The sequence below is a fragment of the Aquarana catesbeiana genome, linkage group LG03 (genome assembly GCF_042186555.1).
Source record: "Aquarana catesbeiana isolate 2022-GZ linkage group LG03, ASM4218655v1, whole genome shotgun sequence".
Lineage (NCBI taxonomy): Eukaryota > Metazoa > Chordata > Amphibia > Anura > Ranidae > Aquarana > Aquarana catesbeiana.
Window position 1 is genome coordinate 562,652,511 of NC_133326.1, and position 129,702 is coordinate 562,782,212.

General features: G+C 42.9%; 2 protein-coding genes across 2 annotated transcripts; one reads left to right on the top strand and one right to left on the bottom strand.

Annotated features, from left to right (window-relative positions):
* The first annotated feature begins 533 nt into the window (after nucleotides 1-533).
* On the top strand, nucleotides 534-8,990 carry STMP1 (short transmembrane mitochondrial protein 1). Its single transcript, XM_073621802.1, has 3 exons — nucleotides 534-635; nucleotides 2,914-2,967; nucleotides 8,606-8,990. Exons 1-3 carry the CDS (start codon nucleotides 621-623, stop codon nucleotides 8,684-8,686), a joined length of 150 nt encoding a protein of 49 aa, XP_073477903.1. The 5' UTR covers nucleotides 534-620; the 3' UTR covers nucleotides 8,687-8,990.
* Nucleotides 8,611-119,881, bottom strand: SLC13A4 (solute carrier family 13 member 4). The gene is made up of 16 exons (XM_073621799.1): nucleotides 119,713-119,881; nucleotides 108,185-108,313; nucleotides 73,408-73,544; nucleotides 69,481-69,662; nucleotides 68,424-68,472; nucleotides 68,291-68,330; nucleotides 68,062-68,139; nucleotides 66,441-66,628; nucleotides 64,816-64,935; nucleotides 59,592-59,693; nucleotides 46,391-46,492; nucleotides 33,915-34,021; nucleotides 27,315-27,451; nucleotides 24,801-24,962; nucleotides 22,867-23,004; nucleotides 8,611-15,425 (listed from the first exon to the last, which is right to left on the bottom strand). The coding sequence occupies exons 1-16, from the start codon at nucleotides 119,809-119,811 to the stop codon at nucleotides 15,288-15,290; spliced, it is 1,908 nt and encodes a 635-aa protein (XP_073477900.1). The 5' UTR covers nucleotides 119,812-119,881; the 3' UTR covers nucleotides 8,611-15,287.
* Nucleotides 119,882-129,702: the final 9,821 nt, after the last annotated feature.

The window sequence follows — 129,702 nt, forward strand, 5'->3', positions numbered from 1 at the left end:
AAAGCGCTGCAAAGAAGCTACTTGCAGGACTTTTTTTGATGCCCTGCCAGCGCAGCGCCCCAGTGTGAAAGCACTCGGGCTTTCACATTGGGATTGCAGATGAGGCTTCTTTCAGGCGCTTTACAGTCACTTTTTTTAACGCTAAAGCGCCTGAAAAACACCCCAGTGTGAAAGGGGTCTCAGTGTGAAAGTGTGGAAGCACTCAGACTTTCACTTTGGGATTGCAGATGAGGCTTCTTTCAGATGCTTTACAGGCGCAAAAAATAAAATAAATAATAATTTTCACATCTTGGAACTGAAAATGCTAGGCATGTAATTTCTTATTAAATAATGCTGGAGAGGTTTACCAATCTAGTTTTCAGTTGCATCTCTACAACAGTATCCTGTTAAGAGTGTGAATGCCTTCTACATCTATGGTTTATCAGCTAATTGTGCGCTTTCAGGTAAAAATCATACTGCATTCTCACTATTGGTCACTAGATGTCGCCACCGCCCATAGTGCAACCTACAAACTTGAATTGTATTGCCCTATATAAAAATGGCGTCTGGGAAGCTTCCTGCGGAAGTAGGAAGTTGAGTGCCCTGGAGTAGTTGAAGCTTGTGTAGGTCGGGGGAGCATCATGTTTCAGTTCGTGGTGAGTTATTGGAGTTTAAGAAGAGTACCTAACCTTCTCTGGTTGGGCTGGAAAGTGCCAAGGTTGTAGGATGGCAGCTCAGTGTATGTTGTAGGCAGGGATCCCTTAGCAATGTATGTAAACAGGTCTATGAGTACACATCCTTGCTCTTAGGTTTCCTTGTTTGGACTGAGATCCCCTTCATTCCTTTATAAGTGTTCCCTTTTTTTTTTTTAACTCCCATGTAATGATCTGCACCTGCGTTGAAACCCAACTCCAGCCAATAACTTTTTTTTTTTTTTTCAGTGTTGGGAGGATTTGGGAAGAGTCACAATCTATATCAGACTCTAACATGCCTCTGCTTGCTCCTAGAGAACGAACGCTAAGCCTGTGTTGCACAACGCTTTTCACGGAACCTGAGTGTCTCATCGCTACTTGTTGTGTTTTTTTTTTTCTCTGAATGAGTGGGGGGAGAGTTAAAGGATAAGTTTTCCTTTAGGGAAAAAGAATGCACTTATTATTTTATCCCCCCCCCCAGGAGCCTGCTAAGCATTGCACCTGAGATCAGTGGATTGAGGGTACAATGTCAGGCTCCTGCAGACAAGTCCTACAGCTGTCTACCTCCTTTATGGACTGTCAGTTTGAAAGCTGAAGGGCTTGTGAATGAACTACGAAGACACCCATCAGTGCCCTCGCAGTCCATTGAGGGCACTGGCAGATGGGACTTGTAGTTTCTTGAGTCACAGATCCCTATGAATGAATGACACGCCCATTTTTAAATTTGACAGCGACTGTGGGGGTGAGGAAGGTTATGTGCTGGAATATGTTCCAAAAAGGTGAACTTATCCTTTTTAGCCTGGGTTCACACCTATGCGATGTGGGAACCAGCATGATTCCAGCACTGGTTCCCGCATCTCTCCCACAGGCAGTTCACACTGCCCTCTGCGACCGCTGAGGGTGTCAATACAATGGTAATGACACCCCCAGATCAGTTCGCAGTGCGGACTGTGGTTTCAGACAGGAATTAGATCGCATGGGTTTGAACACCCATGCGATTCGATTCCAGTGCGGAGGAAAAAAAGTCCCTGCACATTTTTTAGGCTAATCCAATGCGAGTTCAGCCATACAAACTAAATGGCTGAACTCGCATTGCACAGACATCATATGTGATCGGCACCGCAGTGCGGGTGCGACTCACGTGAGATGTCTGTGTTTGCTACAGTGTAAACCTGGGTTTAAAGTTGAAGTTTAATCTACTTATATTTTACTTTCCCTGGTCATCCCCACCCACTACCCCATCAACATGCTAATAACATTTTTAAATAAATAGGGAGGAAAGGGCTGGAAGATGTTGGGTGTCTTCTGGCCAGGAAATGAGGCAGGCTGTATTTTTCAGACACCCGTACACCTACACAGGATGAACTGGATGGACTATTGTCTTTATTCAGCCTTACCTACTAGCCTTACCTGTATCTGTCTTGTTGCAACTTCTAATGCACATTGCGAAAGGCTCCTATTAGGTGGACTCTGGCAGCGGATCTGTCCAATGATCAGGCGGGTGACAGGTCCATGTTTGCTCTGTTAATGCAGAGCGAACACGGAAATGGCCCGCTTTTCTCTGTAGGCGGTCCAATGTAAATAGACCGCCTGTCTATTTCCATCTGACTGTCATCCAATCTGATCTGCCAGAGGGATGGCGAATGGATCCCCATCCGTCTGTTTTTAGCAGATAGGATCGAATGTCGGTGGGTGTCAGCACACACGTGTCCTTTGACCTAGGCTGTTCCATCGAGGGCTGTTTGGGTCCTCTTAAAAAAAGACAGGCGGACCCAATCAGGTCGGCCTGTGTGTAAGGGGCCAAAAGCTCACAGTGTGCAGTGAAATCAGATTAAGCAATATCGATCCATCTATGGGCAGGCCGGTTGTACTGAAGTCAATCCATCAATCGACTTCAGTACAACCAGCCTATCAAATTTTTTGCATGTGATCACTGCAGGTGGCTATAGCCACTAGCAGTGATCCTTGTGTTCTGCTGGCAGGGAAGGCTGCCTGCCAGCAAAGCACAGTAGTGCAGTGGGAGGGATTCTCCCATCAACACAGCTGGGGTATCAAGCGATTCTCTTTCCTTACACCCGTTGTTGAAGGAATGAAAAATGTATAATCTTTGGCTTGCTTAAGTATCCTTATCCTGGCATTAAAACTTTGTTTTGGGTGAGGTATGGATTTCTTGTTATGTATACAGACAGCTGATGTACTTATCAATGATGGTCTCTCTTCTCTTTTTGTTTCCTCTTTTCAGTTGGGGTTTGCCTTAGGGAATGTGGTGGGAATGTACTTGGCTCAGACATATGAGGTGAGTACTTGTCTAATTTATCTGGGAATATTAGGTGGGGCTTAAATGGTCAGTCCACCCTAAAGTGATTTTTCAGTGTTTGGCAGATGCTAGAGGGTTAAACCCCCCCCTAACCGTTTCTGTTAGTGATATCAGTGTGCTTTTCCCAGGCCTGCATACCTGCTGTGTCCATTATGAGGGATTCCCACAAACCTTATGCTGAGTTCCTGGGTCTGTACACCTGCTATGCCATTATGGGGGGGGGTTCCACCATACCTACACTGAGTTCCCTTGGTCTATACACCTACTATGCCCATTATGAGGGGCTCTACCATCCCAGTACTGAGTTTGTGAGCTTGCTTTACCTGTAGTGCACATTAAGGGATTTCCACCATCTCTGTGCTATTAACCTGACACATTATGAGGCACTCCCATGATCTCTGCTGGATTTTATAAATTATGGAGAATGTAAGAAGAGCTGGGACACACAAAGTTGGGTGGGGACACCCAGAACTACGAGGTCAACAGGAACAAGGCCAGGAATTATGGGTAGGAGATCAAACAGTTGGAGTATAAGGCTACTCTCAGACTGGGGCGGGCGTCGGCGGTAAAGCGGTGCTATTCGGCCGCTAGTGGAGCGGTGTTAACCCCTGTTAGCGGCCAAAAAAGGGTTAAAACCGCTTGCAAAGGCGGAGGGGCGCTTTAGGAGCGGTGAATACACTGCTCCGATAGCGCCGCAAAGATGCGGCTTGCAGGACTTTTTTGACCGTCCTGCAAGCGCACCGCTTCAGTGTGAAAGCCCTCAGGCTTTCACATTGGAGTGAATTGAGCGGCTCTTTCAGGGCGCTTTGCAGGAGCTATTTTTAGCGCTATAGCGACTGCAAAGCACCTCAGTGTGAAAGTAGCCTAAGACATACAATATACCAGGGGTGACTTTGCACATCATGCCCCACCTTTTATCTGAAACTTCACTTATGAGTAAACTAACCCTTTAAAGGTTGATTATGTATTTGTTTTACCAGAGTGCTGATTTTATTAGTATTTTATGGAAAAGAATGCAGTATAGGCGTGGCCAGTCTGTATGGTTCCTTCATTGCTGTTTGTACCCTACAGCTCTATATACAGTACAACAATCAGCCATAGCATTATGACTACTGACCAGTAAAGTGAATAGCTTTGATTATCTTGTTACAATGACACCTGAAGGTGGGTGGAATATATTAGGCAGCAAGTGAACATTTCCCTGAAGTTGATGTGTCGAAAGAAGAAAAATGGGTACTTGTAATGGTTTGAGTGACTTTGACAAGGGCCAAATTGTAATGGCTGCCCAACTAGGTCTGAACAGCTCCAAAACTGCAGCTCTGGTTCTACAGTGTTCCAAGGAAAGAAAACTGGAAAACTGGCAACAGGCTCATGAAGTGGCCAAGCCTAAAAAACAAATACAGCCACCACATCTAATGATTGGTACGCTGCAATATAATACATTTTTGTTTTGGGTTTAATACCGCTTTAATGTTTGGTCACATGTATAAATGTACGTAATATTCTCTAAAGTTGAAAATACAGCTTATTTCCATTAGGAATACAATGGATATAAAAAGTCTACACACACTTGTGTAGGCTTCTGGTGAAGCCATTCCTTTGTTGATTTGGATACCATGCTTTATGCTTTGGGCCATTGTCATGCTGAAAGATGAAGTTCCTCTTCATGTTCAGCTTTCTAGCAGAAGCCTGAAGGTTTTGTGCCAGTATTGACTGGTATTTGGAACTGTTCATAATTCCCTCTGCCTTGACCCTCTTCCAGTTGAAGGAAAAAACAGCCCCAAAGCATGATGCTGCCACCACCATGCTTCACGGTGGGTATTGTGTTCTTTTGGTGATGTGGTGTTTTTGCGCCAAACCTATCTTTTGGAATTATATCCAAAAAGTTCAACCTTGGTTTCATCAGACCATAACACACTTTCCCACATGCTTTTGGGAGACTTCAGATGTGTTTTTTCAAAATGTAGCCAGGCCTGGATGTTTTTCTTCGTAAGAAAAGGCTTCAGTGCCTGTTCCCGGTTCTCTCCCGCAGGCAGTTCCCACTGCCCTCTGCGAGCTGCTGTGGGTGTCAATACAATGTTAATGACACCCCCAGATCGGTTCATAGATCGCAGTGTGAACTCGCACAGAAATCAGATCGCGTTGGTGGGAAAAAAAAAGTCCCTGCAATATTTTCCTGTGAATCCAATGCGAGTTCAGCCATGCAACTGTATTGCTAAACTCGCATTGCACAGATATCGCATGCGATCGGCACCGCGGTGTGGGTGCAAATCTCATGGGATGTCTATGTTCGCACAAGTGTGAATCTGGGCTTAAGGTGGGAAAGGTTCTGAAAGGATTTATCTTTTTTTACATCACAGAAACCTGATATTTTACCAGGGGTGTGTAGACTTTTTATATCCACTGTAGGTTTCTCTTTACATATAATTTTATAGTCTTAGGTTTTTTTTGTAATTTTTTTTTTTATTTAATTTTTTTTTTTTTAAGTATGTCTAAAGCCAAAAGTTTGATAAAGTGAAGCAGGGTTAAAAAGCACTGGATAGCAATATAAATTTAACCGTTTCCCACACTGTCTAAAAATAAGAGAAACATTTTGGCTGCGACATACACCGTCGCTAGGCTATTTATTTCAGCTAAAATCTTCCCATAAGATTAAATGTGGGTTTAACATATTTTAGGAATGTTCTTTTTCTGTAAAAGCCTCCCTTGTGTAGACATCCAAAAGATCTCAGACTGCTGCTGGGAGCCATCATCTTGGATGTGATGTCAGCAGACTCATAGCTGCCACTTAAGTGACACTTTATAGCTTCTTTACTTATTGGAGCTCTGTTAGGTAACCAGTACTTCCAGGTATGGGGGAACATGTATTTCAGTCCATCTATCACTTTTAACGGAACTATCACAGCAATTCTGGTAATGTATCTTTTTGTATTGAGTATTGTACAATACGGTGTAAGTGTTTTAGGCAGGTGTGAAGAAATGCTGTAAAGTAAGAATGCTTTCAAAAATATATATTTTGTTTGTTTATTTTAATCCTATTTACAAAATGAGCAAACGGAAGAAAACTAACTTGAATCAATATCTGGTGTGACTACCATTTTGGCTTTAAACCAGCACACTTTGTAAACTTGCACAAAGTCAAGTATTTTGTAGGATTGGAGTCAGGTATTAATAATTTCATATGTAGGTTCAAACAGTCATGACCTAAAACAAAAACAGCTGTGTAGGAGGGTTAAAACTGGGTGAGGAACAGCCAAACTTTGCTAAGGTGAGGTTGTGGAAGACTGTTTCATGTTACAGGTCATAAACCATAGCAAGACAGACCACAGTAACAAGACCCAAGGTAGTTGAACTGTATCAGCAGGGTCTCTTAAAAGATTTCAAAGCGGACTGAGGCTTCAAGATGGGCTGCTCAAGTTTCTTTGAGGAACGGACAGCGTTGATGACTGTAGATGTAGTGGTTGGCCAAGGAAACTTCATGCAGCAGATGAAAGGCCCATCATGCTTACTTCCCTTCAACATCGGAATGTCCAGCATTGCCTTCAGCACAGAACTGGTGGGACCCAGTACACCCATCTACTGTCTACAGAAGTGGTATTCATGGAATAATTGTGGCCAAAATGCCACACCTCTGACATGGAAACAAGGTTAAGCGACTTAACCATGCACAAAATCATAGCCACTGGGGTGCAGAAAATGGAGTTGGAGATTTGGTCAGGATCAATGGTGTCCCCAATGCTGAGAAATACAGGCAGATACTTATCCATCATGCTTTACCATCTGGGAGGTGTGTGATTGGCTCCAAATTTATTCTGCAGCAGGACAACCACCCCAAACATACAGCCAATGTCATTAAGAAATATCTGCAGAGTAAAGAACAAGGAGTCCTGGAAGTGATGGTTTGGCCCCCACAGAGCCCTGTTCTCAACATCTCGTCTGTCTGGGATTACATGAAGAGACAGAAGGATTTGGGGCAGCCTACATCCACAGAAGATATTGTTAGTTCTCCAAGATGTTTGGAACAACCTACCGAGTTCTTTCAAAAACTGCAAGTGTACCTAGAAGAATTTGTTTTGAGGGGAAAGGGTGGTCACATCAAATTTTGATTTGGATTTCTCTTCTGTTCATTTACTTTCCATTTTGTTCATTGATAAAAAATAAACTATTGACACTTCTAACATTTCTGAACACATTCTTAATTTACAGCATTTTTTTACACCTGCCCAAAACATTTGCATAGTAGTTTGTGTGTGTATATAAGTAAATAATCCCAGGAATCTTTAGTCTTAAACTGTCACTTTGTAGACCTTTTTAATTATGTTAGAGGGCTGAATAAATACCATACTTTCCAGATATAGGGGAGAAGGTCACATGCTCCCCTTCCTCCCGCAGTGAACAACGGAGCAGCCAGTCATTAATCCTGAGCACACTCATGGGGGTTTGGAGAGGAGGTCAATGGACGTGTGTAAATTCTGACATGCTGGCTTCTAACCCTGTTTCTGCAGGTGAACAAGGTGCTGCAGAAGCACAGGGAAGGTAAGTATCAGGGTTTGCCTATCAAGAGACCCTGTCACTGTGCCCTGGTGACTGGTTCCCCTTTTAAGGGATTTTCCATATACAGTATGTGTGTCCATACTGTGAATGTCTCTAACATTGTTTATTTTTTGGATCTGAATGCAGGTGTATGGGTTTTCTGTGTGCCCATGTATACAGCTGCATAAAGATCAGTAAAGTCATGCCGCATTCAAATCTGTAAAATCAAAACAGAAAAATCTCTGCATTTTTCGGGTCTACATATGGACCTTATTTAATGCTGTTTGCATGTAAATGTTTACATGCGTGGAGTGTAAATGTACTGTATCGAAGCCACTGGCATCCCAGCAAGGAACAATGTTAGGTGGCAATAGCTGCCTGCATCCTAGCAGCTAAGAATGCTAAGCAACAATTGCTGCCTGCATCCTAGTAACACAAGATGCTAGGCGTCCATTACCGTCTGCTTTCTAGCAACCAATAGGCTGCATTACCATTTAAGGACCAAACCTATTCCCAGCATTTGTTCTTTACAAGTTAACATCCATTTTTTTTTTTTATAATGTGAAAAATATTACGCCAATTAAATTGATACCTAACATGTCATGCTTTATAATTGCGCACACTCATGGAATGGCGACAAAATCTCCATAGGCATCGCTTTAAAATTTTTTACACTATGCATGTAAATATTATACAAATGTTACATGCACACGGCGTTTGAACAACTTAAATGCAGGATCTTGCTGCCAACATTGCAAAACTCCATATAACCATGTGCATGTAGCCTAATAACATGGCACAGGGTTTGTCTTCGAACTCCCCCTTTCTACCCATATTATTGCAAGCATGTACAAAGAGCTTTGTACACATTCAGTGTAAACCACCTGTAATTGTTTTTGTTCAGTGAGGGTGCTGACTGCATTTCCTGACACAGATCACCACATGGTGTAGTGCTTGCACAACAAGGTCCTGAAAATGTGGCACAGCGAATAAAAGTGGCATCAAATTCCTTTAAATAAGATTAAAACTCATTGCAATGACTTGGTTTCTCATTAATCCTTTTTTCTTTCCTCTTCTTCTTAAGGTGCCTGACCTATCAAAAAAATTTGAAAACTTCAAGAAAGATCTAGAAGCTAAAAAGAAACCCCCGAGCGACAAGTCTTAGTGCTGCATCTTGGCCAGGAATCCCTGTGTCTCTGGTCTACATCTCTATATATCTATAAGATCCTTGGGGCAGATGACATTGAGGACGTACGCACTCGGGAACTATATTAGTCAGTGTTGACATTCTTTCCAGCAGAAATGTCTTTTGTGGGTCATCCTACCCCCTTGCCCCAACAGAGTGCATATTACGATTGACTCTGCGATCGGAAAACCTAGATAAACTTTAGGCTGCATCTTTCGAAAGATAACTGATGCTTTTAGCTTTAGAGGGTTTAATAAAGTTTGATAACTTACCATAAAAACAAGGTGTCATTTGTTTACATTAGAAAATGATCACTGTGAATTGTGAGTTCTAAACAGTACAGCCCTTTGTGTAATAACATAAATAATGCTTATGCTGTCACCATAACTGACAGGTCATACAAAGATCAGAGTTTTGGAGCTCTGGATTCCCCAATTTGGCTTTTTTTTTTTTTTTATCACAGTGGAGAGGAACTTCTGATGTAGAGGTTTCCAAAAGGGAGCACTCAATTACACAGGAAACAGCCTCTTGGATCAATGCATCAAAGTCATTTAAGTCCAGATATAATAATGTAATGTTAAAAATTCAATGCATTTTCAGGTTTCACATCTGCTGCCAGTTTTTTTTTGTTTTTCTTTAAATTTTTGCACACATTTTAGGCTTGATGATCAGTAACATTCCCCCAAAATATATAAAAGATGGAGACCCTGGAAAATTAAAATTATGGTTGTTTATTTTTTTTATGTTACATGATATTAGCACAGTTGTTTATCAAACCCATATTTTCAGAAAAAAAAATTACAGTAAAGTTAACTTTAGTGCACAGAAATCTATTACTCAATCTGGGGATGCTTCCTGCATCATTATAATGGTGCACGAAACTGTAAAAAGTGGCACGTGCCACATTAACCGAGCAGGTAGACCTTTTTCAGGTATATCTGCGCCACATGCTCCAGTTTCTATTTCAGTGTTAAAGGAGTTGTAAAGGCAGAAGGTGTGTTATCTTAATGCATTTTCTGAGAGGGGGCAGGTCCGGGTCGTGGCTCTGAATAGACACAGGGAACTGTGGCTCGGGTGCCCCCATAGCTGGCTGCTTGCTGTGGGGTCACTGAATAGGAGCAAGGGGCCAGGATCACTGAAGAGGGACCAGAGAAGAGGATGATTTGGACTGCTCTGTGCAAATCCACTGCGACAGAGCAGGTAAGTATAATATGTTTGTTATTTTTATAGGGAAAAAAAAGAGTTTACAATCACTTTAAATATAAACTAGTGTAAGTCTTCACCTGTTTAAAAAAGCTGCTGCAAATTCCTGCCAGGTTTGACCTTGTTAATATGGAATGGGAGTTCTCAGCAGACAGCTAACATTCCTTTCTCTGCCCATGCAAGCAAAACACTTCATGAGCAGAGCCTGAAGGGGATGAACAGAGATTAGAGCATGCAGCTCCAGCTCTTTGTTCTCTGTGCTGTGACCGTCATGGACACGGCAGAACAGAGAACTGACTGCTCCCAACAAATAAAGGGGCTTGTGCCCTTTTGGTAAACACTTCAATTAGAGCTGCATGATTCTGGGTAAAACGAGAATCGCCCCTTTTTTTTTTTTTTTTTTTTTTTTATATTCATTAAAGTGTATTGTTCCCCAAAAAATTGCGTTTGAAAGACTGTTGTGCCAATACAGTGTGACATAAAATATTGCAACAACCGCCATTTTATTCTCTAGGGTCTCTGCTAAAAAAAATATATATATAAAATGTTTGGAAGTTCTACATTTTCTAGCAAAAAATACTGATATTAACTTGTAAGCAACAAGTGTCAGAAAAAGGTTTAGTCTTTTAGTCAGGCGTCTCAAACTAGCGGCCCTCCAGCTGTTGCGGGACTACAAGTCCCATCATGCCTCTGCCTATAGGAGTCATGTTTGTAACTGTCAGCCTTGCAATGCCTCGTGGGAATTGTAGTTCTGCAACAGCTGGAGGGCCACCAGTTTCAGATCCCTGCTTTAAGTGGTTAAACTGACCTCATTTACAGACTAAAGCTCTTTCTTTTGATCTAAAAGAGCCAAATGATAAACTGTGTGTGTGTGTATACATATATTTTCTTAACGATTAATTGTGCAGCTCTAACTTCAATACAGAGGACTGTTACCCCCTAGAAAAGTGTATTGAGTACACACCGCTCTAAATGCAAGATCCCGAGCTGTCAAGGCAAACCTGGGTGTCTGGATACTTTTGAAGAAAGGGAAAAATGTGCAGCACATCCAAAGATAAAAGTATTTACCTTTATGCGATATCCATTCAAAAGTTACTGACATCTTTGGATGTACCGCATGTTTTTCTTTCTTCACTTTCACATCCTTCCTGCCCAGGCCAGTTTTCAGCTTTCAGTGTTGTCGCGGTTTGAATGACAATTGTGCAGTCATGCAACACTGTACCCAAAGAACATTTATTTATTTTTTAATTTTTTTTTTTTTTTTTTTTGAGACAGATAGTGCTTTCTTTTGGTGGTAATTAATCACTGATGTGTGCTGATGAGGCTGCACTGAAGGTCACTGATGAGGAAGCATTAATATGCTGCACTGACAGGCATCAACTGAAGGGCAGCACTGATGGGGCTGCACTGATTATCAGGGCAGATGTCCTCACTGAGGAATGCTGCTTATCGGCTCTCCTCTTGCGTTGTCAGCGTGAGGAAAGGAATGCTGATAACCAGCATTTCCTATTTACACTGTGGTTGGATTCAGCAGATCACATGTTAAAGAGCCTATGTCATAGGCTCTTTACCATGATGAGTGATGCACTGTGTCTAAGGGACACTGCGCATCACTGATTGCCACGCTGCGTGCCCCATTCTGAAGTCTGTCATATGACGTCCAATCAGAACGGTATAGCCACCATCTGGCCGTCAATCCACTATAGGCCAGGTGGGATGGTGTTATTATGAGCAACATCTGCTCCTTTTCTAGGTTTAGAAGTCATGAAAGCATGGTGCTTCCACAACTTTGTTAATTCCCCCCAATTAGTTGGTAAAATATAATAGATGGGGTTTTGTTGAGTAAATACATACCAAACATGTCAAGTTTTAAAAGTGCACGTGCCAGTGAAATGGTGACAACCTACAGTGTCCTAAATTGTCTATAGGCAATACTTTAAATTGATGAGATGTAATGGCTTTTAAAGTTAATTGAACAATGGCCCTATGACAACCTCCCTATATGATAGCATTAGGGAAACATCAGGGTGTTGGTGGCAGCAAGAGGATTAAAAGGCCCCCTTTCATCAGGGCTTTAGGCACCGCTAAACCCTAACTGGATGAAGGTTTGGTAAAACACTGTATATTATAAACACCTATAATTTATTATTACAGGTACCTTTATAGCTCATCAATTTACGCAGCACTTTACATATATATTATACATTCACATCGTATTTTTTATTTTGCTATAATGTTTTCATTTTTTTCCTTCATCTCCAAGCTGCTGATCCCTTTCAGCCCCTTCTTGTCTGCATATCATTGCTTTCCACCAGCTTTTTGCTAGTGACAGTTGTAGACCATGTCTGCACCATGTGTGTCGGCACGACTTCTTTTAGAATCCACCAGGGGTACATGCAGCATTGCAGGAGCGCAATTGGGAGACAGGGATAGAGAGTTGTTACCCCATAATAGGAAGTGTCTGAACAGGGACCTCTGTGGTATGTTCACCAGGGATTGTTTTAATGAAAGCTGCAGATTTTACAAAGCTTGAACATGGCTTCAAATTTCATTAACATGTTAGAAATGATGTCAGATTTCAGTGATAGGATTTAGCTTTACTGTAAAGATGTAGAGCAACAAAAAACTGATCTGCTGTTGCTCGGACCACTGTTTTAGCTGTGAAGAAGGAAGCCCCTTTAGAAAATCTAAAACGTGTTGAATATTTAATGGGTAACAATAAACTATTTATAGATTTCAATATCTGTCTGGCTCTCCCTGCTCTGTTTTTTGATGGGTATATATGCAGACCTTTAAATTTTAGCTACCATGTGTGGCCTCTTGTTAAGCACCTCATTAACTTAACTAAAACCAAGCTTAGTTTCCATGATGCTCTCGACCTTCTCCAGCAATGTCCTCATAACTAGGGGACTTTGAGATAATGATCATTTAAAACAATAGTATTTACAAAACAAGTAAGCTTCGTTTTCCATGGCTCTAGAACAGCCAGGTTTTCATTGATGGGGAGCAAGGCACTGATCTGTGACTCAACACAACACAGCTCCACTGTAGTGTGAAATTCTTCCTGACTTTACCTTCAGCCATGGCCAAAAGTTTTGAGAATGACACAAATATTAATTTTCACAAATTCTGCTGCTTCAGTGTTTTTAGATCTTTTTGTCAGATGTTACTATGGTATACTGACGTATAACTACAACCATTTCATAAGTGTCAAAGGCTTTTATGGACAATTACAAGAAGTTTATGCAAAGAGTCAATATTTGCAGTGTTGACCCTTCTTTTTCAAGACCTTTGCAATTCGTCCTGGCATGATGTCAATCAACTTCTGGGCCACATCCTGACTGATGGCAACCCATTCTTGCAAAACCAATGCTTGGTGTTTGTCATAATTTGTGGGGGGATTTTTTTGCTCACCCATCTCTTGAGGATTGACCACAAGTTCTCAATGGGCTTAAGGTCTGGATAGTTTCCTGGCCATGGACCCAAAATTTTGATGTTTTGTTCCCCAAGCCACTTAGTTATCACTTTTTCCTTATGGCAAGGTGCTCCTTCATGCTGGAAAAGGCATTGTTTGTCACCAAACTGTTCTTGGATGGTTGGAAAAAGCTCTCGAAAGATGTTTTTGTATCATTCTTTATTTATGGCTGTGTTCTTAGGCAAAGTTGTGAGAGCGTGCACTTGGCTGAGAAGCAACCCCACACGATTGGTCTCAGGATGCTTTACTGTTGGCATGATACAGGACTGATAGTAGCGCTCACCTTTTCTTCTCTGGACAAGGTTTTTTTCCGGATGCCCCAAACAATTGGAAAGGGGATTCATCAGAGAAAATTACTTTACTCCAGTCCTCAGCAGTCCAGCACCTGTACCATGTGAAGGATATCAGTCCGTCCCTAAAGATTTTCCTGGAGAGAAGTGGCTTCTTTGCTGCCCTTCTTGACACCAGACCATCCTCCAAAAGTCTCCATCTCACTGTGCGTGTAGATGCCCTCACACCTGCCTGCTGCCATTCCTGAGTAAGCTCTGCACTGGTGGTGCCCCGATCCCACAGCTGAATCAACTGTAGGAGATGGTTCTAGCACTTGCTGGACGTTCTTAGACACCCTGAAGCCTTCTTCACAAATGCAGTGAAAATGTGTTTTAAGGGATTAAGTTCATTTTCATAGCAAAGAGGGACTTCTCAATTAATTGCAATTCATCTGATCACTCTTCATAACATTCTGGAGTATATGCAAATTGCCATCATAAAAACTGAGGCAGCAGACTTTGTGTAAATTAATATTTGTGTAATTCTCAATTTTTGGCCATGGCTGTATTTTGTTTTGTAGACCCATAGTCAGCAAAAGCCTTTGTTTAATGCCTTTCCTGGAAAAAGAGCTAAGATGGTCATGTGACATAGGGGAGGATCAGTGTTTTAAGTAGAGCTGGTTTGCCAAACTTAACTCACCCCAAACTTCTTCACTAGAGACCATGTGACGTGTGACTACATTAGTCACTGGACCCATTGGGCAGAGGAAGTCTGGAGCAGTGGTTTCCCCCAGGAACTGCAAGCATTAAATAAACCTGTCATAATTGAAAAATGGACTCCTCACAAAATTTCTGGTTGACTGGCTTATGACTGATAGTGTCTGTAATATTTTAAGATTCACTGACCTGGAATAAATATGCAAATCAAAAAAGTTGGAAAAGTAAGAAAACAAGACTTTGTCTGCATTCCTGTTCCAGGTCAGTGATTCAAAGTACTGAAGCAAGTGGATCAGCATGATAGCCAAGGAGCTAGCATTTGCAGGAGAGGAGAGACCAGTGGTGGCGGCATGTTTCTGATGACTGGTTTACTTTAAATGGCTGCATGGAGTGGTGCGGGAGCAAGGAGACAGTATGCTGGGGACTTACCCGATTACATCAAACCTGTTGCTTTGTTCTGCATAGACAAATATGCTTGTTTTAGGTTTCTATGCATTTTGAAACTAGAAATTAATGTCATAATTTACTATTCTATTCAGTCTGCTTAAAAGGGACCCTGTTAAAAAGCAGAATACCCATGTAAGAAGTATAAGATAGAAGCATCATGTCCAGGGTGGAGAAACAACCTGTTCTGAGGCTTTTCACACTGGTGTTTTGCATTTTGATAGAATCCTTTAAAATGCTACATGGACACTAAAAAATGGGCCCCTACAAACTGGTGTAATGGGGGGGGGGGAATGTAAAGGGATTACATTTAGGTCATACAAAAGCAGACAGCAGCTGTCGGTGAAAATGAGTTGTCCTTTGGTGTGCAGCTCTCTCGCAGGCCTGTTGGGAACTCTCTGGTGCTCTCTGTTCTGCTATTGCGACACAGATGTTCCAGTAGTCCCGGTCGACCCCGGGTACCCAGGCCGGCTCACAGGTGCTCTGTGGTGTTGTGAATCATTGCCCATTCTGGGAATGTGTCCAGCTGAAAGAGGCTGATGCCCCAGGTGTTAATAGCCACCATGATGATACTCAGACCAATCAGGTTCACTCCTAGGCCTGCCTTCACCTGCAAGAAGACAGCATTTAGAACAAAGTATACAAGCTACAGACTTCAGTGTAGTAAAAGAACACAAGTAATAAGACCCTTTTCACATGGGCCAGATCCAGTTTTGCTCAGCAAAGGATACATCTGCTGATCCCCTGCTGAGCGGACAGGAGCTATTGCATGACAGGTCCGTGACCGCTCTGCATATGCAGAGCTGACACGGACACACCCTGCTCTCCTCTATGGGCAGTTTGATGTAAAAAGACCAGCTGTCTTCTTACACCCAACTGCCATCCGATTCGGGCAGTCAGAGGGGAATGAATCCCCCTTCTGTTTGTTTTTATTGGTCGGAGGTAGCCGGGTGTCCGTGTACATCCGATTACCCAAAGAGGAGAATGGAGGGTCCAGTTGAGTCCTTGTGAAAGGGGCCTAACAGCAGCTGCCATAACGAAAATGATCAATCCTTAAAACAAACAATGAGTGAGGACTCAATCCTCTAAAACTCAATTCTCATTCCCAGGGCAACAGAGAGATTTAAAAAATGCCTAGAGACAGGCAGTCTTATCGAAACGCGTTTGAGTGGTGTTGTGGTTATTGATATGGCGACACCCACAGAATAGATTTGAGCTAAAACTTGTATTCTACACTGCCACATAAGTCGCCATTGTGCTGCTGGCTGGAGCTGTGTCAGCATTCATTAGTTATCTTTCTTTTTAGCATCTTGATTTCCTGTCCTAGGGCCTAAGGATTTGTTATTTACTATTTTTTTTTTTTTTTATTACTTACTTTATGCTTGCTAGTAATTAATGATTGAGGAAGAGTTGACTGACACAGAGGCAAGGAGAGAAGCTTACCTAGCTGGATTGTGAAACATTTTAAAGAGTTTGTTACCCCAACACGTCATATTCCTGATATGGGCCTGCTGTACCATGTACTTGTATGAGAAAGTCTCCTGTTCCCTTTGTATTGCTTCCTTTGTGTGAAATCCCTGGTCTTCCTGCTAGTTCCCTTGCTTTCCTATTAAAAACTGACCACACTAAGCAGGAGAGCACACTGTGGTCAGTTCTCTAGCTATGCTGGGAACTCTGTGTACTCTCCTCCAATGATCAGACTTGTCCTGACATGCCCACGCTGCACAGCCATTCACTGGGAAGCTCAGTGTGCTGCTGCTTCTCCTCCCCCAGCTCTTATGCAGCTGAGAACAGAGGGAATGTGATCACTTATAAAAAAAGGCAAAAAAGGTATTTATAATGTGTTTTTTTATATCTATACAAACATGTTTTGCCTTTCAATTTTATTTTAAACTGAATGGGTTGTTTTACAAGGTGATTGTTTACAATTGCTTTAAAGGGTTAGTTCACCTTTACAATAAAATTTACTCATGAATTCCAGCATCCCTAATAAACTAAATAAATAAAAAACAAACACTGCTCAGGTTTCTAAATAGAGATATCTTTTCAATGTCATACCTGTAGGCCATGCACAGACTCTCCCAAGCCTGTCCTAAAAACTCCTAGGTAGACAACCATTCCCCTACCCTGCCTAATGGCAAGATATGCCGTACATAGGGGACATGGTGCCCGCATCACAGGAACAAGCGCTCCAGCTTATTCAAAACCCATGCAGTGTGCTGTCTCCCCCTCTGTTACAGCAGTGGCTGAGCTCAGCCTTGTGCAACAGAGGGGAGAGCATTCATTGCACAAGCATGGGTGTTGAACCAGAGCACTTGTTCTATAAAGCTGAGCAATTCAGCACGTCCTCTAATCTAGGCAGGACGGAGGGTTTGCATACCTAGGAGTTTTTTGTACAAGAGTGGGAGAGGGATGCTTGACCTCCAGGTATGGAATTGAAAAATACAGTTTTCAAAACCTGAGCAGTGTTTTTTTTTTTTAAGGTACTGGGGATGCTGAAATGTGTGGGCAATTGTATTGTAAAGATGAACTAACCCAATAATGAGCAGGAGTATGTAAAGGCATTTTACTTTTTTGTTACTCTAATGCCCTGTACACACGGTCGGATTTTGTGGCGGAAAAAGTGCGATCGGATTGTGTTGTCAGAAATTCCGATCGTGTGTGGGCTCCATTGGACTTTTTCCGTCGGAATTTCCGACACACAAAGTTTGAGAGCAGGATATAAAATTTTCCGACAACAAAATCTGATTGGATAAATTCCGATCGTGTGTACACAAATCCGACGCACAAAGTTCCACGCATGCTCAGAATAAATTAAGAGACAAAAGCTATTGGCTACTGCCCCGTTTATAGTCACGACGTATGTGTTTTATGTCACCGCGTTCAGAATGATCAGATTTTCCAACAACTTTGTGCGACCGTCTGTATGCAAGACAAGTTTGAGCCAAAATCCCTCGGAAAATGTCCAATCGTGTGTACAGGGCATGAGAATTGAGTTTGAGACCTGAGGAGAGCACTAACTGATGTTTTAAACACTTAGAATTAGTTAAAGTGTTACTAAACCCACAACAGCAAAATAATTCTGCACAGTGCATATAAAAAGTCTACACACCCCTGTTAAAATATCAGGTTTCTGTGATGTAAAAAAAATGAGACAAAGAAAAATCATTTCAGAAGTTTTTCCATCTTTTAATATGACCTATAAACTGTACAACTCAGTTGAACAACAAACTGAAATCTTTTAGGTGGAGGGAAGTAGAAATTAAAAAAAAAAAATAAAATAATTTGGTTGCATAAGTGTGCCCACCCTTAACCACTTCAATACCAGGCACATAGACACCTTCCCGCCCAGGCCAATTTTCAGCTTTCAGCGCTGTCGCAATTTGAATGACAATTGCGTGGTCATGCTACACTGTGGGTTCAGGTCTGGGCTCTGGCTTGGCCATTCCAAAACTTTAGTCATCTTCTGGTGAAGCCATTCCTTTGTTGATTTGGATGTATGCTTTGGTCGTTGTCATGCTGAAAGATGAAGTTCCTCTTCATGTTCAGCTTTCTAGCAGAAGCCTGAAGATTTTGTGCCAATATTGACTGGTATTTGGAACTATTCATTATTTCCTCTACCTTGACTAAGGCCTCCAGCTGAAGAAAAACAGTCCCAAAGCATGATGCTACCACCACCATGCCAAGTTCAACCTTGGTTTCATCAGACCATAACACAATTTTCAACATGCTTTTGGGAGACTGCAGATGTTTTTTGCAATATTTAGCTGGGTTTGGCTATTTTTCTTCATAAGAAAAGGCTTCCGTCTTGCCACTCTACCCCATAGCCCAGACATATGAAAAATACGGGAGATTGTTGTCACATGTACCACACAGCCAGTACTTGCCAGATATTCCTGCAGCTCCTTTAACAACTTACAGACCGTCCGCCATCCTTGTATGTCGGTACTTTGAAGAGGGATATCGTTGTTATGGCAGCATCGAACCACCATAACCCCAGTATCCTCTTCTTCGGTGGGCGGTCCGCTTTCACATAAAAGTCTCTGCCGTGAGATCACTTTTCCCTCTGCCCTCTGCCACACACCAGAGCTGTCGGTAGTGGCGGAGGCGATCGAATCCTCTTTAGTGTGTGGTATGGAGATGAGTGAGGGAAAGATGGCCCCCACCCGTCTCCATACCATTGCAGGGCGAAAGCGACGTCAAAACGTCACCTCCGCCTATAGCTCCTAAAGAGACTTTTTTTTAAATTATTATTATTATTGCATTTTAGTGTAAATTTGAGATCTGAGGTCTTTTTGACCCCAGATCTCATATTTAAGAGGTCCTGTCATGCTGTTTTTCTATTACAAGGGATGTTTACATTCCTTGTAATAGGAATAAAAGTGACACAATTTTTTTTTTTTTTTAGAGAACAGTGTAAAAATAAAAAATAAAAGGTAAAATAAATACCTGCTCGCGTGCAGAAGCAAACGCATACGTGAGCAGCTCCCGCATATGAAAACGGTGTTCAAACCACACATGTGAGGTATCACCGCAATCGGTAGAGCGAGAGCAATAATTCTAGCCCAAGACCTCCTCTGTAACTCAAAACATGCAACCTGTAGAATTTTTTTAAACGTCACCTATGGAGATTTTTAACGGTAAAAGTTTGTCACCATTCCACTAGCGGGCGCAATTTTGAAGCGTGACATGTATATAAATTTTTATATATAATCTATCAATTTACTCGGCATAACATTATCTTTCCTAATATAAAAACTTGGGCTAACTTTACTGTTGTCTTATTTTTTTTTTACTAAAAAAGTGTATTTTTTTCAAAATAAGTGTGCTTGTAAGACGGCTGTGCAAATATGGTGACATGAAGTATTGCAACGACTGCCATTTTATACTCTAGGGTGTTACAACCCCTAGATAGATAGATAGATAGATAGATAGATAGATAGATAGATAGATAGATAGATTTTTTTCTAAGTAATTTTCTAGCAAAAAAACTGTTTTTAACTTGTAAACACCAAATCTCAGAAAGAGGCTCGGCCCTTACGTGGTTAATGTTGCTGTAGGCCTCACGGCAGCCTCCCTGACCAGTTTTCTTCTCGTCTTTTCATCAATTTTAGAGTGACGTCCAGTTCTTGGTAATGTCACTGTTGTGCCATATTTTCTCCACTTGATGATGACTGTGTTCCATGGTATATCTCAGTGATGGCCAACCTTGGTACCCCAGATGTTTTGGAACAACATTTCCCATTAAGCACAACTACAATGCAGAGTGCATGAGCATCATGGGAAATGTAGTTCCAAAACATCTGGAGTGCCAAGGTTCGCCATCACAGCTATATCTAATGCCTTGGAAATTCTTTTGTACACTTCTCCTGACTGATACCTTTTAACAATGAGATCCCTCTGATGCTTTGGAAGCTCTCTGCGGACCATGGCTTTTGCTGTAGAATGCAACTAGGAAAATGTCAGGAAAGACCTACTAGAACAGCTGAACTTTATTTGGGGTTAATCAGAGGCACCTTAAAATGATGATAGGTGTGTACTGACTCCTATTTAACATGAATTTGAATGTGATTGCGTAATTCTGAACACAGCTGCATCCCTAGTAATAAAAGGGTGTACACACTTATGCAACCACATTATTTTATTTTTTTACTTTTACTTCTCCCCCTAAAAGATTTCAGTTTGTTTTTCAACTAAGTTGTACAGTTTTTAGGGCACATTAAAGGTGGAAAAACTTCTGAAACTATTTATTTTTGTCTCCTTTTTTTTACATCACAGAAACCTGACATTTTAACAGGGGTGTGTAGACTTAGTATAAACACTGTATATGCAGTAAAGCATGCTTGTTATACTCACTGTGGAACCTAAGGGGTTAATCCTCTGCATTGTGTAAGGCTGGGTTCACACTGATGTGAATTGGATGCATTGCCCTCAAAACATGTCTGGATAAGACAGAGTAAATTGATTCAGGCTGCACATGCTCAGTTTGGTGTGTATTACAAGAGTTTTTTTTTTTCTTTGGCCCTGTGCTGATCACATGCACTTTCCCATCAGCACTGTCCAGAGGGTCAGGGGTCCTGCATCCTGATAAGACAGCCAGTGCAGTATGAAAACTCCTCCTACAAGCTTTAACCAGGCACTGATAGAAGTCACAAGACTGCTATATACTGCTGATGAGTAAAGGTATTTAGACATTTATATTTACTAAAAGAATTGCATTTCTATATTCTGTGTACTGTGGGAGACTAGATATAATGAATGCAGGGTCCTGGGTTTAGTAACACTTTAAGTGTACAATAAAAGGGGCAGTCCACCCTGAAGTCTATTTGGTTATGGATGGAGCCTGGCAACTGTGACTTATATCATTTATGGGGCTCCATTGGTGAGAATTCCAGACCATAGTTTTTCTATTTTTTTTATATGAATTCAGCAGGGAAGAAAACCCCTGATAATAGCTACAGCATCCTTTTACGTCTTGTTTCCCACAAGAACATTAGTCAAAAATCCTTTTGGATGGGGAGATTCACTCACTCTCTACTCTCCTCCAATAGAGGATGTTCTGGTGACAACTATCTAAGGCCTGTTTCACACAGGCTTCAGCTTGTATACGAACAGTGTGAACAGCAAGCTTTGACAAAGAATTTGCAGAGCTTTCAGCAAGCTTTTAAAGTACCATTCAGCTCCAGTTTGTAAATGTTGAACACAGATCCTAATGGGAGTGTTTATTGACACTTTAAGCAAGCTGCTAGCAGGCTTTCAACAAGCTTCCAGAAGTTCTGAAGCCTACTAGCAGTTTGTTTAAAGTGACAATCAACACCCCCATCAGGATCTGTGTTCAGCATTTACAAACTGGAGCTGAATGGTACTTTTAAAGCTTCAACAAAACTTGCTGAAATCTCTGCAAATGCTTTGTTTAAGCTTGCTGTTTACACTTTTCCTTATAGAAGCTGAAACCTGTGAAACGGGCCTTATGCCGTGTACACACAGGCGGACTTTTCGACCAAACTTGTCTGTCGAAACGAATCCGTCGGGCAATCCGACCGTGTGTGGGCTTCATCGGACTTCCGACAGACCTTTTCAGTCGAAAATTAGTCAGACTTTAGATTTGAAGCATGTTTCAAATACTTCCGGCGGATTTGAGTCCGGTCGAAAAATCTGTTCGGCTGTATGCTAGTCCGACGGACAAAAACCGACACTAGGGCAGCTATTGGCTACTGGCTATCAACTTCCTTATTTTAGTCCGGTCGTACGTCATCACGTACGAATCCGTCGGACTTTGGTATGATCGTGTGTAGGCAAGTCTGTCGAAGTCTGTCAAAAGTCCGTCGGATAGACTGTCGGACCATTGATGCCGAAAAGTCTGCCCGTGTGTGCAGGGCCCTCTCTTTGGAAAGATCTCCTCTTGCTTTCTCTTATGTCTGTGGGGAAGAAAGCGACAGGAAATCTCGGTACATAGGCAACACAAAGGAAAACCCTTCCGAGCTCTATCTAAAATAAAATCAGGATTGGAAACTTAGAACTGTAAGGCCAACCTGTCTCCTGTGTGAGCTCGGAGACTGTTAACTGATACTCTGTCTAGGGCTAGGCTGCTGGGAAAGTGGATAAAATTGAAATAGCCTTTAGGCTCCCTTTATACTAGTGCGACTTGTCATGCAACTTTGGACACAAAAGTCTTATGGCAAGTCGCAGTCCATTGATTTCAATGGCACCTGTTCCAATCTGGTCCAACTTAATCACAGCAACTTTGAAAAGGTTCCTGCAGTACTTTGATGCAACTTTCTTGTGACTTGAATGCCAGAGAGTGTAAATTTGCATCAAAGTTGCACTCAAAATTGCATGACTTTGGAGTCGCACTAGTGTGATGGGAGCCTTAAAGAGACCCTGCCAAGGGGAAAACCCAAAACCTTTACATACCTCAATTTATACCTGCGGCAGTTTAGTTTAGTTTTGTTTTTCCCCATGCCATTTTCTTTTATGAACAATTGCACCCAGCTTTAGCGGCTCAGGCACCAAGCCTTCAAAATAGAACATTTAGATTGTATATTTCTTACCATGTCCTTTATCTGGCAGTGGCCGTAGTTATATACAATTGCATTTGGTGGATTACCCACAGGAAGCATCACAGCAAACGAGATGCACATGGTGACTGGTATAAGGGTGTATAGAGGATTAATATAAAGAGCCTCTGACTGCAAAAGAAAAAAAAAATGTAGCCTCTGTTCAAATCATTTCCAGTAAAAATAACATAAAGAGGTAAAGTGTTGAAAGAGGTGGTGTAGTAGTAATAAAAAAAAAACACACAAGAGCTGTAGTAGCAAAAATCATGACAATCACATAATTGTACATTGTGACATAATTGTTTGTACTGCTGCACATTATTACTCTATACCCTAAAGACCCTTTCACACGAGCGCCCCGATCGAGTCCACCTGTCCGTTTTTCAGACGGACCCTCCATTGTCCTCTATGGACCAGAGGATGTAAACTGACTTGTGTCCGTTTACACCCAGCTACCTCCAATCTGATCCGATCCACCAAAAACAAAAAGAAGGGGATCCATTCTCCTCCATCTGGCCAGCTCGAATTTGAGGGCAGTCAGCTGTAAACAGACAGCAGAGAGGGCTGTGTCCATGTCCGCTCTGCATAAATGGAGTGGACACCTACCTATCATCCGGCCGCTTCACTCAGCTCAGCAGGAGATCAGCGGACAGATCCCCTGCTGAGAAAAACAGAATCGGCCCATGTGAAAGGGGCCCAATACAAACTGGTTTTTTTTGCAGAACTACAAACAGCTGTCAAGAGACACTCTGGGATATACATGGCCTGATCATACGAACAAGAAATCATTGTCAGTTTGTAACTAGCTTTTATGAAAACATATCTCAGGGTATGGTCTGCTAGGCATTCAAGTATATCTCAAGGCAAAAGCTTTTTTTTTGTTTTGTTTTTTTTATAGCGTGGGGAAGGATCAGAGCTCCTGTTGGGTTTTAACTGCAATCCGGGGCTCTGTTAGCTGTACCCGCACCCCCTGTCTTGCTGACAATGATATCACTACACAGGAAGAGAGGGGAAAGTGAGGGATAAGCTTTGTAATGGTGCCCAGGATAGCAGTACAAACCTGACAGGGGTTCTAATCTATTCTGCTTATTTAAAAAAATATATATATCTTTGGTTAGCCCTGCCCCCCCAGCCTCCTTTCTAGCCTAGGCCAGAATGAAGTCTTCTGTGCTCTGAAGCTCCCTGGACTTGCACATCACATATTCCAGGATGCTTTATACCAGCAGAAAAAGCTAAGGAGGGGGAGTGAAGTTCCACTTTAAAGAGGAGCTCCAGGCTCCTTCAGAAAAAAATAAAAGCCAGCAGCTAAAAATACTGAAGCTGCTGACTTTTAATATTAGGATACTTACCGGTCCACGAATCCAGAGATGTCCTCACCCGAGCCCATTTTTCAGTTGGCTCTCAGGTGCTGGCGCAGCCATTGCGGCTAAGGGAAACAGGCATGGAAGTTTTGCAGCTTCACAGCAGGTTCCTTACTGCACAAGCGCAAAGCACTCTGCGCTTTGTGAATGGCCTGGCAGCGGGGGAAAGAGGAGGGGTCATTTTTTTATACATACTTCTCACATCCACATTTAACCCATCAACCCAACACTTAACAGACATTTTATTTATACAATGATACAATGCACTACATTCCATTTTTTCATTATCTACCAAATTGTTTTCCTGCTTTTAATTTAATCCACATTGTCATTCTGTACTTAATAATAAAAAAAGAGAACAGAAAAAAATTTATTAAAATAGAAGCGAAAAGAGCCTTTACGTCCTTGGTTTTACCTTTATCTATATATCCTACTTTACCCCTTATATAGATGATTAGAAATCCAGATATATGATTGGTATGTGTTTGAATAGTGCAAAACATTTTCAGGTCCCATATTGCATCGCTCTCAATAAGTAATACAGCCAGTGTGGGTTAAAAAACTTACCAGGCTGCATAGTATGGGCAAGAAGATGGTGATGGTGGCCGGGTTACTGACAAATTCGGTCACTGCAGAGACAAGAACACAGGCCAGGAGACTGACTGCCCAGGATGGGAGGCTGCTGAGACATTCCATCTGCCGGCCAATCCAGGTGGAGAGACCTGACGTCTGTAAGGAGCAAGGAGGAATTATCGTTATTAAACCCACAAAAGTAAAATCAGTCTGTATATGCAGTAAAAGCATGCTTGTTAAACTCAATGTGGAACCTAAGGGGTTAATCCTCTGCATTGTGTAAAAAGGCTGCTTGATCCTGTATGCACAGATCCTCCCCTCCCTGCACTGTCCCCCAGGACAAGTCTGGATAAGACAGAGCCTTTGAAGTCAGGCTGCACATGCTCTATTTGGTGTGTATTGCTAGAGAGGTTTATTTTTTTTTCCCTTGGGAGAGTGCATGTGATCAGCACAGGGCCAATCAGCACTGTCCAAACAGCCTCATAGGACAGCTCAGTGCAGTATGAAAACTCCTCCTACAAGCTTTACCAGAAACTGATAGACTGCTATATACTGCTGATGAGAAAAGGTATTTAGCAGTTTATATTTACTAAAACTATTGCATTCCCATGTTCTGTGTATTGTGGGAGACCAGATATAGTGAATGCAGGATCCTGTGTTTAGTAACACTATAATTAAAGATTAAACAAATCCTCCTACATAAGTTGTACCTGTCTGTCTGCAGCCCTGTCTTCTCTACATCCGTTCAAAGTCTAGAATTTTAAAGCTTGTCTGAGCTGTCAGGAAAAAAAGGGGTTGGAGAGCTGAAGTTACACTCTGCAGAGCTCAGTGATGAGAGCTCCAAGAACTGATTGGAGGGAAGGGACACCCCCACCCCCCTCCACACAGCAAACAGGAACAGAGCTAAGGCTGTCAATCAGCTGGAGATTACTACCCTGTCACCTTTTTTCTCTTGATGTCAGGAAGTGATTCATGCAGTTATCAGACGAAGGAAGCAGCAGACAGAAATTACATTGGGTGCTCTTAATAGAGACAACTACACACTATAGAAGGATATGCTTTGTTCATATGTCATGTCTGAGCTAAACAATGCTAAGCATATCAGCTGTAAAAAGGGCAATGGTTTCTCAGTTGGCACTTGTGAAAATATCAGTTTTTATTGGACTGACCTTAAAAATCATAACAGTTGTGATATTCCTCAACGTGAATCCACATTCATGATAATCTATCTGGCATATATGAAACTGGGTTCACACATATCCGCTGCGTTTGCAGTCCGGAGCCAAGTGCAGTCTTGTTCACCGTTTAGGTGCGATTCGGATGCAAATTTTTACTTGAATTTGCACCTATACCGGACCCAAAATCGCACAGAACCCTTTTCAAAAACTGACCGTGGCTGCTTCCGCACATGTGTGAAGCGGCTCCATTGAAAGCATGTTATGTGAATTGGATGCAGTTAAAAAAGCATCCAATTTGGGAGCGGGACCTCCGATTCCCAATAGATCTAGGGGACTGGAGTAAGGCTTGGAAATTAGTTGCAAAATGTTATTTTAATACAAATACACTCAAAGCCGCGTATAAGGTTCTTTTCAGGTGGTACTGGGTCCCTGCCCGGGTTGCCCATGCTTACCCGGGGAATATTGACAGATGCTTTCGCAACTGTAGGCAAAAGGGAGATGTCCTGCATACCTGGTGGTCCTGCCCGAGACTTGTGGGATTCTGGTTCATGGTTTTCGGCCCTGCTCCAGACCCTCTTCCATATAACGGTCCACAGGGACGCAAAGTTGGCCCTATTGCATTGTCCGATCCCCGACCTATATGCACCCCAGCAGAAGCTGGCTACTTATATTTTTATTTCTGCTAAATGGACCATAGCCCAGGCCTGCAAGACTCTGCGCGTTGCCTTTCAAAGAGCGAAGTCACGTATGACTGCCTTGATGCTCCATAAGCAGATGTCTAGAATTGTGAATGACTCACATCCTAAATTTCTCAAAGTTTGGGAACCTTGGATTTCCTATGAGTTTCCCTCACTTCAACCGGATTGTTCGGGCCTTCTCTGACTGCAACCAACTGCACATCCGAGTCTGAGTTTTTTTTCCCCTTCCTTTTTTCTCCTTCCTTATTTCTGGTTCTTCTTTTTTTCTCATTCTTACAGATGTCATCCCTTGAGGTTGGTCTCAGGAGTTGAGCCACCCTGGGATGTCTGTGAGTAGGCTGTGGCACACGGCCTTTTTTCCCTTCCTTTTTTTCCCTTTTCTTTCCATTTTGCATTAATTATGCTTCAATATCATCCCAATTGCATGAAGGTTTAACTACGGTTGTTCTGCTCGTATTCCTTTTGAATTTTCCTGTAATACCTAATCATTCTTTAGCCCCTTGCTCTACCTATATGCTTACTTCTGATTTCTTATGTTGTGGCATAAAACCAATAAAAACATTGAAACAGAAAAATGCATCCAATTCGCTTATATGTGAACCGGGCCTAAAAAGGTAGATGCCAGGAGTTACCTTACAGCCAGCTGCCAGGGCATACCCTCCTCCAACCAGCACTACAATTTCCCAGGGCATGTGTTTCTGGAATTCCTGCCAGGTCAGCATTGGTCCACCCAAGTAGGGCCCATCTTCATCTTTGTCCTTGCTGTTTTCTAAAGAAGGAAAAAATGAACAGTTTTGGAACTTTGTATAAGTTGGAACAGTCCTTTAAATAGAGTTGGTCGGGAATGGACATTTGTAAGAATCTGCATCTCCATATTTATTCGTTATAATACTGAATAACAGTGGAGCCTTACTATTCAGGGCAATCTGTGTGTGCTGTAATCCACTTATATTCTATCCCTGTACTGTAGGAGCAGAATTGTTAGCCCAGTGTCAGGCTGTAAAGTTCCCACAGAGGATGACTTTTCTCCAGTCTGAGTTTAGGGCTGATCACCAATAATCTGTCCACTCAGTCCTTTATTAATGCGAAACTAAACCCTCCTATCCTTTACAGTCAAAGAAGCTTCCATCTTAGCCTCCATTGGGTCTGCAGTTGTCATAGTGCACATGTGATCAGTTATGAAACCAGACATTTGATGGTTTGACAGTTTGGTTGACAACACCAAGTGCGACAGTTATCCTTCATGGTATGGCTTGAATGTAACTGGTTTTGGAAACAGTTATATTGATGGCTTTAGTTTTGCTTCATGTAATCCTGGAAGAACCCTTTTATGTGCAGTTATAAGTGTCTGGATTTGAGCTTGGCAGGGATTAACTTGACCAACACTACTGCTCTGACAGGGAGAGAATAAAGAAAAATAAAAAAAACTTTATCCCTGAGAAGTAAGGTTTATTAAGAATATTAGAAATACCCGGAGGTGACTGGTTCTCCTATAAATCTGGTTCTAATGAAGTGTATCTATACATTTACAGTTGTCCTCAATTATGGGATCATATGACATTGTGTGCAGATGTTTGTTTTTGCACTATGTAACTTTTTATGACCAACAGAACAGTACAGTCAGACACAAGCAAACAGCTGTTCATATGTGTGATCATGTGCCTTTCCTAATCCCTGGATCTTCTCTACACGCTGATGTCATGTCTGCCTATATGTGGCACTTTTACTCCAGTTTCCTGAAATAAACTTACACTGCAGACTGCACACAATTGGAATTAATTAAAATAAGAATCTCTGTAAAATTGTCCACAATAAACACATTCCTTCTTCCCGCATTGAGCTGGCACATTGAAGACATATTGAAGTTGTTATCCAGGATAAGGTAAATCGGTTGTGCATCCAGGAAAAATAATGCATTTCTACTTTTGGCCACTGGGTGGTGCACAGGATTCTTATTCAGTCTCCACATGACTGTGGTGTCACCACTAACTTCTGCATGAGGCTAAGGCAGGCTTCATACCATTGAAGCGTTAAGGACCAAGCCTTTTTCTGACATTTGTTGTAAAAAGTTGTAAAAATCAGTATTTTTTGCTAGAAAATTACTTAGAACCCCCAAACATTATATATACCTATATATAGATATATATAATTATATCTATATAAAGATATATATATCTATATATAATATTTAGCTGAGACCCTAGAGAATAAAATGGAGGTCTGGAGGTCGTTGCAATTTTTTATGTCACATGGTTTTTGCGCAGCGTTTTTTCAAATGCAATTTTTTGGGAAAAAATACACTAATGAATTTAAAAAAACAAAACATAATACATACCCCAATTTTTTGGATAATATGAATGATGATGTTACACCGAGTAAATAGATACCTAACATGTCATGCTTTAAAATTGTGCACGCTTGTGGAATAGCGCCAAACTACGGTACCTAAAAATCTTCATAGGCGATGCTTTAAACATTTTTTTACAGGTTACCAGTTTAGAGTGCTAGAATTATTGTTCTAGCTCAGATGTTCCTGACGATACCTCACGTGTGGTGCAAACACCGTTTACATATGTTGGCGTGACCTACGAATGTGCTCACTACTGTGCGTGAGCAGTTCGGACAGGAGCGCTTAAAAAAAAAAAAAAGTTTTATTTTATTAAATTTTTTACATATTTACACTGTCCCTTTAAAAAAAAAAAATGTTGATCGCTTTTATTGCTATTGCAGGAAATGTAAACATCCCTTGCGATAACAGCATGACAGGTCCTCTTTATGGAGAGATCAAAGACACCAAATCTCTCCTCTACCCTTAAAAGGAAAAGATTAAAAAAAATAAAATGAAAACATTTTTTTTTTTGCTTAAAAAAAAGCAAAACAAAAAAAAAATCAATGAAAAAAACACACACAACATGTTTATATGGCCTGAGACCTGGAAGTGACATCATGACGTCGCTCTGGTCCTCCAAGGGCATAGAGATGAGCGATGGCCATCTTGCCATCGCACATGTCTATGATAAAACACTGCTGACACTGGATGGTTCCCGGGCTCAGTGATCAGTAATGTAACCTGGGAAGCGGCGGGAGTGGAGGGGGACACCTTTTGCACCGCTTTTCAAAGTGATCCTGCAGCAAATCTGCCGCAGGGACCACTTTATCAAAAAGCTGGCCGCCTAAGAGAAAAAAATGATACCAGGGTTATGGCATCTATCTGCAGTCATAACCCAGTTTCCCAGTTAGGCGGTCGGCAAGTGGTTACCCAGAACCAAAAATGTTATTTATTGCAACTTACCAATCACTAGATGTGGTGGCTGCAATAGTTTTCTTTTTTTAAGCTTTTTTCTTCTGTTTTCACCTGGTGTTCTGGCCAGTAACACACCTCCTGTATTAGAGAGCCCCACTCTGGATGAAGGCCCACAGGGGCACCTCTGGACAGCAGCATTGTCAGTCTGGGGGGAGGGGAGTGTTAGATGTATTAGCTGATTTAGATACACTAACAAATTGAAGCCAAGCTCCACCTAATACATTATAAGAAAGGTACAGCAAAAGTTTTTCCTTTTGGGATAAAGAATTTATATAAATAAAAGCTAATCAATGTAAGCAGCCCTGCTAGTGTTAAATGGTTTGTCTCATATCTGTAACTAATACATTCTACTGGAGCGCTTGTTCTTTTGAAAAACAACAGAGTTACTGGCTGGATCACCAGATGAAAATAGAAGAAAGAAATCCTAAAAAAAGAAAACAAATGGCCATCACATCTGAGAATTGGTAAGCTGCAATATAATAGATGTTTGCTTTTGGGTTAACCACTTTAATGTTGGCTTTAAAATAAAGGTTGCTACACATGCAATTTATAAGTTATTGTTCTCCCCAAGAAAATCACATGACCCTCTGAGGAAACACTAAGGGGCGGGGCTTCATGGATGACAGCAGGGAGCGATCAGGAACAGTGGATGATCAGTAACACATGAACTTTAATAGCATCCCAGTCTTAGTCTGTAGGGTTCAGTACTGACTTGGCCCACCCTTTGCAGCTATAACAGCTTCAACTCTTCTGGGAAGGCTGGGCACGAGGTTTAGGAGGGTGTCTAGGGGAATGTTTGACCATTCTTCCAGAAGCGCATTTGTGAGGTCAGGCACTGATGTGGACGCGAAGGCCTGGCTTGCAGTCTCTGCTCTAATTCATCCCAAAGGTGTTCTATCGGGTTGAGGTCAGGACAGTTAAGTTCTGTAATGCAAACTCGCTCATCCTTGTCTTTATGGGCCTTGCTTTGTGCACTGGTGTTCCCACAAAGTTAGGAGCATGAAATTGTCCAAAATGTCTTGGTATGCTGATGCCTTAAGCATTCCCTTCATTGGAACTAAGGGGCCAAGCCCAACTCCTGAAAAACAATCCCACATCATAATCCCCCCTCCACCAAATGATTTGGACAAAGCAAGGTCCATAAAGACATAGATGAGCGAGTTTGGGGTGGAGGAACTTGACTGGCCTGCACAGAGTCCTCACCTTTGGAACACCTTTGGGATGAATTAGAGCATAGACTGTGAGCCAGGCCTTCTTGTCCAACATCAGTGCCTGACCTCACAAATGCGCTTTTGGATGAATGATCAAACATTCCCATAGACACACTCCTAAACCTTGTGGACAGCCTTCTAAGAAGAGTTGAAGCTGTTATAGCTGCAAAGGGTGGGCCAACTCAACATTGAACCCTACAGACTAAATCCCGTACACACGATCAGATTTTCCGTCAGGAAATGTGTGATGACAAGGCTGTTGGCGGAAAATCCTATCGTTTGTACGCTCCATTGGACAATTGTCGGATTTTCCGCGAACAGATGTTGGATGGCAGGCTTTAACATTTTCCGCGGACAAATGCGTGTTGTCGGATTTTCTGAGTGTGTGTACACAAGTCTATCGGACAAAAGTCCAAAGTACAAACACGCATGTTCGGAAGCAAGGACGAGCTGGAAGCAGTCGGTCTTGTAAACTAGCGTTCGTAATGGAGAATTAACATTTGTGACGTGGCAAATTATGAAATCTCGAAATACAGCGCACAATTCTCTTCTTCTTTAATGGGATAATAATGAAGCTGCTTTGCTGGTGATACTGATGGAGTTATTGCAAACGAATTTTAAAAAGGCTTTTTTTTTCTAGTGATATCAAGAATAATATTATTATGCTTGTTTTTTTTTTTTTTTTGGGCAAGTTACCACAACACCATTATCCCGTAGTTTTTAAGATCAATGATAAAACTATGTTGGTGCCCCTTGTCAATTTTACATTGTATTTTTTTAAAATGTAACTGCCTATTCCCAAACTGATCTTTGAAGTAAAACACATAGCCAAGTATTATTCTACACAATTTTTTTATTATTAAAAAAAGAAAACAAATAAAATTAGACATGCTATCTGCCAATAGAACTTAACCAAAAAGTGCATTCTATGCATCCAAAATATAGAAAATATACCAAAACAAATCATTATTATTCAACGAAAAATAAAATAAAAGCCTCATGCATGTGTCCTGCTTCTTAATATAGGGGGTCAACAATGTCAAGAGTTGGTGAAAGCAGGGGTCCGTCATCCAGAGATAATTCCGAAAATCATCTGATTTATTCTCCTGGAGCTCCCGCAGCAAAGGCATATGACATAATTGGTCACGATTATTAAAGCAACCAATTTTTGGTCCAAGAAATCCTCCTCCTCCTGTTCCTGGACTGGACTTGGGTCAAAGCAATAACTTCAAGGCCAATAATAAATAACACGTTATCTCCTCCGATTCCGCAACATGGCTGGTTGACGAATGGTCGTTCAGAAACTAACTGAAAAGCGCAAAATGAAAAGCGTGAATTAACACCCACCAAACTTCTACTAACACGAAATTAGCAGAAGAAGCCCAAAGGGCGGCGCTGAAGAGCTGAAAAACCATGTAGTACGTCACTACGTTCGTGTTTATTGGCCAACAACTCCTTTCCATTTGTATGCAAGATAAGTTTGGTGCCAACGCCCTTCAGGACAAAAGTCTGTGGTTTTGTCTGCGGAAAATCTGATCGTGTGTACGAGGCTTTAGACTGGGATGCCATTAAAGTTCATGTACTTGTAAAGGCAGGCGGCCCAATACTTTTGACAATATAGTGCAGTGATGGCAAACCTTGGCACCCCAGATGTTTTGGAACTGCATTTCCCATGATGCTCAACTACACTGCAGAGTGCATGAGCATCATAGGAAATGTAGTTTCATAACATCTGGGGTGCCAAGGTTCTCCATCACTGATATAGTGTATGTAAGATCATGGAGTCCAGGTATGAGTACAACTGGTGGTGGTGACACAGTGAAGGAGCACATTTGGTAAAAGAGAAGCACAACACAAGAATTTTGGAAGACCTTATCATAATTTTAAATACAGTTTTGTGTTTTTTAGGGCCTATTTAAGCACTGATCACGGTACACTCCAGCAAACTGCAGGCATTCTGTATACCAACGTTTAAAGCTCATATGATTTGAGTGTTTTTTCAGGCATCTGCACAGAGCTTCAAATCAAAATGTCAGCCATTGCCTGCCAGGAGTTTAATTTGGTCTAAGGATGGTATGTTTTTGCAGCCCTATAGTGGCCACACATGCTTTGATATCCAATCGATGTGTGAATCGATCAAAATGATAGAATCTGCAAATAATCAAACAGTCAGGCTTGGTTTAGATCGGATTTAATCAAAGCCATGAAACAAAATTGATTGTTTTGCATTGACTGGCAGCACTAAGATGCTTTGGTAATGAATATCATTCTATTTCCATCAATCAGATTATGAGATTGTGTGGTAGGAACAGCAATGCAATAAAAAATTTACGATCATATTTTCCAAGTTAGTGTTGAAATTAATTTCCTCATGTGTGGCATATCTATTTGGTTGTTGACTTTAGAACAATTATTATCAGGACAGTTCGATCAGAAAAGAAAATTGATCATTTATTGAAATGTGTATGGCCACCATTTCTGAGATTGCTGCAACACCGAGACTGCTCATGTGATTACAGTGAAAGCAGACCCCCCCTCACCATTCAGCAAATATTCTCAGAAAGGACTTCGAAAAAGAAAAACATGATAAAAAGTGAACCTGTTTCACTGTATTTTACCTAGAGGGGACTGTTTTTATTTTTAACAAACCTGGAAAGTGTAACTTCACCTTTCAGGAAGAGCTTTTCTTTGCTTGTTACAGACTTTGAGGTTCTCACCTGATTCCCCTTTCCGGAAACACGTAAACTGAGGTCTTCTGGCTGGAATAAGAAAGAGCAGAAATCCGAGGAATACTGACACTGTGGCATCTGTCCGGAAACCATTTCTAAAATAGAACACATTTAAAATTGATATATACCGAATTTATAAAGTAACAAGGGAAACCACATAAAATAGAACTAAACACTCAAAATTTTTAAAGTTTAAATTCCCAGAGTGCAGTGAAACATGCCCCAGTAAATTTAATTGGCCACTGGCTCCAGGTCACACAGTGCCACTTCCCTGAACTTCCATCCTTAGAGGAGGGAGGAATAAGGGCGTGGCTTGGCCCTGGAGCTATCTGCTTTTAAAACATAAAGAGTGCAAGCTGTAATGGCACCCTGTAAGATGATGGAGATGAAGCCATGCAAAAACGTGTACCCTGTAAGTTGATGGAGCCATGCAAAAACAGTGAACTTTTTCAAAGGAGACTTTAAAAGTAACCACAGGTTTCAATGAAAAGCAGGCATGAAAACATGGTAAGTGCTGAGGTCTGCTGCACTATATGTTTTTTATTAGGGTTTAGCAACACTTTAAATACTATCCAGGAATCATTGTAACCAAGCCAAAAAGTTTCCATTTATCATTTCGCTATCAAGTAAAACTTTTCAATAGAAATGAAAGGCAAACCTTTTTTGTATAGATATAAAAAAAGCATTATAAATTAATTTTTTTCCTTTTTCATAAGTGATCACATTCCCTCTGTTCTCAGCTGCTTAAGAGCTGGGGGAGGAGAAGCAGCAGTACACTGAGCTTCCCAGTGAATGGCTGCGCCGAAGGGGGGGGGGGGGGGTGTCAGGACAAGTCTGATCATTGGAGGGGAGTACACTGAGTTCCCAGCATGTCTAGAGAACTGACCATGGAGTGCTCTCCTGCTTAGTGTGGTAATTTTTTAATAGGAAAGCACGTGGACTAGCAGGAACACCAGGGATTTCACACAAAGGAAGCAATACAAAGAGAAAAGGATACTTTCACATACAGGTACATGGTACAGCAGGCACATATCAGGAATATGAAGTGTTGGGGTAACAAACGCATCCTCTGTGTACAGTGTAAGAAAATGTAGTTGGGCTCCTCTGTAGAGAAACGAGCCAGGGTAAGGCTTCATGTACACTAGCAGCAAACTTGAATTTATTAGCTTTTGGCATTTTTTTTTGCCAAAACTCCTAAAAGCAACTAAAAAAAAAGCCTATGGGGTTGATTTACTAAAGGCAAATCCACTTTGCACTGGAAGTGCAGTCGCTGTAAATCCGAGGGGAAGATCTGAAATGAGGGGAAGCTCTGCTGATTTTATCATCCAATCATGTACAAGCAAAAATGCTGTTTTTTATTTTCCTTGCATGTCCTCCTCAGATCTACAGCGACTGCACTTCCAAATACACTTGCAGTGCACTTAGTGTTAAGTGGATTTGCCTTTAGTAAATAAACCCCTATGTGTCCATGTACACATAGGCTTTTAGGTTTGTAAAGGAGCTGCTGCGGTCAGGGGAGGTTCAACCTTCCTCTCCTGAACACGGAAGAATCGCGTTTAGAATAAGAAAAATTTGACCGCCAGCCGCAAAACACGCAAAATTGCGGGAAAAATTGCGGCAAGATTTTGCCACGTTTTGAGAGAGAGAGAGAGAGAGAGAGAGAGAGAGAGAGAGAGAGAGAGAGAGAGAGAGAGAATGAATCCCCACACCCTTTCAGTCTAGGCTTAGCTAATGCCATCCTGGGAGCCATCAGGACCTGTTCAGTAGTCACATGAGCTTCAGGATCCACCAAAGGGACTGAGTAGCTTCAACCACTCGTCCCAAAGCCTCATTGAAGAGATACAGCCAGGTGCAAGACCCAGCTTGCTTGCTACTAAGGGACAGTTTAGAGCCATTTAATGCAAGTGTAGCTACCCTACAGCTCTTGCTTGGGGAATCTAAGATGCAGCCAGGTGCACCTGCAGTTCCTACAGAAAAAAGAGCACCTGCGTTCAGTGGTGCCATCATTTCAGCTGATCCATATATCCCACGGGAGGACATCATAGTGACTTTTGGCAGCCAGAAAGTTAGTAAGTCTTCAAGTTGCAATCCAAGTTACTGTTCTGGGCAACCCATATCTTTCCATCCCTATCCAAGTTCATACCCTATTAAACCAAAAACAGAACAAAACACACTGGACTGGTTTTTGACTACAGAGTGAATGACAGAAAATACTTGTTGCTTGGCTGTACAAGAAGGGAACCCAAAAATCCAGTGGCTCCTAAGGGGGGGGGGGGGGGGCTACATAAGCAGCCTCTGCTTTTGTGTTGTATACCTTCCTTGTAGTGTGAAGTTGAGGCTGCAGTGTGCTTACTGAGAGGACAGTGCTAGAGCCAGGTGACACACTGGTCTTTGTTTCTAGTAATGTAGCTATTGATCTAAGTTTGGATCAGGCTTTCCCAGGACGCCTCCACCCCATTACTGCCATAGAAAAAAACTTACATATATGCAAAGGGTGCCATCAGCAGTGACATGGCATGGGTAAGGCTACAGGGGGACACAAAATTATTTGGGGTGCAAAGACTTACCTTGCAATCATCCCAGGTTCCATGGGACTGTCCATAGGTTTCAACAAAATCCCAGCGTCCCGTGGATTTGGGCTGAGACCCATAGCCCAGTGTTGGAACAAATTCTAGTGCTTGGCTCCACAAATTCACCTGGCAGGGGCACACTAATGCCGAGCACCCAGAGCGATTGCACCACATCTCCTGCAGGGTGCATCAGGTGGCCAGCACTGTGATCTCCTTCTCTGCAGCAGCTGGCATTTCTCCCCTGCTGGCTGTCTGTAACAACAATACATGTCAGAGCTGAGGGAAGCTAGGTTCCTCCTCTTGTGTATCATGCACAAGAGGAGGAGCCGGGAAGAGGGATGTCTCTCTGTATTGAGCCACGCTGGTCTGAGGTCTGTTCCAGGGCTTGCGGTTTGGTGCAGCTCTAACTAAAAAAAAAAAGCAGTGCTTGCATTACTTTTTCCATGTTCCGGTTTGTTTTGCAGCCCATTAAAATGAATGATCTGTCAAAACCAGAACGCACAGGAACGTGTGCATTCTAGTGTGAACCAGCCATAAAATAGAAAAAGTTTAAATGCTACTAAAAAAAATGGATATAATAAACAGCAGTAAATAATAGGGGATAATTTTATATATATATATACACACAGTGGGGCAAAAAAGTATTTAGTCAGCCACCAATTGTGCAAGTTCTCCCACTTAAAAAGATGAGAGAGGCTTGTAATTGTCATCATAGGTATACCTCAACTATGAGAGACAAAATGTGGAAACAAATCCAGACAATTACATTGTCTGATTTTTGAAAGAATTTATTTGAAAATTATGGTGGAAAATAAGTATTTGGTCACCTACAAACAAGCAAGATTTCTGGCTCTCACAGACCTGTATCTTCTTCTTTAAGAGGCTCCTCTGTCCTCCACTCATTACCTGTATTAATGGCACTTGTTTGAACTTGTTGTCCACAACCTCAAACAGTCACACTCCAAACTCCACTATGGTGAAGACCAAAGAGCTGTCGAAGGACACCAGAAACAAAATTGTAGACCTGCACCAGGCTGGGAAGACTGAATCTGCAATAGGCAAGCAGCTTGGTGTGAAGAAATCAATTGTGGGAGCAATAATTAGAAAATGGAAGACATACAAGACCACTGATAATCTCCCTCGATCTGGGGCTCTACACAAGATCTCACCCCGTGGGGTCAAAATGATCACAAGAACGGTGAGCAAAAATCCCAGAACCACATGGGGGGACCTAGTGAATGACCTGCAGAGAGCTGGGACCAACATAACAAAGGCTACCCTCAGTAACACACTACACCACCAGGGACTCAGATCCTGCAGTGCCAGACGTGTCCCCCTGCTTAAGCCAGTACATGTCCGGGCCCGTCTGAGGTTTGTTAGAGAGCATTTGGATGATCCAGAAGAGGACTGGGAGAATGTCATATGGTCAGATGAAACCAAAGTAGAACTGTTTGGTAGAAACACAACTCGTCGTGTTTGGAGGAGAGAGAATGCTGAGTTGCAACCAAAGAACACCATACCTACTGTGAAGCATGGGGGTGGCAACATCATGCTTTGGGGCTGTTTCTCTGCAAAGGGAACAGGGCGACTGATCCGTGTACATGAATAAATGAATGGGGCCATGTATCGTGAGATTTTGAGTGCAAACATCCTCCCATCAGCAAGGGCATTGAAGATGAAACGTGGCCATGATCCAAAAGACACCGCCCGGGCAACAAAGGAGTGGCTTCGTAAGAAGTATTTCAAGGTCCTGGAGTGGCCTAGCCAGTCTCCAGATCTCAACCTCATAGAAAACCTTTGGAGGGCGTTGAAAGTCCGTGTTGCCCAGCGACAGCCCCAAAACATCACTGCTCTAGAGGACTTTTATTTCCTATATTTTCACCTGGCCATCCTACCAGTAACACACTTCCTATCCTTGGGTGAAAACACTTATGTATTAAATCTAAGGATTATTAGGATTGTCAAGGACTACAGAACACCTCCCCTTCTTATTAGCTCCATGACATATGGGGAGGGGTTCTGTAGTCCTGTCTCATGGTGACAATGCCAATAAACCTTAGAGACAATTGGTAACAATTGATAACTGATAAGGTACAGCACAGGCAGAGAGCCAGGAAGTTATAAGCACATACGACTTCTGATAGGATTGATTGGTTATATTTGTTTCATAAGTACAAAAAATACTGTAGCAATTACTCTCGGTGGAGCTGCTGGTTTAAAGCGGGCTGTTACCATCACCTTCGTTACCTTTATTTCACCAGAACCGGGTCTAGGGTCCCGTTGAGTTTACCACCATACAATGCAGGCACCGGACAATTGAGTATCTTTTCCAATGCTTTAATAAACTTGAGTTGCAGGAAGTAGCAGGAAAGAGGTAGAAGGAAAGTTGTAGGGAAGCTCAAATACCTTTTCTTAGCGTTCTTAATGTCACATTGGGAATTGAAAGCTTGTAGCTGATTACACTCTCTCTGTAGAATTAAATCTTTGCTCGCCTGGATAGGTTTCTCTCACCAACTTAGCAGCCAGTACATAGCACGAACAAAAGTCTCTGCCACAGACTTGATTGGAACAAAACCCATACGATCCTCTGCCACAGGATGTAATGGTTTACGATGAACAGCAAACACAGCACTAGAACCTTTAAGCCAACCCGGCAGTACTATGCGGTAGGATTACTTCAGGATACGTCCTCCAACTGAGTCACCAGGCCCCTCTCCAGACCAGCACTCTGCATGATCCTTCCATGATGATCCCATGACTGGGATCTTCTCAGTTGTCCAGCTTCTTCACACAGGATAGACAGCCCAGGACCATTCCTCTGCCGCTGTGGTAGGCCCCAGACAGGCTTCTGGGCCCACCCACACGCCGCAGCGACGTGGGCCTCCCAATCGGAGGACCACGAGGTAGTACTCTTAGCGCATACCTGTCGGCCAGGAGGGCCAGCAGGTGGACGGAAAACGACCTCAAAACATGACGTCTGTCCCATAAATACCCTCTCCCAGGATGCAACTCGGAGGACCACCTCCACCGAGTTATCCCCGGGACAGAGGAGCACTTATACACTTCAACGTGTTGCCTTTCCAACACTGGCCCATAGTAACAACGACACCCACAGGCACAGTGTGAAATTACATGCAACTTAGCCGAGCTGGAACAGAGGCAAATCTGACTATATATGAACAGATAACCCACTAAATTTACCTATAAGCAGTAGATTGAAAATCTACCAGCGCGAGGGGGCAGGAGGCGGAGCCTAGCAGAGCAGACATGCATTGTTAGAGCTCCACACCGCTGAGGAGAGAAGAGAAGGACAAAGCGGAGCCTGCAGGCTCAAAAGGTATCCATTTGAACCTTTTTGCCCCAGGGAACAAACTGTGAAAGTTTGGGCAGGAAATATGGTACTGGGAGGAAACCGTGGCAGAAATAAAAATCACCTCACAAAGAGCTCACAGGCACTCACTGCAGCTGAAGCAGCTCCAGTCACCTCACAAGATACAGCATCAGGGCGCTCTCACAGACAGAAAATGTCACAGCAAGACTCTCCATTTGAGTCAGATACAGAACAAATCCTCTCACAAACTTCTCCACAAGCCTCCTCAGTATCCCCAGTAATATTATTACAATTTGAAAAGATGCTTCATAAGGCTTTAAAACAAACCTCAGACCAAATAACAAAAAGCCTAACCAAAGAAATAAGAGAGCTGGGAAACCGCACCGCAGCTTTAGAAATAAAAATGGATGAAATTGAAATTACAACCCAAGAAAATATAACAGAATTGGAACAATTAAAAAAAGAGAATTTAATACTTCAAACTAAGCTCGAAGATTACGAAAATAGAGCCAGACGTTCAAACTTACGCATAAGGGGAATACCTGAAACTGTGACAGACCTGCAATCTACTATTACTGCTCTATTACAAGAACTAAAGCCAGATATCCCTATTGAACGTTTAGAACTGGACAGAGTACACAGAGCCCTCACAGCCAAAAAGAAAGATGGACCCCCACGTGATATAATCACAAAATTTCATTATTACAGAACGAAAGAACAAATACTAATTGCTGCAAGAGAAAAAAAGGAACTTAATTTTCAAGGACACAATTATCAAATTTTTGCTGACCTATCCCAACTTACTATTACTAAAAGACGATCCATGAAACCCCAACTAATGGAACTGCAACGCCACAACATTATGTATCAATGGGGCTTCCCCTTTTCAGTCAGATTTAACTACCAAGGTACAATTTACAGAAGCAGATCAGCAGATGAACTACAACAAACCCTTTTAAAATTAAATCTGACAGAACCCACAAGCAGCAACACTCCCACACGCAGAAGAATGGCATCATCTTCACCTTCAGGCAGCACCCAGAAAATTTCAGAACAAAATGGGAATCATCATTCTCACAAAAGAGGCCGTTATGCCACATCATCCATGGACCAAGAAGATTCAATGGACTGACATCCTAATTCCTGATATCTCTTCATTTATTATACTAAGAGATGGTTCTCTATAAAAAACCTGTATTTATAACTGAATGTAACTGCATTCTGATAGTCACACACTGTGTGGGATCATGTTACATTCCAGTTATATTTCTTATTACTTCTGATTCATATAGCCTTAGAATATATAAGTGAAATAAGGAAATTCTTGTTCAGTTATATATTATCAGGTAATAACAATAGATGTATTACTTTTTAGGACAAATATGTTCAATAATCCAGAAGTAATGGAAGCTTTTTCTTTCTTTTCTTAAAACAAATATATTATTATCTAACTAGTTCCTAGAATTATGTTTTTGTTTATTCTAATCTGAAGCAATACAACCTCAATTTTATGAGTTAACATATCTAAACAGTTACATATGAATAAAATATGTAATTGTTTACTCTAAAAGGGTTAAAATCCCAAAATAATTCAAACTATCTTCATCAATACCAAAGTTATTAACAGTACCTTTCTAACTGAATTATTTAGCCTAGGGCAAGACTAACCATATACAACCACCCTGGAATAAATAATTTCAACAAAAACTATATTCTGCACTCCAATTAATGAAACATCATTTTGATGTCTTTTGACATAGCACTTCTCTCCTGTAAGCGGAAGATCCGTGTACCCCCATTAGCCCTCCTCATTCTCCCAACCATATTATGTGGGAGTGTGACGAAGGCACTTATTCCCCTGAGAGAGATATTTATTCTCTTTCACGGGTAAATTGTGATTACTTGCAAAAAATAATTTATACAATGTATCATCTAATCTCGTATGTTTTTTGTTTACTCTTTACTCCAGAATTCACTGGTTTCTTTTCTATCTATTCATCTCTTCAGTCCACACAGGTTGATCTGCGCAGTCAGCTCTGCATAACAAAAAGTAAGTCAAAACTATTTGATCTATTGCCATGGCACCACTGAATATACTTTCCCTGAATGTTCAGGGAATAAATGTCCCTCAAAAAAGGACCAAAGCCTTCCGTACTTTCCATAACAAGAAGGCTCACATAGTATGCCTCCAAGAAACACACTTCACCAAAGATTCTACTCCAAAATATATTTCTCCTTTTTATCAACAAATTTACACGGCTTCTGCCTGTACCAAGCAAAGGGGAACTCTAATTGCATTTCACCGATCCACACCATTCACCTTATCATCAGAAATTAAAGACCCAGAAGGTAGATACCTGATACTCATGGGTTATATAATGGATACAGCAATCACGGTGATTTCCTACTACGCTCCTAACAAACAACCTACACCATTCCTCTCACATATATTACAAGTGATTAATACACACAAAATAGGAACAGTGATAATGTGTGGGGATTCGAACCAGGTCCTCCTCCCATTTCTAGATAAATCACCTTTTACACCATCCAAAATAACCTCTAGATTACCTTTTTCTCAACTTCTTTCCAAATACAATCTGGTAGATTCATGGAGAGAAAGTAACCCAATGAAAAAGAAATTCACTTATTTCTCGCACCCTCATCAAACCTTCACCAGAATAGATCATATTTTTCTAACAATAGGAATGATACCAGAAATTATTGCATCAGATATAATTCCGATTCCGTGGTCTGACCATAATGCAGTATACACTACTATAGCCTCAGCCATACCAAAAGCGCATGACCCAACGTGGTACTTACCGGACATAATGCTCAAACACCCACTACATCAGATGGCCATTGAACAAGCTTTAAAGGAATACATATCAATTAATAATACAACAGACATCTCCCCAATAACACTGTGGGAAGCTCATAAGCCTGTCTTGCGTGGTACAATACAAAGACAAATGGCACTATTTAAACGGGAACGCAAAAATCTAGCAAAAAAACTAGAACTCAATTTTAATGCAGCCTACATATCATTCCAAGATAATCCATCTCAGAGTACAAAATCTCATCTGGAAAAATCTAGATTGGAATACGATCTATTTCTCACGGAGTCAGTTGATAAATCCCTCAAACGCTCCAAACACAATTTCTACATGAATACAAACAAACCAGGTACATATTTGGCTCGGGCATTAAATTCAACTAACAAATCTTTCAAACCAATACGTTTGACATTATCAAAAAATGTTTACACTTGTAATCCAGTTAAAATAGTCCATAAATTTCACTCACATCTCGCAACTTTATACAAGACAAACAATGAATTTAATCCTACAGAGGCTGAATCCTTCTTCTCAAAAATAACCTTACCTGAGTTATCTCAGAATCAAAAAAGCAGTTTGGATGAGCCTATAACTATAGATGAAGTTGCTAACGCCATAAAAGACCTAAAACTTAATAAAAGACCAGGCCCAGACGGCTACTCGGCTTTATACTATAAAACATTCTCAGAAATACTCTCTCCCATTCTCACTGAAACTTTTAACAAACTTCTAGATGGACATTCTTTTCGGCAAGAAACACTAATGGCAATTGTTTGTATGATCCCAAAACCCCTTTCTGATGATACTTCCTGTGTGAATTATCGGCCTATCTCTCTGTTAAACCTCGATATTAAATTATTAGCAAAAATAATAGCAAAACGCCTCAATAGCATTATAGGAAAATTAATACATAGAGATCAAGTAGGCTTCATGCCAAATAGACAGGCAGGCGATAATATACGCAGGGCAGTGTTATTGGCACATATTGCTAAAAAACGGAAAATCCCTTTATGTTTTCTGTCTCTCGATATTAAGAGGGCATTTGACACAGTATCCTGGCAATATATGCAATATTCATTACAAAAATGGGGTTTTGGACCCCACTTTTTAACATGGATCAAAGCATTATATAATAAACCCAAAGCCTATATAAAATATGCTGGATACAAATCTGAAGCCTTTAATATCGAAAGAGGTACCCGACAGGGTTGCCCATTATCTCCCTTATTATTTGCCCTTATACTCGAACCCATGGCCCAATACATCAGAACAAACCAAACTATAACTGGCATTGAAGTAGGAGGTATTACACACAAATTATGTATATTTGCAGACGATATATTACTTTTTCTATCATCACCACAGGTCTCTGGTCCTAACTTAATACCAGCTCTTGATGGGTTTGCAGCCCTATCCGGCCTTATGATTAATCCTAAGAAATGCCTAGTGCTTAATATTTCACTCACAAACATGGAATTGATCCCGGCTAGGGCTGCACTCCCATTCACATGGGCAGAAAAATCAATCCCATATCTTGGAATTCATTTAACAGCATCTCATTCTGACTTATTCTCAACCAATTATCCTCCTGTATTAAGACAGATCACAAATCTAATAAAACAATGGTCGCAACTTCCTTTATCCTGGATAGGGAAGATTAATGCAATCAAAATGACTATTCTACCCAAATTGCTTTATCTATTCAGAGTCCTCCCTATTCCAATTCCTTCCTATTTTTTGAGAATAGTACAAAAAAGAGCAACTTCGTTTATATGGGGCTCTTCTAAACCACGTATACCTATACACACACTACATCTTCCCAAAAATAAAGGAGGCCTGGGATACCCTAATTTTACTAACTACTACAGAGCAGCACATTTGGCCAGTCTGTCCAAATACCATGCAAAACAGGAAATCCCATTATGGGTATTTATAGAGGCTTCAGAAAATGACCCTCTATTAATATCAAATTTATTATGGCTTGATCCTAAAGACCGCTTTAAAATTCATAATCCCATAACTAAACACTTCTTATCTCTCTGGGATAAACTAAAAACCAAATATCAGTTACAATCTCCACACAATCCTCTCCTTTCTTTTATCAGAAATCCGGCCTTTTATCCGGCATGGATCTACCCAAATTCTTTTAAAGCTTGGACAACATCAGGCATTCAGACACTAAATGACTTCATAGCATCTAAATCATTCCTTTCATTCCCATCGCTTAGAGAAAAATATGATCTACCAAACTCTGAGATATTTAGATATCTCCAAATCAAAAATTTCTATACACCATTCCTAAAGGGGGATACACCATTATCCCAATTATCCATTTTTGAATCAATCTGTACAAAAGATCCATTTGCTAAAGGTACAATTTCATCACTTTATAATCAATTATATGGAGTAGCAAATCTTAATAGACCCTCTTACGTTCAGAGGTGGGAGGAGGACCTGGGACGAACTTTAGAAGACACGGACTGGTCTAACATATGGCTCACATCTAAGTCATCTTCACCCAACATCTTAGCACTGGAGACAAATTATAAAGTCCTAACTCGCTGGTACCTTGTACCCGCTAGAGTGGCAAAATATTCACCTAATACCTCAGCTCTTTGTTTTCGAGGATGCCCAGAAATAGGCACACATTTACACATATGGTGGACGTGCCCAGTAATCCAAACCTTCTGGAAGGAAGTCTTCGTGATTGCATCTAAAATATTTAAAAAAATAATACAACCAGATCCATATTTAACTTTACTTAATCTAAAACCGGAATGGTTAACACTCTCTCAATTCAAACTTATGATCCAACTAATAACGGCTGCAAAACAAACAGTGGCCAAGGCATGGAAATCTCCTACATTGGTACTAGCAGAAATAATTCACAGAATGAATAATACAATGTCCCATGCTAAGATGGTAGCCATCGATCAAAATCAAATTCCAAAATTTGAAAAACTTTGGCATCCTTGGATAAAACAACAGTTCCTGTCAAACTTCAATGACTCTGTCCTGTTGCCATGGTAACAGATTAAATGACTTACAGAGACACCCATTCTAAGGCTTCAAAGAGAACTAAAAAGAATAATAAACTGACGAGCGGGACAACCTTGTGGACCATACCTCTACCTTTCAACCCTTTTTCTTCTTTCTCTTTCCTTTTCTCCACCTTACGATTAAAGCTCATTATCAGAATTTATTTGACCTATATACACACCACTTGTAAACAATATGTATAGTAGGTATAAATCATTTAAATACCTACAAAAGTAACTAAGGAAATGATATATATCTTTAATTTAGGTTTACGTGAACCCAATGTTTAATATTTGAAATTTCATGATATTTACCTATATAAACCCTACTGTAAAACAATGAGCTTACTTTATAGATCCTTGTAAACTTACTTTATGTATCTTTATAACATTGTATACTCAATAAACTTCTTTTGACAAGGAAAATCTACCAGCGCTACAATACCTAACACTTTTTATGGTATATTTAACAGACCAAAGGGCAACAAATACCATGCTTTCATTGTTGGGGTTACATACAGTTTAACTTTGACTTAGGAGTTGTGTTGCAGCCAGTTCAACAAAACTGGTGACAGTCTTGCTTTTTTCCCCAAGGATACCAACCATGTTATCTGACCCAGCTCCGACAAACTTTGTGCAGGTAATACTGACAATTTATCTCTGCTGCATAAGGTTGTATACTTACTTCTCAAATAAGGATTCCCAGCCAGGTACAAAGCCCGGCTCACGGGTGAACCAGAGGAGGGTCATCAGGATGAAGAAGAAAACAGTCACCTTTTCTGGGTAGCTGAAATATACATACATGGTTTTATTCTGTAAGGCACAGCCAAAATCAATAAAGATGGAGTGAAGTGGTCTACAGCGAGGAATCAAAAAACAGCTGATATAAAATGTAGAAAACAGAAATTTGATTGGTTGCTGAAATCAGAAACTTTACTCTGCTCTTATGTAGACGATGTGTACTGTGTGATTTCATGAATGAAAAGCACACACTTCTATGCAGGATCATTATGGGCAGTAGGAGTGAACCTCCTGGAGTCTGAGCTGTGTAATTCTTTTTCTTTCTATGCTTTCTGTACCTCCAATAACAAACACATTTTTAAAGCCGTTTTGAATATGATTGATGGGTGGGAGAAACGTCTTTATACTGCTATTTTTTTAACACTGGGCTCTCCATATGTGAGAATCAGCAAGAAACCTGTAGTGGGTGCTCCAGCATCACCAGCAAGGGTGTTCCAGGATCACCAAGCTACCAACAAAAGGGAGTGGGGTGGATGGTGCAGTGCTGTAATACCTGCATAAAAACGGAAGTATTCTGCAGACCAGGGACGTGCGGTGAGGTCAGTGGCTGGTGGTGAGGCACTGGCTAGTATCAGAGCCAGATACACGCAGGTTATACAGCATATTTAAGAAAACATCAAGTAGGCATATACTTTGCCTTGAAAAAATATTCACACCCCTTGAAATTTTCCACATTTTCTCATGTGGATCCAAAAACGTAAATGTATTTTATTATGATTTTATGTGATAGACCAACATAAAGTGGCACATAATTGTGAAGTGGAAGGAAAATGATAAATGGTTTTCAATTTTTGTGAAAAGTGTGGCGTGCATTTGTATTCAGCCCTCCTGAGTCAATACTTTGTAGAACCACCTTTCACTGCAATTACAGCTGCAAGTCTTTTTGGGGATGTCTCTACCAGCTTTGCACATCTAGAGAGTGAAATTTTTGCCCATTCTTCTTTGCAAAATATCTCAAGCTCTGTCAGATTGGATGGGCATCTGTGAACAGCAATTTTCAAGTGTTGCCACAGATTCTCAATTGGATTTAGGTCTGGACTTTGACTGGGCCATTCTAACATATGAATATGCTTTGATCTAAACCATTCCATTGTAGCTCTGGCTGTATGTTTAGGGTCGTTGTCCAGCTGGAAGGTTAACCTCCGCCCCAGTCTCAAGTCTTTTGCAGATTCTAACAGGTTTTCTTTTAAGATTGCCCTGTATTTGGCTCCATACATCTTCCCATCAACTCTGACCAGCTTCCCTGTCCCTGCTGAGGAAAAGCATCCCCACAACATGATGCTGTCACAACCATGTTTCACGGTGGGGATGGTGTGTTCAGGGTGATGTGCAGTGTTAGTTTTCCACCACACATAGCGTTTTGCTTTTAGGACAAAAAGTTCAATTTTGGTGTCATCTGACCAGAGCACCTCCTTCCACATGTTTGCTGTGTCCCCCACATGGCTTCTCGCAAACTGCAAATGGGACTTCTTATGGCTTTCTTTCAACAATGTCTTTCTTCTTGCCACTCTTCCATAAAGGCCAGATTTGTGAAGTACACAACTAATAGTTGTCCTGTGGACAGATTCTCCCACCTGAGCTGTGGATCTCTGCAACTCCTCCAGAGTTACCATGGGCTTCTTGGCTGCTTCTCTGATTAAAGCTCTCCTTGCCTGGCCTGTCAGTTTAGGTCAGGGGTCCTAAAACTACGGCCCGCGGGCCACATGCGGCCCGCCGAGGACATTTATCCGGCCCAATCCACCCAGGGCCGGATTCCCGACAATAGAGGCTCGGGCCGGGGCCAGGTCGGCTCGGCTTCGGCAGGGAGCATATCCGCTCCGCTCCGCTCAAGCCGCCTCCCCCACACCAGTAATGGAGGGCTCCGTGTGCCGCGGTGCATGCTGGGAAGTGTAGTTCCCAGCACAGTCCCGCACGGAGACAGGAGGCGCGAAGAGTGACCAAGAGAGCGGAGGCTTCAAGCAACAGCCTACGAACAAGTGAGGACCCCACTGTCCCCCTGTCCACCCCTCTGTCCCCCTGTCCACCCCACTGTCCCCCTGTCCACCCCTCTGTCCCCCTGTCCACCCCTCTGTCCCCCTGTCCACCCCTCTGTCCCCCTGTCCACCCCACTGTCCCCCTGTCCACCCCTCTGTCCACCCCACTGTCCCCCTGTCCACCCCTCTACCCCTCTGTCCCCCTGTCCACCCCACTGTCCCCCTGTCCACCCCTCTGTCCCCCTGTCCCCCCCTCTGTCCACCCCACTGTCCCCCTGTCCACCCCACTGTCCCACTGTCCACCCCTCTGTCCCCCTGTCCACCCCACTGTCCCCCTGCCCCCCCTCTGTCCACCCCTCTGTCCCCCTGTCCACCCCTCTGTCCCCCTGTCCCCCCCTCTGTCCACCCCACTGTCCCCCTGTCCACCCCACTGTCCCCCCTCTGTCCACCCCTCTGTCCCCCCTCTGTCCACCCCTCTGTCCCCCTGTCCATCCCTCTGTCCCCCTGTCCATCCCTCTGTCCCCCTGTCCACCCCACTGTCCCCCTGTCCACCCCACTGTCCCCCTGTCCACCCCTCTGTCCCCCTGTCCACCCCTCTGTCCACCCCTCTGTCCCCCTGTCCACCCCTCTGTCCCCCTGTCCACCCCACTGTCCCCCTGTCCACCCCTCTGTCCACCCCACTGTCCCCCTGTCCACCCCTCTACCCCTCTGTCCCCCTGTCCACCCCACTGTCCCCCTGTCCACCCCTCTGTCCCCCTGTCCCCCCCTCTGTCCACCCCACTGTCCCCCTGTCCACCCCACTGTCCCCCTGTCCACCCCTCTGTCCCCCTGTCCACCCCTCTGTCCCCCTGTCCACCCCTCTGTCCCCCTGTCCACCCCTCTGTCCCCCTGTCCACCCCACTGTCCCCCTGTCCCCCCTCTGTCCACCCCTCTGTCCCCCTGTCCACCCCTCTGTCCCCCTGTCCACCCCTCTGTCCACCCCACTGTCCCCCTGTCCACCCCTCTGTCCTCCCTCTGTCCACCCCTCTGTCCCCCTGTCCATCCCTCTGTCCCCCTGTCCATCCCTCTGTCCCCCTGTCCATCCCTCTGTCCATCCCTCTGTCCCCCTGTCCATCCCACTGTCCACCCCACTGTCCCCCCCTCTGTCCCTCTGTCCCCCCCTCTGTCCCCCTGTCCATCCCTCTGTCCCCCTGTCCATCCCTCTGTCCCCCTGTCCACCCCAATGTCCCCCTGTCCACCCCTCTGTCCCCCTGTCCACCCCTCTGTCCCCCTGTCCATCCCTCTGTCCCCCTGTCCACCCCTCTGTCCTCCTGTCCACCCCACTGTCGCCTTGTCCATCCCTCTGTCCCCCTGTACACCCCTCTGTCCTCCTGTCCACCCCTCTGTCCCCCTGTCCACCCCTCTGTCCCCCTGTCCATCCCTCTGTCCCCCTGTCCCCCCTCTGTCCACCCCTCTGTCCCCCTGTCCACCCCTCTGTCCACCCCACTGTCCCCCTGTCCACCCCACTGTCACCCCTCTGTCCCCCCTCTGTCCACCCCTCTGTCCACCTGTCCATCCCTCTGTCCCCCTGTCCATCCCTCTGTCCCCCTGTCCATCCCACTGTCCCCCTGTCCACCCCACTGTCCCCCCCTCTGTCCCTCTGTCCCCCCCTCTGTCCCCCTGTCCATCCCTCTGTCCCCCTGTCCATCCCTCTGTCCCCCTGTCCATCCCTCTGTCCCCCTGTCCACCCCTCTGTCCTCCTGTCCACCCCACTGTCCCCCTGTCCACCCCTCTGTCCCCCTGTCCACCCCTCTGTCCCCCTGTCCATCCCTCTGTCCCCCTGTCCACCCCTCTGTCCCCCTGTCCACCCCACTGTCCCCCTGTCCATCCCTCTGTCCCCCTGTACACCCCTCTGTCCTCCTGTCCACCCCACTGTCCCCCTGTCCACCCCTCTGTCCCCCTGTCCACCCCTCTGTCCCCCTGTCCATCCCTCTGTCCCCCTGTCCATCCCTCTGTCCCCCTGTCCACCCCTCTGTCCTCCTGTCCACCCCACTGTCCCCCTGTCCACCCCTCTGTCCCCCTGTCCACCCCACTGTCCCCCTGTCCCCCCCTCTGTCCCCCTGTCCACCCCACTGTCCCCCTGTCCACCCCACTGTCCCCCCCTCTGTCCCCCTGTCCCCCCCTCTGTCCCCCGGTCCCCCCCTCTGTCCCCCTGTCCACCCCACTGTCCCCCTGTCCATCCCACTGTCCCCCTGTCCATCCCACTGTCCCCCTGTCCACCCCTCTGTCCCCCTGTCCATCCCACTGTCCACCTGTCCATCCCTCTGTCCCCCCCACTGCCCCCCCCTCTGTCCCCCTGTCCACCCCTCTGTCCCCCTGTCCATCCCACTGTCCCCCTGTCCACCCCTCTGTCCCCCTGTCCACCCCTCTGTCCCCCTGTCCACCCCACTGTCCCCCTGTCCATCCCTCTGTCCCCCCCACTGCCCCCCCCTCTGTCCCCCTGTCCATCCCTCTGTCCCCCTGTCCACCCCTCTGTCCCCCTGTCCATCCCTCTGTCCCCCTGTCCATCCCTCTGTCCCCCTGTCCATCCCTCTGTCCCCCTGTCCATCCCTCTGTCCATCCCTCTGTCCCCCTGTCCATCCCACTGTCCCCCTGTCCACCCCTCTGTCCATCCCACTGTCCACCTGTCCACCCCTCTGTCCCCCTGTCCATCCCTCTGTCCCCCTGTCCATCCCTCTGTCCCCCTGTCCATCCCTCTGTCCATCCCTCTGTCCCCCTGTCCATCCCACTGTCCCCCTGTCCACCCCTCTGTCCATCCCACTGTCCCCCTGTCCACCCCACTGTCCCCCCCTCTGTCCCTCTGTCCCCCCCTCTGTCCCTCTGCCCACCCCACTGTCCCCCTGTCCACCCCCTGTCCACCCCTCTGTCCCTCTGTCCATCCCTCTGTCCCTCTGTCCATCCCTCTGTCCCCCTGTCCATCCCTCTGTCCCCCTGTCCATCCCTCTGTCCCCCTGTCCATCCCACTGTCCCCCTGTCCACCCCTCTGTCCATCCCACTGTCCCCCTGTCCATCCCATTGTCCCACTGTCCCCCCCTCTGCCCCCCCCTCTGTCCCTCTGCCCACCCCACTGTCCCCCTGTCCACCCCCTGTCCACCCCTCTGTCCCCCTGTCCATCCCTCTGTCCCCGGTCCATCCCTCTGTCCCCCTGTCCATCCCTCTGTCCCCCTGTCCATCCCTCTGTCCCCCTGTCCACCCCACTGTCCCCCTGTCCATCCCTCTGTCCCCCTGTCCATCCCACTGTCCCCCTGTCCACCCCTCTGTCCATCCCACTGTCCCCCTGTCCACCCCACTGTCCCCCTGTCCACCCCACTGTCCCCCCCCTCTGTCCCTCTGTCCACCCCACTGTCCCCCTGTCTACCCCCTGTCCATCCCTCTGTCCCCCTGTCCATCCCTCTGTTCCCCTGTCCATCCCTCTGTCCCCCTGTCCATCCCTCTGTCCCCCTGTCCACCCCACTGTCCCCCTGTCCACCCCTCTGTCCCTCTGTCCCCCTGTCCCCCCCTCTGTCCATCCCACTGTCCCCCTGTCCATCCCTCTGTCCCAATGTCCATCCCCTATATATATTATTATTTATTATTCATTCTTTTATTCTTTTGCACTACAAAAAAGATGTGTGCATAGGAATTTAGGAATTAGTTCATATTTTTTTTAAACTATAGTGCGGCCCCCCAACAGTCTGAGGGACCGTGAACTGGCCCCCTGTCTAAAAAGTTTGAGGACCCCTGGTTTAGGTGGACGGACATGTCTTGGTAGGTATGCAGTTGTGCCATACTGTTTCCATTTTCGGATGATGGATTGAACAGTGCTCTGTGAGATGTTCAAAGCTTGGGATATATTTGGTATATGTATATGTATATTTGGATATATTTGTATAACCTAACCCTGCTTTAAACCTCTCCACAACTTTATCCACAACTTTATCCCTGACCTGTCTGGTGTGTTCCTTGGCCTTCATGATGCGGTTTTTTCACTAAGGTTCTCTAACAAACCTCTGAGGGTTTCACAGAACAGCTGTATTTATACTCAGATTAAATTACTCATAGGTGGACTCTATTTACTAATTGGGTGACTTCTGAAGGCTTGGTTCCACTAGATTTTAGTTAGGGGTATCAGAGTAAAGGGGGCTGAATACAAATGCACGACACACTTTTCAGATATTTATTTGTAAACAATTTTGAAAACCATTTATCATTTTCCTCCCACTTCACAATTATGTGCCACTTTGTGTTGGTCTATCGCATTAAATCCCAAAAGCATACATTTACATTTTTGGTTGTAATATGACAAAATGTGGAAAATTTCAAGGGGTATGAATACTTTTTCAAGGCACTGTATTAAATGAACATTGTCTCATTCAGTAGCATTATAAATAAATGAGATAGAGGTCTAATTTTCTAATTTTTTTTTACAATAAATAAATAAAATGAAACTAATAAATTATATTTACTATTTATAATAACTTCTAACTTATTTATCTGCCTTCGGTCCCGCCCTGCTTTCCCAGCTTTGGCCCAGGACACAGTTAGGCTCCATTCACACTAATGCGTTTTTTTGATGCATTTTGCATTTTGCAGAAATGCATGGGAATTTTTTAACATGGGTTCCTATGGAACATGTTCACATCAATGCATTTTTGTACTTCTGTGTTTTTGGAAAGGGTCAGGGACTTTTTTCATGCAAAATGCAGCATTTTGCATGTAATAGAATTCAATGGACCAGCATCAAAAATGCAAGTACAGCGTTTTTACAGCGTTTTTGCTGCATTTTTGACGCGTTTTGCGTTTTTGGCATTTTTTTTTTTTTAGACTGTATACAGTCTAAAAAAAAACTGTGAAAAAAAAACGCAAAACGCGGCAAAAACGCCACAAAAATGCTGTAAAAACGTTGTTCAAAAACGCAGCAAGCACCACAAAAAACACTGCAGAAACGCTCAAAAGCAACATGCATAGATGTGAATCGAGCCTAAGGCTCCATTCACACTAGCGCGTTTTTTGATGCATTTTGCATTTTGCAGAAATGCACGGAAATTTTTTAACATGGGTTCCTATGGAACATGTTCACATCAATGCCTTTTTGTTTCTCTGCATTTTTTGAAAGGGTCAGGGACTTTTTTTCATGCAAAATGCAGCGTTTTGCATGTAATAGAATTCAATGGACAAGCATCAAAAACGCTGCTCAAAAACGTGCCAAGCATAAAAAAAAAACCTCCAAAAACGCTAAGGCCCCATTCACACTAGCGCGTTTTTTGATGCATTTTGCATTTTGCAGAAATGCACGGGAATTTTTTAACATGGGTTCCTATGGAACATGTTCACATCAATGCTTTTTTGTATCTCTGCGTTTTTGGAAAGGGTCGGGGACTTTTTTTCATGCAAAAAGCAGCGTTTTGCATGTAATGGTTTTCAATGGACAAGCATCAAAAACGCAAGTGCACCGTTTTTGCAGCGTTTTTGATGCGTTTTTGGTGCGTTTTTGGTGCGTTTTTGCCGTTTTTTTTATTTTATTTTTTTTTTTTTTTGTAATTTTTTTGTAAGACTGTAAAAAAAATGAAAAAAAAAAAAAAAAACGCAAATCGCGGCAAAAACGCCGCAAAAACGCTACAAAAACGCTGCTCAAAAACGTGGCAAGCATGAAAAAAAACCCTCCAAAAACGCTCAAAAGCAACATGCATAGGTGTGAATCGAGCCTAAGGCCCCATTCACACTAGCGCGTTTTTTGATGCATTTTGCATTTTGCAGAAATGCACGGGAATTTTTTAACATGGGTTCCTATGGAACATGTTCACATCAATGCTTTTTTGTATCTCCGCGTTTTTGGAAAGGGTCGGGGACTTTTTCTCATGCAAAATGCAGCGTTTTGCATGTAATGGTTTTCAATGGACAAGCATCAAAAACGCAAGTGCACCTTTTTTGCAGCGTTTTTGATGCGTTTTTTGGTGCGTTTTTGGTGCGTTTTTGCCGTTTTTTTTTTTTGTTTTTTTTTGTAATTTTTTTTTTTTTTTTTGTAATTTTTTTGTAAGACTGTAAAAAAAAATGAAAAAAAAAAAAAAAAAAAAAAACGCAAAACGCATATCGCGGCAAAAACGCGGCAAAAACGCCGCTAAAACGCGGCAAAAACGCGGCTCAAAAACGCGGCAAGCATGAAAAAAAAACCTCCAAAAACGCTCAAAAGCAACATGCATAGGTGTGAATCGAGCCTAGGCTCGATTCACACCTATGCATGTTGCTTTTGAGCGTTTTTGGAGGTTTTTTTTTCATGCTTGCCACGTTTTTGAGCAGCGTTTTTGTAGCGTTTTTGTGGCGTTTTTGCCGCGTTTTTGCCGCGATTTGCGTTTTGCGTTTTTTTTTTTTTTTTTTTCCATTTTTTTTTACAGTCTTAAAAAAATTACAAAAAAAAATAAAAAATAAAATAAAAAACGGCAAAAACGCACCAAAAACGCTGCAAAAACGCTGCAAAAACGGTGCACTTGCGTTTTTGATGCTTGTCCATTGAAATCCATTACATGCAAAACGCTGCTTTTTGCATGAAAAAAAGTCCCCGACCCTTTCCAAAAACGCAGAGATACAAAAAAGCATTGATGTGAACATGTTCCATAGGAACCCATGTTAAAAAATTCCCATGCATTTCTGCAAAATGCAAAATGCATCAAAAAACGCGCTAGTGTGAATCGAGCCTAAGGCTCGATTCACACCTATGCATGTTGCTTTTGAGCGTTTTTGGAGGGTTTTTTTTCATGCTTGGCGCGTTTTTGCCGCGTTTTTGCCGCGATTTGCGTTTTGCGTTTTTTTTTTTTTTTTTTTTTTTTTTTCATTTTTTTTTAGTCTTAAAAAAAAATTACAAAAAAAAAATTAAAAAAAAAAATTAAAAAAAAACGGCAAAAACGCACCAAAAACGCTGCAAAAACGGTGCACTTGCGTTTTTGATGCTTGTCCATTGAAAACCATTACATGCAAAACGCTGCTTTTTGCATGAAAAAAAGTCCCCGACCCTTTCCAAAAACGCAGAGATACAAAAAAGCATTGATGTGAACATGTTCCATAGGAACCCATGTTAAAAAATTCCCATGCATTTCTGCAAAATGCAAAATGCATCAAAAAACGTGCTAGTGTGAATGGGGCCTAAGGCTCGATTCACACCTATGCATGTTGCTTTTGGGCGTTTTTGGAGGTTTTTTTTTCATGCTTGCCACGTTTTTGAGCAGCGTTTTTGGGGCGTTTTTGCCGCGATTTTGCCGCGATTTGCGTTTTTTTTTTTTTTTTTTACAGTTTTTTTTACAGTCTAAAAAAAAATTTAAAAAAAATTTAAAAAAACGGCAAAAACGCTGCAAAAACGCTGCAAAAACGGTGCACTTGCGTTTTTGATGCTTGTCCATTGAATTCTATTACATGCAAAATGCTGCATTTTGCATGAAAAAAAGTCCCTGACCCTTTCCAAAAATGCAGAGATACAAAAAGGCATTGATGTGAACATGTTCCATAGGAACCCATGTTAAAAAATTCCCATGCATTTCTGCAAAATGCAAAATGCATCAAAAAACGCGCTAGTGTGAATGGAGCCTAAGTGCCATATATAATCTATATAATAAAAGAATAGAACCTGAACCATTCTCTGATTTTATAGATCATATACAGCACCTTCATTAGTTCTCACAGTTTACTAATTTAACCAGCATAAGGACTTGTTTTAGCATATGGAAAAGCGTTCGAACCATACATGTGAGGTAGTGCCGCGATTGTTAGAGCAAGAGCAATAATTCTAGCACTAGACCTCCTCTGTAACTCTAAACATGTAAGCTGTAAAAATTTTTAAAGCGTCGCCTATGGAGATTGTTAAGTACTGAAGTTTGGCGCCATTCCACAAGCAATTTTAAAGCGTGACATGTTAGGTATCTATTTACTCGGCTTAATATCATCTTTCACATTATACAAAAAAAATAGGGCTAACCTTAGTGTACATACAGTGGAGCAAAAAAGTATTTAGTCAGCCACCAATTGTGCAAGTTCTCCCACTTAAAAAGATGAGAGAGGCCTGTAATTGTCATCATAGGTATACCTCAACTATGAGAGACAAAATGTGGAAACAAATCCAGACTAGGTCGCCTGACAAGTCGCCCCTATGTGAACCGAGCCTAAGAGGCTCCTCTGTCCTCCACTCATTACCTGTATTAATGGCACCTGTTTGAACTTGTTATCAGTATAAAAGCCACCTTTCCACAACCTCAAACAGTCACACTCCAAACTCCACTATGGTGAAGACCAAAGAGCTGTCGAAGGACACCAGAAACAAAATTGTAGACCTGCACCAGGCTGGGAAGACTGAATCTGCAATAGGCAAGCAGCTTGGTGTGAAGAAATCAACTGTGGGAGCAATAATTAGAAAATGAAAGACATACAAGACCACTGATAATCTCCCTCGATCTGGGGCTCCATGCAAGATCTCACCACGTGGAGTCAAAATGATCACAAGAACAGTGAGCAAAAATCCCAGAACCACACGGGGGGACCTAGTGAATGACCTGCAGAGAGCTGGGACCAACGTAACAAAGGCTACCATCAATAACACAGTACGCCGCCAGGGACTCAGATCCTGCAGTGCCAGACATGTCCCCCTGCTTAAGCCAGTACATGTCCGGGCCCGTCTGAGGTTTGCTAGAGAGCATTTGGATGATCCAGAAGAGGACTGGGAGAATGTCATATGGTCAGATGAAACCAAAGTAGAACTGTTTGGTAGAAACACAACTCGTCGTGTTTGGAGGAGAGAGACTGCTGAGTTGCAACCAAAGAACACCATACCTACTGTGAAGCATGGGGGTGGCCACATCATGCTTTGGGGCTGTTTCTCTGCAAAGGGAACAGGGCGACTGATCCGTGTACATGAAAGAATGAATAGGGCCAGATATCGCGAGATTTTGAGTGCAAACCTCCTTCCATCAGCAAGGGCATTGAAGATGAAACGTGGCTGGGTCTTTCAGCATGACAATGATCCCAAACACACCGCCCGGGCAATGAAGGAGTGGCTTCCTAAGAAGCATTTCAAGGTCCTGGAGTGGCCTAGCCAGTCTCCAGATCTCAACCCCATAGAAAAACCTTTGGAGGGAGTTGAAAGTCCGTGTTGCCCAGTGACAGCCCCAAAACATCACTACTCTAGAGGAGATCTGCATGGAGGAATGGGCCAACATACCAGCAACAGTGTGTGACAACTTTGTGAAGACTTACAGAAAACGTTTGACCTCTGTCATTGCCAACAAAGGATATATAACAAAGTATTGAGATGAACTTTTGATATTAACCAAATACTTATTTTCCACCATAATTTGCAAATAAATTCTTTCAAAAATCAGACAATGTGATTGTCCGGATTTGTTTCCACATTTTGGCTCTCATAGTTGAGGTATACCTATGATGACAATTACAGGCCTCTCTCATCTTTTTAAGTGGGAGAACTTGCACAATTGGTGGCTAACTAAATACTTTTTTGCCCCACTGTATAGCATAATAATATATTAAAATAGTAAACGTGGCGCTAACTCCAAACAATTGTTAAGAAAGTCAAGTTAAATAATATATTATTATATTTAATAATTGGAAAACGAATGCGCAAACCATAAAGACTAAAAATCCCAAGAGTGGCAGCCAACATTGATAATGTGTCCCCACAAAAAATATATTAAAATAGTGAATGTGGCGCTAACACCAAACAAATATTAATAAAGTAATCGGTTCAGAAACAAATTTATAAAAGTGCAAAAAATGTGCATGTGCAAAGATCTCAATATAAAAGATCAATTAATTTCAAGTCCATATAATAAGTCCAATCAGTATAAAAGTCAAAAATTCATAATGTGCCTCTGACAAGAAGTGAGAGGCACTGTGAGCTCATCCTCTCAGTCTACTGAAAACAGCTTGTGCCAGCTTGTATTTAAACTGGTCGCCCTGTATGTATCTTCTGACAGGCTGTGCAAGGAGCCCCATATCTCTGGAATCATAGGTGCTAGGAGCCCCAAATTTTGACCAATGGTGGGGTAGGACTTTGGCTACCTACCCCCCCCCCCCCTCTATTTGGGGCCGCTGTGACCCCAGGTCGCCTCGAAGCTCAGTCTTTTTTTTGTTTTTAAAGTTCATGGCAGCTGGCTCTGCCTCACCTGCCTCCCCTGACTGAACGTCCCTGCTGCAGACAGGATTTTATCACTGTATGCATGTCAAGATTTAATTTAAAATTTTAACTTAAGTGTGCCTTTAAGTGTTACAACCCCTCACCACTCTATGCAAATCTAAAAAAATGTATTGACTTTGGTTTTACTTTAAAGCTCAGTTCTGGGTTCCCCTTCTCTGCCCCACATCATCCTCACTGTATGCCACAAGCACCAACTATCATAATACCCAAATAGCACCTTCAGCTGTAGCTGATTTGAGCTGTTTGGCTGCAGGTACTGTTCTGCTGAAAATTTTTGGCCCAGCTTCTTCAGAAAAAGTCATCTAAATTATCGACTTCTGTGAAGCCAGCAGGGCCACCCACTGTTAAAATTTCAACTATTGAGATTTCCTCTGAATTGGCTGAAATTCTGGTTTATGACCAGCTTTATTCTGATCCTTTTCTGCTTTAGCTAAAACTGAATTAAAAGAAAAGTGCAGATTAAAAAACAATCATACTCACCCGCAGCATGATTTCGAGCTGCAGCTGTCCCCTGCCAGCTCTAAGACGGAGAACCAAGTGATCACATGACATCTGATTCCTCACTTCTTGGTCTTCAGTGAGCAGAGAGCTGTGGCTGTCAGCCACCAGCTCTCTGCTCTGCCCCTCCAGTGCTCAATGGAGGGATGGGATGTGAAGGGGGCTCTCAGTCGCATGCTAAAAGGCTAAACCAGCTGCCAATAATGTCAGGATCCCTCCAGAGCTTGGACTGGCTCTGTGACGTCAACCGACAGCAGGCTTCAGGTTGCTGTCGGCTGACTCTGGGTCACAGGAGTGCAGAAATAAGTGCAATCCTGTGACCCACAGAAGTATGGCCAAAAGAGATTTGGCCATGTTTCTCCTTTAAACATTTTAGCTGGAGCTGTACATATGCAATCATATACCTCATTTTTCCCAACTTCTCATATTCCTCCTGGATTCTCTTCTCAGACACTTCTTCCTGTTTGGTCTTTTTCTTCTTGCTGAGAGAACAGGTTTCCCTAAAACTAAAGCATAATATGGTCAATTTATAATTATCAATAAGTGCACCGCTGTCCCCCTACCATAGCGAGAAATTATCTAAATAAATTTATAGATAAGAAGCAATCCCACATAAAGTGACAAATATGCATTGGCTCTAAAATATGCATCCTGAGTCCTTGGGTATGGTATAAGGGGGTAGTGCTACACTTACTGATACTTATGTTTTGATGACATATTAATTTTTGTGCTGGCAGACTAAATATTAGGTCAAAAGGAGCGTGGAAGGCTTCTAACTAATAGAATGCATGATATATTATAATTTGGTCCACAGTTATGACTTTAAAAAAAAAATATGTCTGCTCACTCTGTCAAAGAAGAAGTTGGGCTTACCACCCTTTTATAAACCTAAAGAGAGGAAAACACTCACATGCACTAATCTCTATTCACTCCATATTATGCCTCTTTTTAAATTAGGAGTGTCAACAGGAGCAAGGTGCTTAAAGCGGAACTACACTGCATCTGAGCACCACAAACCAAAACCGCTATTTAATTCATTTTTAATATTCAAAGCAAATTTAACCATCCATCTATGTCTCTATGCTTTATTTTACTAAGAAAACACCCCTTAGCATTTCTGGCTGTGGCCACCATGAATAAGGGCAGATTATTCATGTTTAGAATCCACCTGCCCTTAGCCCAGGTATGCAGGCAGGAGGGTGTGCTTAGCTGAGAAAACCCCTCCCTCCACCCTGAAGACTCCTGGGATTTATGATATAATTTGCCTAGGTCTAGAAACCAGGAACTAACAGAAAAAAATATATAAAAATAGGTTTAAAACAAGTTACTAAAGAGCAGCATAATAATTAAAAATAGTTACTGTTGATGGAAAGAGCGAAGTTCCGCTTTAAAGTGGACCTATCAAACAGATATATATTTTTATGACACAAGCATGACATCATATACAGTACATGGGTATAGCTCAACCCCCTAAATACATATTAGGCAACACTCCATGCAGCTAGTTTTTCGGGTTTCATGTATTTATGAAAGCAGGCATAATATAAAGACATAACAATAAATTGTAGTACATGCACAAGATCTCCCCTCTGTTCCATTATATAGACAGAAGCTACAAGCATCATATTCATTTTCATTAGAACAGAGGAGATCAAGACACAAAATACAGCAATTGACATGCATCAACACACACAGAGAGATACCAGAAAGAACCTTCGGCTGGCAGGCAGAGACTCAGACAATTTGAATCTTGGTGGAAAAGGTGGAAGCAGACCCTTTGATCAATAACAAAGTCTCAGTGGTTTTTCGGTTCCTGGGTGAAATTAGTCAGTGAGGCTACTTTACTGTTCCTCTAGAGCCATGCTGTACTCTGTTATGGTCAGATGAGCCCTATGGCTTAGGAAGAGATCTCCTCCAAGTCAAATTGGTGCAGTATTCCTCTAAAATCACAGGGGGGCATGCCAGGAATATTCCAACATTCAACAGGCAGGCAAAAGTCAAGAAAACTAAAGACTTGGAGGCCCTGTGTCTTCTAGACTTGGATAAAGCTATAGAAGAGAGTGGATGAATGCACAATCATCCTTTCTTCATTTTCCTATGTTCACATCTGCTCCTCCCTAAGAGAAGCAAAATTATTTTGAGGGATTCTCCAGCCAAATTTGCCCAGTAGGTACCAGATTGCAGGAGTTTGCAAATTTGGGCAGAACATGTTTGGGATCGATAAATGCTGTTAATAGTTCAATAGAGACTTTTCCATAGAGATTTTTCTTCTCCTCCCCCAACCATTTCTGCCCTTCAACCCATGTTGTTCCCTCCAAGGTTCCTTGGAGCAAGCATTAAGCAGGATGACAATTGCAGCCAATCGCTCAAGCCATCAAACCAGGCAACTGGATGTTGTCTGTTAATTGAGTAGATGCATAATTACACATTCCTGTACATCCATGTTTCTCCAAATAGCTTCGCTTTGTCATTCTAGAGTTCCAGTTTGTTTGAAAGTGTTTTGGCTTTTCCACATCTCTCAGGATTTTCTCTAAGGTTACAAGTGTTCCATTTCTTGGACAGCAACCTGCTAATAGCTCAATGTCCTCAAGTCCAGATTATGACTCTGATCAAATTTGTATAGGTTGACAACTGGGAAAAGGGCCAACACAGCCTATTACATAATGATGATTTGGGGAGTGGTCCTGGATACTCAGAGGAATACCACAGAGTATTCTTCAGAGAAGACAAAATATTTGTATCCCATTTGAGACAGTTCATGGTTCTATCCCATCTGTCTGCATACCATGGTCTCAAGGTGATAGGGATGTTGTTTGCAACATGTTCTATGGTCAGATGGGCTCACTGGAGATTGAGACCTTTCTAAACAGGATTTCTAAAGTAATGGAAAGACGCTTCCTGCACCAAAGGATCATGTTGACCCCACATATGAGATCGTTTCTTTGGTGGTTGCTAAAGCTAATTCATCTTTTTATCTGTCATTAGCTGAGTCCAAACATACCGATAGTGATCAGCTTGGAAATTTATTTACTTGGTTGGGGTGCTCACCTCAATGATCTCCTAGTCCAAGCTCAGTGGTGAGTTCCAATGAGGGACAAAGTGTTCAATATCTTCGAGTTGAGAGTGGCTTTTCAGGCCTTGAAGGTGTTTGGGCAACCCATCTGTGGCGCTTTAGTTATGCTCCAAATAGACAACAAGATGTGTGGTTTCTAATATTTACTGCCAAAGAGGAATGTAGAGTTGTTCACTGATGATGGAGGTATCCAATTCAGGTTTGGGCACAGCAGAACTTGTCTCACTCTCACCTCATTGCTTCCCACATTCCAGCACCCCCAGAACCTCCTGGTGGATGCTTTAAGGTGCAAAGCCTTGGACAGCAAGGAATGATCTCTGCACCTAAGAGCCTTTCCGTGTATCTGCAGAAAATAAGGTTATTGGGTTCTCTACCTGATGGCAACCCCTACCAACATGAATTGCAGACGCTTCCTGTTGAGAGTGCTTTTCCAAGCAGTAGAAGCAGTGGATGTGCTGTCCCTCTGTTGGGTCAGTAAGCCTATCTATTTCCAATAATCCCAGTGACCTTTAGGATTCTCAACAGGATCCCAATCATCTAGGTGTGGTAACAATAATCATTCCCCTCTGGCCTTGCAGGCTGTGGTATACTCTCTTGAAGTCTCTGGCCATGGAACCTCCTATCTCCTTCCGTAGATTTCAAACCTCAAGCAGCAGGGCTAAGTGCTTCATCTGATTCCAGACAAATTACATCTAGTGTCTTGGAGGCTGAGAGGGGAAGACTGGCTTGCCGGGGCTGCTCAGCTTCAGTGTTTGAAAATTCACAGAATTTGCAGGTTCTAAAGGATTTGAACCTCTGTTCCCTGCTGTGACATACTGTATATTATGAATTTACTGCAAGTAGGTCTTGATATGGGTTAAAGTGCTAGCGCCGTTAGAGTTCAAATCTCAGCCCTGTCCTCACTCCCTGGGATACAGTGGCTGTCTCATAATCTGTTGAACCTATTCTTAAAGACCTGTGCAACAATTTACCCTCCAGGAAGGTTGTTTTTTGCCCCTTGGGATTTATAAATAGCTCTAGACATGTCTCATTTTAACATTTCTTCAAGATCAGACTTCCTCAAAATGGACGGTAACACTGAAAGAAGTACCGTATTTCTTACAGCGATCATGTGAAAGAGTAGGAACTCAGATAACCAAGCATCAGGTTACAAACCACCTTATTGCTGTCATTTTTCAAACATAATGATCCCTCAGCATCATCCAATGATCTTCAGATCTTTTCATTTGAGTCAGGACATTGTCCTTCCAGCATTTCAAAAGTGAAATATCTGATTCACCACAAGCATTGGATGTGGGCAAGATGTTGAAGAAGGTTGGACAATTGGTTCATTAGGCCTGGAGGTGTCAGAAATGGGCATCGTGGCTGGTCAAGGTAATCTGGAAGGCTTATATGGCAAACAAAGATGGATCCACCAACTAATCTCAGGGCCCTACCAGACGGATTGCTTAATTGTGGGTGGAATTTAGAGATCCAGAATTGATCTGCAGGTCAGCGCCCTGGTCCCTGATAATTATACTTTGCTGGCCCTTAAGCATAAACACATTCAAAGACCACCCAGTGCTTTGCTTTGAGTATAGTTAGGAGTATACTGCCTTGTGGTGGGTGTTTAATTTATAGTATAGCTAGCCTGTGATTGGGTAGGGGCAGAGCTAAAGCATCAGGCAAGGAAAATATCCAGGTATATGTTACCTTTCACAGAGATCTTTTATCTGCTTTTCTGTCCAGAAGGACAGAGCCATCTTTGTTCAGGCATCATCCAGGGTCACCAACTATTTCCTGTTAGATCTTTCTGTTAATCTCAGAGTGTGTGCAGCCAGGCTAGAGCATGCAGCTGACTGAGAAACCTAATCATTGAATAGAGCACTGTAGCAAATGTTTCCAGAGTGCTGAGCCTGAAGTGGGGTGGACCTCTGCTGACAGCCGCTTGCTTGTGTGTCCGGATCAGAGACTCCTTCTGCCACTTGCCTGTGGAGTCGATCCTGGGATTCCTCAAGCTGCTCACCCCCAACCTACCACATTGTGAGAGGGACATTGTCATAAGGGAAGTACATGTAGCTGTTTGAAATTTTTGGCTTGATTTACTATATTATTCTCGCCCCTTGGTAACCCGTCTCTATTGGGTTTTTGTGCTATGCTACCACCTAGTGATCATTTGGGCATTGCTCCTAGTAGCTCCTGTTTTGCTACATTAATTGTTTTCCACTGTTGTGTACTGTGTGCATAGCTTGTTCAACCCTTTTGCATTGTTATCCTTACTCTTATTTATTTTATTTAATGTCAAGTTAATACTACTCTTTGTCTGATCATTTGGCTGATCGTGCATTCTGTTACAGTGACAATGTTACAGTATGATAACTGGGGGAGAGGAGACTGAGGGAATGCTTGTTATGATAAAAAGTGGAGCTTTTCTGAAAAATGATTCTGTTGCTGTCTATCATGTCAGGAATGTATTTATAGAGACTCCTGAAGTTAGTAAAAGGTTGACTTTAAAGAAAAGCTTCCTTACTGAGTACGCCCCCTATGTGTCATGTTATTTTGTTTAATGTACTCACTTGCATCCCAGGAACAACCAATGCAACCACACCCAGGTCAGCAGCAGCACAGTGATGGTAATGGGCAAGCTGAACACAAACCATGTTCCGAAATTGACCACATCGGCATCCGGGTAGCGGCTGTAGATTTATTCATAATATGTGACAAAAGAAAACAAAGTTACAAAAATAAAATAATAAAATATACTCCAATGGTAAACTACATCACCCACGTTGTTTTAAAGGTAAGGTTTAGTCAAAAATGTATTTTTCCCCCTATAGATGCAGTCATATCACTTACCTGTAAAGGAGTATGTCTCACATTGTGCAGGCTGCTGCTGTGTGTAGAAATCTCCTCTGCAGGGTGCTCGGTCCTCCTTCTGGCACTGAACTTTTAGCACAACAAAGGGTAATTCACTTTAGGTCTTCAGGCTGAACTGCATTTAAGACAGTCCTTTGTTGACCTGCCCCCTCCTACCCTCTCACTCATTAAGAAAAGCCTGTGTATTGGAATGTAAAATGATCTCTGAATGGGGGAGAGATGGATGAATGACAGGATTCTCTTCTTCATTCAGGGATCGCCTTACATTTAGTGTAAACAATGTATTGGCTTTTCTCAGGGCACTTGAGGGGAGGAGGTGCAGGTCCCTGTTAGACCACTTTAAATGCAGCTCAGCCCAAAGACCCAAAGCTATTCACAACCGCCATGCTGGAAGTTCAGTGCCAAGAAGAGGACCAGGAACCCTGCAGAAAAGGTTTCTACACCCTGCATGATGTGGGACAGTTGCCAAGGATGCTGTGGATTCAGTTCTGCATTTAGTGAATGCAGAAAAGCAAAGATCTGGGTCTGCTGGATATTTCATTAGGGAAGCTCCACAGGACACTTTACAAAGAAAAACAACGTTTAGATACACATTGGTGCCAGCACTCTGATATGTAATCATATTAAAGCTTAACTCCAGCCAATTTTTTTTTTTTTTTCTAATTTAGGATAGAGGGGGGGAAAGTTCAAACTTCTGTCAAAGTTATTTCTGTGTTCAGTGCCAGGTCTTCTTTAATAAAACAAAGAGCAACATGCAAAGTGCAGAATCCCATACCAGCCAATCAGACATCAGAAATAAAGTATTTTAAATAGAATTGCAGCTTTATAGAGACATACAATTATATTGTTCTAAGTGACTGGTGTGGGATGGCAATTTAATAACATTAATAATACTGATTACATTAAAAGATTTGTTTAAATGGAGGGCTGAGGGAATGGTACTTTAAATAAGTAATGACATATATCAAATCTCAAGATTTTTAATTGTGGAGTTGGGTGGGCTTTTGGGTGGGCTTTGGGTGTAGTAGGTCCCTGAAAAGCTAAAGTAGTTTTTATGCTTGATGGGCTAAATATAGAGATAACTTTACAGATTTCCAGTATTCCACTTATTTGAATAAGGTATAGTTTTACTTTTGTTTTATCCAAATGTTGTACTGGTCATGATTGTGTAAATTTGATAAAAAAAATAAAGGAATTAAAAAAGTAATAAAGTTTGACTGGATACTTTGCACTCTGCATGTCATCATTACACTTTAAAAAATATCTGGATTTTTAATATTCAGCAATAAAATCTGGGTGGCATTGCTGGCACTGAGATACCTACTTCTTAAAGTGCTCCAGGAAGATTAGACTGGTGGAAGTTCCAATAATCGTAGTCAGACCCCCGATGGTGGCAGCGTAGGAGACACCGAGAGACAAACACTTGCAGATCATGTGGTCATGTTTGGATCTGTATTTTCCTTGTGCCTTTGGATCTTTGGTCTCAGAGGATGGAAGAACCAAGATTTGGGTCTGTAGAAGAGGATACATTATTATTTAGAATAGACCTGTCTAGGTGTGAGTACCTTTCTTCGCCAGGCACAGGCACAGATAAGATATCACTTTCCTCTTGTAGGGCTAACTTTTTTTTTCTTGGATTTTCACTGATGTAAAAAATATTTTAACCAAAGTACCAAACATATGAAGCACACTGCAACCCAATTCATCGCTGTGTATGATGTGTACTCTTGCTTTCCAGTGGAATACAGCTCACCTACGGGAATGAGTGGGGCCACACTTTTCACTGGAAAGGCTGTGCATTGTCAGGCAGGGCTGCACAATGAAGATCGTTGGAACACAGAGGAAGGTAAGAATTTAACTTGGCAGCCTGCACTCAGGTGAAATAGAGGACTAACTAAAGGACAAGTTGAACGTATGTCCTTTAAGATATAGTTTAACCCCACATTGACCTCAACCCCTACCTTATAGTGACCAATAGACACGTGCATTTGTTTTCGTCCGAATGCATTTTCGTCCGAATTTCGGCTATTTTCGTTATTGTTTTAACAAACGATAACGAACGTGTAGAGTCCGAAAAGCGAAAGATCCGACATAAACAAATGCTTTATTTTCATTTTCATTTTCATTGCGACAACAGTTCGATATAGATAGGGGATTCGACATGACGCTGACAATAGCGATCTGTGCCCATCGAACCTGTGGTCGAATGTGCCTAACCTTAGCTCTATTAGCCCAAGATTATTCTACATAGAGAGAAAAGATTCGACATAGAGACAAAGGATTCAACATTATAGAGACAATAGCAAAAAGGTCAAATATGCCTAACCTAACTCTATTAGTCCAAGATTATTCAACATAGAGAGAAAAAATTTAACATGAATTTCAATTTAACATGATTCGACGAAGCAGTCGCCTTGAGCGGATATTTATGGTCAAATGCTCCGCCCATAGGCTATAGAAGAATTTTAATGTTGGTTGACTAGAATAATAATTAATAAATATAATTATTACTAGTGTCATACAACATTAGAATTCTACTATAGCTTGTAGGCAGAACATTCGACCGGAAATGTAGGATTGTGGCGTCGTACAGTTTAGCTGCTCCTTCGAATCTTCTTAGAACATTCGACAGACACCATAAGCCTTCAAAGACAGATTTGACCTTAATTATTTCAGATTTTCAGACGAATGCATTTTTTAACCAAACAAAGTAAAAAAAAAAGAATTTCGGGAGTAACGAAATAAATTTATTTTTCGGAAGAAAACTAAATTCTAAAACAAAATGTTTCAGTGTACACATGTCTAAACTGCAGCAGCTGGAAGACATGAACTCATGAAGCTCTCCAAATGTTGACGAAAGATAAGTCCCAGCATGCTTTCCTGCATAATATGGTGAAGCAGTTGAGCCACCGATAATTATCAAACATTATAGGAACAGGACTTACCTGTGGGATGGACTGTCCATTAGTGGCAGGCTTAACAAAGGTCATTGGATTGGCAATCATATGGACCCCATTGAGATTCTGCCGATAAAAGTCAAACAGTTAAAAGGAAAAGTTAAAATAAGTCATTGGCTTCACTTTTACATCTTGAGATTAAATACTTTCAACTTTTAATTTCCATCTGTCTCCAAAACATTAGCTATATTTATATCTATGGTACAGATGTTCTTACCTTGCTCTGGATGAGTTTACTCAGGTCCTTGGCTGTTGCCCTAGAAGAAGAAAAATGTTTTATCATTGTCATTCATTCACAGTGGCTGGATACATTTTAAACATTCACATACAAATAAATACTGTATGCTTACTCTTCATTGATGAATATAAGTTCAATAGAAGGCTGGTTCTGCTTTCCACCTACAATGAATGAAAAAGAAGGAAGTTCAAGAAAGTTTGCACATCAGATAAAGCTTAACCAAAATCTGGATAATACTCATAATTACTGCTAAACATATTAATTATTACATATCTGATAACTTGATATTGTGTGTTAGAGCAATATAGTCTTCACTACAGCTAAAATGCCCCTGCTGTTTTACTGACCTCTCCAATGGCTTGTGTTTTCCACCTTCTCTCTGTTCTGGCTCAGCAGCTTCTGCAAGGCTCTTCTGCATTTGACAATTCCAGGAGTGTCGGATCCTTGTGTCCTCTGCTGCATACTGTGGTTCCAGCCTTTGACGCAGTGCCTGGCCAAGGAGTGGGCAGTAGAGGCAGCAGCTGTGGATGCTTCAGCAAGAAGGGGGCGCACAAAGAGCAGGACATACAACATATGCTACTAAGCTTGTGTACAGCTCATGAGGTGGGGAAACACTTTGGCCTTTTTGCCTTGGGCGATAAAGAACCATGTCCCTGCGGTGCTCCAACCCCTACATCACTACAGAGCACAGAAGTGATGTAGGGGTTGGATGGAACCACTACACACAACAGGGGACAGAGGAATCTGGAAACCTTGTCAATTGCAGAAGAGTCTGACAGAAGCTACAGTGTTAAAAAGGAGGGGAGTTAGGACACTATAGCTATAAGGAGCCCTTCTCTTGCAGGAAACTTTCAGCAAGATTTTTTTGTAACCTGACAGGGTCACTTTAACCACCTTGTATACACACAGAGGCTCTTGTTGTTCCCCTTGCATCCAAAAAAGAAGGTTTCAGATGTTCGTGTTACCATAAGCAAACTGCAGATGCAGTCTACAGAATGCTGTGCCTATGCCAACTGAGGCATGTAACTGATAATGCTGCAGTCCATAGATGCAGCTGTGTCTACAAAAATAACATAGAAAAAAGTGAACATTTACTTTTGAAGGATAGTTCAGTGGCCTGCACAAAGGAAAAAAAGCCATCACTTGCAGTGAAAGTAGAAGAGACCTACTTTTTTGTTGTCCATTTTCAGCTGCAGATGAGCCATTTGCCACTGTCCCCTCATGTTCATCTTCAGTGCTTGTCAGCTGCTGCAGAACTGCGTCTGCTATCGGCATCACCATGGCAGTGGATGAAGTATTGGAGAGCCACATAGAGAGAAGAGCCGTGCAGCACATGAAACACATCAAGAGCCTGTGCAGGACATAAAGAGCAATGCCTCAGTACTTTAATGTGACTTTATTACTGTTCTAGCACTGCAATATACTATCCCTGGGCCCTAAACCCCCAATTACTGATACAACATTTACTGTACATTATATCTTGTCAATGCTACAAGTTTTACTTTGTAGTCTGTAGGGGTCACTGTGCTTCTAATATATATGGATGAATAGAGCTGGGAATACAATGCTCAATATATTAGTATCTTAAATATACTCATACTGTTTTATTTCACAATCACTCATCAAGGAAGGTGGCATAACGACAACACAGGGCCAGCTTTCAAGTGAAGACTTACTCATGTTTTGAGGAACCCCAGACCCTTAGCAATTCTGCCAATAGATTGGGTACAGTGGTTGCCATCTGCTGGTGTGTAATGATTATTTAAAGCTGAAATCCATGCACAAAATCTTTCATTTAAATACACTGCTTAACCACTTGACCTTAGGAAGATTTACCCCCCCCCCCCCCCCCCCATGAACAGGTGTGGACGGACGTGCGACGATCTACCCAAATAAAATTTCTGTTCCTTTCTCCCCACAAATAGAGCTTTCTTTTTGGTGGTATTTGATCACCTCTGCGGTTTTTATTTTTTGTGCTATAAACAAAAAAAACCTGACATTTTTTAAATGCTTTAAAACATATCCAATAAGAAATGTAGAAAATCATCTTTTTTCATCAATTTAGGCCAATATGTATTCTGCTACATATTTTTGGTAAAAAAAATTCCAATAAGCGTATATTGATTGGTTTGCACAAAAGTTATAGCGTCTACAAACTGCAGGTTATTTTTTTTACTGTAAAAGAATGAGTGTGTTTGTCCCGCGCTTATAATGAGTGGCCGCATACAACCTGATTGCATTCCCACAATGTAAATCAATATCAAGAATAAATATGTGTTGTTGCGTCGATACCCTCACCGTTATGTGCTATTTATTGTGACATGACGTACATATATATAACGTGACAGAAAATTTCAAAATATCCTCAAAAACCAATGGTTTTGTAAATACCGTAATGATCTGTATACTCTATATAATATTATGATGATGCAAAATAACATGAAATCATATATACAGTAAACAATTTAAAATAGCAGCTTCTAAAATGTCCTTTAAATCAAAAAGGGCAGTTCATAGTGAATCAACGACAATATGTTCCACAATAGGTTTCTAGTGGTTCAGTGATTCCAACGGTAATACATGCCACAATAAAGGTGCTAGTGCTTCAGGGAATCCCACCACCTTTCAAGCTATACGCTCAACTCTCCTATTGACCTCTCTTACTTGGTCAAATTATGTTTTCCCCTAAGGAGATGGAGTACAGAGGAGTCTCTGCATGCCCCAGCTTAGGGGAAGCGTGATTTGACTTAGTAAGAGAGGTCAATAGGAGAGGTAAGCATATAGCTTGAAAAGTGGTGGCATTCACCGAAGCCTTGTTTACATGGGCAGATCGCCATTCTGGGTCTGGTCATCGACTCCATGGAACCCGCAGATCAGCTCCTGCTGTATTTAATTACAGCAGGAGTGGGTCAGCCGGCTGCACGCATGCACGCCCCAGACCCGAAATTTTCAAATCACGTACTGGGTACACGATCCGGCGCAGCAGCGCCATCCTGCCACAGTATAAGTATGTTATACTGGCGGCAAGTGGTTAATACCCACAAAGGACACAATTCCACTTTTGTGCACCAAATGCCTTTGCAAACCCAAATATTACCCTCATAGGTGTGCGCAGCCTATTGTATTAGGGTGTGCACCTCAAAGCTCCAACACATATGCCTTTGTGACATATTAACCGGCCTCTTCCCCACTCGTCATCCTAAAACAATGGGGGGGAGCAGGTAAGCACACAGGGGGACCTGGGCAGCAGAAAGAAAAGGAACTGGGACAAGAGGGGTGGCATACATTGGTACCAATCCCCTGTATTTTCCTCCCGTGGCAGCTTAATATCGGAAAGAGGAAGAGGAGGAGAAGCCTGCTTTCAGCTGCTGCAGAAGAAAATACAGATCGGTCCCTTAAGTTCCACTCCAGCCACCTATCCTGTCCAGGTTCTGGGGGTCGGCAAGTAAGGATCACATCTTACCTGTCACCTGCCCACAATTGATGGGTTGCCAACTCCAGGATTAGAGTGTGCCCAGGCACACCTGGCACACCCCTTGCGCACGCCTATGATTACCCTGCAAAAGTAGCAGTGACATCATTACTGTGCTGCCCAAAGCCTGTGCAGGGAGCAGAGCTGTGGGAGGGGCACAGCAGGCTCCACCCACCACAGGCTGTCTACAGAAAACTAAAGGGGCGGAGACAAGACCAGTCACCCTGCACAAGCAGAAAGAGCAGCAATGACCGGTCATTATTGGGGGAAGTTCCTGCACAGAGGCAGAGCTTCACACTGGAATATTGCACAGATCTGGAAGAAATACACTAAGCACGTCAAGATTCAAGGGAGAATACACATGGCTCTTGTATTTAGGCAATATTTGCTTATCCTGGAGTTTACCTTATGGCCTCAAGCACACTGGATGTTTTGCTAACTCTCCTAGACTCCTTACCTTCTGGCAGAAAAAACACTTGACTCCTGTAACATGTTTAGGTGCATTTAAGCGCTTCAAGCACTTGGGTGTTAATAAACTTTATTTGCCAGAATAATAATTTATTCTGGCCATTGAAATGAATTAACGCTGAAGAGCTAAATGGCTCCAACCGCTTAGGCGCATGTACAGGCATTTAGGCGCATCAAGCATTTTTTCTGCCAAAACACTGGCTGTTGTTTTTTTTGTCCCGCTTCTAAACGCCCCTGCCTCCAAATGCTCATGTGTACATGGACATATAGGGGTTGTTTTACTATAACTGGAGAGTGCAAAATCTGGTGCAGCTATGCATAGAAACCAATTAGCTTCCAGTTTTTTTGTCAAAGCTTAATTAAACACGCTGAAGTTAGAAGCTGATTGGCTACCATGCACAGCTGCACCAGATTTGGCACTCCAGTTTTAGTAAATCAACCGTAAAGTAGTGGCGGCCCATCCATAGGGGGGCGCACAGGCGCCTCCGGCCCCCTGATCTACATTCTACATGCAGGGCACTGGACACATGGATTCCAATTGGGTTTTTTCTTCTTTAAGCACATGATTAGAGCAAGAGGCTCTAAGAGGCTTAAAAAAAGGGTGGGCTTGGGGCGCAGAGCACTGCGCCCGAAGCCCTCCCAGTTGTGTGACAATAGCGAATGAATATTGGTCCTGGGACCCGTCACCCGATTGGTCGAAAGGAGATCTGAGTGGCCGCGAGAAAGTGGAGGGAGAAGACGCAGGGGAAGCCAGGAAGCGCTGCCCATGAGATGGGGTTAGTGTGGGGCCCAGACTACTGACAGACTGACCCGAATGAGGGGTGCCGCCCATGACTCGGCCGGCCGACCAATCGACCGGGGGGGGGGGAACTAGCAGCAGTCCATGACCCGACCGGGGTGGCGAGGGGTGGATTGTTTGCCAAAAAAAGGCTAACATGGCAGGGAAAAAAAACTTAGACGCACCTAGAAGCAGCAGAAAAAACATCCAGTGTGCATGAGGCCTAAAGTAACAGAAAATGAGAGAAGAACCAAATAGCTTAGTATAATAATTTCTCAGATTCCTCCTAATTTAAGTTTCAGGAGCCATTAACTTAGTTTGCTAGCTAGCAATAATCATAGACTAGCATGTCTCAGACATGGAACTGTATATACTCACATGCCTGGTTTTGCCCCAGATAACATGACCATTCTTAGGGCGATCCTTTTATGGAGGTTCCACTTCTCCACTGACGCAGCTAGGCAGATGACTCCCATAAGCAGTAGCGTTGTATTCTTAAAATATTCTGCAGCCACCTACAGGAAGAAACTATTATATTGAAGTAAATATTTTAAGTGGACCCAGTAACTTCTGCATAAACACATTCCTGACATGCCATAATAAGTATACACCAACAGTATCAGGTTTTAAACAGCTGTATTAATTAGAAAAATGTAATCCTTGTATTCCAGTAAGTGAATTTGCCTAGGCTGAGTTGATTCCATCAGTCTTCTGCAGGCAGTAGGAGGAATTTCCTTAGTCTTCTTTCCCCCACTGACTAGACTGCAATATTATAACTTCATAGCAAATCACCAGGTGAAAGACTGCTGCCAATTTTTAAGATGACAAAGTATAGGTAGCTGCATTTGACTTGGTATCAGCTTCTAAAGTTCCTGTACAGCAGAGCTCAGACTGGGGAAGGAAGAAGCAGCACATGGAGCAAATTAGGTGTGTTGCAGTGCATGGAAGATACTGACAGGAAGAGAGAGCAGAGTTACAAACAGAAAACCTCATCAGTCTGCTGCTTCTCCTTTCCCTATCCAGTCCCAGAGTGGGGGAAGGGAGGAGACCTGTAAGTGAAAGGAAAACTGCAGCAGGGAAAGATCAAGTCATCTTCCTTACCAGGCAGTGCTGTGTATCAGAGCTGTGCAAATCTTAAGACTGGATGGAGAAGGGTTAGAACATCTGACAATGTTTTTGTTGCTGTCCACCCCTTCCTGTCCTGGCGACCCCCTTTTTTTATATGGTGTCGCACAGGGATAGGAATAGAGAGAAAATCTCCCCAATAAGAAATCACAGACAGAATTGAAACCTGAACAAAAATTATTTTTTTCCTCACTCTTCTTGTAAGTACATTAGTGTATTAATTGATTTTTTAAATTATCTGTCTGATGCTCCGTTATTAAGAGGGTGAATGGAAAATCATGATGATAAATGAGCCAGTGAAATGTGATGAGGTTTAATTTATCTTTATTTCAGCTGAACACACAGTGAAAGTTGTTTTCTTTTTTTTTTTTTGCTCATTCTTTCAATGGTTTAGAAAAAAAAAATTGTGATTACCATGTAGTCTAATGGGAATTTGGATGGTTAGTGTGTTTTTTGTGTCCAAAGAAAGTGGTGTCTGGGATAATTAACTTAGAGGCTTTTACAGTAAAGCCATTTTCTAAAGAAGACCACATGAATGCTGTAAAAAAAAAAAAAAAAAAAAAGCACAGAGACTGCCAGATAAATGAAAGGAAATAGGAACATATCATTCTTCATATTACCAGCTGGGAGATCTGGTTGGAGAACGTGATTGCACATCAGAAATTCATTTATATAATAGGCTCCTGTGACTGGGTGGAACTGTAAATAACACTTTTCTGTCTAAATTCTGGGGAAACCAGAGCTTCGTGGAAATTATCCAAAAACATGTGTACTGAGTGATTGCATTTGCTGCTCATCTCTATAGAGTTGGTACAACTTTAGAAAAAAAAGTAGAAGAGATCAACGTAATACAAATATGGTAACTGTAAGGGTTTTGGGGTGAGGTTTTTCTTTAAGAGACCCTATCGCCAGACTGTTCAACAAAAATATATATAGACATTATCTGTAAAAGTCCTAATAGAGTTGCTAGGTGTCACCATATTGTATGTGATGTCAGCAGCCCCAGCAGCCACATAAAAAGGTATATAGGAAGATGATGGGAGGGGCCGAGGAGCTGGGCCAGCATAGAGAACAATTAAACACTCTCAGGCTGGATTCATATCATTGCGAATTGGATGCGGGTTCCCCTGCACCGGACCCCTGCTATGAGCTGCATGCGGCTCATCTGTGAACCCAGCCTCAAAGGAGGAGAGGGCTATCACATGTCTAGTGCTACCCCCGCAGGAGCCCTTGGATATTGAGTGCCCCTATTCCTGCACAGTCAGGCAACACACATTTTCAATGCTCATTCAGAGACAGGGAATCAGTCCATGGGCTTGTTTTATTGGGGGAAACAACTTGGATAGGGTATAGGGATTATGTGATGCCCAACTTGACTTAAAATGTATGTAAATGTATGGGCAGACGTTTTTTTTTTTTATCTTAATGCATTCTATACATTAAGATGAAAAAACCTTCTGTGAACAGCAGCCCCCCTAATACTTACCTGAGCCCATCTCGATCCAGCGATGTTGCACGAGAGACTCGGCTGCCCGGGACGCTTCCTCCTCATTGGCTAAGGCAGCAGCAGGGTGCCATTGGCTCCCACTGCTGTCACAGTCAGTGAGCCAATGAGGAGAGAGAAAGAGGGGCGGGGCCGAGTCACAGCTCTGTGTCTGAATGGACAAACGGGGCTGCAGCTCTGCTCGGGTGCCCCAGTAGCAAGTTGCTTGCTGCGAGGGCACTAAGCAGTAGGGAAGGGCCAGTAGCGCCGAAGAGGGACCCGAGGAGAGGTGGATATGGGCTGCTCTGTGCAAATCCACTGCACAGAGCAAGTAAGTATAACATGTTTGTTATTTTTATACAAAAAAAAAATAGACTTTAGCTTCACTTTAACCACTTAACAACCGGCCCATAGCCGAATGACGGCTACAGGGCGGTTCGATAACTCTAGGGGGGGAGTACTATGACATCCTCCCAGAATCGCGCTCCCGCGCGCTGCCTAGGGTGCGCACAGGGGGGCATCCATGACCACTGGGTCCTCACGGATCACAATAAATGGCCGATGAAAGTGTCCGTTTACCACGTGATCGCGCTGTCAAATGGCAGCGTGATCACATGTAAACAAACCGGCATGATATCCGGTTCCACTCTCCCCTCTCCGTCCAGTGTGAGCGGAGAGGGGAGAGATCCGATGCAGCAGTGCTGTGGGTTGGATGTGTAGTGCCCACAGCTCTGCTCTGTTACAATTGCAACACTCCCAGCCATCCATCCATCCATGCTCAGCCATCCCTCTATTACTCAGCCATCCATACTCATCCATCCTACCATCCATCCTGCCATCCATACTCATCCATCCTGCCATCCATACTCGGCCATCCCACCATCCATACTCGGCCATCCCGCCATCCATACTCAGCCATCAATACTCATCCATCCCTCCATCCATACTCATCCATCCCTCCATCCATACTCATCCATCCCTCCATCCATACTCGGCCATCCCGCCATCCATACTCGGCCATTCTGCCATCCATACTCAGCCATCAATACTCATCCATCCCTCCATCCATATTCATCCATCCCTCTATCCATATTCATCCATCCCTCCATCCATACTCATCCATCCCTCCATCCATACTCGGCCATCCCTCCATCCATACTCATCCATCCCTCCATCCATACTCAGCCATCAATACTCATCCATCCCTTCATCCATACTCATCCTTCCCTCCATCCATACTCAGCCATCAATACTCATCCATCCCTCCAATTTCCGACAACAATCAAGCTCACATCGAACATTTGTTGTTGGAAATTCTGACCGTGTGTACGCGGCATTACAGTTCGCTGTGTGATTCAATGACTCAATGTTTTGAGTCATCCATCCCTCCATCCATACTCGGCAATCCCACCATCCATACTCGGCCATCCTGCCATCCATACTCAGCCATCAATACTCATCCATCCCTCCATCCATACTCATCCATCCCTCCATCCATACTCGGCCATCCCTCCATCCATACTCATTCATCCCTCCATCCATACTCGGCCATCCCTAAATCCATACTCATCCACCCCTCCATCCATACTCGGCCATCTCGCCATCCATACTCAGCCATCAATACTCATCCATCCCTCCATCCATACTCATCCTTCCCTCCATCCATACTCATCCATCCCTCCATCCTTACTCATCCATCCCGCCATCCATACTCAGCCATCAATACTCATCCATCCCTCCATCCATACTTGGCCATCCTGCCATCCATACTCAGCCATCAATACTCATCCATCCCTCCATCCATACTCGGCCATCCTGCCATCCATACTCAGCCATCAATACTCATCCATCCCTCCATCCATACTCATCCATCCCTCCATCCATACTCAGCCATCAATACTCATCCATCCCTCCATCCATACTCATCCATCCCTCCATCCATACTCAGCCATCAATACTCATCCATCTCTCCATCCATACTCATCCATCCCTCCATCCATATTCGGCCATCCCGCCATCCATACTTAGCCATCAATACTCATCCATCCCTCCATCCGTACTCATCCATCCCTCCATCCATACTCATCCATCCCTCTATCCATATTCGGCCATCCCGCGATCCATACTTAGCCATCAATACTCATCCATCCCTCCATCCGTACTCGGCCATCCCGCCATCCATACTCAGCCATCAATACTCATCCATCCCTCCATCCATACTCATCCATCCCTCCATCCATACTCATCCATCCCTCCATCCATATTCGTCCATCCCGCCATCCATATTTAGCCATCAATACTCATCCATCCCTCCAATTTCCGACAACAATCAAGCTCACATCGAACATTTGTTGTCGGAAATTCTGAGCGTGTGTACGCGGCATTACAGTTCGCTGTGTGATTCAATGACTCAATGTTTTGTAGCTAGCTGTAGAGACATTTGCTCCAGGCTCATCTTGTGTTTCCAGGACAGGTCCTCTTGCACAGATCTGCCATTATAAGAGTTCTTCAGTAGCCTTGGTGACGTGTTTGGCAGTCCTACCACCTTTGCCCCACTGGGATGACCTCATTTCCCAGCCCCCCACTCCCCCACCCCTCCTGTGATTCATGTGCAGTTATTTCTAATAAAACACTGCTTATTTCGGTGGGCTGGAATCCCGTGGCCACAAGCTGAAAGGCTGCATTGTGTTTCCTGATCCCTCTGACACCCCACTGAGGAAGTGAAAGTTTATAATGTTCTGCCATCTACTCCAAACAGACCATGTTGCCGCCTGTGTACAAGGCAAGGTGACAGCCAACGGCAGGGGATTTTATTTATTTACAATCTGCATAACCAAAAGCTTAAAACTTAAAATACAAACTGAATGGGAAATGTTTTCATTTTACCATAAGAATGTAACTAATTGACCACGCAATAATATTCCTCCTTTTCTGCATTGTAAGCTGTCCATGCACATTACATCAGAATGAGCAATCTACCTAAACCATATCTAAAGCCAAGACTTTATTTTCTAATTTTGGGTAGAGAGGGGAAGTGATTAAACTATATATTTTTTTCTGTGTTTGTTCTGACTGGGAAGATTCACTACACTTCCTTTTCCAGAAACACAACAGGAAGTAAAAGAAAATCACCCCAAAGTGGGGGGGATCCCTAGTTAGAGAGTTGTCACCAAAACAGGTGTCCCCTGTTTTACCTTGTTCAAGTGTGGCCATGTTCACACCGATCCGACACAAAACTCGTATGACTTCCATGTGACTTTAATGAACAAGATCCGATTTTGATCCAACTTTGAGATGAGTCCGCATGGATAAAACCTTGTGCCAAATTTATAAAAAAATTTTTTTTTTTAAGCCCACGTGAGGTCCCCCCCCAAAATCCATACCAGACTCTTATTCGAGCATGCAGGCTGGCAGGTCAGGAAAGAGGGGGGTGAGTGAGCACCCCCCCTCCCCCTCCTGAACAATACCAGGCCACATGCCCTTAACAAGAGGGAGGGTGCTTTGGGGCAAGGGGACAAAGCACCTTGACCCCATGTTCATGGGGACAAGGGCCTCTTCCCCACAACCCTGGGGGTCTGCGGGTGGGGAGGCTTATCGGAATCTGGAAGCCCCCTTCAACAAAGGGGCACCCAGATCCTGCCCCCCATGTAAATGAGTATGGGGTACATAATACCCCTACCCATTCACCCCAAAAAAAAAACTGTGTGACGATTTTTGACAAGTCTTTTATTAAATATTACTAATGTCCTCCATGGTAGCTCCAACGTCAATCACGATGTCTTCCTCCGCTGCTGCCACCAACCTGCTGAAAAAAAAATGCTCCTCCTCCAAAGTTGGCTCTTGCCATTCTGTCAGCGCCGGCCATGCGGTGACCTAACCCAGAGACCCCGCCCCCTTGTGACGTCACGGTCACGGACCTGGGCACAGGGTTGCCACCTCATCCCTTTCAAACCGAACACATATGATTTATACAGGTTCTGTGGCTAATTAAGGTGGTAATTAAACTCACTTGGTGCTTTATCTGCATTAAATTAGCCTCAGAACCTGTGTAATGATTATGTGTTCGGGTTTAAAGGGATGAGGTGGCAACTCTACCTGGGCATGATGAGTCTCCCCACCACAGACTGCGATAAAAAGTTAAAAAAGGCTGTAACCCTTCCCCACTCTATCCAAAACTAAATTAAAACTTTTGGCTTTAGTTAAAATTCCTGCAATGTGAGGGCTTACCTAAACAATTCATCCAATTTATTTTTAAACAGGTAGGTCCCTGCACTGTATAGCTGCTGGTAAATCGAATCAAAATCTGTGTGTGACCAGCATTAGATTCACTCCTTGTCATATGGTAAAGTGTATCTAAACCCAAAACAAAATATATAATAATAAAATATATTGCAGTTTGTGCAGCAGCTACATTAGTTTTCTCTTTTCAGGCTTTCTTCTTTTATTTTCTCCTGGTAATTTGGGAAATAACACACTTTCGGTTTATGGGTTACATTCAGGCTGGAATTCAAAAATCAATGTTTAGTAATTCCTGAGCTATGGGGAATGATTGGTGTAATGAGACAGCAGCTGTGGTAAAAAGGTGTGATACCTTAAAGTTCAATTGATATATGTGTCCACAGCGCTGTCTAAACCTGTACACTAAAACCAAAATGTCCCCTTAATGTTCAAAACATCAAATATTTATAAATATTGTGCAAAATATTAAACAAGTGCAACATCAAAGATTTAATGATAATTTCAGTCCATATATAAATAAGTGAAATCTTGCTAGTCTTCATAAAGTGCAGTCCGTGCTTGATGTAAACTTGTGCCAGCGATAAACAAAAAAAGGAATTGTACAAAAGGAGATGTGCAGTTCCGTTCTCCCCTCCTCATGTGTCCCCACTCCCCAAATATTGGTGGTTCAATCGCCTTTTTCTATAGGAAGGAATTTGCTTCTTTCGTTTTTCCAGCAGGGCAGTGTATTTCTCAGATGAATATACAATGGGGACGGAAAGTATTCAGACCCCTTTAAATTTTTCACTCTTTGTTATGTTGCAGCCATTTGCTAAAATCATTTAAGTTCATTTTTTCCTCATTAATGTACACACAGCACCCCATATTGACAGAAAAACACAGAATTGTTGACATTTTTGCAGATTTATTAAAAAAGAAAAACTGAAATATCACATGGTCCTAAGTATTCAGACCCTTTGCTGTGACACTCATATGATTAACTCAGGTGCTGTCCATTTCTTCTGATCATCCTTGAGATGGTTCTACACCTTCATTTGAGTCCAGCTGTGTTTGATTATACTGATTGGACTTGATTAGGAAAGCCACACACCTGTCTATATAAGACCTTACAGCTCACAGTGCATGTCAGAGCAAATGAGAATCATGAGGTCAAAGGAACTGCCTGAAGAGCTCAGAGACAGAATTGTGGCAAGGCACAGATCTGGCCAAGGTTACAAAAAAATTTCTGCTGCACTTAAGGTTCCTAAGAGCACAGTGGCCTCCATAATCCTTAAATGGAAATCGTTTGGGACAACCAGAACCCTTCCTAGAGCTGGCCGTCCAGCCACTGAGCTATCGGGGGAGAAGAGCCTTGGTGAGAGAGGTAAAGAAAAACCCAAAGATCACTGTGGCTGAGCTCCAGAGATGCAGTCGGGAGATGGGAGAAAGTTGTAGAAAGTCAACCATCACTGCAGCCCTCCACCAGTCAGGGCCTTATGGCAGAGTGGCCTGACAGAAGCCTCTCCTCAGTGCAAGACACATGAAAGCCAGCATGGAGTTTGCTAAAAACACCTGAAGGACTCCAAGATGGTGAGAAATAAGATTCTCTGGTCTGATGAGACCAAGATAGAACTTTTTGGCCTTAATTCTAAGCGGTATGTGTGGAGAAAACCAGGCACTGCTCATCACCTGTCCAATACAGTCCCAACAGTGAAGCATGGTGGTGGCAGCATCATGCTGTGGGGGTGTTTTTCAGCTGCAGGGACAGGACGACTGGTTGCAATCGAGGGAAAGATGAATGCGGCCAAGTACAGGGATATCCTGGACGAAAACCTTCTCCAGAGTGCTCAGGACCTCACACTGGGCCGAAGGTTTACCTTCCAACAAGACAATGACCTTAATCACACAGCTAAAATAACGAAGGAGTGGCTTCACAACAACTCCGTGACTGTTCTTGAATGGCCCAGCCAGAGCCCTGACTTAAACCCAATTGAGCATCTCTGGAGAGACCTAAAAATGGCTGTCCACCAACGTTTACCATCCAACCTGACAGAACTGGAGAGGATCTGCAAGGAGGAATGGCAGAGGATCCCCAAATCCAGGTGTGAGAAACTTGTTGCATCTTTCCCAAAAGGACTCATGGCTGTTATAGATCAAAAGGGTGCTTCTACTAAATACTGAGCAAAGGGTCTGAATACTTAGGACCATGTGATATTTCAGTTTTTCTTTTTTAATAAATCTGCAAAAATGTCAACAATTCTGTGTTTTTCTGTCAATATGGGGTGCTGTGTGTACATTAATGAGGAAAAAAATGAACTTAAATGATTTTAGCAAATGGCTGCAATATCAAAAAATAACCAAATATTGTTGCGCTACTATAAAAAACATGTGAATAGAATAGCAGCCAGCATCAACAGTGTAGTGACAATGTGAACAAAATGAAAAAATAAATAAATGCAGCACTAAACAAAAATTCAGAAATTAACTAACACAGTATATATTAGTAACATATATGTGACAACTAATCCTTCAACATGATAAAAATAACAACCACATTGAAAAAAGTGGGAGGGGTAAACCTCATTGGCTAAAAGTAATGTCCATATCCAAATTAAAGTTCATCAACCTAAGCAATATATTATTTCTGGTGCCAAAAGGTTGGCACCAGGGTGGAGCCAGTTGTGTGTTTGTGTAGACTAGGGGAGTGCGGAATCTGTCCTGTGTGTGAAAGCCACATTCTTCAGCCATCCATTTGTTGTGAAGGTGAACCCATCCATCCTCTGAAAATCAGACGTTCCCTACGGCTGTCCTCGGTCGCCTCAAAAGGAACCATTGGAATCTACTACTAACGTTTCTCCATAAGCATCTATCTGGATCGGTGGATCCACAAGCCTGAATGACACTTAGCCAAACGGTGAACATGTCCACCTTTTCCAGTAAGCGTATTTGCTCCTTCCATTTTTCCTGTGGATTTTCAACACATGAAGATCACTCATTCGATTTAAGTGTACCTATCACACACGCTCTTCCTTTTGGCACCAGAAATAATATGTTGCTTAGGTTGATGAACTTTAATTTGGTTATGGACATTACTTTTAGCCAATGAGGTTTACCCCTCTCACTTTTTTCAATGTGGTTGTTATTTTTATCAAGTTGAAGGATTAGTTGTCACATATATGTTACTAATATATACTGTGGCATTAAAAAATTATTGCAGCGCTAAAGGAAGTCTGAAGAGTGGGAGGAATCAAATCACCAGATGTAGTGTGAAGATGTAGAGAAGTCACTCGTCACCACGTGATAATGTAGTCTGCTTACCAGAAGGTAATAAGGATTAGGCATGAATGGTTATCGCTAAATGGCATCCAGCAAATCCAGCCAACCGGAACCCCTCGTCAGACAACAACCTCCGTGTAACTTCCTTCATGTGTATACAACTCCCAATAATCACTTCAGAATTGAGGCTTTCAGGCATGTAGTCGTCATAAACCCAGAGAGAGAAATGAAGGACCCATAGTGAAGCCTTTTCATGTGGGAAGACTTGAAAATTGCTGTTCAAAGACACTCTGCATCCAATCCGACAGAGCTTGAGCTCCAATGCCATGGATGGGAAGAGATTGCATCTAGGCAGCTGGCATAATCTTGACAATGCTGGTCCCTAAGGGGTTTCACTTCCTGACTAAAGAGTCAGCCTCTTCAAGCTCTGTCGGATTGGATGCAGAGTGTCTTTGAACAGCAATTTTCAAGTCTTCCCACATGAAAAGGCTTCACTATGGGTCCTTCATTTCTCTCTCTGGGTTTATGACGACTACATGCCTGAAAGCCTCAATTCTGAAGTGATTATTGGGAGTTGTATACACATGAAGGAAGTTACACGGAGGTTGTTGTCTGACGAGGGGTTCCGGTTGGCTGGATTTGCTGGATGCCATTTAGAGATAACCATTCATGCCTAATCCTTATTACCTTCTGGTAAGCAGACTACATTATCACGTGGTGACGAGTGACTTCTCTACATCTTCACACTACATCTGGTGATTTGATTCCTCCCACTCTTCAGACTTCCTTTAGCGCTGCAATAATTTTTTAATGTGACTTTTTGTTTGATATCAACAAACTTTGCTGGCTGCTTCCTTTTTTTTGGTTCAGCGCGATTTTTTTCTGTTTTTTCTAATATATACTGTGTTAGTTAATTTCTGAATGGCTGCAATATAACAAAGAGTGAAAAATTTAAGGGGGTCTGAATACTTTCCGTCCCCACTGTATGTAAAAAAAATCATATGGTATCCATAGCATAATTCTGTATGTGTAATTGTGTGTTTAATAATTTTTTTTGCATAATTCTCCTTTAGGGGGTGTGGCAGGGGGTGTGTCCTATGCCTATATGCTTTTGCTGATAGGTGTCCCTTGTTCCCATCTCAAAAAGCTGGGAGGTATGAATTTGGTCCTTGCCAAAGTCGCTGAAATCCTTAAACTTGCCTATTTTTTCTACTTTCAACACATCAACCTCATGGACAACACATTCACTTGCTGGCTATTATATCCCACCTACTTTCAGATGCCATTGTGATAAAATAATCATTGTTATTCACTTTGATTGTCAGTGGTCATAATGTTATGGCTGATTGTGTATATACTGTATGAACATATATAATGGATAAAAATTTTACATTCGAAAATAATTTCTAAAACATTAATGTATAAGATTAATTATATCAAGATCCCACATTCCCTTTACCATCTGTTGTGTTCGCTATTCAACACTTTTTTGGTTATTAGCTACTTGTTTTTGTGATATTATTTCTCCCCAATATTTATAATGTTGATATGTTTTGTGAATTATTTTTCAGATACCAAAGTAATATCAGCTCTTGGATTTCATCCACTGAATGAATATGGGGTGATGTTAAAGCTGAACTCCAGGCCAACAGCCAAATACACAGATGAAATACTTATGATGGGGACCTGTAGTTCTAGAAGAGCAGGTAGTCAGTTTATGCAAGGTTCATAAAATATGCTGGTAAAATTAAATGGCTGGGTTTTGCGGCAGAGGCACCAGTAACGCTGGGTTTAATCATCACCGCCGGGAAGCTCCAGACAAAGGGAAGAAGGCCAAGGCCTAAAAGTCCGGGTCAAGATCTGTCTTTTGTTATTGCTGTGTATAAAATAAATAGATCAAGCTTTGCAAAAATTCCCAGAATGTAATATTCAGCCATGAGCGCAAAATGTAACTCCAAGTACGGATTAGTTTAACACACTGTCCAAGAGTTGCAAAAACTTAGAAATCAGCCCTAAAGCCACAGAACAAAAATTAGGCCCCCCCCAGTGACCCTGTGCAGAAATGCGTTGCAGATTTCTCAAAGCATTGCCGTGGTGTCTGATAAAGGCTAACAAAAAGCATGCCAAAGTTTGTTACCCCAATAGGTCTCTGCGGATCTCTTATTGCTACAGCAAGATAGATCAGTTTAAGTGGATTGGATTAGGAGAGTTTACTTCTTTAATGTATCTAAAGTAAAACGTTTTTCGTTTTCAAATTGAGTAGAGAATGTTTAAAGCACCTGTGTTCTTGTTTTTTTTTTTTGTTTTTTTGTGTTGCTGTGTGTCCCGTTGGGGATACAGTGCCTTGAAAAAGTATTCACACCCCTTAAAATTTTCCACATTTTATCATGTTACAACCAAAAACGTAAATGTATTTTATTAGGATTTTATGTGATAGACCAACACAAAGTGACACATAATTGTAAAGTGGAAGGAAAATGATAAATGTTTTTTGATATTTTTTTTTTAAATCAGAAAAAAAAACGAGTTTATTGTATACAAACCAGCGAATATACATGCAATCAGAAGACATGTGCAGCAAGAAATTCAAATGCAGTATTATTTTCATTCTATTAGGTTATACATTTACAAATATATAATAGCTTGAACTACCATAAACATGTAAGCACTATATTATACTATGCTGCTTGACCATGGTTAAATTAAAAGAGCATTAACTGGACTGTATATCTTGAGTGTATTAATGACCAATTAACAGATGTAAAGTTTAATGTATCAAAAAGAAAGAAAAAGGGATGAAACAACTAAACCCCTATAGGGTACAAGGTTATCTAAACAACCTAACCTATTAAAGAGTATGATACACCCACCACGACACCTCTCACAATCCACTGTAGACATATACCATATCCCAGTATGTAACACACCCGAGCCCCCTCAACCTCACATTTGTAGAAGTCTGTCCATCACTAACTGGGTTGGGTCCAGTCCTGGAGTATCTAACCACGGTTGCCACATTGAATAGAATTTCTTCAGGACGTTACGGTGTTGATAGGTAAGCTTCTTGCGTATTAGCAACCTATTCACCAGCTCCACCCATTGTTTACCCATTGGTACCCTCGGAGTTATCCAAAGCCTCGCAATTGCCTTGCGGGCTATATATAATAAGCATAATACAGCAATATGACCGTTTGGTGAGAGTGAGGGTATCTCCAAGGCACCAAATAGGCACACAATCAGATCCTGCAGGATTGGGAACTGGTATAATTGTGCAATAGTATTGAGAACATATTGCCAATACCTGAACAGCTTTGGGCACTTCCACATCTTATGTAATAGATCACCATTATGGTCACTACGTTTCGGACACAATGGTGTTTCTCTAAATCCCCACTTATGTAGTCTAACTGGAGTTCTGTATACCCTATGTAATAGATAAAGATGAGATAATCTCTGCGATGCAGATACTGACACCAAAGGTGCGGACGTCAGACATAGCTCCCAAGTGTCTCTATCTATAGGTCCCAAGTCTCGTTCCCACCCCCTTCTGCAGGGAAGTGCACTGGCTTCATGTGTGAAGTTAATCTATCTAGTATATACCCTGGATATCATACCTTTCCTCTCATCTGTCAACAGTACATCATTCATCAAAGGATGCACCGTCGGTAAGAGTGGAGATATTCTACCCTCACATTGGATTGCATGTCTCAATTGTAGGTATTTATAAAATTGATTCCTGTGAAGGGAGAATTCTTCTCTGATATCTGCAAAGGATTTAAGTATGGTTCCAGTATACAATTGTATAATGTAATGAATGCCTGCTTCCTCCCAAGGGCGAAAATCCTCAAGCTTGAAAAGTTCCTTAAAATATGTATTTCTCCATATGGGGGTAAAGGAGCATACTCCCCTTATTTTAAACAGGGACCTGATATATTTCCATAACGTGTTCAGTAATATGATTGTGGGGAGAGTGTTTGGCAAATATGTGAATCCTGCTTCTAAATGGGTCAAAGCGGAGAGACTGGATTCGTTAGGTACCAGCAAGGATCTAATTGGGTCTGAAGTGTTTACTCCCCCCTGATTACCTAGGTGTTGCAGCTGGAAGGCTATAAAATAATATCTGGCATGTGGTACTGCCATGCCACCCTGATCTTTAGCTAATTGTAAGGAGTTCAAACTGATTCGCGCAGGTTTGTTGCCCCAGATTAAGTCTCTGAACTGAGCGTCTATTTGAGTGAAACATTTGTGTGTTATCCATATAGGGGAGTTGTGGAATATATAAAGAAGTTGAGGGGCCCATACCATTTTAATTAAATTAACTCTCCCTGTAACTGTGATGGGTTACTTTTTCCATGCAGAGCATTTCAGTCTGAGTCTTCTAAGCAATGGAACCATATTTAGCTTTAGGTATTGAGTGGGGTCTGTAGCGTAATTCCTCAACCACGACTATGTCCTCAGCACAGTCAGGTAAGGGTCTCGGCAAGGGGTCCAGGGGCATAAGTACCGACTTATTCCAATTAATGCTAAAACCTGACAGCTTTCCAAAGTCAGCTATCAGGCTCATCACATTCTTCAGGGAACTGTCAGTGTCTCCCAGGTAGGTCAGTGTGTCATCTGCGTATAAAGATATAACATCTTGTCTAGGTCCATGTCGAAATCCTGTGATATTCTGTGCGGCTCTAATATGTATGGCTAAAGGTTCCAAGGCGAGGGCAAACAACAGGGGTGATAACGGGCACCCCTGTCGCGTGCCTCTGTGGAGCCTGAAGGAATCGGCACATCTCCATTAATGCGCATTCTCGCTGATGGGGAGCTATAGAGCAACTGAACCCATTTTAAAAATGATGTACCTACCCCAAATCTGGCCAGCACCTCCCATAAATAGGGCCATTCAACGCTATCGAACGCCTTAGCGGCGTCCAAAGAGAAGATGGCCCTATTACCTGGATTGTCAGTGAGGACCTGTAGGTTAAGAAATAATCTACGCAGGTTTTGAGATGTAGATCTTGTCAGTATGAAGCCAGATTGATCTCTGTGGATCACCTGTTGAATACATTTGGCCAGTCTATTCGCCAGTACCCTAGCCAGTAGTTTGACATCAAATGTGAGTAGTGAGATAGGCCTGTACGAGTCTGGTGATAAAGCATCTTTGCCGGGCTTCAACAGTACTACTATAAGGGCCTCGTTCATAGAGGTAGGAAGAGTCCCTATCTCAAAAGCCTTGTTGTAAACTTTTAGGAGGATTGGAATGAGTTGTGCAGTATAACGCTTATATACTTCTGACGGAAGGCTGTCAGCCCCAGGTGCCCAGCCGTTTTGTGCATGTGCCAGGGCTTCTAACAAATCGTCTTCTGTTAGAGGGGCATTGAGCAGGGCCGAGTCTGAAGCGGATAAACAGGGAATGGAATATTTGTCTAAAAATGAGCAGATATCTTCCTGGGAGGGTTGAACTTTAGAAGAATAAACATCTTGGAAAAATTGTTTAAAAACATCTATGATGGATTTAGCGGTATAACATGGAGTACCATGTGCGTCATTCACTGCCCCTATATGTGATGACGATTGCTGCGATTTAGCCAGCATTGCTAATATATGTCCTGTATTTTCCCCTTCCTCAAAGTGACTCTGCTGTAAAAAAAAATCTTTTGTTTTCTGCCAACTGTAGAGATAAGTCCCTAAGCATGGATTGAGCTGCCAACAATGACCTTTTTGTGTCATCAGAAGGGTCAGCTACATATCTTGCCTCTGAGCGCTGCGCTTCCTCTAATACTGACGTCTCCGATTATTTAGTAGAAGTTTTAATCTGGGATATCACTTTGATAAACTGTCCGCATAGATATGCCTTTGCTGTTTCCCACACCGTACCTATAGTTGTTGAGTCAATATTATGTCTGAAAAATTTTTTGAGAAGTTCTGGTATCCGATCAGGGTCCGGGATAAGTGATAGCCAGAAGGGGTTGAGTTTGCACAGGTTATTACCTTTAACCGCCCCCACCCGTAAATCTATCAAGAATGGGGAATGATCCGACACCTGTCTGGTTGCCAGGATTAAACCAATGGTAAAAGAAGGTCGTTCCCTAACCCCAGATCAATTCTGGATAAACCCCCTACTGAGGCTGACTGGCATGAATACACCCTGGCTTCTTGGTTATGCATTCTCCAGAAATCAGTAAGACCCATCTCCGGCAGAAGGTGAGCAAACGGGGTAAGACCGTGTCGTCTCTGTGACCTGTCCCCCATCCGGGCATGCAGCTTGTCCCTATCATGGTCAATGTAATTGTTAAAATCCCCTATGACCAAGACCAGCACGCCTGGAAAGCGGGACATAAAGTCTGCTAAATTTTTGAGGAGACTGGTTGAGAATGGAGGTGCAATGTACAACCCTGCCAATATACATTTAGTCCCATAAAGGGAGCACAAAAAAAAATGTAACGGCCATTCGGATCAATTTTAACTTCCACAGTAGAGAACTGCATGTCACGTTTCACCAGGAGACTCACTCCACTCGAATATACCGAATAAGTAGCATGGTATTGATGACAAAACTGTCGTACAGCAAATTGAGGAGTGGAAGTCGGGGGAAAGTGAGTCTCCTGTAGACAGATCATATCCGCGTCGATACGTTTAATTGTGCGAAGCACAGCCAAGCGTTTAACAGGATTATTCAAACCCCGGACATTCCAGGACAAAATCCTGGTTATCTTGGACAATGTATCAATATATCAGTAATAACAAGGATGATTTTAGATAATAATACAGTATGATTAAAGAGCAAAAGGTAAGAGCAAAATAAAGAGATAATCTTTCTCCAGTATCCTGTGGGGAAATAGCGATTAAGTGTCAGCAGTTCCAATGAGCGATGTAATAATGAGAGGGGGTACGAGTTAATCACGCAAGAATTGGAATCAATACGGAGCAAAAGGGGTAGTAATGCTGGAGATCCCGCGGTGGTGCAGTCAAAGAAGTAAGAAAGCAATAAGTAACTGACCAACATGGCCGAACTGTGTCGCCAAAAGGCAATGGAAGATCTGGACCAGACCATCTTGGGGGCAACAGTGGAAGTATACTTAAGGTGTCCTTTTATGAAAGTGCGGTAAAATACCGCTTTTCAGTTCTCAGGCATTCTCAGAGGAGATCGCTCTCCTCTGAGTGCCTGTTTATGAAAGTGTGTAGATCGCTTCTCATGTTGAGTTGAGGAGCGATCTACAAACGCCGGGAACTCCTGAGAATGGCTCCTCTCACTGTAATCTCGTGTGATATAGCGGGATTACAGTATGAGGAACCATAAAATACAAAAGTTTAACACAAATCAGCACACATTATTCCCCAACATATTAATAAAATAATAAAGATAAATTCCCCCTACACAATATACATTAACCTAATTATAAAAAAAACATTGTTTTTATCAATATTTAAAGATCATACATGTTCCTATTTAAATGTGAATGGTGTATAGTAAATGAATGTAATGCACATATGTAATGCAGCTATACACCATTCATATAAATGCAAAATACATTTATAATCATTAAAAAAATAATTTTAATAAAGTATACAAGTATAAATATTTATTAATAAATTAAAATAAAATATATTTCATTATAGATAAACATAAAAATTGATAAACTGGTGCGATGCGAGAACACTGCGAATCCACTGCGGGTTCCCGCATCGCACCGACTCGCATGTCAGTTCACACTGCCATATGCGAATCGCTGGGGAGTGTCAATACATTGTTAAGGACACCCCCAGATCAGCTTGCATATCGCACTGCGAACTGACAGTTCGGACATGAATCGGATCGCATATGTGTGAACACACATGCGATCCGATTCTGGTCCAAACAGAAAAAAGGGTCCTGTGCGTGTTTGCACCGAATGCGGTGCGATATCAGCCATACTATCTGTACAGCTGATATCGCACCGCACAGACATCGCATGTAATGTGAATGGCAGTGTGCTGCAAATAACATGCGATGCCTGTGCGATGTCCGGCATCGCACAAGTGTGAACTGGGCCTAAAAGTTAACACCCCCAAATCAGTTCGCATATCGCAGTGCGATCTGCAAACTCAGACAGTAATCGAATCGCATGGGTGTGAACACCCATGCAATCCGATTCTGCTGTGGACCAAAAAAAGGGTCCTGTAAGAGTTTGGTCCGAGGGCAATGCAAATTTAGCAATACTATCTGTATGGCTGAAATCGCATCGCACAGAGATCGGATGTGATTTTGCACTGCGGTGCGAATCACATCCGATCTCGGACACCGCAGCAGTGGGAACTGGCCCTAAATCATATTGCATTTGCACCAAAATGGTACAGGACCCTTTATTTGGTCCGCACTGGAATCGGATCGCATGGGTGTGAACACCCATGCGATCCGATTCCTGCACCATTACATAGTTCGCACTGCGATCTGTGAAATGATCTGGGGGTGTCATTAACTTTACATTGACACCCGCAGTGGTGCGCAGATGTCAATGTAGGTGCGATGTGAAAACCCGCACAGGAATCACGCTGGTTCACGCATCGCACAAGTGTGAACCCAGCCAGAGACGTGAACATCTAAAAAAAAAAATATATATATATATAGCTATATATAGATACATATATATATATATATATATGTATCTATATATAGCTATATATATATATATATATATATATATAGATGTATATTTATATATATATATATATATATATATATGTATGTATATATATATATATATATATATATATATATATATATATATATACATATATATATATATATATATATATATATATATATATATACACTATAAATTCCTATCCTGCTGGTTTTGGGGTGTGTAATGGTGGGGAAGGTGTGCTCTGACTGTTTGGTGAAAGAAAGAAGTCAAAAGACTTCTTTCTTTCTCCAGAATATCAGCCAGTTTCAGGCTTCTCACTCTGATTCTCCACTTCTGAAATGGTGAATCAGAAAGTGAGAATTCTGTCACAGATCGCCAGTGAGGTGTGGAGATCGCACCTTCATAAACTGGCCGTTTCTGTGAATTCTCACTGTGCTGAGATAATCAGCGGAGAACATGTTCTCCGCTGATTATCTCAGTTTCATAAACTGGTAAAGCGCTGAGATCAGCGGTGAGACTCTGGATCGCCGCTGATCTCAGTTTCATAAAAGGACACCTAAGTGTCTTAACAACTTCTCAACAGCTAGAACAAATAGCCCTGGTGGTAAATATAGGTCCATACATCAACAGCTTTCTCCGCCTTGGCATTTGGAAATGAAAGAACAATAGGATGCCTATTGAAGTGGTACTTTACCCGTCAGGAGGGTTAGGGCTCCGGTTGCGAGCTTCCCGAATTGACTGTTCTTCACGATCCAACCATTGTGCAGCCGCAGATGGTAAATCAAAGAAATGCACTGAGCCCAGTGCTTCTACCTTAAGACGGGCAGGGTACAGCATAGCGTATTTCAAATCAAGGGACCTAAGGCGTCGTTTGACATCCATAAACTTTGTGCGCTGCCTCTGCAGTTCAGCAGAAAAGTCTGGAAAAAAGGATATTTTGGTGTTGTCAATTTTTAGGGAAACCGGTTTAATCCTGGCATTGTGCAGTATTGCATCTCTGTCTTTATAATGAAGAAGCTTGAATAGAAAGGGTCTTGGAGGGGCTCCCGGTTGCAGAGGCCTAGCTGGGACTCTGTGTGCCCGCTCCACAGAAAACATGGGGGTAAACACATCCTTGCCAAAAGCAGCCACTAGCCATTTTTCAATAAACGCCACCGGATTCCTTCCTTCTACTCTTTCAGGCAGCCCAATCGCTCTAATATTATTTCTTCTCATTCTGTTCTCTAATTCCTCTAAATGAGAGGAATGCTGTGTGAGGAGATGATTATTGTAAGTGAGGTCCTTTTGCATGGGCGCCATGTCGTCTTCTATAGAGCTGACTCTCCCTTCTAATGCAGAGGTTCTTTCCCTAAGCTTTTGGGTGTCTTGCCGCAGGAAAGCAATTTCGGCTTTTATCCCCTTTATCTCAGCTGTAAGGGCTGTCAGAGAAGCGTTGCATGTATTTACTGCTGCAAAACTGTCTCTGAGTGAGGGTTTGTTGTCAGCAGTGGGGCTGGTGGGGGCATGAGGCCTAGTGGAGCCACCCTCTGGGGTACTTACTGCGTCCCAAGCAAACCCCGATCCGCTAGCATCCTCCAGGGTCATTGTATCATCGGCTTCGGATATACCTCCAGACGAGTCCTCAGGTGTGCCAGATGAGGTGGCAGGATCTGTAGCATAGGGGCCTAGAGAACAACTTTTCTGCTGCTTCTTTATGGAGCTCTTTGGCAGAGCGCTGTGCCTGGGTGCCATTTTGGGCCATGCTGTCCGCGGTCCGGGCCTCGTTTTGTCTTCTTGCGGCGGATATCGGGCAGTGATCGTACCATTAAGAGCAGGGTAGCACTCGGGGGACTTTCCGACAACCGGCTAGTCGTGTCTGCAGACCTGTAAGGTGAGTCTTCAGGATTAAAGAGCGGAGTTTAGGCAGAGAGAACCGAAGGTGCGTCCGGCTACACGCCCCGTTTTTTAATATTTAGTAACAAATAAATATCTGAAAAGTGTGGCATGCATTTGTATTCAGCCCCCCTGAGTCAATACTTTGTAGAACCACCTCTCGCTGCCATTACAGCTGCAAGTCTTTTTGGGGATGTCTCTACCAGTTTTGCACATCTAGAGAGTTAAATTTTTGCCCATTCTTCTTTGCAAAATAGCTCAAGCTCTGTCAGATTGGATGGAGAGTGTCTGTGAACAGCAATTTTCAAGTCTTGTCACAGATTCTCAATTGGATTTAGGTCTAGACTTTGACTGGGCCATTCTAACACATAAATATGCTTTGATCTAAACCATTCCATTGTAGCTCTGGCTGTATGTTTAGGGTCGTTGTCCTGCTGGAAGGTGAACCTCTGCCCCAGTCTCCAATCTTTAGCAAACTCTAATGCCGCGTACACACGAGCCGGACTTTGTCGGCTCCTTGCGCCGAACTTTAAAAGGGATGGACTTGGACACACACGATCACTGCAAAAGTCCGCTGGTTTGGAACGCGGTGGCGTACAGCACGTACGACGGGACTATAAAAAGGAAGTTCAAGCCCCACTACGGCACCCTTTGGGCTCCTTCTGCTAATCTCGTGTTTATCTTGTGTTAGTAGAAGTTTGGTTAGAGACGATTCGCGCTTTTCACACTTCAGCTTATTTCGATCGTTTTCTGCGGTTCAGTTTGTGCTTGTGAGGCTTGTATCTGCTTTTCAGTGCGTGTTGGTCAGTTCGTAACCTGCCTTGCAGGCCGTTCTGGTCCGCTCGTTCCTGATTTTCAGGTTGTTCTTCATAGGCCTTGCTGTTCTTCAGTGCGTTTGTTATAAGTTTGTTTGTTTGACCAGCCGACCGTTTTGAAGCCATGTCGCGTGGACGTACTCGTTCTCGAGTTCGTGCTGCATGGGGACTTGGTGTTGGGGTTAATACTTTGACCTGAGTCCAGTCCATGAACAGGGCGAGGAGGAGTTCATGGATGAAGAATTGGTTGCGCCAGCGTGACCAATTCTCGCATATGCCTTTGCCGTGAGCTCCGTGAGAATAATCCTGAGGATTTCAGGAATTATCTCCGGATGACGGACCCCGTTTTTGAGCGTCTGCTGGCTATGCTGACCCCCTATATCAGCAGGCAGGATACCTGCATGAGGCAAGCCATCAGTGCGGAGCAGAGGCTAGTTGCCACATTACGTTACTTGGTGACTGGGAGAAGTTCTCGACAGGCATCTCCCCCCAGGCTCTGGGGATCATAATCCCAGAGACCTGTTCTGCCATCATTCAGGTCCTGCAGAAGGACTATATGAAGGTAAGTTTTATCCTTACATGATATGTATTAAATGTTTGCTAATGTATAGTCTAAATGTCCTCCTTACCTAATTACCATGCTTTGAATATGCTGTGAATGTCCCCTTTATCTTCATGCATGCCTGTTTTAGGACATTAATCATTTATTGCCCTACATGCATATTTAACTTCAATAGCCTCCCCACCATGCAATCCTGGGTCCATTTATATCTCTAGCCTATAGTCCCTTGAACAATGTATATTGTCAGCTCCATTGTACTATTTGACCCTCCCCCACCCCTCAAATGTTTAAAACTGTCAGGTGTGTTTTTGACCCTAATTAGAAGCCCTCCCCCGCCCCTCAAATGTTTAAAACTGTCAGGTGTGTTTCTTAACATAAATAGAACCCCTCCCCCATCCCTCAAATGTTTAAAACTGTCTGGTGTGTTTTTGACCCTAATTAGAACTCCTCCCCCGACCCTCAAATGTTTAAAACTGTCAGGTGTGTTTCCTAACCTAATTAGAAGCCCCCCCCCCACCCCTCAAATGTTTAAAGCTGTCAGGTGTGTTTTTGACCCTAATTAGAAGCCCTCCCCCACCCCTCAAATGTTTTAAACTGTCAGGTGTGTTTCTTAACTTAATTAGTACCCCTCCCCCCACATTCAAATTGAACAATGGGCCATCAGAGGGGGTGATTAATCTTATAAGTGGGCCTTATGTTTTTTATAATTTAAAGTACAAACACACATATTAATAATGTTTGACTGCTGTTGTTCACTAATGTTTTTGTGTAATCTGATATCCAGGTTATGTTGAAAAGTCCTTATCTTAATTTTTTTTTTTTTTCACTCCACAGTTTCCTTCCAGTACACAGGAATGGCAGACTGTGGCCTCCCAGTTCGCTGACCATTGGGACTTTCCCAACTGTGTCGGGGCGATTGACGGGAAGCATGTCTGCATTGTGCCACCACCGCATTCGGGGTCTTATTTCTATAACTACAAGGGGTTCCATAGTGTAGTTTTGATGGCGGTGGTCTCGGCACATTTGGACTTTCTGTTTGTGGATGTGGGGAAGAACGGCCGGATGTCTGACGGAGGAGTCTTTGCACAGACCGAGCTGTGCCAGGGTCTCCAGACTGGTGGCCTGGGATTGCCACCTGATGACCAGAATGTTGATGGACTCCCCTCAGTTTTTATCGCTGATGAAGCGTTTGCTCTCGGTGAGCACTTGATGAGGCCGTTCCCCCAAAGGACAATCACCCCTGAGAGGAGGGTATTTAATTACCGGCTGGCCAGAGCAAGAAGAGTTGTGGAGAATGCCTTTGGGATTCTGGCCAGCCGGTTCCATTTGTTCCTTTCAGCAATAAATCTGGCGGACTATAAAATTAATTACGTCATACTTGCTTGCTGCATACTACATAACTTTTTACGTAGACATTCTGCTACATATATTACCTCTGTTGGGCCTGAGGCCAGACTTGTACAAGATGAAACAATGACAGGCCTAGAAATTGGCCGTATTGGCTTGGCCCCCCGAACTGCACGTCAAGTGCGTGAGCGATATGTAAATTATTTTAATGGTCGGGGGCCATTGCTATTCAACAAGAGCTTTAATTTAAAAAAAATAAAATAAAATAAAATGTTAAAAAAATATCTTGTTTTTATTCTTGTTTGCATTTAGTTTGGTCTGTCTCTAGTGCACTTGTAGTAGTGGCAAGTGCATTTACCTTTAGTTAATAAGGCCCTTTGTCACTGTAACCACACAAAAATGTCAAAAACATATTATTGAGAAATAATCAGCCACACACATTGTAGTAGTAAAAACATTTTACTGTGTGCACATTGAAAGGTGCATTTTTTAAAACTTTTTTATTTATTTATTTATTTTTTTATAATATATATTTTTTTCCCCAAAAAATATTTATTTTGGTTTAACGATATTAAAAGCATATTTTAACAAAAATAGACCTTGTTTAAAATCTTAAAATTCACAACAGTGTTTTGAAAAACATACAAAAAAATTAAAGAACTTACAAAGTTCAACATTTTAAGAATGGTGCTGGTGATGTCACCCTTGTAAATCGTTAATTTTTAAGATGCTCAAAATTGAGCATTACAAAAGGGTCAAGTCAACATGTGCTATCTCCCATCATGGGTGAGCAATGTACGTGTTTTGTGTGTGCAATCCTTTTGTTCCTCTCACCACTAAATAATTTTGAGGATGAAGGGGTTGCAAACACAAAACAAGTACATTGATAACCCATGATGGAAGATAGCACATGATGACACACTGTGTGCATCATAAATTTTTTTTTTAACAAAAAAATTTTAAAACACATTTCAAGAAGAAACAAACTTCACAAGGAAATGAAGAACATGATTGATGTTTTTAGGCAAAACATTATATTCTGCCCAAAACATCAATCATGTTCTTCATTTCCTGTTGCATGGAGTCCAGGCGAAGTTGCATGCTGTGAATTTGGTCACGCATTTTATCAATTTGGCCATTCCATAGTATTATCTGGCCAATCAGTCTTTGGGCACTGTCTGTTCTGAATGGCTCTGCTACTTGGCCTTCCACAACCAGAAGCTCACCTAAAACGAGTGAAAAAAACAAGGTTTAAAATATGCACGCCTAAATACATTACCTTAAGCTGGGGTGTCAGTCACTCACTTGGTGGGGTTGAAATGTCGCACACTTCCTCCACCTCTCCTTCCTCCAGGTCATCGGGTGGACGTGGTCTTGGGCTTGGGCTATCTTCAGCCTCAGGCTGGTGACTTGGGGGGGTCCTGGGATCCTTGGACTGTTGTCTGAGTCTTTTCTCCCGTATGATAATTCAACAAAAGGTATAGTTAAAACACAGTGATATTTTAGATTTTTTTAAATAATATGAAACGTTGGTTATGAGTTGTGGACAATTGCCTTTTTTTGTCCTCAAAAATTTAGAAGACAGGATGAACATTCCCTCTGAACAACAATTCTAAACAATACACATTTTCAGGCAAGTTTCACAGATGCAGACACCTCAATGATCTCCTATGTGTATTACCCCTCAAAAATGTAGTTATGAGTCCAGATGTGGAAGCAGCTGCTGTGTCCTGTCCTTACATTACACTGACTCATTTTTGAAGAAGCATTATATTTTCCAACACATCTACACCACATCAACAAATTTTTGGAATACGAAAAGTTATCAAGACATAAATGTATATGTCCAACCCTGTACCATCGTATTTGGCAAAAAAATAACGTCATTTTCTAAAGTATCATATGTATTTTACAAAGAACGGTCTTTACGAACGATGCTGTATAAACGAAAAAAATATGGATCAGCATGCAAGTTAAGTATCTCAATAGGAAAACACAACAAGTACTTACTTTTTTTAAGCAGCTTCTTTATTCACCAATATTGTTCTGGCTCCCGACTTTTGATGTCAGACCACCGCTTCCTCAAGTGTTCTTTAGACCGTTTTGTGCCAAATTTTGCTTCTAGAGCGGTGACAACTGAGGACATTATTTTGTCCTTACGCATATTCGGTTGTGTGTACGGTCCTTTTTTCCCATCGTAGTCCTCCCTTCTCAATATGGACACCATCTCCACCATCTCTTCAAAAGACATGTTGGTGGCCTTATATCTCCTCCGGGATGTGGATGGTTGTGGCTCCGGGCTTTCCTCTGCGCTACTTCCACTGATTCTCTCCGCCATCTTTCTCTATTTACTCCCACTGCGCAACGAAGAGTGAAGGGGCTTGGACAAATCGTACTAAAGAACGTCAGGGGCGGGCGACGCAGGTGGAGCATGACACATGCGCAGTGTATATAAAGCTATTACGATGGCCTACGTATGTCCGTGCGGAAGTAGCAAGCGTCAAAAACGAAGGTTGGATTAAACGTGGGGGTGTGTGTGTGTGTGTGTTTGGTGAAAGTGTTTGGTGTGTGTGTGTGTGTGTGTGTGTGTGTGTGTGTGTGTATGTATATGTGTCCCCTAGATTCTTCACCAAATAATCCGGGGAGTTCTGACTGACATTACAGTTTTGATCTTGTGTCTTGTCTTTCAGCAACAATGAATCCCTTTAAAGAGGTAAATTTTTTGTCGTGATTTATAGACTTATATCAGGAAAAGAAAAACCTGTGGGAGGTCAAACACCCACTAAATTACAATAGAGATGTAAGGAAGGCAACACTGGGCACACTTTTAGAATTTGTGAAGACTTGAGTCCCCCAGGCAGACCTCAAGTTTGTGGAGAAGAAAATTGGTATCTTGCGAAACATGTACAAGAGGGAACACAATAAAATCCAGGAGTCCCTCAGATCCGGAGCAGCAGCCGACCAAGTTTATGTACCCAAGTTGTGGTACTACCACAAAATGCGACTCCTGGATGACCAGACAGAAGCCAGGCAATCACTTTCGACCCTTCCCCCCACCCTTCCCTCCAGCCTTCCCCCCACTCTTCTCGCCAGCCTTCCATCCACCTCCACCCCAGCTGAGGAGTCCCAGGAAGAACTGGGCCATTTCATCCCTGATGAAGTGGATGCGCCAAGCTTCAGCCAGGTATCCTTTTTTGTGTAAATGTTATCAATTATGTTAACATGTTAAATTTTTAAGTGCTTCATAAAAAATGACTTCATCACAAATATTAATATGTAGACATATCACTAGACAGTAGTGGCCAAAAATATACTTCTGCATAGGTGTGCGCAGCCTCTTGCATTAGGGTGTGCACCCCAAAGCTCAATTACATATGCATGTGTATATGTACTGATGGTGTCAGTAGGGTAGTGGACAGTGTAGTTTTGTTTATTTTATTTTTCTAAAAATTATTTGCTTTTGTAAAATTTGTTTTGGGGATGAAATATCAGTGGTCTAAACAGGGGGGAATATGCACCACACAAGGTGATTAGGGTGTGCCCAGGCACACCTGGCACACCCTGTGCGCATGCCTATGTACTTCAGATATTGTTGATCAGCTGGAATAATAGTGGTGTCAAATAGATAGCCTTTACTATTTTTTGAGAATTATATTTGCAAGTCATGAGCTGAAAATTGTGTGTGATTGCGTAACCCAGTCAGGTGCCTCCCCTCCGCATTCTCACAAAAAGGCCCAGGCGAATGACCCAAACTGAGGAGGAATCCCTAGCCCTCATATGTGAAGCAAGCCAAATCCTGAGTACACCACCCAATGCAGAGGAGGCGTATGGGACCTATATAGCCAGCCGATTGCTGGAGTTGGAAAAGGGGCAACGCCTCCTCTGTGAGGGTTTGATTTTTCAGGCCTATCAGAAGGGCTTGAGAGGGGAGCTTACTGCTACAACGTATCTGGCAGATGAAGCCACTCCTCCTCCTCCTCCTGCCCCAAGTACACCACCAGAGGCCCAGCCTCCGAGGAAGGCTGCAGAGAAGCGTGGAGGGAAGGCTGCAGAGAAGCGTGCAGGGAAGGCTCCACGGAAGAGTCGAAAGTGATTGCCTGGTTTCTGTCTGGTCTGACTGTGCTCCATGTGCTCCCTAGTCGCAAGATAACAATTTTCTTGTCCTAAAACTTGATGTGTGTCCTGGGGGATGAAAGGCTTCACAGATTCTAAAAGTGTCTCCAGTGTTGCCTTCCTAATTTTTTGTTAACCAAAATAAATGGATTTTTTTGTTACCTTACATTATTGACTATGTGTTTTGATTCCAAAACGACATTTTGTTTGGGAGTAGGCAGGTACAGGTCAAAAAGACTATGGGGTTGACATAGGTGTGCGCAGCCTATTGCATTAGGGTGTGCACCCCAAAGCTCAAACACACTAAAGCATAGTAAACAGTGTTTACTATGCTTCAGTTTGTGAATAAACACAGTGAGTGTGTTCACTGCATTCAATTAGCAAAGGAAGGGGGCCGGTAAGTGACATATTGACTAAGCCTTTCCCCTGCTCTCCATCCTGAAACATCCTCCGCGGCAGCCAAGGGGAGAGGAGAGAAGAGGGATACCTGGACAGTATGGGGAGTTAGCACTGCACAGAGTGATTAGGGTGTGTCCAGGCACACCTGGCACACCTCTTGCGCACGCCTATGGGAGTTGATTTAATAAAAGCAAATAGACTGTGCACTTTGCAGAGGGCAGTTGCCCTCTGCAAGTGCAATTGCTCCAGAGCTTAGGAAATGAGGTAAGCATAGGCGTGCACAAGGGGTGTGCCAGGTGTGCCTGGGCACACCCTAATCCTGGAGTCAATTGTGGGCAGGTGACAGGTAAGCCGCGATCCTTACTTGCCGACCCCCAGAACCTTTACAGGATAGGCGGCTGGAGTGGAAATTAAAGCGGGATTCCGGCCAGCTAAAAAAAATTTTTAAAGTCAGCAGCTACAAACACTGTAGCTGCTGACTTTAAATAAGTAGACTTACCTGTCCTGGGTGCCCGCGATGTCGGCCACCCAAGGCTGACCCGTCCCTCGGCTCTCGGGTCCCGGCATCGCCATCCTAGGTAAGGGAAACAGGCAGTGGAGCCTTGCGGCTTCACTGCCAGTTTCCTACTGCGCACGTGCGAGCGGCGCGGCGATCTGTGAATGGCCCCGTGGTTTTCTGGGAACACACACAGTTCCCAGAAGGCAACGGGGCTGCTCAGCTAGGAGCAGAACATGCCGCGGAATAGGAACAGGCAGATTAGGAAGACTGCCTAGCAACAAGGGTTCAGGTAAGTTTAATTTTTTTTTTTTTCAGGGGATTGGTACCAATGTATGCCACCCCTCTTGTCCCAGTTCCTTTTCTTTCTGCTGCCCAGGTCCCCCTGTGTGCTCACCTGCTCCCCCCCCCATTGTTTTAGGATGACGAGTGGGGAAGAGGCCGGTTAATATGTCACAAAGGCATATGTGTTGGAGCTTTGAGGTGCACACCCTAATACAATAGGCTGCGCACACCTATGGAGGTAAGGCTTGACTTTGCAAAGAGTACCCAATCCTGTGCAAGGAAAATTCAAAAAACAGCATTTTTGCTTGCACATGATTGGATGATGGAAGTCAGCAGAGCTTCTGCTCATTTACTAAGCTCTGGAGCAACTGCTCTTGCAGAGGGCAACTGCACGTTGCAAAGTGCACAGTCTTTTTCCCTTTAGTAAATCAACCCCTATGTGTGTTTTTGCCAAAAGGCTAAATCATTTCTAAAATGAAGTGAAAAATACTAGTGAAACGTGCACTTTAGAAATTGCACAGCAAGTGCACTTGTTGGAAGTGCAGTCGCTGCAAATCTGCGGGGAAGAGCTGAAATGAGGGGAAGCTCTGCTGATTTTATCATACAATCATGTGCAAGAAAAAGGTTTTTGTTTTTTTGGGGTTCCTTGCATGTGCCCCTCGGATTCACAGCGAAGGCACTTCAAAATGCTCTTTCTGTGCAATTCCAAGTAGAATTTGCACTTGTAGTGAAAAATGAATTTGACTTTGGAAAATAAACCAACCTCATTAAGGTTCATTAAAACAACACAAACTTGAAACTACAAAAATACAATAAAAAAAAAAATGTTTGTATAATTTAGCACACATTGTAAAATAGATAGTGTTGAAATCAATTAAAAAAAAAAAAAAGATGAGTCCAAAATCTAATTTAATACTTTATTTATGGAGATCTGGCTTTTTAAAAATATCATATTAGTCATGGCATGAGGATAAATCATGAAAAAAGTAGTTTGTGAGAACTCTGTGTGAATATAAAGCAGAAAAACAACTTCATTCCTCTCGCATTATAAAGAAAAAAAAGCGCTGTATTAAAAGATCACAGAAGAGGAATGTGCTAGCTTCAATACGAAGGCTAGTTTTACCGCTTCCGTCTTGTAATTGCTTCAGAGCATGCGTGAGTTTGAGTTCGTCGGACTAGCACACAGACGACCGGTTTGTCCGCTAGAAAGAAGAGTCCGTCGGATAGATTTAAAACATGTTTCAAATCTAAGTCCGTCCAACTTTTGAGCAAACAAAGTCCGCTGGAGCCCACATACGATCGAATTGTCCGACGAAATCCAGTACGCCGGACCAAGTCTGCCGTAAAGTCCGCTCGTGTGTACGCGGCATAACAGGTTTTCTTCTAAGATTGACCAGTATTTGGCTCCATCCATCTCCCCATCAAATCTGACCAGCTTCCCTGTCCCTGCTTAAGAAAAGCATCTCCTCAACATGATGCTGCCAGCACTATGTTTCACAGTGGGGATGGTGTGTTCAGGGTGATCTGCAGTGTTAGTTTTCCGCCACACATAGCTTTTTGCTTTTAGGCCAAAAAGTTCAATTTTGGTCTCATCTGACCAACGGACCTTCTTCCACATGTTTGCTGTGTCCCCCACATGGCTTCTCGCAAACTTCAAACGGGACTTCTTATGGCTTTCTTTCAATAATGGCTTTCTTCTTGCCACTCTTCCATAAAGGCCAGATTTGTGGAGTGCATGACTAATAGTTGTCCTGTGGACAGATTCTCCCATCTGAGCTGTGGATCTCTGCAGCTCATCCAAACTTACCATGGGCCTCTTGGCTGCTTCTCTGATGAATTCTCTCCTTGCCCGGCCTGTGAGTTTAGATGGACGGCCATGTCTTGGTAGGTTTGCAGTTGTGCCATACTCTTTCCATTTTTGGATTGACCAGTGCTCCATGAGATGTTCAAAGCTTGGGATATTTTTTTAGACCCTAACCCTGCTTTAAACTTCTCCACAACTGTATCTCTGACCTGCTGACCTGTCTGGTGTGTTCCTTGGCCTTCATGATGCTGTTTGTTCACTAAGGTTCTCTAACACACCTCTGAGGGCTTCACAGAACAGCTGTAATTTATACTGAGATTAAATTACACACAGGTGGACTCTATGTACTAATTAGGTGACTTCTGAAGGCAATTGGTTCCACTAGATTTTAGTTAGGGGTATCAGAGTAAAGGGGGCTGAATACAAATGCATGACACACTTTTCAGATATTTATTTGTAAACAATTTTGAAAATCACTTATCATTTTCCTTCCACTTCACAATTATGTGCCACTTTGTGTTGGTCTATCACATTAAATCCCAATAGAATAAATTTATGTTTTTGGCTGTAACATGACAAAATGTGGAAAATTTCAAGGGGTATGAATACTTTTCAAGGCACTGTATACAGTGGGAAAAAATAATTATTTCCCCTGAAGATTATGTAAATTTGCCCACTTACAAAAAAATGAAGGGTATATATTTTTTTATCATAGGTGTATTTTAGATGATAGAGACAGACTAGCAACCAAAAATCCAGAAAATACATGATAGAAATGTTATAAATTGAGTTGCAGTATAGTGAGTAAAATAAGTATTTGATCCCCAATCAAAACATGACTTAATACTTGGTGGAGAAACTCTTGTTGGCAAGCACAGAGGTAAGACCTTTCTTGTAGTTGGTTGCCAGGTTTGCACACATTTCAGGAAGGATTTTGGTCCACTCTTCTTTACAGATCTTCTCTAAATCCTTAAGGTTTCTTGGCTGTCACTTGGCAACTCGAAGTTTCAACTCCCTCCATACATTTTCTATAGGAACAAGTTCTAGAGACTAGCTAGGCCACTCCATGACCTTAAAGTGCTTCTTCTTGAGCCACGCCTTTGTTGCCTTGGCGGTATGTTTTGGGTCATTGTCATACTGGAAGACCCATCCACGACCCATCTTCAGTTTTCTGGCTGAGGGAAGAAGGTTCTCATCCAAGATTTTATGATACATGGCCCCATTCATTGGCCCCTCAATGTGGCAAAGTCAGTCTGTACCTTTAGCTGAGAAACAGCCTCAAAGCATAATGTTTCCTCCTCCGTCCTTGACTGTAGGGATGGTGTTCTTAGGGTCATAGTCAGCATTTTTCTTCCTCCAAATATGGCGAGTTGAATTAATGCCAAAGAGCTCAATTTTGGTTTCATCTGACCACAGCACTTTCTCCCAATCCTTCTCTGAATCATTTAGATGTTCATTGGCAAACGGGCAAACAGACAGGCCTGTACATGTGTCTTCTTGAGGAGGGGAACCTTGTGGGCGCTGCAGGATTTCAATCGATGGTGGTGTATTGAGTTACCAATTGTGTGTTTGGTGACTGTGGTCCCAACTGCCCTAAGATCGTTCACAAGCTCTTCCCATGTAGTTCTGGGCCGATCTCTCACTTTTCTCATGATCATCCTTACCCCATAATGCGAAATCCTGCATGGAGCTCCAGACCGGGCGATTGGTGGTTATTTTGTATTTCTTCCATTTGCAAATAATCGATTCGACAGTTGTCTCCTTCTCAGCAAGCTTCTTGCTAATGGTTTTGTAGCCCATTCCAGCCTTGTGCAGGTCTACAATTTTATCCTTGAAGTCCTTTGAAGGCTCTTTGGTCTTGCCCATGATGGAGAGGTTTGAATGGAAGAAAGAGATTCTGTGAAGAGGTGTATTTTATAAACATAATGAGTTGTCGTTAGGAGTACCTTCTTAAATTGACTGGACTAATCTGTGTACCACATGAGCACATACTGTAGCCGGTTTGTGGGAGCCAGAATTATTGTTGGTTGGTAGGGGATCAAATACTTGTTTACTCACTGAACTCCAACTCAGTTTATAACATTTGTATCATGTGTTTTTTCTGGATTTTTGGATGATATACTGTCTCTATCATATAAAATTCACCTATGATAAAAATTATGGACCCTTCATTTCTTTGTAAGTGGGCAAAGTTACAAAATCTGCAGGGTATCAAATAATTATTGTACCCACTGTATTTATTAACTTCCTGTCACAGGGACACAGTCGGACATTAAAAGAAAATGCCCTTGACAGGTGTCCCCATTAAATAAGGTTACCAGATTTTCAAAATTAATCCAGGACCACCCTACTGACCACTCCCACCTTAAACCCCACCCCAAAAATGACACTCTTAGTTAAAGCCACACCCACAAACTACACCTCTTTTTTTAACATGCCTTCCCCTCAAACCATTGGTCACAGACATGTGGAACAACAAGCAAGGTGTAAAGAGAAAATTAATAGATTTAAATTATGTTGTTGCTTCATGGTGTATGGAATGCAGTGTGGGATCAAAATCAGCCCCAAAATGTATGTAATTAGCAATCATTACCTGAACACATGCCCATGTTCCAAGCTCTTGCACCCATTGGAGCCACGACTGTATAGTTTAACTTTCAGGCATAAATCACTCCGCCTGACAGTACTGGTTTCTTTCATTGCTGGGTGCTGGAACACAAAGAACGTTCCAGCACCTGGCACATCGCTGCCACTCTAGTGATTAAAGATCACAAGGGTTCAGCATGCTTTTTTCAATAGCAAGGCCCTCTTCAAAAGTAATGAAGGTTTGTTAAAAAAAAAATTAGAAAAATATAATAATACAAATGTAAATGTAAACATATAAACTAATCCTACATTTATAATTTCAGTGAGAAACTTGGCATTCACTTTCATTCACAGTAAGTAATGCAGAGTTCTAAGATCATAAGTAAGAACCACAGCATTCAGGGGTCAGGAGCAAGTAACGCTGAGTTCAAAGCTCAATAGTAAGTAATGTAGAATTCCGGGGTCAGGAGTAAGTATTGCAAAGTGCAGGGCCTGTATTAACTAATGCAGTGTAAGGGGGTCAGGAGTATGTAACACAGAGTGCAGGGGTCAGTAATATATAATGCAAAGGGTGGGGGCAATAAAAAGTATTGCAGAGTGCAGGGGTCAGTAGTAAGTAACACAGAGTGATGGGGTCAGAAATAAGTAATGCATAGCGCAGGGGTCAGGGGTAAGTAATGCAGAGTGCAGGAGTTAATGATAAGTAATGCAGAGAGCAGGGGTCAAGAGTAAGTAACTCAGAGTTCAGTGGCCAGAAGTAAGTAACAGCATGCAGGGCTCAGGAGTTAAAAGAATGCAGGGTGCAAGGGTTACAAGTAAATGATGAAGAGTGCAGCGGTCAATAGTAAGTAATGCAGATCACAGCAGTCTGGATTAAGCGATGGAAAGTGCAAGGGTCCGGAGTAAGTAGCACACAGAGTACAGGAGTCAAAAGTAACATAGAATTCAGGGGTTATTTGTAACAAACACAGAGTTTCGGTGTCAGTAGTAAGTAACACAGTTCAGTTTTATTGGCAAAGAAAAAGTTCAGTGCATTGTCTCAGTCCATGTGTCTGTGTCTCTTCCCCCTCACCTCCTTGGGCCCCGATGCTTGGTGTCAGCAGTTGATGTTGAGGGCTGGGGATTGGCAGGCCAGGATAAGCAGGGCACCTACAGTGAGCAGAGAACCCCCTACCAAGCTTCCATCTTCAATCCATCTGACAGCTGTCATCCTGGCGGCATGATATCACTGGAGCTGGAGCTGCTGACAGGAGTAAAAGTCTGACAGGGGTTCTACCTTTCCATATTCCATATTCCATATTCCATTAAAAACAAAAAAAAAGTTTGGCTTTAGATACACTTTAAAAAAATAATATAGTTTCCCTATGTACTTTCTCGTTGAAAGACGCAACTGGAGGGGTGGGAGAGGTTAAATGATAGAAAAAGAAAAAGAGGAGTAGATGTGGAGACAGGGACACCTTGGTTTTCCTTGTCCTACCTGTTCCTCTAAATGGAAAATTGTACATATGTAATAGACTTTTATTATCATATACCAACTCAGGAACTGTCATAAGTTTATAAAGAACCACAAGATCATCACACATCTGTAGCCCCGCCTTTTCCCCATCTCTTCAGACAGTTGATGTTTTTACTTGTGTAAGATATTTAATGATGTAATATGTCTGTATTGTTATATCTTTGCCCATGTTGGGCATTAAAATCATATTTAAAAAAATAATAATAATAAAAAAAATAATGTAAGCAAAGTTTGAGGAAACTAATAAGAGGCCAGGGATGATGTTAAAAATGAGAAAACATTTTTTTTCCAAGATGTCCAGGTATATCTGAACTGACAAGTGCTCCTTAGCTGGAGAAGAGACTGGAAACCAAAAACTTAGAAAGAAGTCAAGTCTCTCCAAACTGAAAGGATAGTAGGAGGCTGCAATTTGAAGAGCATTCTTTTAGATATACAAATGCAGAATTCTGAGCCACAAATCTTTTTTAATTGCAATTATATCTACCACAATGACTGCGTATTTTATAGCTCAACCCTATTATAATACAGTACAGCCAATAGGATTGCTGGGATGCCAAATGTGGATGTACAGTGCTGTGTCAGAGAAGGAATACACGCAGTCAGTTGCTGTTGCTATACATATTAGCTTTTACAGATGTCTGACCTCACTAGACTTGAGCACTCCAAACAGAGGGAAGAGAAACGCTGGTACCAATGCAGCAGCTCCTAGTGGCACAGCCTCCGACACCCAGTACACCGCTGTCACTATCAGCACGTAGGCACAAGATGATTCCTGCAAAGAGAAAAATAAAAAAAGATTTTAAGACTTAAGCCCCATACACACGATCCGATTATCGGACGAATGATCGTCCGGGTTTTTTTGCATACTAATCTCACGTCGAATCTGATGAGTTTACTAAAGTCCCGAAAATTCCCGTACGACAGATTAAAAATTCGGAAGTGATGTCATGTGTTGCAATGCATTTGTATTACATTTTCGAACAATAGCAGTACCGATTAAACGAAAATCGTACGATCGGGCATCGTACGAAAAAAATTTCCGTGCATGTCCAATAGAGTAATATCGGATGAACCGTCCTGATCGGCTCTCGAAAGCTCTGTACTAATGATCCGATTATCGTACGATCGATTAGAATGCGGCATTTTTCATATGATTTTCGGATCGTGTGTACGGGGCATTAGAAAGAAAAGACTGCTAAAGTCTACTTGTCACACATACAGAATTCCTACATTCAGGCATATGTCCCTGAATGCATACATGCATTTAGGTCCTAAACGCGAGTATAGCGTGATACTGCATCCAGCTGCTATTTATTTCAGCCTGTCGTAGATTTCGACAGGCTGCTGGCAACTGGGCTGGACACTGCACCTGTGCCTCCCAGGTGTCTGAAAATGTTGTGATTGGGTGTATGTAGACCATAGGCGTGCGCAGGGGGTGTGCCGGGTGTGCCTGGGCACACCCTAATCATTCTGTGCAGTGGTGATTCCCCCACTGCCCGGGCTTTCCCCAGTGCTGCTGGCTTCCCTCCTCTCCTCTCCCCCCAGCTGCTACAGGGATGTTTTAGAATGGAGAGCGAAGGAAGGGGCTAGTCAATATGTTATGTCCCGACCCCTTCCTTTTCCAAATGAACACCGTGAACACAGTCACAGTGTTCATTCATAACTGAATGCATTGTAAACTGTGTTTACTATTCTCCCGTTTGTGAATGAACAGGAAGCCGCTCAGTGTAGAGCATTTCCCATTCATTTGGTTGAACTGGATGCAGAGAAAGGCATATGTGTTTGAACTTTGGGGTGCACACCCTAATGCAATAGGCTGCGCACACCTATGACATAGACCAAAGGACTGTGTGCATGTAGCCTTAAAGAGTAACTCCACTTTCATAAATTAATAAATTAATGTAGTGTATACAATTGCGACATGAGTCATATCGTAATTGAATGTTTTTTAAAAATGACCTTTCGTTTTCAATTTGCAGCGTTGTCATTTCTGTAATGCAATATGGCTACCTGGAGGCATTCTGTACATAGATGGTGTACAGAACAGATATGTCATTTCCTGCTTGTATGATTGGCTTACTGATTTTCCCAGAAGTCTGCACTAAGATACAAATCAGATTTTGAGCATCCCCTACAAAAAAAGGGGAGATACTCCCAAAGAGATGCCGAATAGTGCTGGGCGATTTTCTAAAAAAAAAAAATCTGTGATTTAAAAAAAAAAAAAAACTCGATTCACGATTTGAATCGAGTTTTTTTTTTTTTTGGACACTGCGCCAGTCCTGAGGAGCTGCGGGCAGGAGTTTTTAGGCGAGGCCGCGGCTTCAGGCCTTGTCCGCGAGGCCGGCCGAAGCCGCGGCAGGCCGAAGCCGCGGCCTCACCTAAAAACTCCTGCCCACAGCTCCTCAAGACTGGCGCGGTGTCAGCGCTGGTCCTGGGGAGCTGCAGGCAGGAGTTCTTAGGCGAGGCCATGGCTTCGGCCTAGTCCGTGGCGTCCGGCCTCGCGGACTAGGCCGAAGCAGCTGCCTTGCCTAAAAACTCCTGCCCGCAGCTCCTCAGGAGCGGTGCGATGGAAAAAAAAAATCTAAAAAAATCGATTTGCTTAAATTTTGAATCGATTTGACCTCTCAACTCAATTCAAGATTTAAATCGATTTTTTCCCCAGCCCTAATGCAGACCTTGCAAATTTTTCTCATAAGAGAAAGATGCAGATGCAGATGCAGATGCAGCAGCTGATTGATAATTATAAAACCACTCTCATACAGATTCACTTAGCACATGGACACAGAAAAACAAACAGCTATTTCTTCTTAATAACAGAAGGTAGGAATCTGCAACAAAGTTTCTTAAAATCCCTGCAATGTACACAGAACACCCAGAGGGGAATATTTTTTCTCAACAACAGTGGAATTACTCTTTAACCACTTGCCGACTGCACTATAGCCAAACGATGGCAGTAGTGTGGTCTTCTATGGACGCCCTCCCAGATCCCCTCCCCCCTGCAAGCTGCCTGTGACATGCATCGGGTGTGCTCTGTAACTGCTGTGTCCTTCAGACACTGATCACAGATTGGGATAAAAGGCCAATCACAGCGGCCCTTTATCATGTCGTCAGCTGTGTTCAATCCCAGCTGATCACATGTAAACAGACTTGCCGGTTAACAGCAGTCCTTTCCTCCCACATCAGTGCCCTGATTATCAGTACAGCCCCATCAGTGCCCATCTGTGCAGACTATCAGTGGCCATCAGTGCCACCTATCTGTGCCCATCAGTGCTGCCTATCAGTGCCTCCTCATCAGTGCTGCCTATCAGTGCCCATCAGTGCCACCTCTGAGTGAGGCCTCATCATTGCCTTCTCATCAGTGCCCATCAGTACCGTTTCATCAGTGCCCATCAGTGCAGCCAATCAGTACACATCAGTGCAGCCTCATCAGCGCACATCAGTGAAGAAGAAAAATTACTTATTTGCAAAATTTTATAACAGAAATTAAGAAAAACTTTTATTTTCTCAAAATTTTCTTTTTTTTTTGTTTGTTTAGCGAAAAATAAAAAACCCAGTGGTGATTAACTACCACCAAAAGAAAGCTCTAGCTGTCTCAAAAAAATTATAAAAATTGAATTTAGGTACAGTGTTGCATGACCGTGCAATTGTCATTGTCATGCATTGCCAAGTTTGTTTCTCTAATCCTAAGTGAGTCAAGATTATGTTTGTTTTCAATTACAGTAGCAAGAAAATTCAAAGGAGCAGGTTGGAAATTTTTTCTCGAACAAACAAAAGTTCTAACAGTATACAGAATGTGATTTCCCTGTGGTAAAGTTAATTAATTCCAAAAATCAAATGATAAAAGCAAATTAAATCTTTCGAATGACAAACAAATGTTCTGAGATTTTTTGTATTCATTCTCCTGAGACTTTTCTTGCTGAGTTCCTCATCTGGATATGGCATTAGAGTTTTTTTACATGACTTCACATGACACTACCTATCACCAGGTACAATTGGGTTGTTTATTGGAACCACGCATGATCCACACCAGACACTGCATTGCACCTCAGGGCCACACCTAACCGATTTAGTGGCAGAATATTTCATCACAGACTGGTTCCATCTAACAGTGGTGTTTTGTGCTGGGGACAATCAGATATTCCCAGAGCAGAGGAGGAACTGAATCAGTAAAGGGCATACATGACCGGGTGATAAGGGGAACCAGTCGGCAGGGGTTAATCTATTGTAATGTTAGCATGGTCAGTCCTTGCACTTACCTCTGCCCAGGGCACGGTGTGACGGAAAGGGGCCGGGAGTTCAGTTGTCTGGAAGGGGAGGTCCCGGCTCGCTTGCTGAGAGGAAATCGTCGGAAGAGCATCCCTCCCACCGACCCTTCTTATTATTGATTTTACGGTTGTACTGTTTTTCTTAATTGCTGTTTGGTGGTTGGGGTCCTTGATGGGGGTCTATTTATGGTTATTGGGAAAATGGTGGGGATCCATCTGAGGTATGATGGTACAATGCATATTTGTGTTAAGATCCGTGAGTGTCTGAGGTCAGCTGGTTTAGGCTCCGAACCGGTGCTTTGCGGCTGGGGTCACAACTCAGCTATCTGGTGCCTCGGACACAAAAAAATCGGCAATGTGGCACTATCAGGGACCTCGAATCTTGATAGCTGGATAAGTTATGTATGGTTATGTTTTATAAAGAAAGTGTATGTTTAATAAAAGGCCGCGTTCGGCCATTTTAACTCCATTTATGTTTTGTGTGGTCATTCCTGATAAGTAAAGGGAGGTAATTGGGGCAGACATACTATAGGCAGGGGCAGTCTCAGGTGAGCTCTTACCTACCCTAGTCATGTTTGGTTTCCTTCCATCCAGTCTCCTATGGATTTTACTACAGCAGCACCTCCTCATAGAGGGACTTTTGCTCATTATATGAACTTTCTTTTAAGGATTTTTATAATCATACTGTATATGGTTTACGGATTGATGTTTTTTTGCCGAGGTTTGCTATATTAGTCTATGCGCCATCACCACTACATTTTAAACATTAAATTTAGACTAGGGTTCTCCATCTTAAGGCAAAGTCCCTACACTGGTATGACCTGTTGTACACTGCTATGTCTAACAAATGCTATCACCACCCATCATTTGAGAGTTCCTTACTGTGCTAGTGTAGTGTGTTTACTCCCTCATGGCTTACTAATACAAATTGAGCAGTGTTGCCAACCTCCCGCAGCATTTTTTACTGACAAAACATGGACAATTTACTGACAGAGCACTTTTTTTACTGGCAACCTGAAAAAATGGCAGAACTCCTATTAAAAACGAAGACAAGCGATATTTAAACACAATATGGAAACACTGACAATACCCATATCACGTAATTTGCCTGGTTTACGCTTAAAAGGTCAACACAGCTTGACAAATAATCAGCCCCTGATATTAATAGACAGTTGTAAAAAATCACTGATTTTTACAAACCGTTTCGTATATTTACTGACGGTTGGAAAGTGAGTACTGCTGCTATTGGGGAGAAGAGTAAGGTTCCCACGTGGCTGGTGTTTTACTGGCCAGGCCAGTAAAAATGGGACTTGTTTCCAGTCTAACTGAAAGTTAAAGAGATTATAAAGCTGGTATTTTTTCCCTGAAAACTAGCAGCCTTAGTGGAGAAAAGAGGAACCGGGGGGGAAGTTACCGCCTGCTAAGTCTACAGGCAGAAGAGATTAAAGTGACCTAAGCACTTTCTTAAATCTGGGCAAATTAAGTTCTAAACTATTAAAAAAAAATTAACCTCCTGGTTTTCAGTTCTTTAGGTGCCTGACTGGTTGTATTCTGTAGTGTATGTGAGCCCTAACTCGCAAGTTTGGAGTATTTAAAAAAGCAAACATCTATACTTAACTTTATGCTGCAACATTGGTCTGATGCTGCAGCTATCCCACGTTGACGAGAACTGAGTGATCACATGACCGATGATTGCTCACTTTTTGATCTGCTCCGAGCCAGTCACCATTCTCTCCGTTCTGCCCCTCCAGTGCTCATTGGAGTGTCTGGCTGGAGGAGGGAGGCAAGGGCAACTAGCTCTAGAAAAAAGAAGAAATGGCTGGAGATACACAACTAAAGCACATGTAGGAGGATTTGTTTCATCTCTGTGTATCACCTAATGCTAGCCACTTCACTGGGTACAGGTTTATAACCACTTTAACGTGGTTCTAAAGGCTGAAGGTTTTTTTATTTGTTTTATGCATTCTAAAAAAAACTTCTGTGTGCAGCTCCCTCCCCCCAGACCCCCAATACTTACCTGAGCCCAAGTCCAGTAATGTGCACAAGAGCAGCTGCTGTCCCTGCTCTTTCCCTCCTCATTGGCTTAGGCACAGCAGCAGGAACCATTGGCTCCTGCTGCTGTCAATCACAGCCAGTGAGGCGGGGTGTGGGGCTGAGCCCTGTTCTTTATGTCAATGGACACACAGAGAAGGGCTCAGTAGCAAGCACGCACGCCCAAGGAGAGGAGGATCGAGGCTTCTCTGTGCAAAATCATTCCACAGGTAAGTATAACATGTTTGTTATTTTTTTTTTAATTCCTTTAGCATCACTTTAACTTTTTTGTTGGGGTATAGATTTTTGTGTAGCACCACCCCTGTAGGAGCCGCTGGATAGGATGGGTCCTCTGTTTTTTGCCTCAAATTTCCCAAGAACATCAGCCCCTCTGACACACCAAGTTGAATGTACAAATATACAATATCCCAGGAAATCACTGAAAGTAATACCTAGTACCCAATAGTAGTGCTATATCAAAGAAAACAGGCACCAAACCAGGTATTAAAGACAAACTTAATATATTGTGAGTGTGACCCAATACAGTTGGTAACTAGGAGAGCATAAAATAGATTAACAATGGTAATAACACGATATATCATACAAAGTGATCAAATGTAAGGATTAGGCATAAGATAACATTTGGCGTCAAGATCAGCTTAAACAGTAATAAGACGAAGTGAAACAGTGAGCAGCAGTAAAGTTTAATCTACCGAGTGCTGGAACTATACTGCCAGAGCGCATTTATGGTGGTGATGCTAGTCCTAGACTGATTGGGTATTCACTGTCCAAAAAAAAAGGAAGATGGTAGCAGAGTGGGTACGGGAACACAGGAGGCTTGCATAATAAATTGTAGTACAAGAGGGGAAGTCCTTTGAGATGTTCTTCTGCCAGATATCCTTGGGGCCCTTTAATAGCATCGGTGCACTTAATGACAGTCTTAGTAAACCTGCATTCAGCATAGGTACAGTAAGTATGGTCTTGAGAAAGGTACTAGGTAGATGTGGTTCAGATGCGGTAAAGGTTCGGCATACTGCGGTATAGAGTTGGTATAAGTGCAGTCCAGGTTTGGAATAAGTGTGATATAGAGTGCACTATGGTTTGGGTATACTTGATGTAACGCTCCCAGTGGCTCAATCCCTGGTGACCACTGTCACTGAGACAGAAAGCGATGGACACCCTGACCTGTAAGGGCGACTGGCTCCTTTGAGCCACCATGGAACAGACGCCTGGACTCGGGGGGTCCCGGGCGGGGGTGGTGTGGGGAGAGTTTAGTTGGAGGCGTAAGTGCGCCCTCCTCCCCCCGCACGCACCCGTCTGGCCCACCCCTTAACCCCATGCGATACACCATAATCTAAGTACTGTCTAGGAAGCCTATCACTTAATATGGTCCACAGGATCACCGCCCCTTCCTATGTGCCAAACGCTGCGCTCACAGATCTAAACCTCACTGACAGCTGCCGCTTAAAATTCAAACAGTGCAAAAATAATAAATGATTCACTATAACCTGCCCTTCCCTCAAGTGAAATCAAATAGCAGCGCTAAAATAACAAAAAAAGGGTTATATATGTGTATATATATATTAATAAAGCTAAAATGTGACAAACTATTAAGTATCACTCACTTAAGAGCAAAATATATTCTAGTGTTATCAAAAATTCATACAGTATATATTAAATTAATAGCAAAAAAAGTCCAATAAACAGTGACGTAGTGATGTAAGTGATGATTCATAAATAATATGATATAGATCTTCAGTGAAAAAAATCTTCCACCACACCGCTGTGAAATGTGATCTCCTCTCCCCTTCAGCGAGCAAACTGACCAGCTACTTTTGCCTTACACTCTCGTGTTCGGCTCACAGGCTATTCCCACACAGTAGGGGGCACAGTGATAACCTCCACTCAATCCCTGTTGGGTGTCCAGAGTATATACACAAGCGTACTCTCCACATGAAAGAAAGAAAAGCGATCCAATAGTGCAGTAACGCAATAAACTTTAATACAAGCAACACTCTCCTCCACCATTGAACTCACATTTCATAAACTTGAATCAAGCAAAAAAGCACAGCAAACATGGTCATCACCAATAAAAACTCTCTCCAAATGATGGACGGACGTATGGTGGTCACGGCGGACCCAGGCAGCTAGGTGTTCAATAACACTCTCACCCGTTCCCCCGAGTCTCCTGGAGCCGCTTCCCCGCTTCCTCGTATGGCGCCTCCTGTCACAGCGTCCTACGTCAAGCGCATCAGTTTGCCTCGTAGCCACGCCCCGACATGTTTCGTCACAAGGGACTTATTCATGGGATTGGCTAAACTATCTGGCAATCTTTCTTAAATACCCCCCTCTCGTATGACGCGCGGCAATGATGACACCGCGCCTGCGCACTACCCGTGTCTCCGCTCGCACCATACGTGTACATTGCTTTGTGTGCAAAGATCAACATACATATAAAATCATCTATTACTGCAAATGTTAAGTATGCCACTATACATCAACAAGAGAACTGATTGGTAGTCCCGCAAAGCCATCTATGGACAGTGCAGATCACCAATCATACTCACGTGTGTTCTATATATAATATATACTGTATGAATTTTTGATAACGCTAGAATATATTTTGCTCTTAAGTGAGTGATACTTAATAGTTTGTCACATTTTAGCTTTATTAATATATATATATATACAAATATATAACCCTTTTTTTGTTATTTTAGCGCTGCTATTTGATTTCACTTGAGGGAAGGGCAGGTTATAGTGAATCATTTATTATTTTTGCACTGTCTAGGAAGCCTGCCAAATTTAACACGCACAAGAACTCCTCATAGGAGGACAGATTTGTCTCGCTCATTTAGCAGAAAGTGTGACGGGCAGAGCTTAGGTCTCAATAGGTTGAGACCTTGCCACCGACCCGTTACCTGATAATTGACCCTTCTATAACTTCAGTTGCATCAAAGTTGTATTGTGATTGTTTGTCATTTATGTTCTCATACTCTTCTTATGTGAAAAACAAAAAAGAAATGACTGGTGTATTACTTGAAACCACCACCTTTGTGAAATGTCTATTGAAATGTATCACCCTATCTTTCATAAATAAAGATTATTATTAAAAAAATGCTTCCTGGGTCTTTCTTGGTGGGCTTTCTTGGGTCTGACCCCCTAGTCCTGTGCTGTATAAAAAAAGGGATGAAGGTCCAATTCGAGGGTGCACATAGTATAAGACCTGTTGCCAATGCCAGAGTCCATTTTACAGTGTACAGGACTGCTGAGCTCTGCGAATCGCCCAAAGATATCGACTCTGGAGATCTTCTGTAATGGACACTATCCTGTGCAAGTATGCTGGGGCAGCTACAAAGCCTGAGTTAGGGTTTTGGGATGTTAGGAAAAGACTGTGCACGTTGTTCTGTATGCTGGGAGTTTTCAGTAAAGCTTTTGAAACATTGTCCTTGCCTGTTTTGAAGTTACTAAAGAGGTGTAATGGAAGTAACCGACACACATAGTTCACAGTTGGGTCAGTTGAGACACACTGGGGTATGACAATAGCAGTACAAGATTTAATACAGTTTGAAGACACAAGTTACCAAGGTTAAGAAACGTTTTACAAGCAGCCTGTCATAACTGTGTACAGGTGGCAGGTGGGATAGCCTCTTTCAGGAGGATTTGCTGTCTGTACTCTCTCCGTGAGCGGTCCATATCACATAGCAATGTGAGTAGATCAGCACTGCAGAGATCTTCAAGGAAGTGTGCGCTTAGAGCCCACGCTAGGTGCACGTCAGGGCCCCATTCCATTACTGGGAGTGAGGAAACGGAGATATGCTTCACAGGTGGAGAAGGCATTGGCTTTGCATGTCCCTCCCAATTGCAAGCGTGACCGTGGTGGTGTATATTAACATGAAGAGGGTTAACCAGCGTTCAGTCGTCTGTTCAAGTAAAGGTACCCTATGTGTCATGTAGTGACCCTATCCGAGGTGCCTAGCATAGCCTAGAAGAACCCACTCAGGGGTAGGCCTCCTATGTAACTCACACTTTGTTCCCAACAAGGGGGGGGGGGAGACATGGAGGAGGCACCACCCACCTACCCCCCTGCAAGAAGGTAGATTAAGCCTGCCTTTTTTTGGCAATGCCACAGGTTTTTATTGAGCAGAATTAAAGCCTTGGGCACTGTGTGGACCAGCTGCTGGCTGGTTGCCCCTCTTCTGCCCCTTTCTGTCAGCATTGGGGTCATGTTAGCTGAATGAGGGAGAGAAACTGAGGGAGCAGAGAAAAGCTAGAATACTAGTGAGTTCCAGTGTGTAAAGGTGTATTTGCTTTCTAATGTTGGGTGTCCTATGTTTGTGGATGTTGCTGTGTAAAACTATTAGTTTCGTTTTTTTACATTTTGGATTTGGGTGCCTCAAGATGTGTAATTGTAAAGGGTGCCTTGACTGAAAAAAGGTTGAGAAACACTGTCATAGAGAGAAAAGTGTGATGGATAATACTATATGCAAGGGTACTACAGATCTCCTCTATTCTTCTAGTAAGAAATGAGGCCCAGATCTGTAATATTACATACAAGTAGCTTTCATTGGACCCTTCTTCAGAAAATGCTGTATACCTGGCTGACATACTGATCTAAAGCCTTCAATGCTTTTTGAGTCCTTGACTTTGAAAAAGTATGCTGATTGGCTGTCATGACTTTCCTTTTGCATACTGCATGTTCTTTCCTGGGTCAATGACACATAAAGTTTTGAGGCCAGAGACAGCTAGATCACCAGCATTCTCCAAAGGTGGTTAGCATTTACAGTCTCCATGTATTTCAATTACCGGAGAGCAAAGCAGCAGGTTCACTTTATTAGTAGATGCACAAGCAGCCTATATTTACCTTACCTTTGCTCCCCCACTGCTCTGTTCATCTGTGAGGATTGGCAAAAAATACTGAGTACTTCTGGGTATGGGGAGTACTTCTGGGTATAGGGAGTACTTCTGGGTATGGGGAGTACTTCTGGGTATGGAGAGTACTTCTGGGTATAGGGAGTATGTTACTCACTGCCCTTCCTGCCATGTGACAACACAGGTGCTTGGTAGCCATTTAGACACCTAGCTCTGCCAAATGGAGGAGAGAAGAAAGTCATCAGCCTTGTGCAAGCTCCATGTTGCAACTTAGAGATTATACAAAGCTTCCTTTCTTCGTTTCCGGCAGCTGAACAGAGCAGCCAAAGGGGGAGGGGGTGATAGAGAAGGAGATTATAAATCTAATTGCTGTGCTTCCTTTAAAGTGAACCTGTTGCTTTGCCCTGCACGGGCAGTCAGATCAGTGAAAGAAGAAATTAAATTGATTTTGCCGAGGACCTTTGCCTTTTGTGCATTGCATTATCCCTAATCAAATAAAGGCAGCATCTATCAGCTTTAGCTATCCACTTGTATGAAATAAGACCTGCCTGTGTTGCTCACAGCTACTAATTTAATTTAAACTTTCAGATTCCAACTGTTAGAGAAAACACATGTGATTGGAAGTTGTGCGGAGGGCAGCTAGTCCCTATTTACTAACAAATCAGGTCAGTGATCAAGTTTCATCAATTTATCATAAAGCAATACAAGCTAATTTAGTAATGTAGACAGAACAATATGCAAAGCATATAAACATACAGCAACCAATTCAAAGTAAACTAAATGTTGCTTTCTTGCCGAGGTAATTCATTTTCCAAATTGTCATTGCACTTTGATGCTTAATTAATGATCAATACCTGATAAGGTTTAAGCAAAGTTCAGAAGTAGGAAGTTACGGCCAAAGGGTAAATAAATATAAAGTAAGTGGCGCTAACTAAAGCTACATAAGAAAAGTAAATCTAAACAGGAAAAAACTTTTAGCCGCTAACGGCCAAATGGTACTTACACTGCTGGGGTGCAGCAAGGGCAGAGGAAGCAGAAGAAGAGGGATGGAGATAACAAGAAGGAGGTTTTTGGATCTCAGAAGCTCACTCCACACCGCCATCCTGCTCAGGATAGGTCCCCGCACACCAAACTCTTTCTACTGTAAGTGTGACGACGGATTTTCTCCTAAGTCTTTCTCTTCCAGAAATCCTTCAGTGCCCATTAATCCTGTGTTACTCCCCCCCAATCTTCCTGACCGAGGAGGGACTGGCTATTATTTAAGATACAGTATATTACCAAGGTGACTATTTGCAAGGATTAAGAGCTACCCCTTTGTGTTTCATAATCCAGAGTTAACTGTTCACTAACGTATAGATTGAAGGTCCCAGCACTTACCACATTCAAATAAGAATGGCAGTAGAAGTACACACTAAACATGAAAACATAGTATTAAAGTACCTAAAAGTATACTGAAGGCCCAAACTTATTTTTTTATCTCTTTGCTGTCTTTGTCCTCCTGGGTAGATTTACCATCACTTTCTTTCCTAGAGCCACAACCAGAAATAATAGGAAATTGTTCCAACGTAAGAGAAAATTCTCTCATAGACTTGTCATCAGAATAATTGTCCCCATAGAAAGATTCCCCCCACTGATATGGTAAAACCTGTAAAATTTTGCATTCCCTACCTTTTGTTTTTCTCAGTGACAATCGTCACTAAGATAAATAAATAAAAAGATGCACTGTCCTTTTAAATACTATCAAACCAGCGATAATTGATATAAAACATTTATATTTATAAACATTCTTATTACTAGAAGAAGTAGAAAAAAGCACAGTTTATTGCACAGTAGGGTACTTACAATGTGAAAGATAGAGTCAAGCACAACAGCATTGCTGCACTCATGGGGGAGAGCATGATGATGTCTCAGCTAGGATCCTCCTGACGTGTTTCATCACAAGAGAATGTCTTTAGGGGACAGAAGTCCTGCACTCATAGCAGTGAGCATAATACAATAATGGTAGTCTCTTCCAATGTGCTTCATCACAACAGAATATTTTCAGGGGTCTTGTCCCCTAAAGGTGATCTCTTGTGACAAAACGCGTTGGAGAGCCTAGCCATGAAGTCATCACGCTCACCACTACGAGTCAATAATCCTGACACCTGAAGACTAGGGATGAGCCGAACACCCCCCGTTCGGTTCGCACCAGAACCTGCGAACGGACCGAAAATTCACACGAACGTTAGAACCCCATTGATGTCTATGGGACTCGAACGTTCAAAATCAAAAGTGCTAATTTTAAAGGCTAATTTGCATGGTATTGTCCTAAAAAGGGTTTGGGGATCTGGGTCCTGCCCCAGGGGACATGTATCAATGCGAAAAAAACTTTTAAAAACGGCCGTTTTTTTGGGAGCAGTGATTTTAATGATGCTTAAAGTAAAAAAAAAAAAAAGTGAAATATTCCTTTAAATATTGTACCTGGGGGGTGTCTATAGTATGCCTGTAAAGTGGCGCGTGTTTCCTGTGCTTAGAACAGTCCCTGCACAAAATGTAATTTTTAAAGGAAAAAAAGTCATTTAAAACTGCTTGCGGCTTTAATGTAATGTCGGGTCCTGGCAATATGGATGAAAATCAGTGAGACAAACGGCATGGGTACCCCCCAGTCCATTACCAGGCTCTTTGGGTCTTGTATGGATATTAAGGGGAACCCTGCACCCAAATTAAAAAAGGAAACAGCAGTATACAGGATCTGTACTCTGAACAGCAGTATACAGGCGGTGCAAACAAGACAGGGACTGTAGGTTTGTTGTTAAGTATAATCTGTTTGTAATTTTGAACTGGTACATTTTTAACGTGTTTAGCTCCAGCCAAAAAATCTATTTTAAGCATTTTTGGAAAACATAGGGCAGGGTTATCACCCCTGTGACATTTGTTTTGCTGCCTGTGCTCCTCTTCAGAAGATTTCACCTCACTTTTTGTCCCAATGACAAATGTTTTTTGAAAATTTGGGGTGAAACAATGATTGGTGATAAAGCATCAGTGGAAAGGAGAAATGTTTTTCCCATATTAACTCTTACAGGAGAGAATTTCCCTTCCTAGGGGTAGATTTCATCTCACTTCCTGTTGTCTCCTTCCTTTTGCAAGTAGGAGTCGTTTGTAAGTTGGATGTTTGAAAGTAGGGGCCTGCCCTATATACTCAGCAGAAATTTGGGCCTTAGGTGTTGTTGTGGCCACAACACTGTAAGCCCTCACAGGGCCCTGCTGTGAAATATTAGATCAAGAATTGTAATTACATGCCCCTGTTGAACAGGGGCAGAAAAATTGGGCCTTAGGCACTGGTGCTGGTGCCACAACACTGTAATTCCTCACTCGCTCTTGGTGGGCGCAGAAACGGACCCTGCTGTGAAATATTAGATCAAGAATTGAATTACATGCCCCTGTTGAACAGGGGCTGAAAAATTGGGCCTTAGGCACTGGTGGTGGTGCCACAACACTGCAACCCCTCACAGATACTCTAGTTGGAACGCAGGAACCAGCTCTACTGCAAAGTATTGCATCAAAAATTGTAATTACACGCCCCTGTTAGACAGGGGCTGAAAAATTGGGCCTTAGGCACTGGTGCTGGTGCCACAACACTGCAACCCCTCACAGATACTCTAGTTGGAATGCAGGAACGAGCCCTGCTACAAAGTATTGCAACAAAAATTGTAATTACACGCCCCTGTTAAACAGGGGCTGAAAAATTAGGCCTTAGGCACTGGTGCTGGTGCCACAACACTGCAAACCCTCACAGATACTCTAGTTGGAATGCAGGAACGAGCCCTACTGCAAAGTATTGCAACAAAAATTGTAATTACACGCCCCTGTTAAACAGGGGCTGAAAAATTAGGCCTTAGGCACTGGTGCTGGTGCCACAACACTGCAAACCCTCACAGATACTCTAGTTGGAACGCAGGAACGAGCCCTGCTGCAAAGTATTGCATCAGAAATTGTAATTACACGCCCCTGTTAAACAGGGGCTGAAAAATTGGGCCTTAGGCACTGGTGGCGGCGCCCAGAACCAAAAATGTTCTTACAAGCTATCAGCGTGATCATTGAGGAGGAAGAGGATAATTACTCAGGATAGTCACTCAGCATCAGCATAGGCAGTCTTTGAAGGGATCCTTTAAAGACTGCTGCTGATGCTGAGTGCTAGGCTCCACCTCCATACTGACACAATCCTCCTCCTCCTCCTCATCCTCTTCCTGTGTGATTGGCGAGCACGCAGGAACACTGTCTGGATAAAGGGGGCCTTGAGAGCTAAGGAAGTCCTCCTCTTCCTGCCTCTGTTCTGCCTCAAGTGCCCTGTCCATTATTCCATGCAGCGTGTGCTCCAACAGGTGGACAAGGGGGACAGTGTCACTGATGCATGCACTGTCACTGCTCACCAACCTCGTGGCCTCCTCAAATGGTGACAGGACAGTGCATGCATCCCTGATCATGGCCCACTGGCGTGGGGAAAAAAAAACAAGCTCCCCTGACCCTGTCCTGATGCCATAGTCGCACAGGTACTCATTGATGGCCCTCTGTTGCGTGTGCAGCCGCTGCAGCATGGCCAACGTTGAGTTCCATCTGGTGGGCATGTCACAGATTAGGTGGTTCTTGGGCAGGTTAAACTCCTTTTGGAGGTCTGCCAACCAAGCACTGGCATTATATGACCGGCTGAAATGCACACAGACTTTCCGGGCCTGCCTCAGGACATCCTGTAAGCCCGGGTACCTGCCCAAGAACCGCTGCACCACCAAGTTAAGGACGTGAGCCAAACAGGGCACATGGGTCATTTGTCCCTGTCGGAGGGCAGAGAGGAGGTTGGTGCCATTGTCGCAAACCACCATTCCTGCCTTAAGTTGGCGTGGCATCAACCACCTCTGAATCTGCCCCTGCAGAGCTGGCAGAACCTCTGCCCCCGTGTGGCTCCTGTCCCCCAAGCACACCAGCTCAAGCACCGCATGGCACCTTTTGGCCTGCATACTTGCATAGCCCCTTGAACGGCTACGGAGCACCGCTGGTTCCGAGGACAAAGCACAGGAAGAGGCCATGGAGGAAGAAGAAGAGGAGGGGGTGGAGGAGAGAGGTGTGACACAATCATTAGTAGTGGCATTTTGGAGGCGTGGTGGCGGAACAACCTCCAACACTACTGCACCTTGTCCTGCATCTTTCCCAGCTGCCAGCAGAGTCACCCAATGCGCGGTGAAACTTAGGTAACATCCCTGTCCATGCCCGCTGGACCATGAGTCAGTGGTAATATGCACCTTACTGCTGACCGCCCTGTCCAGCGAGGCATGGACATTGTCTTTCACATGCCGGTAGAGAGCCAGAATCGCGTTACATAGTTACGCCTTCCGTGAGAAAAAGTGGCATTTGGGTACCTGCCACTGAGGAACCGCACATTCCACAAACTCACGGAAGGGGGCAGAGTCTACCAACTGAAAAGGCAGCAGTTGAAGTGCTAGCAATTTTGCCAAGCTAGCATTCAACCGCTGGGCATGTGGATGGCTGGGCGCGAACTTCTTTCGGCGGTGCAGCAGCTGGGGCAGGGAAATTTGCCTGGTACAATCTGACATCGGTGTACTGAAAGCAGATTGCCCACAAATACTTGGCTGTGACACACCTAATTCTACATCTTCATTCCTCTCAGTGCAGATCTCAGAGAGGACTAAAGGTATAGTGGAGTTGGAGATCTCAGCTGATGAGGAGCAAGGAGAGGTCCTCTTTGTTCTTTGGTGTGGGTCTTTTAGATACGCTTGCCAACGAACTGCATGGCAGGTCAACATATGTCTGGTCAAGCATGTGGTGCCCAAGCGGGAGATGTTTTGGCCACGCAAGATACGCTTGAGACATATGTTGCAAATAGCAGCGGTGCGATCTGATGCACTCGTTTCAAAAAAGGCCCACACCAAAGAACTTTTGGAATAACACGCAGAGACAGCAGCGCCCTGCATATGCGGAGCTTTGGGGTGTGATGCAGTCAGTGTGCTGCCCTTAGGCTGGCCCCTGGAGGGCATCCTGCCTCGTTGGTGATGTGCCTCCTCCTCCTCTCTCCTATCAGGCACCCACGTTGAGTCAATGACCTCATCATCCCCTCCCTCCTCATCACTGGAGCAAACCTGGCAGTATGCTGCAGCAGGTGGAGCATGACTGCCAGATTGCTGTCCTTCTTGGGCACCCCCTCTGTCCGTGCCCACGTTACTGCCTTCATCTAGCTCAGTATCATCATCAGAGCCTTCTAAACGCTGGGCATCCTCCTGGAGCATGTACCCAACACTGTGGTCAAACAGTTCAAGGGACTCCTCAGGAGGACATGGTGGGGCTAGGGAAGGAGTCACTGATGCCATTGAGCCGAGGAAGAGGCCGCGTTGGCAGCTGCTTTGCTAGACAAAGTACCCTGGGCATGGGTGAGAGAGGATGAGGAGGATGAGGACGGCTTGGTCATCCACTCGACCAAGTCTTCCGCATGTTGCAGCTCAACACGGCCAGCTGCCGAAAAAAAGGCCAAGCATGTCCCACGGCCACATGCTGATGAGGATGCACCGTCTCCACGACCAGCAATGTTTCCTCTACACACAGAGCCTGCTTGCCCTCTTTTATTGGCTTGTGACTGTCTGCCTCTCCTAGTTGGCCTTCCAGACATACTAATGGCCTGTAGCTGCACTAAGCTGGGATATATATATATATATATATATATATATATATATATATACTGATACTGCAACTAGCAAAATAAACTGCCTGCCTGTAGTATCAGAACACCACCAACCTTCTACAGGTAGCTTTAGCTGAACACTGTGCAGAGCTCGCAATAAACTAACTTGTACCTTATTTAGCTGCCTGCGGTAGTGATAGGATCAGGAAAACACCACCAACCTTCTACAGGTAGCTTTAGCTGAACACTGTGCAGAGCTCGCACCACACTAACTTGTAGTTTTAGATGAACACTGTGCAGAGCTCGCAAAAAACTAACTTGTAGCTTATTTAGCTGCCTGCGGTAGTGATAGGTTCAGGAAAACACCACCAACCTTCTACAGGTAGCTTTAGGTGAACACTGTGCAGAGCTCGCAAAAAACTAACTTGTAGTTTTAGCTGAACACTGTGAGGAGGACGCACTACACTAACTTGTAGCTTTAGCTGAACACTGTGCAGAGGTCGCACTACACTAACTTGTAGTTTTAGCTGAACACTGTTCAGAGGACGCACTACACTAACTTGTAGCTTTAGCTGAACACTGTGCAGAAGTCGCACTACACTAACTTGTAGTTTTAGCTGAACACTGTGAGGAGGACGCACTACACTAACTTGTAGCTTTAGCTGAACACTGTGAGGTGGACGCACTACCCTAACTTGTAACTTTAGCTGAACACTGTGCAGAGGTCACACTAAACTAACTTGTAGCTTTAGCTGAACACTGTGAGGAGGACGCACTACACTAACTTGTAGCTTTAGCTGAACACTGTGCAGAGGTCGCACTACACTAACTTGTAGTTTTAGCTGAACACTGTTCAGAGGACGCACTACACTAACTTGTAGCTTTAGCTGAACACTGTGCAGAGGTCGCACTACACTAACTTGTGGTTTTAGCTGAACAATGTTCAGAGGATGCACTACACTAACTTGTAGCTTTAGCTGAACACTGTGCAGAGGTCACACTACACTAACTTGTAGTTTTAGCTGAACACTGTTCAGAGGACGCACTACACTAACTTGTAGCTTTAGCTGAACATTGTGCAGAGGTCGCACTACACTAACTTGTAGTTTTAGCTGAACACTGTGAGGAGGACGCACTACACTAACTTGTAGCTTTAGCTGAACACTGTGCAGAGTGCAGAGGTCACACTACACTAACTTGTAGCTTTAGCTGAACACTGTGAGGAGGACGCACTACACTAACTGTAATAGTCTAGCTGCTTGACTGTGGTACTAATAGGATCAAAAGAACACCAGCAATTTTCTTCAGGTAGCTGTAAATACTGTAACAAGACAAGCCTGCCTGTCAGTAGGAAGATAACAGGAATGGATCTAGCTAAACTGAATACAGTGTATATACAACACCTGGGATGCATATATATACACAATGCACTGTAAGTGCAGCTAACTCACTGACTGTCCTGCCTAATCTAGATAACTCAAATGAAATGACACTGTCTCTCTCTCTCTAAGCACGCCGGAACACACTACACAGGGCCGCCGTGCAGGCGGCCTTATATAGTGTGGGGCGTGTTCTAAACCCCCTGAGCCATAATTGGCCAAAGCCACCCTGGCTTTGGCAAATTACAGCTCTCTCTACTGATGGCGCTGTGATTGGCCAAGCATGCGGGTCATAGTGCATGCTTGGCCAATCATCAGCCAGCAATGCACTGCGATGCCGCAGTGAATTATGGGCCGTGACGCGCCACACGAATTTGGCACGAACGGCCCATATCGTTCGCAATTCGGCGAACGATCGAACAGACGATGTTCGAGTCGAACATGGGTTCGACTCGAACGAGAAGCTCATCCCTACTGAAGACATTCTCTAGTGAGGAAACGCATCAGTAGGAGCCTAGACAAGACATAATCTCCGCCACGAGTGCAGCGATCCTGTTGTTTTTGTCTCTGTCTTTTACATTGTGAGTACCCTACTGTGAATAAACAGTTTTTTACTGCCGGTATTACACAATGTGGCTTGTTTTTGTTCCCTCCTTATGGCAGTTACGCTGAGACTGACAGTGGGCAAATGGGGGTCATCTTTGGATTATCGGAGTTGGAGCGTGGTGGAGAGCGACGATTTATATTACCACATGTGCTGTGGACCTCCTATAACATAGAAATCAATTGTTCCCTGTAAGAGGCTTGTGCAATTGGTGGTGTGTGAACACCTGGATAAATACAACAATGCAGTGTATTTGTTACATAATCATAATAAATCATAATCATAAATCAAATAATAATTTGCATAGACTTTTTTGGCATGGGCTATCATGATTTATATTATTGCACTATTGATTTTTTGTATCACTTAAAGCGGAGCTCCACCCAAAAGGGGAAGCTACGCTTGTTTGTCTTCCCCCCCTCCGCTGCCACATTTGGCACCTTTCGGGGGGGGGTACCTGGTTTTGACTTCTGGCTGACTTAGCCACGGCAACCCCTGCTTTTTCCCGCCCCTGGGCCTTTCACAAGGCGCAGCGCGCTTCGCGCATTTGCAGTAGGGATCCGGATATGAAGCCATAAGGTTTCACTGCCGGCTCCTCTAAGCTGAGATGGCGGCGGCAGCACCAGAGAGCCGATTGAAAAATTGGCTTGGGTGAAGACACCGCTGGATTCGTGGACCGATAAGTGTCTGGCTTGGGTGAAGACACCACTGGATTCGTGGATCGGTAAGTGTCCTAATATTAAGAGCTCCTCTTTAAAGCAGAAGTACACCCATCCATAAAACAGTTTAATTTCTGGCACGTAACACTCCCATTGCTTGTGCTCTCAACCAAACTATCAAACCATCCAATGGCTGATGTCATAACTGATCACATGTGCCGCATCATGGAAGTTGTAGATTAAACAGAGGCAAAGATGGCAGCTTCCCTGGTTGAAAATGATAGGGGGGTTTACTTACACTTTAAGTAATGTATTCATTTATTTATTTAAACATTATTATGAATATTCATTTTTGATAACATTTATCACTGGTTAGATTTAAAGGAACAGCGCACCTTTTTATGCATTTATGGTTTATTTATGTCGTATTCAGATATTTGAGTGTGGCTGTTCCTTATACATTTGCATATACACTGAGCACAAGGTTTTATTTTATTTTCATTAAGATAAATAGAGAGGGTGAATTTCCTCAGCAGAGGCACAGAAAGCAATACAATCCAAACAGAGGTTTTAACATTTTGAAGTTTTATCCAACTTGGAAAAATGTTTTGGCTTCAGATACACTTTAATGATAATTCAAATGCAGAGAGAACGTGATCAGTTCAGTTTGTCAATCAGTATAGTATAACAGCCATGTGTCTGTTTCCCTCTGTGTTGACTTAGCTGGCCAGACTGGGGAAAGGAACGTCTCAAGTAATACTCCTGAAAGTCTTGGTGACAGAAGATTACTACAAAAAACAAGAACCCCCGAGGGAGTTTAACAGCAAAATCATAAGTATAAATTTAAAAGGCAAATGCCAATTATTATTTCAAACAAAATAACAGACCAATAGGTCAATAAAATTATTCCACAATCTCAAGAAATATAAGAGTACAACAGATGAAAATGGGGGAGGGAGGGGGGGAGGGGGGAAACTGTCTATTTGTTAAATCTTCGATTCTGTTCTCCCCTACTCTCATCATTATACATATGGTACTGTATACAGGCGGTCCTTGGTGTAACGATATCAAGTACGGGACATGAAAAGCTGTAGCTAGCTGCCATCTTGTGTGGAAGTAGCCATGACAGTTTGGCTAACCATGTAACCTCACAGAGAACTCTGAACTCCCTCCGTCACCCATCTTAGGAATTCAAAACTTTTTAAGTTCAACAGAAAAGGTTATCTCAACAAAGAAAACAGAACCAGGTTAAGTCAGTAGAAAAACATTTGTTGTAAGGGCAGTGTTCAGGCCTGTCGTAAAACTGTCACCCTCCCCATTCAGAGACCAAACAGACCTCGGTCGTAAAGTTTTCTGAATACACCTCACTAGAATAAGTATGAAATTTCAGCATGTTTCATAACTTCTGACTTAGTAATAGCACAGCCATAATCTGGACATATTTAGCTTCCTCAGATAATATGGAACGTTTCAAGTCCAGACACCCCTATGTCAGGTCATATGGGAAACCCCTGGGACCACTTATTCCTCCAAAGCAGGCTATACGTTATAGATATGGCATGTTTAGCCTTGTTTTGAAGGAAATCTCAAGTTGAATAATAATATGGATATTTGGAGTCTGTAAACACTACAGATGCAGATATATGAATATGTATTAAAAAATCTACCTGGGACATGGTCATGAGTT

Bases quoted from the DNA above. Each gene is read 5' to 3' on its own strand.
- SLC13A4 (XM_073621799.1), bottom strand. From the start codon at position 119,811: ATGGCGGTGTGGAGTGAGCTTCTGAGATCCAAAAACCTCCTTCTTGTT. The intron at 69,663-73,407 runs GTGAGTATATAC...TGTCCTGCACAG, and splicing joins TCTGGGGCAAAACCAGGCAT to GCTCTTGATGTGTTTCATGT. The intron at 24,963-27,314 runs GTAACTCCTGGC...TGCTCCTTACAG, and splicing joins CCCTGGCAGCTGGCTGTAAG to ACGTCAGGTCTCTCCACCTG.
- STMP1 (XM_073621802.1), top strand. The intron at 2,968-8,605 runs GTGAGTACTTGT...CTTCTTCTTAAG, and splicing joins ACTTGGCTCAGACATATGAG to GTGCCTGACCTATCAAAAAA.